Source organism: Alligator mississippiensis, chromosome 15 (assembly GCF_030867095.1).
Source record: "Alligator mississippiensis isolate rAllMis1 chromosome 15, rAllMis1, whole genome shotgun sequence".
Lineage (NCBI taxonomy): Eukaryota > Metazoa > Chordata > Crocodylia > Alligatoridae > Alligator > Alligator mississippiensis.
In genome coordinates this window covers 8,349,546-8,493,724 of record NC_081838.1, presented here as the reverse complement: position 1 = coordinate 8,493,724, position 144,179 = coordinate 8,349,546, and the positions used below count along the sequence as shown (strand labels likewise).

Genomic DNA, 144,179 nt, shown 5'->3' with positions numbered 1-144,179 from the left:
GCAAGTGTCTCTTCCATTATTGCCCATAACCAAGAGATATGGCTCTTCACGTATTTCTTGCACGTCATGCCCATTGCAGTCTCCAGCACTCTCGGAGGGGGAAACAGTGCATGTTATATGCAATAAAATACGGCATTTCCCTTCTGGAGCGAGGGAAATGGGGCTCTTGACATCCCAGCCCTGATGTGGAAGCACACAGGTACCTCCAGGCTCAAATGCAGAGGGCACTTATGGAAATCTGGGCCTGAACATTCACGTCAGCTGGGCCAGGAATGCATTAGTCAGTGACGCAGGGCGTTCATTGTATGGGTAACTCATCCATCTCCATCCGTCATGGGCATTGAAGGCGTGAGACAGCAAGTCACAGAACAAACAGGAGGTGAAAAATGGGTGTGACATGCAGAATCATCTCAATAGCTGGTAGGTCGCCCAGGTACCACGCATAATATACAGCCAGTGACACGCCTGTCATGGAGACAGCTGACTGGCTGCCCCACACAGGCACCAGAGGGGCTGGAGGGGAGCAGAGTGAGAGAGTATGATGTCTTTCCTCCTAGGATCACGGAAGTCTCCTTGTGAGGAGAGGCAGAGGGAACTGGGCTTATTTAGTCTGCAGAAGAGAAGACCGAGGGGGGATTGAATAGCAGCCTTCAACTCCCTGCCGGGGGGGTGCAAAGAGGATGGAGCTGGACTGTTCTCGGTGGGGGCAGATGACAGAACAAGGAGCAATGGGCTCGAGTTGCAGCAAGGGAAGTTGAGGTTGGGTATTAGGACAAACTCTCACTAGGAGGGTAGTAAAGCACTGGAACAGGCTCCCCAAAGAGGTGGTGGAAGCTCCCTCACTGAAGGTTTTGAAGACCCAGGTAGACAAAGCCTTGGCTGGGTTGATGTACTTGGGGCTGGTCCTGCTTGCAGCAGGGGGTTGGACTAGATGTGACCTCCTGAGGTCCCTTCCAGCCCTCATGGTCTCTGATTTTAAGTCAGGCTGGAAGGGCCTCAGGAGGTCATATCAGGTCCAAGCCCCTGCTCAAAGCAGGATTAGCCCTGTCTCAACCATGCCAGATTGACCTGCTCTTAAAAACTTCACAAACAAGCCTGTCAAACAGCTACCAGACCCAATGCCCAAAGCAAACTTGCCCCAGGTAAAAGAGGGGGCCAAGGGCCCTACCAAGGTCCTGCCACTGCCAGGATAGGAAGGAGCGTGTTAAAAAATGTTCTAGAGATGCCCGGCAGAGGCCTACACTCCCCACTGCAGAGGAAGGTGAATAGCCTCCCACCAGTCCATGCTGATCTCACTGCAGGGTAAAATTCCTTCCCAAGCCCAAATGCACCCATTAGACTGACCCTGAGTAGAGGAGGAAGATCCCCTAGGGTTTTTTAGTACCAGCAGGATCAACAGTCCAGTCGCAACCCCCAACCTGGGCTCCAGCCAACACCTGATGCTGCTGTGGATGCCAAAAATACCCCGACACCAGTAGCAGCAGGAGGGGAAAAAATTCCCGGAGGCCTGGGAGAACAAGATCCCTCCGCCCTGCACTGGAGCATGGGGGAACTCCCCTTCCTCTTATCCTGTTGCCCCCATGAATGCCGCCAGATTGTGTATGTACCAGGGCATGCCTTTAAGGGAACAAGCAGCCTGAGAGGCAGCTTGCGAGTGGTGAAGGGGTAGTTAGGGACTCACCTGACCAGCAGTGGGCTGGGCTTGAGATATGTAAGCCCTGGGCCCGAGCAGGTCAGGCAGTCCAGCCCGGGGGGCTGTGAAGCGAGGAGCTCCTGGGAACAAGGGGGCAGGGAGGGGCTTGCTTATACAGGCAAGTGGCCTTGGTTTTATGTTAAGCCCAGAGAAAGTTTGAGTGCCTGCCAGGAGGCGCATGTGATTTTAATTAAGTTGCACCGGTATTTAGCCTTGAGCCCTGCTGAGAGTGGGGCCTGGCAGGGATTGCAGGAGCCCAGAGCATGGGATCAGGGGATCCATGAGCCCAAGGCCTGGAGAGCAGCTGGGAGTGTGATCTGCGGATATAGGTGCACAAGCAGGCCTGAGAGAGACCAAAGAAGATCTAAAGACAGAGAGTGTGTCTGAGTTTAGGACCAGCAGATCCGGGAGTCAGGGACTGGCTGAGAGTTGGACCAGAGGGTCTGTGGACCCAGAGAAGGGGTGAGAGCTGGTCTAGAGGGCCCATGAGTCCGAGCCAGGTCAGAAGGTCCACGAACCCAGAAAAGGGGTGGGAGTCAAACTAGAGGGTCAATGAGCCCAGAGAGAGGGGGCTGAGCATGGGACTAGGGTCTGAGAACCTCGAGAGGGGCTGCATGTGGGACCAGGGGGTCCAAGGGCCCAGAGAGGGGGCTGAGCGTGAGACCAGTGAGTCCAGGAAGCGGCTGTGTGTGGGAACTGAGGGTCCAGGAGCCCAGAGGTAGGCTGTGCACGGACTAGAGAGTCCGAGAGCCCAGAGAGAGGGGCTAAGTAGAAGAAACAGGTGACATCATTGGATGATAACACCCGTGAGGCACGGGGTGTGGTGTAGGGGGGGATGGAGCCATGCGATGAGCCCTTAAGGCTCCAGGTGCCCTGCAGAGGCATGCACAGGCTGAGAGGGCCTATTTAGCTGGAGGGTGGAGCTATGACTAAGGGGGGCCAGGAGAAACCTAGTGGGGGTTTGTATGGATGCAAGCTCATTCTAAAACCCATGGGCAGCCTCCCTTGCATTCTCTCTCTAATAAGAGCAAGGCATGGCAGGAGAGTGATCGGGGGCGGGGGCACTACACTAAATCCTGAGGTGGGCAGGGTTTGCACAGACATCAGGGGCTGTCACAACCACTGGATCTGCTACAGTAAGATCTTCTTTCCTAAGCAAGCCAGTTGTGGAGCTCTACTTTGTTCACCTGCTGCTGGGCACAATCCTCTCTTCTAGCTGTGCAGCCCATAGCCAGGTGGATTTTCCCATGGGCTCTGAGCATCAATCTGGGACAGTCTTTGACGAGGGAATCTCTTGGGCTTTCCATGTGTTACTCTTCACTGCACCTTCAGGTTATCCAGATCGGTGGTGGGATCTCCATCCTTGGAGGTTTTGAAGACCTGGGTGGACAAAGCCCTGGCTGGAATGATCTAGTTGGGGCTGGTCCTGCTTTGAGCAGGGGGTTGGACTAGATGTGACCTCCTGAGGTCCCTGCTAATCCTCATTTTCTATGATTTTCATTTTCTATGACTAAAGAGAGATGGGGCTGAAGTTGTGATAATAGGGGGATTCTGTACTGAATGGAGCCAACTGGAATATTTTTCCTTGCTAAAAACCTAAAATAAATCCTCAGGTTTCCAAGGGAAAAGCCAGCTTTGAGGCAGGTGTATGAATATCGAAAACATGTTGGCTAAAATCTAAACTGGCAGGATTATGAGACACTATAGACCTGTAGATTGGGAGGTCCATGTTCCCATCCTCCTCTCCCCAGGTTGGCCTCTAGCTCACCATGGACTAGAGGGGCATAGGAAATCCCTGACCAGGGTGCATTCTGGGAAATGGAGTCCAGCCAGGAAGTCTAACTTGCAGAGGGCATGGCATGAGGCTCTTAAAACACAAGCGCCATCAGGCACTGTTGTAGCTGATTCACAATGAAGTTGCTTGGGTTTGGATCCATTGGCACCATACTGGCAGTGAGGACTGTCTTGCACCCTGCCAGACACTCCAGGGCTGTATAAGTCTGGGAGATGGTGAAAAGGAGCATCCTGTGGGCATTGAGTTGTATCGGTAGGACTGTGTCTATGTTAGGCCCAGCTAATGTGTTGCTTTCATCATCACAGGATAGTTTAAAGCAACACAATGTTCTACTAGAGACCAATGTGAATGGGCGTGAGAGCCACCACACCATTTCATGGCAGCCTGGTATCCATTTAAGGCAAGGTTCTTGTTGGATCTCCATTTCAGTTGTATCAAAGGATCTGGCTCCCATTTTCTTTATTTTTTATCATAATATTTTGGAACAAAAATAGACCTTTCCCTGTCCTGATTTTAGTCCCAAAATACTGGTTTTAGAATGGCAACCCGGAGCCTCTGGAGTAGGAGTTATTCTGCAGTTACCCAAGCCACAGTAGGGAGAACATACACATAGACGTGAAATACTGCACCATAAATCCACACCCTGTTGTGTCTTGGTGCTTAATTAGTACATGAAACAACATGATTCAGAAGACCCAAAATGAGAATTGCGTCAGGTAACTCCGTTCAAATGGAGGGGAATTAGCAAAGGGCAGAGAAGGAGCTTTTCTTGCTTCTCAGGAGCTGGTGTGGTCAGAAAAAAAGTCAGGAGAGAGGGATTAAAAAAGTGCCAACAGTCAGCAGAGGCTCCAGCCCAGGCCAAGCAGAGAAAATTGTAGGTTGGATGCTGTAATTGGGGCTCATTCAGTGGCTTGTCTGGACGAGAATAGAAAAGGGAATATTAAAATACTCTGGGAGAAGAGTTGGCTGTGATTCATAATGTACACTTGGTTTTTCCCTAAAGCTCAGGACATTGGAACCAGGGTGCACCCAGTGGACAGAACAAGAGATAGGTTTCAAGCAAAATATATTACCCAGAGAGGTAATATATCTCCCTCCTTGGAGGTTAAGACTTGGCTAGACAAAGTCTTGGCTGGGGTAATGTATTTGAGGCTGGTCCTGCTTGAAGCAGGGGGTTGGACTAGATGTGACCTCTTGAGGTCCCTTCAACCCTGATTTTCTATGATTCTATGAAACCCACAGGAAGGACTTTGAACAACACATTGCTGACTTGTTGAACTCAGTGCGCTAGAAGGCGGTAGGGGTAGAGGGTGTAACTTGGTTTGAAAGAGGATTAGACCCATTCATGGAGAACAAGTCCATTGGGAGCTATTGGACAGACCAGTCCGGGATGTTCTGACATCCAGCAATGATGGTTGATGCCAGGGGAGTATGGTGGTTAATGGATTAAAGCAGTAACCCACAGCTTGGGTTCGAGTTTGCTCTGCTGCTACCTTCCAATAGTATCTTGGAAAAACCCAAGGACAAGGCACTCTTTGCTACCTCTACACTGCTAGTTGGGGTTGACCTTCGAACTGTCCCCCAGCCCCTTCTCAGACCTGCCATGGGTCTACACTGCAAACCTTTTTTGCTTGGTTTTTATCCCCGCCCCAGTAGCTCTGCTTGCCTATTCCCTTTCCTAAAATGCCTTCAGAGCTCATGTGGCCATGCAGCCTTCAAGCCCAGGACGTCCTTCAGCAGCCATCTCACATCTTCCCCTTTCTGACTACTGGCCCCTCAACTTATCTCTATGCCCTGTAAGGACAGACAGACTTGGAAGGGACAGACAAATAGTCCACCGGCTAATTCCTATAAGGGCTCTACAAGAGAACATGGTAGACATAAAGAACAAGAAGCAGGGCATTGATGGGTATGCTGTGGGCTGCAAGACAAGAGACAGATGACTAAGACTGGTTGAAGATGACCTCAAGGTCTTCCCAATCACTAGGGGCACGTGGCAGGGCTGCAGGGACTTGGTGCTAACTTTAGTGCCAAGTCCTTGCACTTGTAGACACTTGCCAAAAATCGCTTAATGTGCATTAGTTTAATGTGCATTACATTTAGTCACCCTTAAATGCATGTGTAGATGTGTCCTATGAGTCTTTCAAGAGGTTTCACTTTTCTCCCTGACCAACAAAGTACCTGTCCCTTCGAGGGACCGGCTTATTGGTGATCTGGTTCTGTTTCTATTTCCTGTCCTAAGGTACCAGCATGTTCGGAGCTGAGGACCTTTTGAGGTTAATGAGGTTGAGAGACACTGGTCTAATCTTTTCTTAAAAAATCCCCCTAAAGAAACCTCTCACACAATTCCCAGGCCCAATGCCATCAAACACCCCTTAACTTTCCCGAGCATAACCAGGGGGCCAAAGGCATGGTGTTCTGCCACTGCAAAGACAAAGAAGTTTATTAAAATATGCTCAAGCGATCCAAGGAAAAACAGAGAGATCTGCTATAGAGGAAGGCAAAACCTCTCACAGTTTCTGCATGTGTAGCAAAGCGGGAGCTGCTGTGAGTTAAAATACTTGGGTGGAAAGGGACCTTTTCAAAACCCACCCTTGGCCTATTTGTTACGCAGAGCCCTTATCCCTGTATTTATTTGTGCTCACGATGCAGCAGGGGCTTTGGAGACTCCACTGCAGTTTCTTTGCAGGAGGTTTATGGCCGAGGAGAAGACCATTCGTCATCCAGTATAAACCTGCTGCTTGCAGAGGGAGGCTTGCAAAGAGCGAAGGGAAGCATTTACAATGAGGTTTTCTCTGCAAAGCACGCAGGGGTAGGATCTGGGCTTTCCACCAACATGTAGCTGGAGCGACTCGGAGGAGGAAAGGCAGGTAGCGGATTATGGTACAAGCAGGGTGGGCTGCCTGGATTCCCGACTCTGCCATCTTGGGAGCTGTGGATGCTTAATTTAAGCACGCAGGTTGGATTCAGCAGCCAGACTTGTATGCTAGAACCTCATCACGCACTTGAAGCTGGGAGCCTAATGGAATTAGGTGCCTAATTCTGGAGGCTTTTCAGGGCATCTTACATCCTTGGATTCTTTAGCAAATCACAGCCCAAGTGTTCGGCATTGTCTCCCCACTGGCTGACTGTCATAGGAGCTCCTTTCACTGCTAAAACTGACCCAAATTCTCATACCCTTTAGGCAAGCAGGGATGCACCTGGGAATCTCTCCAGCACAGCATTGCATCCTCATCACAGCTGGGGCAAAATATTCTGCACAAACAGAGGTGCAAACAAACAGCGATTTCACTGCCTTTGTCACGGAAGGAAGGAAATCCAATTGTGAAACATTCCAGATTTTGGACCTTGTTAGAGCCAGTGCTTTCATTTTTTTGGTTTGAGATTTTTGTTTTTAAAACATGCCGCAAGCTTCATGTACATGATTTGAAGGGCTCTGACAAGCTCTGGGCCAAAGCAATGCATTCTGATGTACAACGCAGAACAACGCAGCTAGCCCGGACCGTTTTCCCAGAGGCTCGATTTGATTGAAATTCAGCCAAAAAAAAAAAAAAGGGGGTCTTTCTGTACCCAAAAGCAGTCTTTCGAAATGAGCCCCTTTGCAAGCAGACTGTCAAATGCAGATTTAGCAAAGCAAAACTGTTGCGACTGACATCAAATATGTCCTCTCCCTGCCCCCCCCTGCAAAAATTCAGTTGACTGCAAATGAAAAAAGCCAAAACCAACAACAACTTATTTTTGCTTTGACCTAGAATGATGTTTTTGGTCTGGGTGAATTTGCCAGTAAACCCCTAAAAAATCCACATTTGCCCCCACCTGCACACCTGATGCCTTTATTACCATAGTTGCGTACTCGGTGTCACTGGCAAGATCAGAGAGGTGTAGTCAAGCCCAAGGATTCACATTAGGACCAGAGAAAGGGGGTTTACCTAAGTGCAAGCAGCCAAGGTCAAAGCCAGCTCTAAGTCCAGTTTCCAGGCTGTCTAGCTGAGGCCATGATGAGGGGTAGCAGTTGACCAAGGCCAGGAAGTCCAAGACAGGATCAAACCCATTCGGGAGCTAGCCGGTAGATCCAAACCTGTTGCCAATGCTACAGCTGGGACAAACCTGCAGGAAGTGGGAGGGTTTTATAGCCCTCCCACGGGGAGCTTGTGGATCTTATCGGTCCACCCAGATCACCTGGTTCCTCCCTTGGGAACCTCAGGGTGAGCCGGGGGTGGTAATTCGCCAGCTGATGGGTGGCGTGGTAGCCTGGGATGGCAAAACGTCTCGGTTCAAATCCCAAGCATGCTGTATTAGCTTGAATACAAGGTGCCTGAAAGACATCCCAGTTCAAGCCAGTCCCACCAGTCCCTCCTTCTCCAGTTCCTTAGCCCCAGCTTTAGGCACCTTCTTTCCAGGGGCTGATGTGCCTAGGCTGCTTACGGCAGCCCTCATAATCTTTACTAAAATAGAGGGAAGAATTTCCCATCATCCTTCTAGCCAGCTGGGGAGGAGGGAGAGAGCATCCGTCTTCCTGCCTACCCCCGACTCACATCAGGGGGCAAAGCCCAACTTCTTGGTGCCCCTGCCAGCCTCTGAGATGGAGGCTCTGGATGTCCTTGCCTTGTTTCCTCCCATGCCCACCCCCTGCCCCTTCTTTCCCTGGCGAGGAGAAGCCTTTCTGGCCAAACTCACCTCATCCATCAGTGCTCCTTCTGCTTCATCTCTCCACCCGGTGCCTGTCTCCTCTATTTAGATTGCGAGGCCTTTGAGGCACTAGTGACCTCATCTCCAACCCAGGTCCCGATGGATTTATCACAACGCCCGCCCAATGGGCTGTACAATATAGAAATGGAAACCCCCCCGCAACAAACCCACCCCCCAAAAAAACAATGGTTGGCCAGCGAAAAATAGAAAGGGGAATTCTTTATGGAGGCTGTAGGGCCCTGAAGGTCTACCATCATTTCTTCTATACAGCGCTTCCCTAAATACAACCTGTGCCTTGTTTTGGGAAGTCAAAATCAAGGGGGAAAAAAAGGATGTTTCCAGAGTCAAGACTGAATTATGACTGCATGGTTGAATGTTGACCAGTTCAGACAAAAATTATTTTTAACCCCTTCACAGCCACAGCCAAATTGGCAGTAGCTTTCAGCTGCTCAAGGCACAAACTACTGTCAATTTGGCAGTGGGTGTGAAAGGGGTAAAGCTCACTGTGACATGCGCTCTGCCCCTCCCTCTCAGCCTTGGTAGCCACTGCAATGCTCCCTGAAGCCAATGTATTATTAAGGCATGGATCTGATTTTGGAGGGCTAATTTTTTTTGGGGGGGTGGGGATGTACGTATGGTATGCAGGTAAGTATGGTGTCTTGCAGATGGGCGGCCACAGCTTGTGCTGCTTCCTCGTACCAGTCGGGGGTAGCTGCGAATCTTCCCCTCCTGCTCTCCCCTTGCAAGCTCTTAGTGGTCCTTCTCTAGGGGCAGCTCCTTCGTCCCCATCTCGGCCTGGGCGGCTGGCTTGCCCCGCACTCCCTGCTTGGTACGTGATGTCTTCGGAGAGGCCTTGCAGCTGTTGCCCGATAATTTAGAAGGCTCCTGGAAAGGAGGAGGGATGCTGGCCTCCGGGGACGCTGGTGGGGAGAGCAGGTTCGGCGGTAGCGAGCGGTCGCCGTAAATAAAGCCTGGAGGAATCTGGCTGAGTCTTGCTGCAGAACGGCTCTGAGATATGACCCTTACCGTCCGTCCCTGCAGAGAAAACCTGTGACCAAGTTCTCATCCTCTTGTGTCTCAATTACTGCCGGGTCCTTTTCTCTCCCCAGACACCCCGGCTTGCTTGTGTGGATCTTTCCCCAGCTTTTTGCTTCCACCATGCCGTTTCTACTTGCAGGGGGGCGACCGGGAGGTTGGGGGTTGGGGGATTGGGAGCAGACAAGCTCAGGAGATGGAAACAGTGATCCATGAGCCAGCAGGTTGTGAGCAAGGGGTCGGGGGCTGGCCAGGCAGGGAACCAGGGGCCAGGAGCCAGCAGTCATGGATTAGGAACGCAGGGCTGAGTCAAGAACAAGGGATCAATGAGCAGAAAGCAGAAACCCAGGAGTCCTGGGCTGGCCAAAGAGGCGTATCTCCTGTCCAACTGGACTTCATTTCCCCTGGTGCACCCCAGAGAGGGCTCCCATGAACCACTGCCTTGTAAAAACCATGGTGCGTCATGGGAGGTGCAGTCCAGTTATAGGGAACGGACGGTCCAGAATGACACCTCCCAGTGCCAGGACTTCAGAGTTGGAATAGTTCAGGTTTCCATTGGTTTTTTTTTCCTCCAAACTCAACATTTCCAGGGATGATCATGCATTTTCCTAGCAGCACTAAGCAAGGAGATCTACAGCTTCAGCTAAAGATTCAGCTTCTTTAAAAACCCTAAAAAAACTCCCATCTTCTGCGCTTGGCCGGTGGGGGACATAGACGGACACTGTGGATTTACCACCCAGATGGACTGATGCACCTGCTGCTGCATGAGATGCCCAGAAAGGTCTGTTTTCAACCAGGCCAGTGAAGAAATGGCTCAACCCAGAGCGTTCCAGATGTCTGATGCAGCTGCAGCTCAGCTCAAAAACCAGACTGATATTAGGTCAGTTCTTGGATCCATGCCTGTTTGTCCCATCCGACTTGCTAAAGAGTACTCAGAGCCACATATGTGGCAAGGGGCAGCGCACCAGTGTAGATCCAGCATGACTTCAGACGAAACCATTGCAGATTTGGACCAACTGGACTGCGAGCAGCATCTTGGCTTCAGAGTCCTAGTACAAAAAGGGAAATAGGAAATTAAGGTTGGGTATTTTCAAAGCATCATAGAGAAATAGGGGCTTCCAGAGGACATCTAGTCTGGCTCCCTGCCTGAGGCAGGGTCAGCCCTATCCAAATCATCCCATACAAATTCATTGTCTTACCTCTTAGCAAAATTACAGTCCACCCTGACACAACCATGGGAAACAGGGGGATAACAGTGGCCAGTGTCCTGCTGCTGCCAAGGTTTAAAATGTGATTGCGAGGTTCAAGGAAGAGGGCTATTCCCCCCTGCCGTAAGGGAAGGCCAAACCCCACAATCCATCCCGGTCTGACCAGGGGGTGAAATTCCTTCCTGACCCCAAATATGGCGATAGGTCTGACCCTGAGCGGAGGGGCAAGACCCCCTGACCTGGAAGGCTTGAGTCCCAGGAGGAGCATTGGCACTGCCCAGTCTAGGTCTCCAGCCTTGGAGATCCAGCCAACACGCACTGCTTCTGAGGAGGGCAAAAAAAACTGCAGCTACCTAAGTGCCATCACGGCTAACTGGGCATGTAACTCCCATAGGCTCATGGCTGGTTTTGCCAATGCCAACCATTAAAATAACCCTAAATCCGGCCCTACCAGAAGGAATCAGCTCAGTTTAAAGATCACAAGGCTTCAAAAAATAGCAGTTCTTGGCTTCATTTCGCGTCCTCACATTACGGCCCTTGGAGATCACATCTTCAAGCAACCCTGAGTGCCAGACGTTTCCTTTTTCCCTTTGGGAATGAGAACTTGAAGTCGCCCACATCACGTGTCTTCAGGTCATTCGAACACATCCCGGCTACGTGGGACACGCGATGAACTCCTGAGCCTGGCCACGTTGAAGGCATCCTTCCCACCGGTGCTAACGATAACGAGGCCTTCCATGTAACAAAGTCTGGGAGCCATGTGATCCAAGAAAACTGATGTGGCCACCTGGGGAGAGATGCAGGGAGGAGTCTTTGGAAGATGGGAAGATGTTTCCAGGAGCGAGAGAGAGATTTTTTTTCTCCTTCCTGTCTCCAAAGTGCCGGGACTTTTTACAGGATTTTTTTATGACAAACTTTCCTTTACACTTGACATTTAAAAGCTGATCAGATCTTTTCCCCGGGACAGCAGGAAATGGTGATGTTTATTGGGGTCTTATCAGTGCGGGGAGAATGAATGAGATTTACTCTGACAGGGAGGCTGGATTATAGATACCTTCTGTCCGGCCTGGTCTGTGCCGATCAGTGGGAACATGTGTGGAGGACAGCATGAGGAAGAGATTTATGGCAGGCTTGGATTTTGTCTGAGGGGTGGTTCTAATCAGAAGAATAATGACCACAACTGTAGCCCAGTGGTTCACAGATGGTGACCTCTGGGCTTCTGACAACCACATGTCACTTCCAATTGGGGATCTATGAAGAGCGAGGAGGATGCTGGCACTTGCTAGTCCCATGGATTCTCAGAGAATTGCGTCTCTTCGCTCTTGAGCCACCATCCACATAGAGGATAACAACCTTCTACTGTGAATGCTAGTCCCATAGCTCCAGTAGCAGGTGGATCTGAGTAGGGTTGGTCCACAGAGGTGAGAATAATGTTGCCTTCGAAGACGCTAGAATTTGGGTTGCTGGCCGGACTCGAATCCAGCGTCTTGGTGCTTCTCAGTGCTGTGATCCAGTCTAACTACATGATCACATGCCGTTCTTCACACTGAACCCTGCCTCATTCAGGGTAAGGCATGGACCATAAGGAGGTGGGTAGCGCTGCTCTCCACCCCTTTGCCTCATTCAGTGCAGGAGCGGGCAGATATGCACTGGATGAGGTAGGGACTGATGGTATCCTGGCAAAGCTGGGCTGGCAGGGCCCTCTGAAGCCTACAGCTAGTTCAGCCCCCTACTCCAGGAATCAGCCCTATCCAAACCACCCCAGATTCATCCTTGTCTGACCTATTCCTAAAGCCACACGGTCCACATTTCATAACAGTGCTCAATGTTGCAATGGGTTTTACAACCCCATTGCTCAAAGACACCAAGAGCCCACGCATCTGCCGCAGAAAAAGCCCGGGGCTGAAGGCTGGCAGCGTCCTGCCTCTGCAAGGAGTGTTAAATGCACTCGAGAGATCCAAGAAAGACGACCAAGTCCCTGGTACAGAGGAAGGCAAACCCTCCATCATCCATACCTGTCTGAGCATGGGGTAAAATCCCTTTCTGATCCCTAATGTGGCAATGGGTCTGACCCTGAGTGAAGAGGCAAGACCCTCTAGGAACCTCTAGTTTGATGCAGGAGCATTGGCACAGCCCAGATGAGACCCCCAGGCCTGGGTTCCTGCCTGGCCCCATGTGGCAACCTGCAAAGCCCAGAAACCTGGAGAAAACCTGCAGCCTGGGGACAGCAAGCAGAGCTGCACACATCACCCTCTATCTGGACAGTCAAAATTCATTGTTCTGCAGCCCCTCTGAGCCTGGCATCGAGAGCTTTCTAGAGTCACCAGAGCACAGACCAGGAGCAAGAAGAACCCTGTGGCCCAAACACTTGCTTTTCCTCTCCTGCTCTTAGATAGGGAAAGTGTCAGGTTTTATAAACCAGCCACTTAAGTACCAGGGAGGCATCTTGGGCACTGATGGAGGTCACAGGTGCATCCGGTCCAGTCCCTTGGAGCAGCCACGTGGGTGGCAGGCTGCAGTAGAGGACAGCATGGGTCAGATCCTGGGTTTGAAGCTGAGGGGCTCCCAGCTGCCTGCTCTCGGGTACCCGATGTGAGACTTGCTCTGCACAGCCAGAGCTGAGTTGTGCCCCTGGGCCCAGAGCTAGGAATGATGTAGAGGAGCCTCTGAGGTCTCAAAGGCTGAGCCATGAGTAAGGCCTGACTCAGGAGATTGAGAGGCAGCTGCTTGTCCCCTGTTGAATGCAGCAGGGCTCTGGGGGCTAAAGAGCGGTCAGGGCATACCCCGAAGAGCCCTCTTCCGGCACATGGCTTTTGCCACAGGAGCCCCTTGGCAGTTAGAGGACTACTACCCCGTGCTCGGTGTTGCAGAGGAGGGGGTGAGTCTGTGCCCTGCTGGGAGGCACCGCACCAACTTGTGCGAGCCTGGTTTCGTGCAGAATGAAGCGTGGGATGCAGGCTCCATGCCAGGCCTCAGCGCCTGGCATCTGCCCCTCCCGCCCTGGCGCCCTTCCTTCCCACAACTTGCTTTGTAATTAGGTGCTGGCCACCCTGGATGCTGCTGGGGGGTGGGGAGGGGGGAAGATGCTCTCCCCACCACCTCCTTCCCCAAATACAAGGCTCGAGTGCTTGTCTGAGCCTGCTAGGGCTGGGAACAAAGCGGGTGAGACAGCCCAGGGGATTGAGGTCTGGCTGCCATAGCAATGAATCAGGGGGTAACTGGGAGCACCTGGCACCTGCTAATTTACCCTGAGGGGTCCTGGTGCCCCTGTCCCCCTGGCATGCATTCCCTTGGAGAAGATGCCCAGCTCCTGTAGCCTCTCTAAGGTCCCCCCTGGGAGAGCACTGGGGTGGGACATGGGATGCCTCTTGCTGCCATTGTCCATCCCACCACGGGGGCGTCATCTAGCAAGGCCTTTGCAAGGCTGGCTCTCCCCGCAGGCATTGAGCAAAGAGTTGGGGAAGTGATGAGGGTCAATGGGCCCATTTGCTGCAGGGAGGCGGGAAGAGGAGGAGGGGAATCGGTCCAGCAGAGCAGGGGGAGAGGCTCAGGACAGCAGAAACCTAAGGTACATATTGCAAAAATAACACCCTCTTCTATGATGGCTGCCACTGCCAAGCTCCCCTGTATGGATGCCCTTGGGGAAGACTGGGCACCTCAGTGCTGAGGACACGTCTGTATGCATACATGCACCCTGTATGTATGTGTGTGGGGAACAGTGCCCACATGCACACGGAGACTCCCCTTCCTTGGGTGCCACCCCCAGCCCATGGGTAGCATTTACCACAAAATACTCACAGCATTGCAGTGACTTGGCTATTCCCTATTTTATCTTCCCTGCTGTTTCCACAGTGGCCCAGAGCCCTGGATAACTGTAACCACATCCCTGGATGGAAGCCGGCACAGATCCTCCTTAAAAGCTGTCATGTTCTATCACTTTATTAGCCGATAATATATCACCTTCGCCTCCTTGTGCCAGGGCTGCTTTCAAGAGCTTGTATCATAAAAAGGCACAAATAAAATATTATTGCTGCCTCTTTATGCTCAAGCTGGTGTTTTCCAAGGATAATTAGGGAGAACTCTATGCTTGACATGAACCTTGGAGCAGAGAGAGAGGCCCAGCAGTGGTTGTGGTAGCCGGGGATGCGTTGCAAATGGCTCCTTGCCACGGTGTAGGGCTGGATCTTGGAGAAGACGTTCCTGGCCAGGGCTCTTCGAGGACCCATCATGGGTTTTATGCAGTGCTCCGTGCATAAAGGGACATTTTGGAAGGGAAGGGGTCGGTGGAGGTGAGCGGCAAAGCTGAGCATTTCCAGTAACCGTCATTCTTCAGCACTTGCTGCCTGGTAATGGTTCCTTCTCTCTTGTCGCTGCCATGAAGCTATGGTAAACTGAGGCACAGATAGGTCAGTGATGCAGTCTCATCTGAGCAGGTCCTCGCTCCAATTACTAAACTAGTGCCAGGAGTCCTGATTCACAGGCCTCCCCCTCTAACTGTGAAAAGCCTCTTCCCAGAGCTGGGGATCGAACCCGGGAGTCCTGACTCCACCCCTTGGTCTGCTCAGCAAAGCAGGGTGGCAGGCAGAGGCCTGACCCCTCAAACACTGCTCTGATCACTAGGCCATCCCACTGTTTCTGAGCGGCAAAGAAGAAAGGTGCCAGTCCACTCTTGCCTCTCCTAGGGACCTTGCTCTTGGCTGGACCTTTTTTTGCTGTCACCCGAATATGTGACATGAAAACCTTTCTCTACGGAGAGCGCTGCTGCAGAGAGGCTGTTGCTTTTACCAGGCATTGCTGCAAGGGAGTGTCGGCGCTATTTATCTTTCTGGCGGCTCCTACTTCCATCCCGTTCTTTTCCACAGCTCCAGCTGGGGTAGGAAAGCCATCGGTTTGTTGCCATAGCCTTGATTTCTATCCCCTGCTGACAGAGAAGCCATTATTTTCCACACACATTAAGTGCCGGATAAACTAAAACTTCAAATGGGGCCCTTGGGTGGAGCTGAGAACGCGGCGGGTTTAGGGAGGCCGACATCTTCATTATGATTATTATTTATGGGGAGCTGGGGATGGCACTGGAAACACTTAGGGGAGGATTCTGCTCTCGGTTCCACCAGCGCAGCAACGCTGGAGTTGGACGCGGCACGGCCAATTCACCCAAGCCACTGACTGAGCTTGGGGCCCGCCAAAAAATTTTCCCCCAGAAATTCTGTGGGAAGTTGTTTTTCTTCCCCCAACCCAGCCAAACCTTTCCCCAAAGAGTGCCTGCAGAATGGTGCTATTCCATCAGCACAATGGATGCCTCAGCCCCAAAGCACAACAGTGCCCCATGGTCCCTGTAGCCCCATTCTCCTCTGTCAACTGGATTTGCTGCCAGGAATTTTTTGTGCCATGAGATGTCATTGCAAGGAGCTGTGTCAGAAGAGGCCTGAAGAGGGAAGGAAATGATGAAGAGCATTGACCTGGGCAGTTGGAGTAGCTGACCTGAAGGATGTGGCATTTGTGTAGATATACATACATATCTATCTATCTATCTATCTATCTATCTATCTATCTATCTATCTATCTATCTATCTATCTATCTATCTATCTATCTATCTATCTATCTATCTAAATAGAGCGAACGAAGGTTTGTATGGGGCTAGATAGATAGATAGATAGATAGATAGATAGATAGATAGATAGATAGATAGATAGATAGATGTTAGGGTCGGAAGGGACCTCAATAGATCATTGAGTCTGACCCCGTCCATCCCACCATGGGAGTGTCCATTCCACCATGCATACCCATCCATCAATCCATCCATCCATCCATCCAGATAGATAGATAGATAGATAGATAGGATCATAGAAATGTAGGGCTGGAAGCAGCCTCACAAGATCATCTAGTCCAACCTTCTGCTCAAGGCAGGTCCAACCTTGACTAAACCTTTCCAGCCAAGTGTCTGTCTGACCTGCTTTGGAAAATGTCCAAAGGCGGAGATTTCACAACTTCCGTAGGTTGCCTGTTCCAGTGCTTGATCATTCTCATAGTTAGAAAGTTTAGATAGGTAGGTAGGTATAAAGATGGATGGTTGGATTGATGGATGGATGGGTGTGCATGAGTATAGATAGATGGATAGATATGCATGATCATCTATCTACTTAAACACAGCACAGAACTTTTGCCAGAGCCTGCCGTCATTTCCATACCATCCTAACAACCTCAATCGCATGGCCAATTGCTCCAATCCAATTCAGCCTCATTAGCAGGTTTGTTAATGCCTGACTTGCCCGTGGCACCTTTTCAGTTCACCCCCTCATTCATAAAGCAGGACCTCCTCCGAGGGAAGACACTGTGCATGTGGGAGCTGGCAAGAGTTATTCGACGGAAGGCAAGCCAAGGTTTCTTGGAACACAGCAAAGCCTTGTACGATGAACAGAGTTGAAGGAGAGCAAGAGCCATAAATCTAAGCTGTTGCTTCCAAAAAAGATAAGACGCTTGGCTTCCGGCCATGATACTTCTGGCTGCAATCTCGGTAATTATCACAAGCTTAAGTGGCAGTGAAATTGGGTCAATATCTGGATGGGAGCGCTCCCAGGGAATTCCAACACTCCAGGGACGTGTGCTGGTGGTTCCCCAGGGGACGTGTCTCTGTCTGGGTGGGTCTTTACCCTAGAGGGTGCTGTGCTGCATGGAATGGTATGCCTGGATCAGGCTTCAAAGGCACCTGATGTGGGGGTGGGAAATGGGGCTACACATTAGCCCAACTCAGACGTGAAAGGTGGGATGCTAGCAGAGCCTCCAAGAGTCTTGCCCAGACCCTGGCAAGGCCGGGAGCAGCTAGCCACCCCGAGCTGCTGTCACCAGTGATCCTCCACAGTGTTCGCCTTCGTCCCTTAGTTGGGATGAGACAGTAGCTGCCAACCTCATCTCTGAGCAACTGCATTTATTGGCTCTCTGTGCCCCCATGGCATTGGAGGTGGCCCCTTGGCTCATCTGGATGACCTGAGCCAGCTGCCTTAGGGAATAGTGTGAGACTGGCATGGGCATCCTCTCCTTCTAATGAGAGGAGCTGTGCTTGTGTATCTGCAGCCTGGGCTTGGCAGCTGTTGTGCATCTCCAACCCTATGAATTCAGTGGTTTGCTAATGACCAGGCCAGTGCCGCTGGATGGTTGCACAGGGTAATCCTGTGTTCTGCTGTATGTGGAAGGAGGGCACCATGTCAGCCCTGGTACGAGCCCAAACGTATAAGCAACATCTCCCAGATGCCCAGCATCCTGCTCTGTTTCCTCATGAGGAGGCTCTGGGCTGGGGCTTCCCATCCCAATGCTCCATGGGCGCCTATAGAACCGAGACCTAGAGGATGGAGGAGCTTCATCGGGCTGGGCATACAGGGGCTAGGACACACGCTCACGCAGGTCTGATTCTGCCCAGCAGAGGGCAGCAGCACATCACCCCTCCCTGCCTGTGACCAGTATCAGAACCAGGAAGGCATCAATTTAAAGAGGGCACCAGTCTATGGGGAGCACATGCTCCAGCCAGTGTGGCCATGCAGAAGTTGCAGTAAGCTGGCCCTGGCTCTGGCCCGAATCCCAGCCAGGCAGGAAGCCAGAGCCGGTCTAAGCAGCAGCAACAGGCTGGGGACCGACTGGCTAAGCAGCAGCTAGGCAAGAAAGGACCTGGAGGTGACGGTGGACAAGAAGCTGAATAGGAGCCAACAGCATGCCCCTGTTGTGAAGAAGGCTAAGGGCATCCTGGGCTGTATTAGTAGGAGCGCTGCCAGCAGATCAAGGGCAGTGATTCTTCCCCTCTGTTCAGCACTGGGGAGGCCACATCTGGAGTCCTGTGTCCAGTTCTGGGACCCCCACGACAGAAAGCATGTGGACACTTTGGAGAGAGACCAGCAGAGGGGCAATGAAAATGGTTCGGGGGCTGCGGGATATGACTTGTGAAGAGATGCTGAGGGACCTGGGCTTATTGGGTCTGCAGAAGAGAAGAGTGAGGGGGGATTTCATAGCAGCCTTCAACTCCCTTCAGTGGGGTTGCAAAGAGGATGGAGCTGGATTGTTCTCAATGGGGGCAGATGGCAGAACCAGGAGCGATGAATGGGCTCCAGTTGCAGGAAAGCTGAGGTTAGATATTAGAAAGAGCTTTCTCATGAGGAAGGTAGTAAAGCACTGGGACAGGTTACTTAGAGAGGTGGTACACTCTCCATCCTTAGAGGTTTTTAAGACCCAGCTAGACAAAGCCTTGGCTGGAGTAATGAAGTTGGGGCTGGTCCTACTTTGAGCAGGGGGTTGGATTAGGTGTGACCTCCTGAGGGCCCTCCTCACCCGAATTTTCTATGATTTTGTGATTCCAACACACGCATCCACTGTCAGGTTAAGACCCTCTGCAATTCCTTCCTTGCCCCTCCACCCCAAACCTCCTTCCCCTCCCCCTCTGCCTGCTCTCAAGTGCTTGACACAACACCCCAGTCACCCCCCCATCTCTGCCCCAGGTGCAAACATCACTAGGTACGTTCCTGCCCCTTACACTTGCCCCTGTTGCGAGTGCCCCTTTGCGGTTTGCTGGTGTGTCTGTGGCTCACCCTGCTCTGAATCTTTTTTTACCTTGCACAACTCTCTGATATTTATGGCTAAATATCCCTCTGATGTTTACTTCATCTCTGCAGCCCTAAACCTTTGGCAGGTGGAACAAGGCTCTGTGATGTGCTTGGCATTGCTTCTTCGAAGTCTCCATCTCTCTCACTTCAGTTGGCTGGGGCTGGACCAGGGGGTCTAGCCTTGGCCCCCTGGGGAAGCTGTTCAGGGTGAGCCTGGCCATGTCAAAGTCTGATGAAGCTGGGAGGCAGCAGGGAGTTTCATGTTCTCCCAGGAATGAAAGGGGAGAAAACATAGCCATTATAATCAGGGAGCAGTATGTGCAATACTTCTTGCCTTGGGAATGGAAACCGCAGCCTATGGATGGGCCAGCCTGGGCTTCAGGTGCAAAGAGGCAGCTCTGGCTTTGCCCTGGGTTTGGACACGGTAGGGCAACAAAGCTACACCGGGTTAGCCCTACACCCCATCGTTGTCATTGGCATCATCATCATCACCATGGTAGCACCTAGGAGCTCTTATCCTACATCAGGACCCCAGTATGCTTTATAACAAGCCTCTGAAGAGGGTCTCCCCACTCTTTCCTGCCACCTGGGTCCTGTTCCATAGTCCCTCCATCCTGGCAGCTCAGCTGTCTGCAAAGATGGACTAGGATTGTTAACCCCATTCTCCAGATAGGGAAACTGAGGCCTGTGCAAAGGATGGTGGGTCTGAGGAGGGTGGGATGTGTTGCTGGAAGGAACATGGAGAATTGCCTTGCGGTGCTAGGTGTGTCGAGGTCCGAACTAGAGACCCAGCCCTGTCAGCTCTTGCCATGACTTCATTCTCCTTTCCACAAGCAGTCACTGATGGGTCTAGAGGACCTCAGGCATCCCCCGCTTCCCAAGTGAGTTGCCTGAGCACTGATGGAAATGACACTGGGATCCAGTGTGGACAGACCTCCAGTTATCCTGGGATAGCGGCTGCAGCAGGTGCTACAACAGCCCTTCATCATAAGGTGACAGGGGAGCAGGTAAGCACTTGTCTCCCTTAAACCAATGTTTCCCCTATTGTGGTCTATGAGCCATTGAGGTAAAAGGTGTCTCTGTCCTCTTCATCCAAGGTTTTGTTTTACCCTTCAGCCCAAACAGGTTGGGGAATCTGACTCCCAAAGATCTTCAAGGCAGTGGAAACCACAGTGGTTAATGGGTGGAAAAAAAACCACCCAGCTCCAATGCCTGTCCCAGCTTTAGACTAGGGCTCCCTGGCTGAAGCACTGATTAATGCAACCATCCATCGGTGCAGCTACAGCTCCATCAAAGGTGTCACCAATGCAGGTCTCCCCAAGAACAGGTAGCACTTAGATGAGACGGGTTGAGAAAATTAGATTCCTCTAATGGATATGGATGGCTGATAAGACTGGTACAGGACACTAGAAGAAGGATGGACACTATAAGGCTTAAGACAACCTGGAAAACACATTTTGTTGTTTGGTGAGACCTGGGATATGTAGGATGTCCTTGAAAGATGCTATAGGATTCAGTGAGAATTAGGGTGTGTATGATGTCACCGGAAGATGCTTTAGTATTTGCTGAGAATTCAGATGTATACGATCTCATGGAAATTGCATTTGTATTTGGCAAGAATTTGGATGTGTGCGATGTCATTGGACGATGTAGTATTTGCTGAGAACTCACATGTATCTGATGTCGCTGAAGCGTGCATTTGTATTTGGCGTGAATTTGGATGTATGTGATGTCACTGAAAGGTGCAGCAGCATTTGGTGAGAATTACCACGTGAGTGATGTCACTGAAAGATGCTTTAGTATTTGCTGAGAACTCAGATGTGTATGATGTCCCTGACCGGTGCATTAGTATTTGGCGGAGAAGTTGGAGATGTATGACATCATTGCAAGATGCTTTAGTATGTGGTGCGAGCTAGGGTGCATTTGCATTAGCCAAGAGCTGTTTGGATCGGTGTATAAAGATCGGTCTGGAAACCCTCAGTCTTTTGAATAAGGCTTAGGGGATACTATATGCCGGTTGTGCCCATGTCTTACTACAAGTCTCCTGACTGTAGCCCGGTGGCCATGGGTATTCATGAATAAATAGGTCATAAACCTGGCTGAGTTTTGGTCAGAGAACCGAGCCCGCTGTCATTCTTTCTGCGACACCAAAGTCCTCAAAGACTCATACAGTTTTTGGCAGTCACAGCAGGATGGACAGCAGCCCAACACAGCACACACAGACCCCCCCAAGCTGGCAACCCCTCCAACAGCAAGGCACAGGACAACTCCAGGCCAGTGGTTGTCCACTTCGATAGAGTCAAGGCCCCTGCACCAGGCACAAGCCTCCCCTCCTTAGCCTCCCTTGTGAATCATGCACGCACACCAAACAGCACCCTTAGAAGGGTCTCTGCCCATTGATCTGAGAGAAGGGGCATCTAGGGGCTGTATTGTGTGCATGGGGGGGAGCATGGATGGGTAGAGGTTCATCTGGTCTAAGATGCTAGTGAGCATCTCTTGATGGGAACTCACAGTACATTTCCCAGAGCAGCCAGGTGCTGGTACCCGGTGTGATCCAGTGGGAGTCAGGGCAGAAGAGAAAACAGCCTGTTTCTCAGCAGTGGAGTCAGTGATGGGCAGCGTATTGTACATCCCACAAACGCACACGCGCTGAACAATGGACTTGAGTCACCCCCTCTAGTAAAAGCCCATGACTCACGCTCTCATCTTCTCCGAGCACAAAGGTCCCAGCGGTATCAACAAATCCACCCGGGAGCAGGCAGAGGCATCGAGGCTACATTGCAAGCTTATGAGTGTCCTGTCTGTCTCCACCGAGGAATGACGGCCTTCCCACAATGGCACAGTCACCACGGGGGGTGGGGACGGTGATTTTATATTGAGGATGAATCAAGAGGCATTTAAGGCACGTATTGATTCCCTCCCCGCCGCACCCACCGGCCAATCGATGTTCATTTTTTTGCCCTGATAAATATCGAGCTGGAAGGAATCGTTGAGGTATCGACGGAAATGTTAGCCAAATAATTGCCCAAAAATTCATGCCTGGGGAAGGGAGGAGGGGTGTGTAAGAAATGCTTCCACTTTATAGGACTAACCCAAGGCTCTTCAGAAGGAACTCAACATAGGGGTCCAGGGAATGAGAGGTGTTGGGAGACATTCTTGCGAGGGCCTAAGGGATCTGGGATCTTGACTTGCATTTCCAGAAGTGACTCAGGTGCCGAGATAGCGTAAGAGAATTATAGAAAAGTAGGGCTGGAAGGGACCTCAGGACGGCCCACGCTGCTCAGCCCTATCTAAACCACCCTAGACAAGTATTTACTTTCAATGCGACTGAGACTTTTCCGTGCCTAAGTCACTCGGGGATGTAGGACTGAACTTCCTAACTCAGTTAGGCCTGGCATCTGACGAACTGTTGCTGGGAGGGCTAGGGGGTTTAGACACCTGGATACCTGCTAACCTTGTCCAGCCGCTTCTCCCTCTGTGCCGTTCAGCTCTGCCGTGTCTATAATGAGCAGCCCCGTCTCCTCTCAGCCTCCCCTTTGCAAAGCTAAGGAAGCCTCACCTTTTGGGGAGCCTCTCTTCAGCTTTGGTAGACCTCCCCCTGATCATCCTAGCAGCCTTAATCCTGTTGGACTCTGTTTTGCCTCTCCACACGAGTCCACATTGGGTGGTGAGGAACGTGCCCTGTGCTGGGTCAGTGTACAGCACCATGCACCGTGGGGCTGCGGTCTGTGCCTGGAGCTATACAAATCCTATACAGTGCAGGCTTCACGTCCCATACAAGGCAGTGCCTGATGCAGTCCTATGCTCCACTGTTTATTCCTGCTGCTTACCAGAGCGCGGAGACTGCAGATCAGCCCCCAGCCCGGCGGGTCCAGTAGCCCTCAGGGAGGCTGAAGAAAAGGTCATCAAGCCCCTTAATGAACAGCTCGGGCATTAATTGCCCATGGGGAAGATCTTTCTCCCCTCCGAGCATCCTGCGGCTGCGAGCAACAGCCTGTAGGAACAGCCCGAGGCGCTACATTACGGAGCGTGGAAAAGGTCATCATCATTAAGACTAATTTTTATTTATAAAGCACCGACCGCCCCCATCTCCGCCGGCCGAATCGCCAGGGGCTCCCTGCAGGCAGCTAAAAGCGGCTATTAAAAGAAAGAAAAAAAAAAAAAGACCTCTCCTGGCAGTAGAGTTCAGACCGTCACCTTTCCCAGCGCTGGGGATGGATGCATTCACGTGCCCCATCGGCATGACGGAGATGGGGAAAGGGGCTTTGGATTTGGGCTCCCAGATCACGATCGGTGAGCCCCTGTGCTGCAGTCTGTGGGCTCTCCAGCCCCTTTTTAATGGCACGTCAATGCTGTGGGCTGACGGCTGTCCAGGAGATTTGGGATCCGCCAATCTATGTCTTACCTGCATTGCAGTGGCACTGACAAGCCCCCACCTTCTGGGTGCCACTGTAGGATAGGATGTAGGATAGGGCTGTATCATCACCATGGCAATCCTGAGGTCACTGCTGAGCAACAAGGCCCTGCCCGGTCACCGGGAAGTGATGCACGTTTGGGATGTGCCCCTGGATCCTTTGGGCTGGGGTCTGAAGTGGTGTGGGTGGCTGCCCCATGCACAGACCCTCCCCACCAGGCAGCTGTAGGCTTCCATGGGCAGAGCTGGGACTTGGACCCACATCTTCATGGCCACAGCCTGACTTGTTCCCTCCCCATTGCCCGTCCCTGCCTACATGCTCCAGGTTCAGAGCCGCGGGGTCCCAGCACCCCGTCCCACCCCAGCTCGGCCCTCTCAGCTATAGCAGGAGGCCTGTGGGCCAGCCAGTCCCTGCAACGGCTCCTGCCTTCTTCCTGCAGTGAAGCCTCCCTTTAAAAACCAGCCTGTGGCTTGGGATGCTGCAGCAAGGGGTCGAGGGACCTTTCTGTGCTACCTGCAGGATCCCAGCCTTCGATTTCTCCATTAGACTCCATCTCTCTCCCCCCGTCTCCCTGCCTCTCCTCCCTGCGATGTGCCCGGCATACAGACAAGGGTGATTTAGTCTGCGGAGCTGGCGAGACAAAGGCACAGCCAAGCTGCAGGGGCTGGGGAGGAACTGGGAGAGGAGACAAGGTGCAAAGGTTTAACAATGAGGTAATTAACTAGAGAAACAGCCTCCCGAGGGGCACAGCAGCTTCTCCATCACGCGGAGTCCTTAAATCAAGGCGGGCTGTAATTCTCCCGCTCCGCGCTCGGCTACAACTCGAAGCTCTGCTTTATTTGCCATGTGGGGCGGGGGATCTGGGGGGTGAACGGTCGCAAGTTGAGCAGGGGAAGGGGGTGGATTTAGGGGGTGCCTTTGTACCCCTGTTTGCCTGTAGCTTGCCAGACTCTTGGCTGCCCCCCCTTTTTCTCTACCGGCAGTGGCGGACGACACTGTGTTCTCCAGACCCCCTGCTTTGGCCTTGAGAGGGAGAAATGTGGGATCAGGAGGAGAAGAATCAGCTAGAACCTTTTACCAACAGTGGGGGACCCCGGACAGGCCACTCTGACCCCCTCTCTGCTCCGGCACCCCTCCATATGCTAGGCATTGCCAAAAAACCCGGTGAACGCCAGCACGGAAAAGCGAGCAAGGGCACAGAACAGGTGGCTTGGCAATGTGGTCCCCCCTCTTCAGCACCATGGGGCTTGGCAGGCTGGATCCAGGCTTTTTCAGCTCACAGGTGGTAGGTCACCAGGGCTGAACTTGGGGTTGCATGGTAGCTTTCAGCCCAGATCTTTGCTCTCAGATGGGCAGGAGCATCCTCACCACCCTGCATCCATCTTCCCCTATAACTTTGAATGCCAGGGCTTCAGCTTCAGAAGAAGCCTTAGAGCACAGCTGGGCTCATGCCCAGTTCATAGGGTTGGGAAGTCAATGACATGCACGTTCAAGTCTCCTCTGGAGAAGAGGACCTTATACCTGGGTCTCCAGGCTCCTGGACAAGTGCCCTAATGGGGTGGCTACTGGAGCTAGAGCAATCAGGAAGCCTCAGTGCTCTACCCAGCTCCTTCAGGGGCTTAGGTATGTGTGCACAGAGCAGACCATGTACCTGGCCAGCTTACGCAGCTAGAAAGCTGCCACTTAGAGCATGTCTACATATGCCTGCCCTTAATGCGCATTAAAAACAGTGAATTTAGGCTATTTGCGTAAATGCAGGTATCAAATTTAGGCGCGAATAGTTAAAGCACCTTAATGCTGTGTGTGTGGACTGACGTGGGACTAACTTTAGTCCACATCATTAATGCACTTTAATGCCCGCAGATGCCTGCCTAAGCCCACTTAATGCGCATTAAAATACTGCTCATTAAATTTAGGTGCACCTACATGCATGTGTAGACATGACCTTAGATGCACAAAGGGAAATGGGGAGAGACACGAATTGGTTTTCATCCAGTCAGCCAGTGATCATAGAGACTGGGTCTTCCAGACCTACTGGAGAGGACAGAAGGGCTGTATTAGGGGGACAGTCCTGGATGGTGGGGGGCAGATCACAACACGCACAAAGTGGCTGGATGTGTCTCTATTTCACTCAAACCACAATGAACGCCTCCACCCTCCATTGCTCGTCCTCCCTGCTCCAAAGTGAGGGAAGAACTGGTGGGGAAGCGATTTTGTTCCCCTGTAAAAATGAACTGGTTTGCGGCTGAGTTTTGCTTGAACGTGCTCCAGCAGCCCTGAAGATGGACAAGGAAGTCCTGTGCTAGTAACTGTATGCTGGCTTTTAGAGGTCCCTTTTCAGTAGTAGGTCTCAAAGGGCTTTGCCAAAGAGATTAGTGCCACCAGGCCTATTTCAGAGGTGGGGAAACTGAGGCAGGGAGCAGAGGGCCACCAACCCTACAGCCAGCCCCCAGGATCCAACAGAACCTTGTTTTACCTGTTCCTGTGGTCCAGCTACATGTCACCCAGTTCAGGAGCCAGTTCCTAAACCTGGAGAGATCCCTTGAAAAACCCAGTCTCAGACTGAAAGCCTGCAGGGAAACCTGCACCATCCATGCAAGCAAGTGCTGTTGGCACTGGTGGCAGCTGGCAAGGGAGCTGTGGTGACATCCGGACCCTTTTACGGGTCTGATCTCATTGGTATAACTGCGGCTGGAAGCTCCCAGTCCGCTGGTGAGACTCTCCCAAGTGGATGATAATGTCGCCAGCTGGTTTGATCTAATGGAGGCCAACCTTGTTGGCAGGCAGGCCATAAATGAAGCCCTGTGCCCTCTGTGCATGCCACTTCTTGCTCAATCTGCTGCTCTGCTTGTTGCTCCCTGCCTGGTACTCCCTATCCCATCTGCTGCTCCGCTTTCTTCTCTCTGCTCTGTGCCCCCTTGTCCCAGCTGCTGCTCTGCTTTCTGCTCTCTGCCCCATCTGGAGCTGTGCTCCCTGCTCCATCCCCGATCTGCCACACGCCACAAGTTGGCCACCTTTGGTTCAATGCCATGAGATTGCTGCCGTGACGGCGGAGACGGTTCATGTCCAAGAGAGCTCAGATCTCACAAGGTCCGTGGCTGCAATGGGACCGTGCCCACAGTTTGCTGCTTAACTGGGGACCTTTGCAAGCGAAGGACCAGCAATAGGGCTGAGAGCCTGGCTGGCAGGTGATGCCTATGGGCAGAGAGCAGCTCTTTGTCCCCATCTGGTGGCATGAGCCACGTGCATCATGAGGCTCCACAGGCCCGGTTTTCTGGCTCTACGGGTCCAGGCTGACCCAAGTGGGGGCGTCCTTCCCTCTGCAAAGCCCCCGCACCCCTGCCGCAGCACTGAGCAGTGCGTGGGGCCGCGTGGCTTTGCGAGCCCTGTTGGGATGTAACTCAAGTTTATGCCTCCATAAAAGAAGCACCGTGTGAATTCTGTGTGCCTCCATAATATCGTTGGCCTGGAAAATTTCAGGCATCGAATCGCTTTATAGATCCTGGGCACTTAACCAGACCTGAGCTTGTGGGGGGTGGGGGGGAAGGGAGGGAGGTTTTGGGGGGGGGCAGAGACGGACAAGCAGAGAATTTGGTACGGATGCTTCTGGGAATGGATTCCATGGCTACGGTTGCCTGGGAAACCATCCCCCCCACATCCTCTGCACAGGAGAACTGGAAGTGAATGACAATTTGGAAAAGCAGCAGCAGAGAAGAATCTAGGAGGCCTTAAAGAAGATTGATAGGAAAATCAATGCGTCATAAAAACCAGGTGACTCGGCCCTCCTGGAAGGAGGGTGGGTGATCACCCCACCAAGCCGACCTGGCTTAGCAAACAGGCAGTGCCATCATTGCCGGGTGCTTTTCTTCCACACTGAGTTTAATTCACACCTCACACCGCCTGCCAAACCAACAGCCCCCCTGCCCCATGCTCTCCCTGCCTGCCTCGATGCCGGGGCGCTGGCTCTGCATGTGCACAGTGTCTGTGTGCATGTCTCTGTGCATCTGTGTGTGCATGTCGGCGTGTGTACATCCATGTGCATGTGCCTGTAGGTCTGTGTGTGTCTGTATGTATGGCTATGGGCATGTGTGTGTGTGTGTGTCTGTCATGTATCTGTGAGTCTGTGTGTATGTGTGTGTATGTATGTCTACGTGCAGGCACGTGTGTCTGTGTGCATGTGTATGTGTCTATGTCAGGTGTCTGTGTATGTATAGTTATGTGCATGTGTGTGTGTGTGTGTGCCTGTTTGTATATCTATGTGCATGTGTATATGTCTGTGCAGGTATCTGTGTGTGTATATCTTTGCTCACGTGCATGTCTGTGCATGTATGTCTGTACCTGCGTGCATCTGTGTGCACGTGTCTATGCGTGTATGTCCATGTCATGGATCTGTGAGTCTGTGAATGTATGACTATGTGCGTGTGTGCGCGTGCCTGTGTGCACGTCTGTGTGTGTATGTCTGTACTGTGTGTGAGTGTCTGTGTGTATGTCTTTGCACACGTGTGTGTGTGTGTCTGTGTGCGGGTATCTTCATGTGTATATCTATACACACGTGTATGTCTGTGTGTGTATATCTGTGCCTGCGTGTGTCTGTGTATATGTCTATGTGTGTACATGCCTGCGTGTGTATGTCTGTGTCTACAGTTGTGTCAAACACAGCACAGCCAACACCGAGCAGCAGGCTTAGGTCTCAAGCCGGTCACTTTATTTTCACCCCAAGGCCTTTTGGAGAATCATATCCCCTAAATAACACCCCCTTGTCTTTCCCTCACCTCCCCTGTCACCCCATGGGTATTTAGGAGGGGAGCGCATTCTTGTAACAGCCTTTTTTGCCATTCCCCGCTGATTACAGGATCACTGGGGGCTACGGGGGGTTTTGCTGGCAGCTGGCCGAGGCTCCAAAATTCATGGAGCGGCGGTTGGGGGGGGGGGATTGCGCCGGGCTCTTCATCTGCTTTCTGCACTGCAGCACGGTGCTCCGTGGGATCGTATAATGGCCCTGCAGAATGGGAGAGCATAAAAGGGAAAGAAGGGGCTGGGCAAGGTCATTTGCTCGAGTGGTAGGTAATCCCATTTCAGGCCAATCTGTCCCTCAGGACACGTGAATGGTGGCTGTTCAGTTCCCCCTGCCACCTCTCTTATCCTGCCTGATCAAAATACATAAGCTTGGTGGAAAGGGAGCAGCAGCTGCCAGGGGTCTGGGGGGCCAGGACACCCCCCAGTGATGCACCTGCAGGCTAAGCATGTGCAGCCTTGGGGCAGGCCTCCCCTCCCTGCTCCGCGATGCAGGGTTCGGTGTGTGCACCCCTTCATGGAGCATCCGACGGCCGCCCACTGCTACCCAACCCCGTCCGTCCATCCTCCTACAGCCCCGGTATCTACCTATCTGTTTCTCTGTCCCCATATGCAGCCCCTCAGCGGCAGGACATGAGTCTGAACAGGGAACCCACGAGCCCATCTCAGCCCCTTCTTCCCTGCAGTGCTGGGGTCAGCCGTCTTTGCCCCGGGGAGTTGGGTTTGAAGACAGGTCCTGAGCAAATGGCAGGAGACTTGGGATCTGTGTGCCCAGCGGGTGGGACCATAGCACGTGCTGGCCAGATCTGGGTTAGTAATAGCAGCAGTATAGACCTGGGCTAATTGCCTAGGCAGCCGCACCTGCCTTGATGCTGGCTGATGAAGTCTGCCCTAGCTAATTAATTGACTGAATAGCTAACCCTCTATCCATTTAGCCCCAGCTATGAAGCAGACTGCAGGCCAGCCAACCATTCACACCTGTCCCCTGACTGTCTTCTGGATGGCTGGTAACTCAGCATATGCTTTCCAGACCTGCATTGTGGACTCTGTCCCTGGATTTCCCTCCAGACCTGGTCATTTAACTCCCAAGGCCTGACCCAGCCCCTGCCTTCCCTCAGTGACCTAGCCATTAGGCATGGCTGCCTACCACTGAGTTCCTTTACAAGCACCCCCCCCCCGGGCTCCAGTGCCCCCTGCTGGCTGCTGGGAGTGGGTGCAGGGAGGACAGTAAGGGTTAAACGAGTCATTTTGCATGTGATGGGAGCTGCTAGAGATCAGGGGAACTCTGGGACATGCTGCTGTCTCAGTGCATTTGGATGAGGATATAGGATGGTGGTAGATGAAGAAGGGCATTTGTGTCTGCAAGCTTGTAGAGAAGAATGTTTCCAACTATTTAGTTGCTGCAATAAAAGATATCAACCTTGTCTGGGATGGTGTTGTCCATCTGCAGCTGCTGTGGGCCATTTACAGGACTCAGCTCCTATGATTGCCCTTGTATCTTTGGAGGCATGCGAGAACTTCCTTCCAGGCAATTTCTTTGTTTTGTTTGTAAATAAATAAATAAATATATGTATATATAGATGTATGTATATATATAGATGTATGTATGTATATATATATATAGATGTATATGTGTGTGTGTATATATATATACATATACATATATACATATACATCTATATATATATATATACACACACACACACATATACATCTATATATATATACATACATACATACATCTATATATACACACACACACACACACACACACGCATATATATATATATATATATATATATATATAGGTTAAGAAGGCAATGATCAGTGACTAGAAGGGGTGTGTGTGTATGTGGTCATTGCCTTCTTAACCTATGTGTGTGTATATATATATAATATATATATACATATCATTGCCACTGATCATTGCCACCTTCTTAACCTATATATGTATATGTATATGTATATCTATAGCTAGATATAGATATATATATCAGCTCCCATCACATGCAAAATGACTCGTTTAGCCCTTGGTGGCAATGATCAATGACTACTAGGGTGTGTGGGTGTGTGGGTGTGTGTGCGCGTGTATATGAGGGAGGTGTGTGTGTGTGTACACACAAACACACACACACCTTTTAGTCCAGGGGCAGACAATTATTTCAGGCGGAGGGCCGCATACTGAGTTTTGGCAAGCCATTGAGGGCCGCATGACAGGCAGCCAGGGGCAGATAAATATTTTCTAAATTTTGGGGGGGCCCCGCGGGCCGGATAGAATGGGCTGGCGGGCCACATCTGACCCGCGGGCCGCATTTTGCCCTCCCCTGTTCTAGTCACTGATCATTACCTTCATAACCCACCATAGGAACCCGCGCACTCATTACAATTCTCACAACTGCGGAAGACCCTCGAGCATACCCATCCACAAGGCATCATTGCCCTGTCCCCTGGGTTTAAAACTCAGTTCATCCACTGTTGCTTTCGCTGGAGGACCCATTTTTTCCAGACCTTACTCTGACTCTCCAGCTCTGTCGTGCCACATCTCCAAACCTCCATCAGCTCCTCCCTGCCATCCCCTTTCTGCAAAGGGGATGCACTCTCTGCTTTCTGTGAGCCTTCAAGATAGCACAGCACTTCTTGGAAGATTAGGAACTCCCAACCCCCACTTTGCCTCCAAGGCTGTGTTATGTGTCAGCTCACCATGCTCTGCCCCAGAGGTGGTTGCATTTCAGGGCCACTCAGCAAGTGATTTGCAACGAGCCCTGGAAGGCCAGGGGCCGTGCGCATGTGAAATACGCTCGTAAAGTGTCACTTCATTTGGGATTTGTTTTCAGGCAGCTTTTCCGCTCTCTGCCTCCCGAGATGGGAGGATTTTTGCAGCCGGTGGCAACGAGGAATTTTAAACCTCCCTCGTAATTTTTCGAGATCTCACTCATTTCAATTGTCACCGCTGCAAAAGCTGGGATTGCTTGCTCTGCTGAGCCGGAGACCTGATTCAAATCTTTGGAGGTCTTGGGCTTCTTTTGGCTTAGAGGGAAAACACAGTCCACCTCTGCCTCTGAGAAGGCCGTGGGAACTGGGGGTCGCAGAGACTAAAAGCTCATTTAGGGGTGAAATCAGGCGTCCTATTTTTTGCCACCTCTTTTGGGAGTTGGTTGAAAAATTGTTGAAAAGGGGTGGAAAAATTCCTCTGAAATGCTTCCTTTTTCGTTCATATATTTTTGGAATATTTGATGGTGTGTTTTTTTTTTCCTTGCAAAAATCTCCCCTCTGAAAGGATTTGCAAAATTCATGAATTTGGCCCTGTGCATATTGGTGGTGGGGGGGGGGGCGGGAATGGATGGCAATACATGCTATATTGTTTGCTTTATTCTTCCACTGAAAATAAAATGCAAGGTGAGATTATTTGGATGTTTGTACCAGTGGCACACACAGGAACAAGGCGTCTGAGATGCCGTGTGCTGGGCAAATGTAGATCAACATGTCCTTGCTTCAAATGCTCAAAATCTGAGTGTTTTTTTTTCCCTTCCCTGATGGTAAATGGGATGCTCAAATCTGCTACCAGAGGCAAGCATTGAAGAGATTCAAATCTGGACATTTAGAGCCCCTGGGATTTAGATGTCTCGCTCTCATTGGCTTCAGTTGGGATTTAGGCGCATAAATATCTGTGGATATAAGTGGTCATCTCATTAAAGGAGCCAGAACTGCCCTGCTGCTCTGTTTGTACAGCAACAAGCCGTTAGGCTGTGATTCATTAACAAATTACTAGATGCTACTAGAATAATGATGGCAGTGGTGATACCATGACATTTAGACTGTTTCATGGCTTGCTCTTGGTCTCCGACAAGAATATGAGATTCACTGCTTTCTCATAATGACCACGGTGTGCAACTGTGCATGCACACATGTGCGTGCCCACTCTCAGACATTTTCGGTTTTGGAAATGAGCACTTCCGGGGCTTTTTAAAATGGTTTCCCCTCTTTGTTCCCCTCTGCAAACTCCACATGAAACTCAGTTTTCTTTTTAGGGGAAACGGCCGGGTGTTTTATCAAAACACAGATATCAGTGGAAAATGTTCGACTGGCTCTAGAGCAGGCCAGGTCCCCGGTAGTTTCTCCAGAAAATGGAAAAGGAGACGTTCTGCCTCCGGACAGGCTGCATTATGTTCACTGGGGATAAGACTCGCTCATGCGGGATGGCTTTTAAAGCGGCTGTTAAAATACCTCTTGCCCGCAATGAAAGGCTTCTCCGATGCGTTTCTGTGAGTCACGGCCAACCCGGCTGATTTTCCCGGACCGCTCAGGCCGTGATGGTTTTCAGGGTCTCGCTGGGACAGAAAGGAAGAACGTGGCGCTGAGCTGCCGTGGCGCGACCATTTTGTGCCGCAGCCGGGTTATAAAAGGGGGCTGGAGTTTAATAAATAACTAGAGGCCTAGCAGCTCCTAGGTGCTAGGACTGCAGCAAAGTTCGGCATCTCTGAGCCTGCCGTTTTAATGGAGCGGTAGAACAGCTACCTTTTACGCCAGGGCTATCACGTACGTCTGTGAGCCCACGGGGTCAAACCCTGCTCCCGTTGAAGCTGATGGGGTCCTGTTGATTTTTGGCTGGAGATGATAGGGGACCCACAGGGGTTTTGATGCCCTCTAGTGGTCCTTCTCAGGGTAATACCTCAGGAAATGCTTATGGGTCAGCGGTTCCTCCGACTGAATGCTGCTGTCTAATCACGCAAGCAAACTCTCCCTGGCATCACGGCTTATCGAAGGCATTGGCTTGGTGACTCCTTATCACAATAATTCATGATATAGTTGCACAATGCACTTTGTGAGGTGGTGGTGATGGGGGTTGTTCTTCTATGCCCATTTTACAGATAGGGAAACTGAGGTGCCAAGCAGGGTTGGATCCAGTAAAGGCCTTATGCCCACAGAAGTTGGGTGCTGAGCCCTGGGAGTAGGACGCCGAGCCCCAAGTGAGTTCTCTGGCAGCATGGCCTTCTAGGGGAGATGGATCCCTAGGCTGCAGAGTCAGGCGCCCTCTTGCTTGTTCCCTTTCTGGCCCTTTGATTCTTGGCTGCCCCACAGCCCCGTCTCTTGAAGGAGAGGTCTGGAGTGTGGCCTCGTGTGCTACTAGCTCTAGCCCTCACCTGGGAAATGGGAGAAGTGAGTTTAACTCCCCTTGGGCTAAGAGCCCAGACCTCCCGCATGCTGGGGCAGCCCTCAAACTACAGGGCCATTGGGCCAACGGATGGGCCAGCACCTCTGCTGCCCCCGGAGACCCATCGCACGCCAACTCCCAGTAGGGAGACGAGGCGCGGTAAAGCAGACGTGAGCGGAGAGGACCGGCAGACATCGTGAGGCATGGATGTGCAGATGCTCCTCTGTGCTTAGTGCTTTCTATTGGCTATGACTAGGTGTCTCCAGGCTCATACAGAGTATCTAGGTCCCTGAATCACTCCATACAGGGAGCCTAAGTGCCTAAACCGGTCAAGCTGAGGCATGAACACCACGTGCCCCCGGAGGCTGGGGGGGGATGGCAAGCTCCCGCAGGCGGCGGCAGCGCTGTTGGTGGTGGGAGCGTGGCAGAGGCAAGTGGGGAGCTCCCAAAGGCAGCCACGGCACTGTCGGTGGTCTGTGACCACCCGCAGATGCCACCGGTCGTGTTGGCAGTGGCCAGCAGCGATCGCGGACCACCTGCAGATGGTGTCGGTGGCAAGGGGGAGGGTGGCGAGCGGTGACCGCCAGTGCCTTTTCGTAGGGGGTGCACTGCCACACTCAGGGGGTGCATGTGCACCCGTGTGCACCCCCTATGCATTGCCAATGAGCTGAGGTGTCCTCCAGAACGGGAGCGTAATATTCAGACGCTGTCGTGATGAAATGTAGGTCTCTACCGGGCCTGCCCGGAGCCCTTCAGTGCATCCACTCATGCCTTGACCACATTTCTACAGAAAACCAGCTGTAGAGCAAGGATTTGAACCTCAACTTGGCAACCTGGGTCCGGACGTCAACTGAGAGGCTGCCCCTTTTCTCTCCCGGGCAAGTTCCCTTGAGTAACCACCTCAACATTTGGCTCCACATTTCCACCACGAGGCCGAATTCGGAGCTATCAACAACGTGGCGCCTCGAAAGCCAGGTCAGCCTGTGGCTACCAGGCCAAACACTATGGCTACTGCAGGCTTGGTGGCATTCGAGGCTCTGCACAACCCAGCGCCTGCCCTCGCTACATCACTCGATCCCCAGGGCTGTTGTCATGGGCACGTTTCGGATCCGAGGAGCCCGGTGGCGTCCCAGGGAGGAAAAGCCCAGGGTATTTTTCACCCCAGTCAGCTAAAAGCTACAACGGGAGGAGATTAGTTCCACCCGCCAACGCAACAATAGGGAGAAGAATGTGAGCCAAGCGCGCTTGGAAATGAATATTTAACAGAGAAGGGAACTCATTAAGATAGTTTGATTTTTATCTCCATTATGGGCCATTAAATTGGCAACAGGTCACCCCGAGTCAAAGCGGCGGAGGAAATGAGAGTGCCTGGCAGAAAGAATTGCGCCGTGAAGGATGAGGCGGCACTGGACGAAGGCCGAAGCTTAGAAACCCAAGGAGAACCGGGCTGTTGCTTTCCCAGGCTTTGGTGCTGAGTTATAATCCAGTTCTAACTCTGTACCTGCCATGGATGAGGGCTTCGGCTACTTAAGCTGCTTTGGTTGTGCAAAATAGGGTCCCCCCAAAAATGCATGCATGCCTGGGTCCCCCCAAGAATGCATGCATACCTAGGTGGCTTCTACCTGTTTTTTCCGGCTTTGCATCGCTCCACTGCTCAGGAAGGGCATGAAGTGTGCCCTGGGAAGACAGGAGCTCGCAGCTCCACGGGGATCCGGAACAGAAGTTCAACAAACTGATTTAAACTAAACCAGTTAGGTCTGATGCTACATCCATCCCCATTTTTCTTAAATTGCTTTTGGCCATTCTGAAAGTGGTTTATGCGCACTGAACTTCTGTCATGTTACAGATTTGAACCGGTTTCCAATCACGTGTAACTTCTGTCCCTAGCCCAACAAGCCTCCTGTTGGCTGCCAGGGGGCAGCAGAAGCCTTATTACGCACAACAGAAGGGCCAGCACTGCTGGCAGAAGATGGGGGACCTCTGGATGGGGGTGGGGGGAAATGCACTCATTACCATATGTTCTCACATACAACGTGCCCCCGAATATAATATGCATCTCATTTTTTAATGCCACAATGCAGCAAAAGCGATCTTGCCTTATAGTAAGTAATTAGATGCAGCAGCAAGGGAGCAGAGCCTGCTCATTGTTGTGAGTCCCTGCCAGTTGCCTGCAGGCTTTCCTATCACTTTAGCCCATAACTGGCAGCAACTGCTCTTACCGTATTTCCCACATATGATGCTCATTGCAATTTCCAGCAGTTGTTTTAGGGGAAAGTGTGCATTGTGTATGAGACTATATGGTATTTTGCTGGTGAAGCGATGGTCCAGGCACTGAGCAAGCAACATGATGTGGGTAGCAGCTTACTCTGCTTTCCTTACAGGGAACAGACTGCCCACAAATCCCAGGTTAAAGACCCCCTGGCAATAGGATTGCTATAAGTCAATGGTGTATGGGGAAGCTGGGCTAAGAAGTGAGAGACGTGGGTTCAACCCCGCTTCTGCTAGGTTGCTGATGCTAGCACACAAGACTAGAATGGAAAGGGCTGGGATGTCATTCATTTCTTTGCCACTTGCCTGGTGGGTGACCTTGGAAAAGTCACCTTACCTCTATGTGCCTCAGTTTCCCCATGTATAGAACTGAGAGGATGGCACTGATCTCACCTCCTTGTGAAGCCCTTTGAGATATTTTGCCACAAGCACCATATTCAGGCAATCAAACGCTCTCCTCTGTGTCCTCTGGGTTCATTTGGGCTGTGAATCACCTGGCATCGTTTTGGACTTGGTTTCTGAATCAGGCCCCCAAAACCTTTGAAACGGGGAGTAGCAAATAGCCAAAGAGCTAGGGTATGTTTGCAAATAGGTGCTGTCTGTGCAGTCATGGCAAGAAAAATCCATCCCGGGAAACCTCTGTGAACTGTGAATAATAAAGAAATCTGAAATGAAAAACACTTCGGCCATCCAGCCCCTCAACGATTTCCACATGAAACTTTTCACGCACAGTTTGCTCATAACCTAGAGATTTTCTATTATTTTGCAAGGTTTCCTGCGACATTTTCTTCATCTGCAGCAGCAGCACAAATGGCACGTACCTAAAGCCTGGATTTTGGCAAGAAAACACAGCTTGCAGTGGAAAAAGTCGATTTTTCGGACAACAAACGGAGCATAAAAGTATGACAAATCCCTGGAAATATTTTCCAATTCAGGAAGTCCTTTCTCTGTATTGTGAGTAGTTTTGCCAGTGAACAATGGCGAGTGAAGTGTCCTGCTATTTTCGGCCAGCTGACTTTTCTACCCTAGAAGCAGCTTGCTAATGTAGTCGCACGGTTACACATATACGGGCAAGCCTTTGCAGTGCAGAAGGAGCTTTTACAGGCAAAAGGATCACTTTGTCCAATGCAGCTTTAATTTCGCGAGTAACTTAAACTATACGGTTGTTATAGCACATCCACATCGGGTGCCATAGGAATTTCATTAAAAAAAATAAAAAGCATGCGTCCTAACCTGCCTTGTTGTACACACAAAGGCTTCCAGAATCAACCTGCCCTTAAAATGGCTGACACAGAGGATGGAGACTAAGGTATAAGCCACCTTTATCCTGGTATAACTGTGTCCACACTTGGGGGCTGCAATAATAGAATTAAATCTGGAATCATGCCCGAAAGAGAAACAGTTCTGCCCATGTGAAATCCCTGCGGCGAACATGCCTGGGGAACAGGTGCTGATCTTGGGTTGATTCAGAAATCAAAATGAATTTTGCTTGCTTGACTTCCCTGCCTGGGTCCGGTGACAGTAACGCCGATCTCCAGCTTCTCAGATTAGTCGTAGCCGCCGTAGCGGTGGTATTTCGATTTATATTCCACCCTCTCCAGAATGGCTCAGAGAAGCTTCCCATACGCGCCAAACACCTTGCAGGTAAGAAGTTCAGCCGGGCCAAATTTGGCTTTTCTGTAATCCGGCTGCAGTGTGAAGGCATGTCTGAAGTGTCCTGTTTTTATATGGTATTCGCTTAAATAACAAAATCAAGGCTGCGTGCTAATTACAAGTGAACGCAAAATCATTTAGTGAACCAAACAACATGCGTCTTACCAGCCTAGGTCACGCATGGCTCTCATCCCGGGGGTATCTGTGTCTCTCCTAAATGGATTTTAGTCTCCCCAGATCCTTGGTGAGTGAGGAACGAGCTAGCCCTACTCCAGGGGTAAAGGTGGATGAAGTGAGGTGCCCAAGGTCACAGAAAACATCTGTGTCGGAGCTGGCCGCCAACGTAGGGTCGCTGGACTTTGTCTAGCTTCCTTTTCTGACTTCTCTGTGCGGCTCTTGATGATCTTCAGGGATTAACCCATAACGCATTGGTTCTTAACCTCAGCAGACTCAAGCGTCACCCCAGCCCCCCCTCTTTGCTTTCATCACCCTGGGAAATACTAGAACTGCTGCGGCAAAGAAGTCAGATGGACCGCAACGGGGCAAAACGCTTCAGACACTAGATTCCCATTAGAAATCGTGGGGTTTCTCTTGTAAATCATGGGTAGGTAGTTGTCTGCCCATCTAACGGGGTAGTATTGAGAGGCCACCTATGGCACCCTTAAAAGGATCTCATGGCACCCCAGGGTGCTGCATGGTTGAGCATCACAGACCTAACTCCTGGAGATCGGGAAGAGACTTGATGTTGGGGCTGCTTCGGTGGGGTTTCTCTGCCCTGCACGGGACCACTTGGTACGGGCCACTGTCAGGACAGCACCCTGGGTGCAGATGGACCTTGGGTCTAACCCAGTCTGGCAATTCCTCTGCGCTGCACATCGCTGCCTTCTCTCCGCAGAAGCTAATTTACTGCCAGGCCTCGCGCTGTCTCTGGAAGTCCTTGCTAGACACCGCGGAGAATGTTTTACAGATCAATAACCGATTCCGTGTGCTCCCTTTGCGCCGGCCAGGTTGCTACCTTGAGCATCGGGAAGCTGCAAGTGCAGGTTCCCATGGCAACGGCAGAAATCTGCATTTCCTCCCGTTTCCACGTAAAAGCTGCCATTTGTATGCAAGAGGGCGAGCGGCGGCTCTGAAATTCAAGCAGAAAATTAAACGCCAAAGTCAGAAGCGCAGCTCCGGGCTTGATTATCTGGGACGGGGGAGAACAACACAGTGCTGCTGTTATTTAGTGGCGCCCTTCTGCGGGCTTTGCAGGGAGGAAGGACAGAGACAGAGCAGAAGGGAACGTGAAGAGGAAAGGGATGGGAAGGACACGGTTCCTGCCATCCAGGGAAATTAAACCTGGGGGAGGTGCCTCTCTGATCTTAGGGGACAGACACACAGAAAGGAATAACTGATTAGTTCTGGGACAAGAGATGTAGGTAGGTAGATAGGTAGGTGGGCAGGCAGGCACACTCTATGTATCTGTCTGGATGCATGAATAGATAGATAGATAGATAGATAGATAGATAGATAGATAGATAGATAGATAGATAGATAGATAGATGACAATTCACATCTGTCTCCATTCGCACACAGCTGCTTGCAGAAGTAGCCCAGTCCTGGCACTCTGACAAGGCTTGGGTCTTGTCACCATCATGGGGGACAGGCAACACAGGGGCAGGGCTGTGCTGGACCCCACCTGCCCCCGAGCTGGTTATGGGTGCTGGTGTTGCCTGAGCCCAGAGCAGGCTATGAGCTTGGAGTTGTTGTGTCAGGTGGGTGTAGGGGCAGCATTAGATGGAGAAGCTCCTTGCACTCTCTCATGCTGGGACTGACCCTGTTCAGCCCCTGGGTGTCAGACGTATGGGCCATATCTGGCATAAGGGACTGCTTATTTTGCCCCTCCAGGCTAGAAGAGTTGGGGATAGGGCTAGGGGCATGGCTAACCACATCATTCAGGACCTCTGGGCTCCAATGGACGTAGCTGCAGGCAGCAGGAGGGGCAAATGAGGGCTGTGCAGATACAGCCCTGGCTCTCCCCACTGACGCTTGGTCCCCACCACCATCTCCAGACCTCTACTGCCATCCCTGCACCCCCAGCACTGCCATTGGCAGCTGCCCTGCAAATCTTGCCTAGGAGAAGCCCCCATGGTCTAGAACTGGCCTGGGGCCTGGGGTTTGACATCCCTGGTCCCAGGGAGCTGACCACAGGCTTCAGCGGAGAGACAGGGGATTGATACCAGGCAGATCCCAATGCAGCTGCTTTGATTCACACCCCGCACTGGGAACGGCCCAGTGGTGCGGGACCTGTGACCTTTCACACCAGCAGCTGGTATAGCCCCCCTCAATGTCCATGCAAGGGAGGGCTGCACCAGGCTTATGTTGCCTGCAATGCTCCCCACCCCCCCATAGCTTGATTGTAGGGAGCTGGTTGTGCTTAAATAACACTGGGGTGGGAATTCAGGGCATCAATTGCCACCCGTGCCTGCCTCAGTTTCTCTCAGCCTGCAGTGCCAGGGTGGACAATGCCCAAGTAGGGAAAACTGGGATGGAGCCACAGGGGGGAAGGGGAAAGCAGCAGAGGAAGGAGCCTGTCAGGCCTGGGGGGTTTGAGGAATAGCCCCCACAAAACTGTCAGCCTTGGCCCCTCCATGCCCAGGTTTCTCAGCTGGATCTGGCTCAGCCTGACAGGGACCAGATCCTGGCAGTGTGGAAGGGGAAGGTGGGGAAAGGCTATCGATTGAAATGAAGTCGCTGCTAACAAGCCACGCACATACCGAGACGTTCTCCACCCCCAAGTCTGCACCTGCCGGCGCTGTGCCGCGGCTCCTGGGAGCAGAGCCGTGGAGCCGGAGCAGCTATGATTTACTCACTGCTGCTCACTCCCGAGACATCTGCCTCTTATCGCGGCTTTGCTCCTTTGTCCTGCTCCCTCTCCCCTGGATTTTAGTAGCGATGGATCATTGCATGCTGAGCAGCCCCCTGCATAGCTTCAACCCCCGAGCACACATGCATTCGGTTTTGTTCTTGTCACAGCCTCTCAGTGCCAGGCCGTCCACCCAGCAATGAGTGACAGAGGAGCTGAGAAACAGTACGGGGCTGGACAGGGATCGATCCAGATGGGGTGGCAGTGCTGTGGCCGCACTCCCCCTTCAGATTGGATCACACCCTGGGGGCTTTTTTAAAGTCTCCAAAACAGGTAAAAATTCCCCTCCATCCTCAGAGGCAGGTCCCCTCCCTTCCCCTTCCCCCAGTCCGCCTCCTCACCTGCTATTGCTTTTCCGACTGCCAGGGGAGGCTTCAAGGCTGCCCCTGGGTGGGCTCAGCTGGGAACAGCGACAGCAGCAGAGGCAATGGGTTGGCAGGAGGAGCGGGTTGCCAAACCCTAGATCCATCCCTGGCGCTAGACCACTGGTTGTCAACCTTTTTAGATTTGAGGCCCCCCCCTTTAAGCTTGAGGCACCCCTCAAGAAAGACCAGCTCACTCATTTTTCAGCTACGGAAAAATAATAGAGCAGCGTTTCCATTGCAAAGACCTCAGAAAGACCACAGCAAGCCAGAGTGTATTTAATGCTATGGATTCCTATGTGAAATCTCTGGGTTTGTCTTGCAAATCGCGTTTGCTCGCCTAACAGTGCTAATATTACGTATCATCCTATGCCCCCTTGGTTGACAGTCACTGGGTTAGACAGATAAATGGGTAATACATAAGGAGAGGGAGCTATGTAGGAAGTTATAGACACACCTATACGCAGAAGACCATGAAATATGGGAGAGGCAAGTCTTTTTGTGGGTGATACCTTTGATTGGCCCAATGCCACAGGTGGGCTAGATTTAGACAAGCTTTTGATTGCAGCAATTTAACAGACTTGCAGACCGTTTTAGACCTAGCTGGGCCTGCTTTTTTCTGGGACCTGAAGAAGAATCCCCAAAGCTTGTTAGTGCAACCAGTTGGTCCAACAAGATATAAACCATGAGAAACCTGGCCTCTCGCGTAGTTCCTGGATCATCGCGGCTGCAACATCCCTGCAGCGCTACCGCGGGTCTGTATGCGAAGGCAGAGAACGTGTGCACGGGGTTACAGACTGGAATAAGGCTAGACAGAAGTGCAAGGGGACAGACACTGCGGGGACACAGACAGCAAGGAGACAGGCATTCAGCAAGCAGCGATGATTGAGTGGCTAGTGCCTCGCCTGAGCCATCCTGCTGCGGGGCCGGAGGGTGCCTGGCTTTCTTCAGAGCCTGGTGACAGCAGCGTTTCTTCCGCGGTGACTTGTTTTACAGACAGGCCCTTGGCTCCGCGGCTTTCCAGGAGTCTCGGCTTCTCCGCGACTCCCCAGAGGACCCGGCTGTCTCCTCTCACCTAATGGCTGAAGGAGAATCCATTTCCCCGGGCGAGTGATTTTTGCTCTTGCCCGACATGTGTCTGGCTCACCGGAGCCGAGACTTGGGAAGCAGCAGCATCACGTGCAGCCCAGTACGGACACTGCAGGGGCTGCCCTCAGCGAGGCCTCCAGCTTTAACAGGCTGAGCTATTTCACACCTCAAAGGTACCTTCAGCCATCCGGACGCATCTGTTTCGTGGAAAGATTCCTGGCTGCCTTTTTAACGGCGATGACTTTAGCAGGCTCCTGATTTCTGTTCCAGCAGAGCTGAAAGGCTGCAAAAGAGACCAGACCCCGCCAGGCTGGGTGACATGTGCTCCCTCAATGGGCTCACGGCCGAACTCGACACCGGATGGGAGGGGAAACTGAGGCACGAGTCGCACCCAGCTCAGTGGCAGAGCCGCGAACAGAATCGATATGGTTGCCGCACCTAATCGCTCCTCCTCCCTGCCTTCTGCCCTTACAGGGCTGTGGCAGTGTGACCCGGGGGTTTTCTCCCCGCATGCTGACGAGCACAGGATTAGGCCCTACCTTCTGGTAGGCATCAGGGTAACCTAGAGTCCTAGCTCAGAGCTGGAATAATAAAGATAATAATTAGTGATATTTTCCAAGCCAACTGGGACCCAGCATTTATGGGGAATTTTAGTATGCACAAGGAAATAAAAATTGGGAAGGATTTGGGGTCTGGAACATGGACATGCTGAACTGCGACTGCATCAAAACCTTTTGGTGGTTGTTCCCATTTTTTTCCATTTAATATTAATGTTAAATATAAATGACTATTATTCCAAGGCCTTGAATAGCCTGCCATCGGAGGTGGTTTAAGCACCTACTTTGAATGCCTTCAAGAGAAATTTGGATGGGATCCTATGACCCCAGCTGACTTCCTGCCCCTGGGGTGGGGGGCTGGACTAGATGATCTTCCGAGGTCCCTTCCAGCCCTAATGTCTATGAAATCTCTGAAATCTCTGATATTCAATAGTGCGTGCTCTTAACAGGGTAGGGCCATTATGGTGCCTCACTACAGCTCTGGAAGTATGAATCCAAGCCCTGCTATAGATTGCTGCCCCCAGGTGACCCAGTTAAAACTTGGGTCGTTCAGGCTGGGGAATCAAAGACAGCTGGATACGATGCCAGGCACATGCCATTGGCTGCAGAAGTCAGCATGACTTAGCCACACTAGCCACAAAGGGCCATTCAGTGTGGTTGGGCCCCTGACTTTATAATAGCATGTTGCAGAGCAAAGCATTGGAACAGGTTACCCAGAGAGGAAACCTTGGAGGTTTTTAAGACTTGTCTAGACAAAGCCTTGGCTGGGATGATGTAGTTGGGGCTGGTCCTGCTTGGAGCAGGGCGTTGGACTAGATGGGACCTCCTGAACTCCCTCCCACCCTCATTTTCTATAATTCAGTCAATAATGACATTATCTCAAGCGACTGGAAACAATCAACCAGAAACCAAACCTTCTGATATGGCTGAAATGAAGCATTGCAACATTTCCCCCTCAACAATTGGGTTGCAATTGTCACACAACGTCAGAATTTTAGCAAAAACTTTTTTTTTTTGGATGGAAACTGTTGAAAATTCACCCCCCTCCCCTCCCCGCACTATTTTTATATTCACAGGCAATTGTATGTCATTCCTGCCCCTTCTCATTTGTTTCAGGGGCGTGAGGGTAGGTAGAAAAAAATTAAAATGGACCCCAAACTTTGGAGATGAGCAAAACAGGTTTTTTGAGACGCGTCTGTTCGTGGGATTTGTGTATTATCGACTCCAGGCACTCAGAAATCCTGCAAATGTTTTAAAGAAATTATTTGGGGGTGTTGGTTGTAGCTGTGTTGGTCTAAGGACACGGGCAGACAAGGTTCTTTGGGTAAATGCTATATCTTTTCTTAGACCAACTGAATAGTTGGAAAAATTGTTCTTTGCAAGCTTTCGGGTACAGACACGCTTTGTCAGGCAGAGGGAGAGTCAGTTGTATTGTGCTCTCCGTATGCCTGAAGAAGGGTGTTTGTACCTGAAAGCTTGCAAAGAACAATTTTTCTGGTCTAATTAAAGAAATCCTGCAGCTCCATGAAAACCAGTGCTCTTCAAATTATTCTTCTTCATCTTGTGCTAACATCCACAGACTGCCGTCTTTCATCAGGGATAGAAAGATCACTCCCATTCCACGGCGATTGCACTCCAAGTATATTTGCTTTTTGGTGCTTGAGCCACATCCGCTTTTCTCTGCAAGCACAAAGGCCATCAGCCTGGCTTAAAGAAACGAAAGGAGGAATGTTCCTAATTTCACGTGACTCCAGAAGCTGCAGCTTTAAGCAATAAACTCGTGAGAGCTGGCGGCAGCGTTGTGCCATTAGCTGCAATTGGGGTTGGGTTTCTAAAAGCCCTCATCGCCCAACAGTTTCTGATTGTGCAGAAATCTGGGTTTTGAAGGTCTAGGCATGAGCTGTCATTTAAGGTCTATACATTGAGGTCTCTTTGCCTTTCTTAATAGGTCCGTCTTTCTAGGTCCTGTTTTCGGAAGGAATTTTTCTTCCCCGAGTGATCTGTATCAAACTCGAAGGATGTTTAACTGAAGCTCAGTCTTGCATATCCTTCTATACGTGTCTGCATCCTGTGTTGTTGACATGCTCTTGGCAGCCGTGTTTTATGTAATGTTTCACATCCTGCCTCGACATAACTTGGCAAAGAGGCCACATTCTCATTAACGAGGGCTCGTTTCTTTATGGGGGGGAAGACAAAAAGTTGCAACCTCCTGTCTGCTGTCAAGGAAACAGAATTCATGACAGTTGAAAGAGGGTAGGGATGACTCAGGGTGAGATGTCAACACAACAGAAAGCTCTCCTTGAACAGGAAAAAAAATGGAAACATCCTCGTGGCGTGGTGTCTCGCACTCGTTCTGATTAAGAGCCATTCAAATAATTCTCTCCTTGACAAATATGTGGTACCGGCGAGCGTGGTTTTTAATGCACACCTAGATCAAGGTTCAGCTGATGAAGCAGAAGGCACTCTTTCCAGCCCTGTCCATCAAGAGAAGCGATGGGCAAAGACCTGAAAGGACCTGAGAAAGGAAATTACTTGCTCTTTTGCTTGCAAAGAAAAAGCTTGAGAAGACACGCCGGTGCGCTCCCATCAGCCTGAGTCTGCAGAGAGCCTGAAACAACAGCTTCTAGTTATATGAATGAAATGACAACTTCTCAGCGGACACCCCACTAACACCAGTTCAGCAGAGGACAGCAGGAGCCTGAAGTTATGGGCTTCAAGGTCTGTTTAGACGGTTAGATTATGCCTTCAGCCACGTGGCCCAAAAACTCAGCAAATTTCAGGGTCTTAGGAATAAAAGGAGGTGATAACTCCTTCCACTCTCAATGGCCCTGCCATCCCTGCGTGTCCTATCAGCTCTATAGAGGCAGACGAAGAATTGATGCGTTGGTTCCCCATGAACAGAATTGCCCATGGCTTTTGCCACCACGAGCAGAGAGAAGTTAGCTGCATTAATCAGGCAGATGGCAGGGAAGATATACATCTTATAGATGAACTAAATAAGATACATATACAGCCCAAGCTTTCATGAACTCAGGGTCACTTCTGTCACGTCCCCAGAAGCAGAGGAAAGCCAGGACATGGCTGTGGTGACTTCTTTAAAGCTGTAGGACACAGAGGGTGCATCTGCATGTTCATTAAAGTGCCATAGTTACTGTGCATTAAGTTTAGTACTAGGATGACCAAGTGCTAAATCAGTGCGCAGTAACTTGTGCTATTGCTCAGTAGTGCCGGTGCATGGTTTTTTTGGACATTAACTGTGCAGTAGCTTAATACTACTACACAGTAACGTATTAGCGCAGGTTTTGCCCGGCACGTTACTGCGCAGCCTTATTAGGCTACTGAGCAGTTAGCATCTTGTGTAGACAAACCCTGTGGTGCTCTCCTGATAACTGCCAAGGAGCAGAGAATCGTCCTACAATTCTGGCTTGGATTAACCAGAAGGCAGGGCAGATTTGCACCTTATAGACTGACTAAATCAGACATGCATAGCATATGCTTCTGTAACCTGTGGGCTTACTTCATGAAACACTGGATTAAGCAGTTGTGGAGGTAACCGTATGAGAGGCTATCTTGACACACTGATACTTGGCCGTGATTGCAAAGCACCAAGGGCTGATGGGTTCAAGCATCCTCCAGTTTCAGGCCTGACTAGCTGATCGGATATAAGAGGTAACTCAGGAGAAAAATGTTGGCAGAATAAGCCTCAATGTTGCTCCAAGGGCAAAATTACAATCAGGGCAAGATTTCCCATCATTTCTAATCCTGGGGTGTGCAACGGATCTGGAAACAAGACAGAAGAGGCTGTTTCTCTAAAAAAAGGATGGCTGGCTTATCTCGCTAGGGATAAATTCTGCTCTCTGGTTAGCTAATGGCCTGGAGAGTCATTTCAAATGGTAGCTATATCCCTCTGTAGCTACACATGCCCAAACCCAGCAGACTAGCACTGTCAGGCGGCGTGTTGAGAATAAGCAAGCAGCAGACTAGTGCTACTGCATGACATTTGCTTTTCTGTCCCAGGTGACTGGAGAAGTCCTTCAAACAAGGCGCTGGGATGCAATAGCGAAGTGCATAAATACTGGGCTTTATTGCTCACGGGGAAAATGTTCGTATCAGCGCCCGAGTCACCTACATTCAAAGATATTAAGGAGAAACAGGACCGTTATGATCATCTGCCTGGCATAACACAGGGCATAAAACCTCACAGAGGAATTTCTATGTGAAGCCCATAACTTCCACCGGAGCTAGAGCAGGTTTTATGCTTCTAAGTATCTAAGCTGCTTTTTGAAATGGGACCTCGATTTCTGAACCACTTGGCACTTCTGAAAACAGTTCCCTGTGTGTGTGGATAATTTGTTGGTGGTGGGGGTGTGGGTGCTCCTTGTCTCCCTGGGGACCCAGTCTGCAGAGGCTATGAGTGTGCTAGGGTCTCAGCTTGCTTTAGACTGAACTGAAGCAGCTCACATCTTTCATTCGGGAGGTTCTGGGGATGGTCACCTGCCCACCAGGCAATATGGCAGCCTTCCCAAGTGCTCTTCACCTGCTGAACTGAGAATTAAACAATCACAGAAAATGAGGGTTGGACGGGACCTCAGGAGGTCACATCTAGTCCAGCCCCCTGCTCCAAGCAGGACCAGCCTCAACTAGATTATTCCAGCCAGCTTCCCAAACTTCCCAACAGCTTTAACAGCAACTTTCCCAATAACAACTTTCCAAAATTTAATAGCAGCCTTCAACTACCTGAAGGTGGGCTCAAAATGGGACGGAGCTGGACTATTCCCAGTGGTGGCAGATGACAGAATGAGGAGCAATGGGCTCCAGTTGCAGCAAGGGAAGTTTAGTTTAGATATTGGGAAACATTTTCTCCCCGGGAGGGTAGTAAAGCATTGGAACAAGTTACCCAGAGAGGCGGTGCAGTCCCCATCCTTGGAGGTTTTTAGGACCCAGGTAGACAAAGCCGTGGCTGGGATGATGTAGTTGGGGCTGGTTGGAGCAGGAGGCTGGACTCGATGTGACCTCCTGAGGTCTCTTCCAACCCTCATAGTCTATGCTTCTGTGATTTGAACTTGCCCAGAAAACAGGGTGGGATCCCTTTGTCTTGGGAAAGATGGGAATTCAAGAGGAGAGGCCTCCAAAACCTTCCATGTGAGAGTTGCGTGAATAAGGCAACTCATCTTTGGGCATGACGCCCAGAGCAAACCTATCATCCCTCTTGGGGAAGGCCAAACCAATGCAGGGATTCATAACAGAGCAGGCAAAGATACTTTGCACGTGTTTTTCATTAGTCAGGAGATGCACCTTTCTCGTGCGTGTAGGCGTAAATCCTCCCACCTCTCCAAAAAGGGATGATTTATTTCTTGTCAGATATAAAATTTCGCTGCTATCAACAAGAAACTCCCCATCTGACAAAACCTGGAGTGTTTCCTCAGGGTGCTCCCATGTAGATTCAGAGATAAAACAGATAAGCAAACCAAGAAACTAAAAGCAAACATCCCAGAAACATGGATTCTCCCCAACCCCTCCATAATTCAAGCAGGTTGTCATCTTTCTTGGCGCTGGATGCCAGATTGTTGTCCGCACAGCTCAAAAGGGCACATTCAAATTAAGATCAAATGTGGGGTTTTTCCCCTTAAAAAATATTGAATTAAAACGAGGTTTGGTTGAAAATGTTGGACCCAACGTTGGGCGTCCAACAGAATGAAAATGTTGATGGTAAACGGCAGCTCTCTTAGAAAATGTTCGGGAGTTCCTCAGAGGTTGCTGCAAAACTGACTTTTCAGCCAAATTCTTGAAAGTTTTCAGCCAAAAGTTTCTAGGTATTTTTCTAGGGGGAAATCCTCCAAGTTCCTATTTTAATTTCTGGGAGAGAAGTGGTGGGTGGTAGTGGTGAGGGGAACAGTGTATTTTCTTGCATATAACATGTACCCTTTAAAAAAACACAAAAAGCAATTGCTGGAAACTGGAGTGCACAGCATATGCAAGGAAATATGGTAAGCACAGTTTCTTCTGCTTGCGAGGCAAAGGTGACAATAAAATTTGCACCTGATTCACGGGGATGTGAACAATGTGCAGGCTTAGCTCCCATGTGGCTGTTACTCTGGGTGCTTATACACATGCTCCAGGAGGCCGGGGTGGAGGGAGCTTTAATTAGAGTGGCTTGCCCAGAGCATCACATGTATCAGCGTCCCCACACTGAAAAACGGAGGTGGGGATGCTTTAACTAAATTTGATCGAACGAGCGTTAAAGTGCCCCCGCCGGCATTTTTCAGTGCGGGGACGCTGATACACATGACGCTAGAGTCTGCTGGAGCGTGGACGCTAGAGTCTGTGACTAATTACCATGCTCCAGGAGACTCGACTAATCAAGTTTGCTCCGATGTGCTGTAATTATGCGTGTGTACAGGCACCCTCACTTACTTACAAGGAAAGATCTTTTTCCCTTAGTGCTGCCTTTCAAAAACACGATGTGCATCCTATTCCAGGGCATGTTGTACATGCGAAAATATGGTAGATTCTGAACAGATCTAGTTAAAAGCCCATGCAATGTCTGCACCAATCCTGGAGTCCCCTTGTTAGTTTTGGGGGGGGTCCAACAGCCCCCCAGTTTATATTTACCGAGTACTTTTCACTCCCTTCTTGCTCCAACCATCGTGCTCTCATTCAAGGTGCTGTCACCGCATTCATTCAGGTGATCGGCTTCTGGGAATTTATCTGTGACCGGCCCCGATGCAAAGCCCTACCTGAGCTACTGTGTCTTCCCCCACTGCTGTGCTCCCTGTACTGGGAGGCTGGGACATCTGCAGCATGTCCCATGGGTCTTTGTGCTCCATGATCCTTCACCCCTAGATGGTGGAAGGACTTGTGTGGCCTGCTGGGCTCCCCAAGGAATTGTAGGAAGACACTGGAGAATGGTCAGCTCTCAAAAGAATTAGCCTGTGTTCTCACTGCCTCATGGGGGGGTGACAAGCATGGGTGAAAATATAACCCAAGCCATAAGTTGGACCAGCCAAAACTTTGGTGCTGGGGGGTACTGGCCTACAGAAGTGGGAGCCAACCTTTTTGCTCCCTGAGTGCCACTCCAAAGCCTTTCCCTTACCCGATCTGATTTCTGCTCCCTTCCCTGTGGTCCCTGTCTGAGCTGCTGCTCTGCTTTCTGCTCCCTGCCTGCTCTGCCACAGAGCTGCCTGTCGCCCTACTCTGCCACCTGCTGCCCATGCTACTTATGGTTGGCCGAGTAACATCCCGTTCATTCAGCGATGAAGAGAAACAATGGAGCTAAAATAAAACTGACAATCAGGGGGATTCTCAGATACTTCGATTTAAAAATCCCACGCACTGGGCGCGTCTACATGCTCATTAATGCTCTTGAAATACCATCCATCCGGGAAGAGCACATACCAACTGCTGACACTTTCTTAGCCTGACGAAGGGTTTTTGAACCCGAAAGCTTGCTTAATAGCTTTTCTCCAACTATTTGGGTTGGTCTAATAAAAGATATCAAATTCACCCAAGGAACCTTGTCTGCCTGTGTCCTTAGACCAACACGGCTACAACCTAAACCCCTGAAATACCGCGCATTTAGTTTCATGCTTGCTTAATAAAGTAGTAACTAAATGCGCAGTACCCAGAGTTACTGCGCAGTAGTGCCGGCACACAGTTATTTAGTGACACTTACTGCACATTAGCCTAATAACACCGCGCAGTAGGCTACTAGCACGGTTTGTGCTGCAGCGTGCATCTACATGAGCCGCTTATGCGCATTAGCCTGATAACACTTTATGAGGCTAATGCGCAGGAAGCGTCTCATGTAAACATGCCCAGATTCATTGAACAAACCAAACAGGAGGGGAAAAATCAGAGAAAACCACATACCTTTTCTCCAATCTCTTCCAGTTGGAGAGATTTTTAGTTGCTTCTTGTGGGAACAGTAGGTGAAACACTGGCTGACAGAAGCGGGGGCTTGAAACTGGCAGTGTCCCTTTAATATTTCATTTTTATTTCATGCAGTAACTGACAAATTGTTCAGGGTTTTATATCGTATTCCTCCAGGCAAGGTGGTGGCAGGGATGTGCTTTTTTCGTGTTACCTGGGAGAGAGAGAGAGAGAGAGGAAAAAAAAAAGTTGTAAAATAAAATCATAAAAAAAAGTTAAAATACTCCAAAAGAACAGATACTCCAGTAATGAGCACCACAGAGATGCCTATAAAAGCTGAGACAGGCTGGAAGAGAAGCGATAGCAATCTCAGATCTGAACCCGATAAACCCAGGAGCCAAACTCTTTCTGAAAAGTGCAGCCGAATTCTCACCGGGGAAGGAAATCTCCCCAAGTTCCCACTGCGAATTTGGAAAGAAATTGGGGTTTTGTGGATCAGGCGCTTTGATAAAAACTTTCCTGTTGCCTTGCATTTATATTCAGGGGGAAAGTTACCTTTCCTAAAATTGAGCTTGGGCTTATGATTAAACAACACAGTTTACAAGACGAGACAGCAGGGGATGCGTCAGGTGAGGATGCATAAAGTAATCCTTCGAGGATTATATACATACCTAAGCCCCTTTGAACGTACCGCCACACACCTGCATCTGTGCATGGCTACGTGAGTTTTCAGAAAGCAAGCTATCACCCGTGTGCCCTCGAGGGGGCGATACAGGAAGGAAATGGGAGAATTTGTCAGGCGATGGGAATTTTTGAGATCAGCTTCTGACTGGAAAGGAAAAGTCCTATGCCTGGTGTGACTTTGGTCGGGGCATGTATATCCAGATCCTCCAAGTTATCTAACCGATTCCCATACCTCTCGCAGCGGGGCTTCATTAACGGTGGAGAAACGACCAGGTTTTGTGATAACAGGCGGTCACAGAAGTATCCAAAACAAAGCGACAAAGGTGAAAACTAGCTTAGCTCTCTCACAGCCTCCAGTTTAACTCCTGGCAGGGTTTTCTTTTTCGATGTGATGGACTGATCGATATATTTGCTCTCTTTTCGTTCATTTGACTCACTTTGGGTGCATCTACACGTGCCAGTTTTAGGCGCGATTAGCCTAAAATCGCCCATTTTTAAGGCGCATGAAGGGCATGGGTCTACATGTGCGCACCCTTAATGCACCTTAAAAATGGAGATGTGAGGCTGCTTGAGCCTAAATTTGAGACCTGCGTAAAGCAAGTATCAAACGTAGGCGCAAATAGCTAAAGCGCCTTGGCGAACGTGTAGACACACTAATGCGCACTAACACGGTGTGTGTCCAGCAACTTGGGACTAACTTTAGTCCCAAGTCGGTCTGCACACCTGCATTAATGTGCATTAGTGCATGCATGTGCAGGCATGCACCTAAATCACCTTAATGTGCAGTAAGCTAATGCACATTAAGTTTAGGTGTGCGTAAATGCACGTGTAGACATACAGTACCTTTTTTTGCTTAATAAGCCCCCCTGTTAGCCCTTCCTTTTGGTCAGGGCAGCTGGCCCATGCTGCCTTTCCTTGGCCATGTTTTAAGCCTAAATTAACTCTGGGTGGTTTAGCAACCTTCAAGAGGAATGACGCTGATGGGTGGCTGTTTTGCTCTGGGGCTCCCGGTGAAGTACCTAGCCCGTACATGAAAGCGCTTCACTTCATGGTAGTCGCCTCCTCCCTGCAGAGACAAAATCTCTTCTTGCTTTATGAGACTTACTCATACTATTTTGAGCCTTTTGTGGTCTGTTTATAAATATCGCAGCCTATAAATAGTTGTATAGGGAGAAGAGAAGCCAAGAGGGCGACTTTGAACCCGAGGGAGGTCCAGAAAGTGGAGGGTGAAGCCAGACCAATTCAAATGGGAAATAATGTCTGTATGAAGGTCATTAATCCTTGGAACAACTTCTCAAGGGATGCTTGGTCAACCGCAACCCTTAGATCAGGATAAGATAGCTCTGTCTGAAATGTATGCTTTCACATGGCCAGAAGTTAATGGCTCGCTGGATGAGGTTCTGCGGCATGTGAAGAGGAGGAGGAACAAGTAGGAGGATGAACTGCAAGAGGAGGCATGGGCAGAAATCAGTGAAAAACACATACAAACATGCTCTTAACTATGCCACGAGGGTAAAAGAAGCTGCTGTTTCTATTCCCTTGACACCCGCTCGCAGAAAGGGTGAAGATGGAGGTGTAGTTTAATATACTTCTCTGGAGGCTGAGCAGAAGAGGGACATTTTGCAAACATCTTTGCTTTATGAGCCTGGAGTCGTGGCTTCGGGTCCCATGAGCTGAACACGGGCTGCAGCTGAGATGTTCCCTCCTTGTCAGGAGAGAGGGGAAGAAGAGGATGGGCAGAACTGGAGCCTGGCTCTGCTCTCCCGACATGTCCACACATGGCTCTGGCTGCAGGCAGGCAGGCAAACACGTATGCCGCAGCATCGTCGGAGCTGGAACAACCAGCTCCCAGAGCGCAGCCGGGGAGCACCGTTTCACAGACATCTCCAAGGCATGGTGCCCTGGTCCCATAGGGCTGAAAGGCTCGGGCTGTCTCCAGTTAAACACAGGGGCCATGTGCTGCCCTGTGCAGGAGCAAGCTCTAGTAGCACAAACCAGCTGCAAACCCAGCTCAACCAGCCAAGGCAGGTTTCTGGCAGCCTTTCATCACTGAACTGGCAACTCGCGTGTGCCCCAGACTCACGTGGACTGGGTGGATCGTGGAAAAGTAACCGAGAGAGCGAGGCAGACAAAGGATTAGATTTTTCCAGGATATTTAGAACTACTGAATCACAGAGCAAGACACATCTAGTCCAACCCCCTGCTCACGGCAGGATCATCTCTATCCAAACCATCTCATGCCAGTGTTTGTCTAAGCTATTCATAAAAACTACACAATCAACCCCCGCTGCACAATTTCAAGGCACATTGACCAAAGACATCAAGAGCCCCCGGTAAAGCTCAAGGTAAAGCCAGGGGATGAAGGCTGTTAGGTCCTGCCACTAAAAAGGGTGTTAAAATGCACTCAAGGGATCCAAGAAGAGGGCTGTGTCCCCCAATATAGAGGAAGGCAAAACTCCCCCAGTCCATCCCAGTCTGACCATGGGGTGAAATTCCTTCCTGATCCCAAATGTGGAAATCAGTCTGACCTGGGGGGCAGCAAGCATAACTCTATTTTAAGTGCCTAAGGATGAGAATCAGTCTCATGTGAGGATTTTCAAAGCACTTAAGTGATTTAGGCAGACAGGGTTCCTTGGGTGAATCTGATATCTTTTATTAAATATTTTATTATTAAGTGATTTAGGCACCTATAGCCCACTGATTTCAAGAGGTGCTAATGATACCGGTACAAATTTCCCTTTTTTTTTGATAAAGCTTTTTTGTTAAGCAAAAAATAATGGCAGTTTTGGAACATGAAGCAAAGTTCGGTCCATAAATACTCATTTTTGATTAATTTGGTATGTAAAAGGTTCTAAAATTGCAAGCAAGATCACTCAAAATGATTCATTTGGCCGTTTTCAAAATGCAACTTGCTCCTTTTTCAGTAGGAAGGCACTTTTGCTTGAAACGTGTCCAATCATTTTAGTCAAAATCCTTCCCCCCAGAATGTAAAAATAGCTAAGATCGAAACAAATATTCCGGTAAAATAATTAAAAAAATTATAACTCAGTGAAGAACACCCACCTCCCAGAAAAAAAAAAAAAGTTTAATTGTTTTGATCGGGGATGATGTTTTAAATTTAATGTTTAAATTTAGAAATTGTTAATGAAACTTAAATCCCGTTTTTTTATAGTGTCGAGCTTCCAGCTTCCAATAGGTGCTTTTGAAACCCCTGACAGGGACCTAAATGCTTTTGCACGGATTAGAAAGGGTCCAGCGGAGAGTGAACAAAATGATTTGAGACCTGGAAAACACTAGGATTGTGTAGTCTGGAGAAGAGACAACCGAGCTGGGATTTGGTAACAGTCTGCAAATAACTAAAGGGTGATTATAGAAGGACTGGAGATGGACTTTCCTATGTGGCTATAGGGAACAGGACTATGAAAAATGACCTCAAACTATGGCAGAGGAAATTTAGGCTGGAGATGAGGAAAGACTTTCTCACTCTGGGGGTGGTTCAGCATTGCACAGTGTCCTGAGAGGTGAGGGAATCGCCATCCCCACAAATTTTGAAGAGCAGGTTAGACAGACACTTGGCTGGGATGGTTTAGTTAGGGCTGGTCCTGCTTTTGAGCTAAGCGCTGGACTAGATGTGACCTCCTGAGGGCCCTGCCAGCCCTATTTTACGATCCTACAAAACCTTGGCCTAGATTCCCACTACCAGTGTATGGCTAGGAACAGATGTTGCGCTTGTCCCTGGATGAATTGTGCCTATGTTTGTCCTGGAACAAAAATATACCAGGGTTGGCATGTACACACATCACTCTTCCAATCTGGGTTTTGTGAGTTGGGTTGCCTGAATGCAGTGATGCTTTTCATAGATTCCTAGAAAATGAGGGTGGGAAGAGACCTCAGGAGGTCACATCTAGTCCAACCCCCTGCTCAAAGCAGGACCAGCCCCAACTACATCATTCAAGTGAGGGGAGATGGGCCTTAAAAACCTCCAAGGATGGAGAACTTCTGGAGGGACTGGATGTATTTAAATCAGCAGGTCCTGACGATCTCCACCCCAGGGTGCTGGGGGAATTAGTAGAGGTCATTGCGGAACCCCTGGTCCAGCTTTACAAGCACTCGTGGTGCTCTGGCGTGGTGCCGGAGGACTGGAAAAGGGCTAATGTGGTTCCCATTTTCAAAAAAGGGAGGAAGGAGGACCCAGGAAACTATAAGCCAGTCAGTCTTACCTTGATCCTGGGGAAGCTTTTGGACAACATTATCCTGGCACATGTTCACAAGGGGCCAGCAGGGGAGGTTATGCTTAGGGGCAACCAACACGGGTTCATTCGAGGCAGGTCCTGTCAGACCAACCTGGTGGCCTTCTATGACCAGGTCACAAAATCCTTGGATGCGGGTGTTGCGGTGGACGTAGTCTTTCTGGACTTTAGGAAGGCCTTCGACACTGTCTCTCATCCCATTCTCATTAAAAAACTAGGGGACTGTGGTGTCGACACCTACACAGTCAGGTGGGTCACTAATTGGCTGGAGGGCCGCACCCAGAGGGTGGTGGTGGACGGGTCATTTTCGACCTGGAGGGATGTGGGCAGTGGGGTTCCCCGGGGCTCGGTCCTCGGACCCGTGCTGTTCAACATCTTCATCAGCGACTTGGATGAGGGGTTAAAAAGCACCTTGTTTGAATTCTCAGACGACATGGAGATGTGGGGGGATGTGGGCACGCTAGAAGGGAGGAATAGGCTGCAATCGGACCTGGACAGGTTACAGGGGTGGGCGGATGAGAACAGGATGGGTTCAACACTGACAAGTGCAAGGTGCTGCACCTGGGGAGGAAGAACCAGCAGCATACCTACAGGCTGGGTAACTCCCTTCTTGTCAGTGCAGAGGCAGAAAAGGATCTTGGAGTCATTATTGATGCCAAAATGAACATGGGGCGCCAATGTGGGGACGCGGTCAGAAAGGCCAACCGCACCTTGTCATGCATCCACAGATGCACCACGGTCAGGTCCAAGGAGGTGATCCTCCCCCTCTGTGCGACACTGGTCAGGCCACAGCTGGAGTACTGCGTCCATTTCTGGGCGCCGCACTTCAGGAGGGATGTGGCCAGCATGGAGAGGGTCCAGAGGAGGGCCACTTGCATGATCCGGGGGCAGCAGGGCAGGCCCTACAAGGAGAGGCTACGGGACCTGAACCTGTTCAGCCTCCACAAGAGAAAGCTGAGGGGGGATCTAGTGGCCATTTACAAACTGGTCAGGAGGGACCAGCAGGCATTGGGGGAGTCCCTGCTCTCCCGAGCGCTACCAGGAGTGACAAGAAATAACAGTCACAAGCTGGCAGAGGGGAGATTCAGACTAGACATCAGAAGGCACTACTTCACTGTCAGGGTGGCTACGACCTGGAACCAACTTCCAAGAGAAGTGGTGCTGGCTCCTACCCTGGGGGTCTCTTAGCGGAGGCTGGATGAACACCTCGCCAGGGCTGTTTGACCGTACTCTTTCCTGCCATGGCAGGGGGCGGACTTGATGATCTGCTCAGGTCCCTTCCAACCTTACCAACTATGAAACTATGAGACACCACCACCTCTCTGGGTAACCCGTTCCAGTGCTTCACCACTCTCTGAGTGAGAATGTTTTTCCTAATATCCAACCTCAACTTCCCTTGCTGCAACATGAGCCCATTGCTCCTTGTCCTGTCATCTGCCCCCACTGAGAACAGTCCAGCTCCATCCTCTTTGGACCCCCCTGCAGGGAGTTGAAGTCTGCTGTTAAATCCCCCCTCGGTTTTCTCTTTTCCAGACTGAATAAATCCTCTTCCCTCACCCTCTCCTCATCAGTCATGTGCCCCAGCCCCCTAACCATGTTCATTGCCCTATGCTGGACTCTCTCCAATTTGTCCACATCCTTTCTGTAGTGGGGGGCCCAAAACTCCAGATGTGGACTCACTAGTGGCAAATAGAGGGGAAGCATCCCTTCCCATGAGTGGCGATGAGTAGGGGGTGCATGTGTACCCTGAGAGCACCAGTGCACCCTCTGACTGGCTGCACTCACCACTTAGGTGATGGGCAGAGGCGCCAGGTGGGAGCACTGGTGCCCTGCCCTACAAGTGCGGGCCAGGGAGTGGGAGCGCCGTGGTGCTCCCAGAAGTGGCTGCAGTCACTTCTGGAAGTGGTCACAGCGATCGGGCACGTTGCGATTGGCCGCGGGGGAGATTCCCCCCAGTCAGCACAATTGGCCATGGCCCCCCCCCCGGTCACTGGGGGGGCACATGCCCCCCCCCAACTAAGGTGGCACCAGTTGCCCATGCTTCCCATGATCGCTGGCAACAATCCTACCAATGCAGTCCAGGATGCTGTTAGCCTCCTTGGCTGCAAGGGCACACTGCTGGCTTATATCCAGCTTATCGTCCCCTGTCACCCCCAGGCTTTCTGCCATTGATTCAGTGATGTAATCCCAGGATAGCTATATAGACATGCTGCGGAATATCCCGGGATAAACTGTCACTACCACCTGTTTGGGAAGCTTTTTTAGGATTCATCCTGGACAACGGACATGGACATTCTGGGACACTGTACTTTGTCCCAGCATAACATGGCTTTTTCTGGGATAAATGTTGCAGCCGTTGATTCAGAGCAGGGAATTCAAGCCAGGTTTCCAAAGACCCAAGTAAGTGCCTGGACCCTCTAGGTCAGGGGCGGGCAGTTATTTTGGGCAGAGGGCCACTTACTGAGTTTTGGCAAGCCATTGAGGGCCACATGACAGGCAGCTAGGGGCAGATAAACATTAATTTTCTAAATTTTTTAGGGGCCCCACGGGCCAGACAGAACGGCCTGATTGGCTGCATCCGGCCCAGGGGCCGCATTTTGCTCACCCCTGCTCTAGCTCTTACTTCTTCCCCCAGTTGTTTTGATGGCAGCAGGGGGCAGCAGGATTCTCCGAAGGTGATAGTCTGCAAAGTATTTAGCTAAGTATTTAATATTTAGTGTGAAAGTGCTATTCTTTTTGTTTTCAGCTTCCTATGAACTCCCCACCCTGCTCTGTGTAATCCCAGGCCCGATCCTGCCACTTTTACGCAGGCTGAGGAATGCTTTCCTGGCTGAACAAGCCCCGTGACTGCCTGCTGAAGAAGGCAGTCATGGCATAAGTAAGCACAGAAGAATTCAGCCCTCCCTGCACTCCCCTGGAAGAGCCAGCTAGAAGCTGACCAGCAAATACTTGGTCACATCTGGTGACACATCTGGGCTTGCTGAGGGCACTGGGTTGGTTTGCAGGTTACTAGGTAATCCTCATAACCTCATTGGTATTGGTAACCAAGCTAGCTAGGTTAAAGCTAGGCCTGCACCTAGGACTGAAATGTAGGCATCCATTTCCCCCCACCTTTCTGCCCACAGTTGCACCAAATGGAAACTCAGCGCCGGTGAAAATCCAGCCCTTTAAAAAGCATAAATGTTTCAAACCAATATATTTCGGATTCATTTTTTCTTTGCCTTCTGGATTTTGGGCCTTTGGGGTTTGCATTACCAGGTTTATCCCTGCAATTGGGAACACTAGAGAGGGACTTTAAAAAATATGGATGCTTGCGTTCTGTTGTCTTCATCTCACTACAGGAGCTTTGGCATTGAGAAAAATAATCCCTGAAATACCGTGGGATTCAGAGTTCACTTGTGGGCATTGGTGACCCATCAGTGGCCAGTCTGGAAAATGCTGGCTCATGCTTTGCAAGGCTTCTGTGACTTTGCTGAATGTAGACATCATGGGTTTACAAATGGGGAAACTGAGGCACGGTTGAATGAGGTCCGAGGTCACACCCCTGAGGACGAGTCAAGAACACACCTTAGGACTCCTGATTTCTGCCTCGGTATCGAAGCGTCCTCCCTCCTTAAGCATGAATCATTTGCTTGTATAAAATAGACATTTCCTGTTAGCAAGCAGCGCATTATAAATAAAGTTAATTATATTATTATTATCTGGTGTAGCGGGGAAAATGGGCTTAAGTGATTGCAGCAGTAATAGAGACAATGTATTCTGGAAAGCTGTCTCATTTTCGATCTCGAAGCTGCAACCAGGATTTCTATCATGGCAATTTCCATCTCTGTCTTTAGTCTCATTTCCTTGTCTCAATCACTCTCCCAGGATGCTTTAAGCAGAATCTCTAACTTGACTAATGTCATATGCTCAACAAGCAAAATGAAGGATGGTGTTGTTATTATTATAGAAGATATTCTCCAAGCAAATTAGGAGGAGGAGGAGGAGAAGTTAAGGAGAAGCCATGCTGTGCTAATGAATGATCTGGTGTGTGCTTTTAGGGTGATGTGCGCATTGGCAATAGAGATGGATTGAGCGGTGCATAGAAAGACCCAAGCCACCAAGTTAGACTTTGGATCTGAGATTGTTTCACTGTCAAAGCTAAAATATTCGCTGTATGGATGATTTAGACAGGCTGCTCCTGCTTCGGGCAGGGGGTTAGACTAGATGGGACCTCTGGAGGGCCCTTTAAGCCTGATTTTTCTCTGATTCTACCGATGGCGGAGAAGAAATATCTGCTCTGATGATTTAGGTGTCAGCATGGAGGTCGATGGAAGAGACTGTAGGTCACATCCAACACCTTCCGTTGCCCTGGGAACAAACTGGAAGTCAATGCAGAGATCAAGGCTTTAGCTTCAGTAACACCCCAGGTCAGGAGCCGCTGTAGAGCGGGGGAGATGGATGGTATTGTGCTGTCTGGTCCCTTCCAATCTCCAGTTTGATGAAGGCTGAACATCTGGACAACCTCCCAGATATATTTTCTCAAGAAAGGAGGTGGAAACCAAATTGGTGAAGACATTTTAAACTAGGCGAACTTGCACCCTGGAGGGTGTGACTTAAAGGAAGCACGTATTTCTTGCGTGGAAGCAAATCATTTTTCTTTCTCATCTCAAATGCTTCTTTGCCGGCCCCTCAGAATAAACCTGGGGCTCCACCTCTACCGAGAAAGCTTAGTGGGTCATGGTTTATGGAAGGGGCCTGTTCTCAAATGTAGTCTTCAGGCTGCTTGCAAAACGAAAGAGCATTTTTCCAGGACAGGTGCAGAGGGGGCAGGAGAGAAAAAAAAGAAAGGAAGGAAAAACACCCTTGCTCATCCGAACAATGATGAGGATGATGGAAAAAGAAGACCTAATTATATTTTCTTTGCTAAACAAAAGAAAAATGACTCACTCAGCCCAGACAGGTGAGTGAACAGGATTTTATAAATCTGGTTTTGTGGAAAGTCGAGTTGCAGGAATGACGTATAATACACAGGGTTTTACCTTTCCGGGGTATAGTTTCTGGGCAGCATTCTCCCCTCTGATCCATGCTCATCAGCAGGGATCCTGGTTTTCTCTGATTTAAAACAATCCCCAATTTCCAATTTTAAAAAAGGAACCCCAAATCCACATTTTTCCACGATTAAAATTAAACACCGCGGCATATGTCTATCTATATTTTAGTGGCGTTTAGTTTAAATCATGGGGAAATGTGGATTTAGGGTTACTTTTTTAAACTGAAAACTGGGGATTTTTTTAAATCAGCAAAAACCAGGATCCCTGCTCATCAGAGTTCGTGTACATAGAGTCACAGCAAGTTGGTTAAAGCTGCAGCTTACATTTGGCTTGTATTGTACTGGTTTCAAATGAGTTATATGCAGCGCCAGTCAAAACATTTCCGAGGGAAGGTGTAGCAATTCTTCTCCTGCAAAGAGCTTAGAAGGACCACAAAAGGGCAGAATGGGTTTGACACAATCGATTCCTAGTTGCAAGTGGGTTTAGTTGCACAATAGATTCCTAGTTCCCAGTGGGTTTATCTTGTGTAGGTGTTCGCACACCTCATAGTGTTATTTTTGCATCACACCCTGTGGCACCTATAAAAGGATTTCATGCTCTTAAAAATGACCACGGATGGCTATCCCCCACCGCTCTCCAGGCAGCTTGTTCTAATGCTTACCTACCCACCTGGAGTGAGAAAGCTCCTTCCGATATCCAATTTGAGCGATTTCATGGGAATACATCATTTTCAATACAATTTTCGATGGGGAAGAAGTTTGGACAGGCAAGGGCTGGGCACGTCTAAGTTGGGTCCCTCTGTCGAGCTGTCGTTGGCCTTTCAACTTCCAGCCCAACAGAGTCGTTCTTCTAGAGCAGAACATTACAACGATGTCATATAGCCGGGCTGGGCTTATGGAAAATGTTTGAGTTTGCCCAACCCATGGAACAAATAGCTCATCGTATCCGACTAATTGATCGCCTTTGGAAAGATTGTGGGGATTTCATTTTTAGCAGGTAGCTGGGTTGTTTTTTTGGATCGCGTCCAAGCACGGCTTTTCGGCAAAGCTGCCTTCTTTCATCTAGGTGTTCCCTTTGGTGTCTGCGAAGATGATTTCAACAACTGTGTGGAATTTCCCCAGACCTGGGAGGGGTTTCTGTGTTTTCCACTGCAAGATCTTTTTTTTTTTTTGCTTAGCATAGCTCCTGAGAAACTTTGGTCAGGGCAAACACACTTGGATAATCTCTCTGTGGTTGAGCTGGCGCTACGATTGTTCTGCCTGGGTAGGAAGGATATTCATAAGCAATTTTCGTCTTAAAACGTGGGCAGCTCAATGGGGTGAATGTTTGTTGCCTACAATCATGCATCTCCATCTTAGCTTGTTTCGTCTTGCTTTGTGCATACTTTGCAAATGTGTGGGGAATGTTTCCTCTGCCATTAAGCACTGCTGGATCGACCAGAGGCTGTAAAACGATTAACTTCCCTTGCTCTCTCAAAGTTCAGGCATTCTTCCCCAAAGGCAGCCCCTTGTCATTGTACCCACTTGCATGCGTGTACTCAGATGCCTTTCCTAGTGCCAATGAGCTTCTCACTTTCTCTGCCTCATCTGGAGCAGTTATACCTCTGAAGTGCAAAGCAGATGCAAAATGCAAGGATTTTGGTCCTACCAAATTTTGCATCCTGGGTTAGCAAATGAGATGTCAGAACCCTGAGTTCCCAAGGGACCCATGAACCATCCTGTGCTTTTATATTTGCCTATGGCTAATTCCTGCATAGACCAGAGGGGGTTTTTAAGGGAGGAGAAAGGGGCGGGTTCTGATATGGAAATCAGGGTCGTGGTATAGAAAACACGTAAATATTTACATGAGGGGCAGGGCGACGGAGATTCAGGCTTCTTGTGTCACGTCTGGTGAGTGCCACTCTGACGTGATTTATTAAGAGCGACTTTGCTGTATTTGATATTTTCATGCCTGCAATATTTTGTCCAGTGAGGCTCAGACTTCACTCTTGAGAAAGTTCCCAACCACTTTTCCTTTTTGCATTAAAATAAAGTTGCAGAGTGCGATAACAGCTCACATAAAAATTAGCATGGAATGAACAACAGAGGATTATAATGCAATCAGACTGATTTACCTGTTAATTTAACCTGCAATTAACCATATAATGAAATTAAGATAGGGTGTAATGTCATGCAAAGCATAACACTAGTCTTCCAGTAAACTCTATTGATTTTAATTGGCTTTTTTCCCCCTCATTAGGAGAGTTGTGAAAGTTTTGGGAGGGGTGTTTGGCAAGCAGAATGTGTTCTCATTCATCGCAACAACGAGCAGTGCTTATAATCTGAAGTTCTCCGAGCGCTTTACCAAGCTAGGAGGAACAAAATTACTTCCACTGAAGCCCAACATAACGCAGGGAATTTTTCAGATTTAGAAAGCAGATGCAGGGATCGAATCTGTAGGGCTATATAGTTTTACAATTGTTCTGCAAGGGTATGTGTGTGCACATGTGCATGCTGAAACTTTACATTTCTGGGGGAGCTGTCAGACAGGAAAGAAAGATGCCATTTTGGGGGGCAAAATCCATGCTGTGTGTTATGAAGCACACATGCTGCGCTCTCTCCCAGAGCTTTGTTTCTTTTGTAAGCCCTATGTCTAAGAAAAAAGACTTCTACAATGGTGCACAAAACGGTTCAACATGGCCTGTTTTAGGCAGAAGGGCAGTGTAGATAATGGTGCTTTCTGGTCTTAAATGCTTTGAATCAACAGGCGCATCTACATGAGACAATAAATGTGCAGTAGACTAATCCTAGCGCATATTAGCGCATCACGGCAAAAGCTGTGCTATTGTGCGAATGCGCGGTAGAATTAGTCTACGGCGCAGTAGCATTACTTAAAAGGTAATGCTACTCCGCAGTAGCACTGGTTCCTGCACATTTAGTTAATGCTTGTTATTACAGGTACTAAATTTAATGTGCAATAACCACAGTGCGTTAATGCATGTGTAGACGTGTCCAGTGAAGCATAGAAAATAGGACATCTGAATTCAGCCCTGCTGAACGTCCAATCTGAGGACAAACCCACTGCTGCCCGCCCCTCTCTGAAGCGTGGTAGGAATTCACCTACATGCTGCATGCTGCAAACACAAGAATTTAGTCAGCAGCCATCCCACAATTCCCTGTTCCTGGCTTCTGATCCATCTGCACGTGGCTCCCTGACTCTACCTGAGAGCAGTCTCTTTACTGCTTCCTCAGGAACTTCCTATTGAGATTTGTTGGGAATACAACTGCACTTTGGCTGCACTTTCCTCCCAGCCTTTTATTTTGTGCACACCCAAATCCTGGGACATTCTGGCCAACCTCCTCCTGGCCCCAGCCAAGCAGACCAGGAAGGTCACCAGTCTGGCCATTTAAGAGAGGGTAGACAGCCCTGGGGTAGGAGCCCAGCTGTGAGTGATTAACTGGCCGTTAAAAGCCCAAGAGAGAGAGAGAGAGAAAGAGAGTGACCAGATGGAGCTGGCAAGGGAGAAGCTTGTGGCCAGGAAGCAGACTGAAGCCCAGAGGAGCTCACTTCTAGGTTGGGCTAGAGCTAAATGATCCTCTCCTGCCACCTGGAGAAAAGCGAATGGTTTTTCTTTGCTTGTGTGTTTGATTGTCTAGTTAGGGGTTATTGTTTGTATCATGGACTATTGCTCCAACTTGCTGAGGAGTTCCTAAGAAGACAAAGCCTACCTGCATGTGACCAGGCATGTCAACCTGCTTAGAAACACAAATAGGACAGCAAAGACCTGCATAAGAAATAGGCCTCGCTTTACCACTTTACAGGGGTGGGCAAAATGTGGCCCGCGGGCCGAATGCAGCCTGTCAGGCCATTCTATCCAGCCCGTGGGGCCCCTAAAAAATTTAGAAAATGAAAATTTATCTGCGCCTGGCTGCCTGTCATGCAGCCCTCGATAGCTTGCCAAAACTCAGTAAGTGGCCCTCCGCCCGAAATAATTGCCCGCCCCTGGCCTATAAGGACCCAAAAGGAGATAGAAGTAGTTGCTCCTGGAAGGACTCTGCAAGGAAGCTTGGGATACCTCTTAGTGCTGTGCTTAAACACCATACAGGTAGCTTTGGTGCAGGCTACAAGTTGCAACATAGGCAGGGAATGGTGTCAGGTTGACCCTAAGTATCAGTGTAGACAAACCCGACTGAGAGGTGAGTCAGCTAAGCGCCCTTGTCACCTGCTTTGTGAAGGCAGATGTCAGGGCCAGCCATCTGGGGTGCATGTGAGAGGCAGGAAATGTCTTCTGTACTTCCTTTGTCTGCTAGATCGCACACTTCAAGCCCCCTGATGTAGAAGAAGCATGGAGGCTCTAGCCCTGCCCTACTTGCCTCTCTTAACCTTGGGCCCAGCTTGGGTGTGTTTGCTGGGGACATTAGTAGAATGGGCTCAGTTTACACAGAGATGAACATTTAGGGTCCTTGGTGGAATCCACAGCCCTTTCTTATGCATGTAGGCTTCCTTCACAAAGCATGGGAAGTGTTAGGTACCTGGACTTCCTATGCAAAGCACAAGCAGTTAAGTGCCATACTTTCATTCATGAAGACCTAAGCTAGTGGGGGCCAATCTTTCTAGAAGAGGTACTACAAACTAAGCCTCCTGTCCTCCCCAAGTGCCTTCCCCTAGGCGCTTCTACACATTCATTAATGGTGCATTAAGTTTAGTACCTGTAATGTCATTACAGTAATGACAAGAACTAACTTAATGTGCCGTAATCGGCACTACTGCCTATTAGTGCAAATGAACGGTCTTTCTGTGACATTAATGTGCAGTAGTCTAAATTTACTGCGCATAAGCGCATTAGCATGGGGTTTTGCCCGGCATGCTAATGTGCAGAATTAGTCTACTGTGCTCGAAGTGTCTCATGTAGACATGCCAACAATCTGATCTGCTGCTCTGCTTTCTGCTCTCTGCCCTACCTACCGCTCTGCTGCCTGCCCTGTCTTCAATCTGCCATGTCACACACAGAGGCTGCTTGTGTCACTTGTGGAACGTGTGTTGCAGGTTAGTCACCCCTGGGTTAAGCGGCTGTGGTTTAACGTCCATTTACCATGTACCAAGAACATTCACACCAGCATTGCCAGATCTGAAAAATGGACATATACCAGAGCCTCAAAAATGGCCTGATGGGAGGAAAAATTATTATGCATTGCAACAATGTAAGATTATGCAAATGTAATTATTTTTGTCCTTCATATAGGATCAGCTGACTGTAAACAGCAACTGTTTGTCTCCTTTTGCTCACAGTCACCTCGTAGAATTGTAATCACCTGACGCTACAATCACTGTCCTCTGTCATGGTGCACGTGCTGGTAGAAGCCCTCTGGTCACACAGAGATGACTGAAGATGGAAGATTGATGCAATATAGAAGTTTCCTTTCAGACAGAAATGCTCTTTGGATCTGTGTAGCCATTCGTATTTTTGGCTGCTTGAAGAATTATCTATCATATAGGGGTTTACTTTACTGAACAAAAGCAAGACTTATCAGAGGTCAGACATGAGTGGTATGTACAGGTCTTGAAGAAGCTGATGTTGAGTAAAACCTTCCCCCTTTTTCACGGGATCACAGGACAGTCGGGCTGGAAGGGACCTCATAAGGACATTTAGTCCAGCCCCCTGCCCAAGGCAGGATCATCTCTGACTAAACCATCCCAGCCAAGTGTCCGTCCAGCCTGCTCTTGACATTTTCCAGGGATGGAAATTGGACAGTTTCTTTAGGTAGCTTGATCCCATGCTTGACCACCATCAGACTCAGACAGTTCTTCCTAATTTCCACCCTCAATTTCCTCTGCTGCAGTGTGAGGCTATTACTTCTCGTCCTGCCCTCTATATGGCACAGAGAAAAGTCTCTCTCCATCCTCCCTAGAATCACCCTTCAGGTATTCAAAGACTGTTATCAAATCCCTCCCTCAGTCTACTCTTCCCCATATTAAATAACCCTAGGTCTTTCAGCCTTTCCTCATAAGTTATGTTTCCTGGCCATTTTGATCACTCTCTGCTGGACTCTGTCCACATCTTCCTCGAAGTGCAAGGTCTCAAAACTGGGCACAGAGCTCCAGAGTGCTGAATAGAGCAGAAGAATCACTTCCCTTGATTTGCACATGACATGCCTGTTAATACAACCCAATATGCTGCTGGCTTTTGTTGCAACAAGAGCATGCTAATGGCCCATGGTTAGTAGTTTACCTGATCGTCCCCTAGAGCAGGGGTGTCAAACTCACCCTGTACTAGACAGCCAGAGGTTAGATAGTAGATCAGTGGCAGAGGTGGGTCTCGAACCCAGGTTCAACTGAGCCCTACAGTGGTCATATATAGTCCCTGGACTGCGTTGGCTCAATGCCTGACTTTTACAGTGCCTGGGAAAAACTAACCTAGTGATAACGAGCGGAAGCGCTGCTATGTCATCGAGGATTCAGGAGATGGCAGAGCAAACTGTCCCATCCCTGAGGAATGGATCCCGCTAGGAGCAGATGGCTGCGAATGCCGGATGAAATCAGCAAGCGAGCAGGACACATGGCACCGTTTAGGCGAGGGCCGTAAATCACGGCGACTTGCTGAGTGGGAAAAGGACGCGGCGAGCTCCAGTCTGCAATGGGGCTGCAGCCAGAGCATTTGCTGCCGCCTCCGACGATGCTGGCTCATTGTACCTCCCTGAGCACTGCTTGGAGGAGCTGAGCCAAACCTGGGCCTGCTGTGCAAGGTGGGGCAGGGACTTTGCCAATGGTCCCAATAGCAGGTCAGTCGCAAAAGTAGCGCAGAAAGAGAGCAAGCACCATGCCCCTGACCTCAACCACCTATTGCTTCCCATTACACCCCAGCCTCTATAACCATACCCTGGCATAAAACAGCTTTCTCAGTTTCCAGCTGAGTGGATCAGACCAGTGCTGTAGCAATGAAGTTTGGTGGGGCAAAGCCCGCAGCTGCAGCCTGCCCTTGCCCCACGCACAGAGCCAGGGGGCACATGCCCCTCCCCATTCTTGCCCAGGGGTGCACGCAGCGGCAGGAGCTGCCCTTCCTCTGTCCCCGTGCCACCCCAAATGAGCTCCGTCCTGCACCCTTCCCCAGTTGGGCAGTGCCTGTTGGTGCCCTTTTGCTTCGGTGCCCGGGGCTGTTGCCCTACTCATCCTTGCCCGCTCTGCTACGACACGGGGTCAGAACATAGGTTCATTTTGCTCAGTCTTCTAAATCTTACAAGGGCAGATAGTGCAGGGGCAGGCATTTATTTCAGGCGGAGGGCCACTTACTGAGTTTTGGCAAGCCATCGAGGGCCACGTAACAGGCAGCCTGGGGCAGATAAATATAAATTTTCTAAATTTTTTAGGGGTCCTGTGGGCCAGATAGAATGGCCTGACAGGCCACATTTTGCCCACTGCTGGATAGTGGATGCTGAAGGGAGAGTGAACTGGGTTTTTTCCCCACCACTACTCCTCTCTCACTTGTAGCCTCCAGCATTTAAGTGCTTTCAATCAAGGGGCAGTGCAAGGGATGGACATGATGCTTTCATCCCCCATGTGACAAAGCTTCTTCACAGAGACCCCCAGTCTTCCCCGGCTGGTTTACGGGCACAGAGGGCTGGAAATCACAGCCTACTCCTGCCATACATGCTATGAACACTAGATGGAGAGAGAAGAGCTTTGCAGGAAGGCTGCTGCCTAACAGAGCATTGTCCCTTGGCTCTGTCTGGATGTCAGTGCTGGCTTCCTCTGCCCCAATCTGGTTTCTCATCCACCCAGGGACAGACAGAAGTTCAGCGCATCTGAATTAACTGGAGGTGCTGCTTTCAAGTGGATCTGTTTAAATTCTGTTTTCTTCAAGTCTGTTTAAATAAAGAGTCAGAATTCAGAGAATTAAAGGGACCTTCATTTGATTTTTCCTTTGTTCACATGAAACAGCAGAGTCAAATCCAGGAGCAGGTCAGCTATTATGCCTGTTTTCAAAATGATGCAAAATTGGAGTTGGTTTTGAACTTGGCTGCTGCTTCTATTTTTATTTTTTATTTTTCTAAATGATATATTTTTAAAAAGGGTCAGTTTGAGGTCATCCCAAAACAACATTTTTTTTTCCGTTTGTCTGGGAGAAAAAACCCAAAGCAAATAAAAATATTTGGGGTCGATTGGAGGTGAATCTCGGTTTTGGGGCTGAAACAAACCAAGCCATCTTTTGCACAGCCCCAAATCAGGCCAGTGTTATGCTAGGTGCTGTACAAACACATTGTAGGAGGCAGTTGCTGCCCAGATGGATTCCCACTGTAGGTAGGTTAAAGGTGGCAGGGGAAACTGAGGCAGGGGGAAAGGCTGTATCTTGGAAAAGGACACATAGTAGGTCAGGAGAATCCAGCTGTCACGCATGCTAAACCTGACCCTGCTCCAATGTGCTGCTTTCTCAGAAGGCAAATGGCATTTAGGGGATGCACATGCTTATCCTGGGGTAAGTGGAAGTTAAATTGCAGTAATTTACCCCTCTTTGATTGAAGGCTAAGTTACCCTAATTGAATTTTCATTTAATGTGGGGTAGAAGTGTACGTAGGCAGTTGCCGCAGAACATTTCTTTTCTCCCATAGTAAACTATTGCCATGTCCATACCCTTATTTGGAAGTAAAGTTTATCCTGGAATGGAAATCACTCTTACTAGATGCATAAACTAAATGAATTAGATCATCTACTCTGATCCCTGTCTACCACAAACCATCGAATTTAATCTGATTATTCCCACAATGATCTCAACCACTTCTGCTTGATGAGAGGGTGTGCACTGTCCAGAAAGGCATCTACCATTTCTTTAATGACAGCAGTCTCCCTGCCTATGTATAGGCACCTTGAAGGTGTGGACACACAATACTTTTATCACAGAGTAAACTTGATACAATAGTAAAAATGGAGCAGATGCACGACGCACAGCCATACAGTAGTAAACTTACTCAGAAAATGAGGTGGAAAGATATGCAAGTGTCAGTAATGTTAGTATACTGGTTGCCTGTCTGTTCAAGCTGATTTGCTCCCCTGACACCTAAGGGTGCACCTACACATGCATTCATGTGTTTTAGTTAGCGCGCATTAAATCTAGTACCTCCAGGCACTTTTACACGTGCTCTGGGGGCAGCGCTTTAATTAGATCAACTCTGAGAGCTGCTTTAATTAAAGCGCCACCATGTCTCCTGTATCAGCGTCCCTGCGCTTGAAAATGGCAGCAGGGGCACTTGAACTAAAACTCATTCAACAAGCTTTAGTTCAAGCACCCCTGCTGCTGTTTTTAAGTGTGGGGATGCTGATATATGAGACGCAGGAGGCTGCTAGAGTGTGGGAGTTGCCATGCTCCAGCATCCTCAGTTAATCAAGTCTGCTCCAATGTGCTGGAATTTCAACACGTCGGAGCAGCCTTGGCGCTTGTGTAGCATTGGAGCAGCCTCAGCACCTCCATTGGGAGGTATTAGGAAAAAGTACATTAACCTGTCTTAATGGGTATTAACTAAGGAGTACGTTTTTTAGTGACGCTTAATGCACATTTGCCTATTTTAATGCGCATCAACTAAATAGCATATTTTTAGTGATGTTTTAATGTGCATTAAAATAGGCTGATGTGCATTAAAGTGCATGTGTAGATGCATTCTAAGTGACCAAGCATTTTAACAGCACTTACTGCAGCCAGCTTGGAACAACTGGTCATGTGTCCGCTCCTTACTACAGAGTAATTTTACTCTGGAGTTAAACCCAAAGTAAATTACTGCTCAGTAATTCAAACATTCATCTGCATCTTTAGCCAGCATTTGGCCTTTCTTTGCACTCTCTATGTTTTTGGCACATTATTTCCAAAGCATGGACCTCAGAACTAGGTCTAGAGGATTCTGTGGGATATAAGATTGTGAAGACTATTCTTCACATTTTAAGCTTTCCTGGAGTTCAGGAATGAAAGAGCAGGTAAGTGCCACCCAAATAAAAGCAAAGGCATCTGTGGTGAGCTAGGGTTGCTTGTGAATTTTTGCATGGCAAGCTTTTTCACCGGTGCTTGGAATTCTTTGTGGAAAATAGTGATTTAAAAAAAAAATGCAAATTCTCTTGGGGTCAGGATAGGCTTTTGAAGCCAAAGAGGGAGATACTTCCCATGTCCCAGAATGGCCAGGAGTGGGAGGAATGCACCTGTGATGTAGGAGGCTCAGGTATGGTTCATCTTTCTCTCACTCGTGACTATTTCATCATCAAACCATAGAAAAGGCAGGCTAGAGGAAACCAGGAAGTCCAACCCCCAGCTCAAGGCAGGACCATCCTTATCTAAACTGTCCTATGCAAGTGTTTGTCCAACCTACACAATAACCTTCTCAAGTGACTACCAGGCTCAATGCCTGGGAACATCAAAGCACTCTAGCTTGCCTTTGGTAAAGCAGGGGAGCAAGGGCACTGCCAATGTAAGGACTGGAAGTAGTCGTTAAAATATGCTGCAGAGATCCAAGGAGGAGGACTGTCCCCAAAACCCATACAGTCCTTGCCAAGCTGTTCCCCAATCTGGCGATCGGGTTGACCCTGAGCGGAGGAGCAAGACCCTCCATCCAGAACCCTCCAGTTGTTTAGACCAGGGAGACCAGCCCCAAATTAAGGAACCGACCTTGGATCTGGTGAGGCTGCCAGGGTTGTCAGCATCCCTGGTGGGTGTCCAAACCACTGATCCATTGATGGTGTAACTGGGCCGACTAGCTGGCTGGCTTTCAGCGGCATTAATGCTCTCCTAAGGTCTTGCTTTTGTTCTTGGGGAGAAGAAAACATTTCAAAACCTCCACCTTCTTTGCAGACCAGAATTCTTGTTTCCCAGCCAGAGGTTAGTCATGCCTTGGAATTCCCAGGCACCGAGGGCTGGATAATTGATACGACCTATCATAGTATTTGTGGTTCTTCATGTTAAGATAAGGCCTAATCAAATCAGATGCTTCTGGGTGCCAGCCAGATGCCCGCAGGGTTTAGGAAGCCGTATTCCTTTGTGAACAACTGGCTAAGGCCATAGCTTTCATGTCGTTGAGAGGCTGCACTCTTATCTCCGTTCCCCTGGCATGAGTTACAATGAGCAATAAAAAGAAAATCAGTGCATCAATGCCAGTCAGGCTGACTAATCCAAGACCTTGCCTATTAACTGCTGAAGAGAGCATCTATCTTTGTTCTCATTAGAAACCCAGCCAACTATTCAAAGAGTAAATCTTTCCCCACGTGTGGCCCAGTGGCCAGACTAGGGGATCTGGAGCCAGGCCTGCTTGGTTCTGTTCCCAGACTAGAAATAAGCTTATGGTTAGAACAAGTGACTGGGAACGAGGACTCTTGTGTTTTGTTGCTACCATGGGAAGCAGGCTTGCTAATGGTTTGCACTGGAAGTGGGGACTATCTCCAGCTCTGGGATGTTTAACGGGTAGAGGGGCCTGAGTGAGGACCCCTGGGGTCTCTTTCATTTCCGATAAAGAAGTGATGACTAATGTTTACAGCAGGGAGGATTTCTGGGTTCTCGCCCCAACGTGGGGAAGGGAGCGGGGGGCAGTAGTTATAGTAGTGGGAAACCGAGTTGTATTCCCAACGCTGAGTGTAATTTGTAGCAGATCAGAAAACACCAGTGTACTCTTTCTTTTTTGAACCCCCCTGGGTGCTGAATAGCCCAAAGGAAAGCTGAAGTGCTCCGTGCTACGATGCAGGCAGCATACTTGCTGCTCTTCCATCCCGTGCTCATGATTCATAGATTCATAGATGCTAGTGGTTTGATTCATGATCTTTGTTTCAGCAGCTAGGTTAGATAAGTTTTCTGCCTCTGCTGCATGGGATTGGGGAGGGAGAAGGAGATGGAAGTAAGAATGAATAAGGACCTCAAGAAAAAAGCCATTGCGAATAGCTTCCATCGCCTTGCAACGAAATGGCCCTCCCATGACTATTTTCACAATGAATAGAGACAGGAGCTTGCTGTGTCCTTGCAGGGATGATCAGGCGTTTGCCATAAACCCTCCAGAAATCCAAGCCGTCCAGAAGCCATCCACCTGGGTTTCTTATTCTCCAGAGGTTCGTTCTGCGCTAGGCAAGGGCCTCATCCACCCCTTAGCAGCACTAGGCAGTGGGAAAAGACAGCTCTCACCCCTTAGGAGACTACAATCTGGGGTAGGAAGGGAAGCTGAGGCACTAAAGCGGGACATGACTTGTTCAGCGCCGCACAGCTGGTAGCCGAACACAAAGTCTCTTGCTTCTCCAAGCTCATACTGCATCCACGAGATGGCACTGCCCTCAGAAGACCTGCTCTAGCTCGAACAAGCCCGGCGTGGCTTGGCAAGCTGGCGCATGTCCCTTCTACTCACTGAAGGACGAGCCTGTTTAACCAAAACCATGACATTCGCACGCGTGCCCTTCTTGGCTTCATTTCCTGCTCTCTCCATTAATCTCCAGGTGATTTATCCTTTGGGGTTATTTATATTTCCCCCTCTCTTTTGACAGGCTGAGCGGGAAGGCCTACACCTTTTTTTATGAGATAATAACGCACGCACAATGAAGAGCGTTGCTTTGGACTGGCTGGACATGAGAAAAGAGAGGCCGGTTACTACCAGAGATCAGGTTCTCCTCTATCGCAGTACGCCGGAGGCCCATGTCCTGCTTTTCTTGAGATGAGATTGCTGGAGTGGGGGGGTCTCCTGTCTTCCTACAAACAGACCCTTGCCCTCCAAGACCATAGGTATCTACTGTTGGAGCTACACCAAAGTCCTCTTCACTGATGTCAGTCCCTGCCACTGTGTATCGTAGTGAGCTTTCTTCCCTTGGGCGGGTGGGAGATAGTTATAGGGGCAGATAGGGAGGGACTTGCCCACCACTGCAGATGTCTCTGGCTGACCGGGCACAGGGGAAGCCAAGACCTACCCTGCCCCACTCCGGCTGAGGACTGCAGAGGGTAACTGTGTGGGGTGCCAGGCTCTGCCAGGGACAGCAGCAGTGGGTCCATCCCCGCTCTAGCCTAGGAAGGTCACCACACTGCCACCCCATCATGGTCTGAGCTCCAGTGCTGGTCACATCTGCCACACGTCCCTTTTTCTAGCTCCTCAATACATCTATAGCAGTAGCTGCCCTTTTTATCCTCTATGCCAGTGGTTCTCGACCTTTTTAGACTTGAGGCACCCCTTAATAGATTGAAAGCACCCCCATATAGACTCGAGGCACCTCTCAGAAAATGCCAGCTTTGAGTCTTCACTCTTCTTTTTTTTAGTACAGCCAAATAACCAAACAGTTCTTCTGGACTCAAAGACCACAACAGGTCAGAATATTTTCAACACTCTGCATTCCCGTTTGAAATCTCTGGGTTACTCATAGAATGAAAATCAGGGTTGGAAGGGACCTTGGGAAGTCATCTAGTCCTGCTCACGATTTATCTTGTGAATCATGTTTGTACACCTACCAGTGATGACATGAACAGTGATGACATTATGCCTCAACACCCTGATTGAGAATCACCGCTCTCTGTGAACCACGTGGCAACTTTATCCGCTGCTAGACATATTTCCAGCAGGCCTAACGCCTCTCAGCTTGGCCGACTGGTACCTGTTTATGCTAGCAGTGAATCTGGCTCTGGGCATCAATCCATCCAGCCGAGGACAATTTTATAGCTTCTGTGAAAGTCATTGGAGGGGACGGGTGAGGGACTGGAGTGTCACCGCTCGGGGACGGGAGTTTCTGGGGGCAACATTTTCTTTTCCCTTTCTTTCAGTCTGGCTGAAATGGGCTTCTAAAAACACCCTATTTATGTTGTTGAAGGCCAGAACAGAGCGTTTAGTGTCCTGGTCTGGCCTTTCCACATATCACAAAGTTAATTCAGTTTCCCCTGCTTTAAACCCATTACTTTGTGCTTGGCAAACTCATCTCTTTCAGAAAGGACACCCATCTTGACCTGAAGACAGGAAGACTAAATCCACCACTTCTCTTAGGGGCTTTTTCCAATGATTAGGCCCCTTCCTTGGTAAATCAGGCCTTGTTTTTCAGTTGAATTTGTTTCCTTGAAACCAACAGGAATTAGGTGCCTAAATATATTGGAAGATCGGGGCCTCAGGAGCCTGTCTGATTGCCCTTCACTTGGAAGCAGGCTCCAAAATGCCGGTCTCATTTTGAAAATAGGTCTTAAAATGTCATAAGCCCCTTCTGCAAATGTTACCCCCAGCCTGCTGCTGAAGCTACTGCAAAGAAGCTGCATCCTCTGCCTCTCGGAGAGGGATTGTCTGGTATATGGGCGGGTGCGTGGTTGCATTGTGAAGGACCTGGCGCGTCTCCAATCCGCTGTTCTTTATTTTATTGCAAGCTCCTTGCCAGCATCCGGCCTTGGGTATAATCATTGGCTTGCCTGGATCAGAATCAGGTGCTGGAAAATGCAGAGTAAGGACCCACCTGGGACTGAAGCAAAGACCTAGGGGAGCCAAATGAAAAGAGCATCTTGCATTAGAAGCCGAGCAACAACCGCTTGCACAATAGGCCTCGTTTGGAAAGATAACGAGGACCTTTGCAAAGTGCAGGATACTCCGACCCCCCTCTACAGAGGAAACGTGCTTAGCACTTTGTAGGAGCAGATGCGCGACTAGGGTTGCTGAGCAGGGCAAGAGGGAGAAGAAGGGTTCAGCAGTTGTGTGCGTTCGGAAGTCAATTAACTCTTAGGAGACTGGAGCATAACCCCTTCTGCCAGCGACCTTGAGCAAGTTACTTTGTTTTCTCCAGCTGCTGATCCCCAGCTGTAACTTGGGATCCACATGCTTCCCCGCAGCTCAGGGGCTGGGTGGATCGCTGCATTAAACCCAGTGAAGGGCTCGGCCTGCTATGGTAATCGGGGCTGAACAAGTGAAGATAAATAGAAGTCAGCTCTGCTTCTCTCTGTCAAACAAAGACCCATGTGATCTAATCACGGTCCCCATTAAAGTCAAGGGGATTGATAGAGATTACACACAGCCCCAAATGCCTTGACCTTGCAAGGATGGTCATTTACCATCTCTTGTTTTGCAGAAGCGCAGGAGCTTTCTAAAAGGCAGGGGTGGCCTTATCACTCTCGCAAGCTGTATTGTTTGGGGCTATCACCATAGCATACTGTACCACTTTAGCTTTATAAGGATGGATGGCTAGATAGAAATCATAAAGAACGAAGGCACTAAATCTTTGCAAGACACGCCGCGGCGCCTGATCCGAAAACACGGCAAGCGCTCTATGTGTTTTTCATAATTTGTAATTACTTTTTTACAGTTCCAGCCATAACTCTGTCTATCAGGCCAGTCAAAACATACATCTGAGGGCTGCTTGGAGGGTTGAGGGGGTAGTGGGGTGGGGAGGAGAAGTCATAAACTGGAAAAACAAATAGTTTGTCTTCTGGGATATTAACATGCCGTTAAAAGGTCCATTTTACCGCGCTCTCCATGCCATCGCCCAATTAGCTCCTCTAATGGGCTCCATTTTATATTTGATTTTATTTCAGTTTGCAACTGGAGCAGTGCTACCAACATGCTTAATTGCAAGCACATGATCCTTAATTGTTTGTGTCTCGTGGCGTCACTCCAGAGGTATGCAGCTTCACCTCAGCGCATTGTGCAATAGGCACTTTGGTACAAATCCAGGTGGGAATGGAAAGAAAAATGATCTCTTACGTCCAAGCTTTGATGGTACATGCGGGTAGAAAGCGTGGCCCTTTTCACTTTTTGGACTGTCTCTCCTGTTTTTGAGCCCAGGACTGGAGAACCCAATGCCCCTTGCAAAAAACCTACCCCCCAAAAACCCTTCCAGTGTTTTCTTGGAAAGGGCTTTAGAGCGTCCAGTTCATGGAAGCTGGAAAGGGGTCCTATTAGCTTAGGACAGGAGAAGCCAATGGTTTCACTTTTGGCTGTGCTCTGAGAAAACATACGCTTTGTTTGGAAAAGATTCAGGATGGGAAGAGTCGGGGGCAGGATTTTGTACTCCAGAGGGGAAACTGAAAGCCATTACTCTGCCTTCAGGAGATATATTTGACGAGCTTCCCTCACCGACGGTGTTGGAAAGCGGCTCTGAACAGCCGAAAGGATCGTCCCCTACTAGAAAACCATCTTTTCCTGGGCTCTATCCATACAGGACTTCAAATCCAAGATGCTGGCACCGCTTCAGGGGTCAGATGTGCACTGAGTTTTTACGGTGATTCCCTCCAGTTCCCTCGATGGGAAGCGATCCCTTTGACCGAGGATCTGCAACCTCTCTTGGAAACGTTCTGAGTCATGGCAGAAGGTATTGGAGCCACCCTGGGCGGTTCCTGCTCTTTTATCTCCAGGGAGACAGCACGAAACCAGGGCTGTGCAATTTGTTTGGCCCTAAATGCCAGATCCAGACTATGGGGCTCCCTCCAGGTGAGACCTAGACCTGTCTCCGGTGGGGTGGAGCTGTGGGGGTGAACACAGCCACTGCTTGCCGTGCTGTTCCTGAAACATGTCCCCAGAAAGGCACCTGGATTTCACCAGCAGGATCTACCCATGAAGTCTTAGCCGCTCCAGGAACCCCAGGAGCGGGATATCATGTCTCTGAGCCCCGGATCCAACCTGCAGGCCATATCTTTGGCACCCCTTGCCTATGCTATTCATTTGGGAGATCTGTCAGGGCTTGCAATGGAGTAGGATTTCAGCCTCAGGGAGGGGAGGACCTTCCTTCTTACAACCAAGTCAGTTCAGGGCTGGGGAGGTGATAAGCCATGGTTGGCCCAGTGCAGCATGGCACGTCAGCTAGCTGCCACGGGGAGGGAGGACATTGGAGGAGAAGGACTTTGGCTTGGCAAGTCCCATGCAGCCTCTGTGGGAGGTGAGAAGGGTAACCAAACCGTGGGAGGGGTCCCATGTAGAGGAGTAACTGTGCACCCATAGCTCCTCAGCCTTTGCTGGCTCACTCCAGTTGGCCAACAAGGGCCTGTTGCCTGTTTTCAGGGCAAGGGCTCGATTCTGCTCTGATGCTGGCTTGCTGCCTACAGCCAAGCTCCCTGTAGTAAGGTCTGTTTGGGGCAATAGGTGAGCAGAACACAGCAGCTCGCAGGAAGCAGCGTGTCTAATGGCCAGTACAGCAAGCTAAGACTTAGCTGCCCTGGTTTCTAGACTCATCTAGCAAAGTCCCTGTGCCTCACTCTTCCCACCTGTGAAATGGGTCTAAGGATACTTCCCTCCTTGGCGAAAGGCCTGGAACTCCATAAATAGGGAAAGCTGGATATTCTTATGCAGGGAAATGGAAAAATCCAGGCTTGTCAGGTGAGCTTCTGAAAATGCTGGGAAAAAATAACCTTGAGCATGTAGGAAAAGGGAAAGATAAAATCATTGTGACGAAAAGCAAGCGATGGTTTAATCGATTTAGCTGCAGGTCTGCGCTGTGGGGCTGACACAGAGATCCCGTCAAACGAGAAACACAGCTGTGATGCCCGGTGACCCGCTTCCAGAACGGGTGAGCATTGCAGCTGATTCAGCTTGGCTCTATTAAAAGCGACAGCCTTTTATAAATAGTCGCCGACAGCTCTTGGACAGGAATTTGCCCTCCTCAACACAGCTCTATTTATACTGGGAGTTTTGGCAGCTTGTGCCTACACAAAGCAGCACCTTCTAGGATACCCGCTGCCAAAGATGCTGCGGGGAGGAGGGGCTGGAGGTCAAAAGTCCAGCCCAAACCAGTTGGCCACTGTCTCACAAGACATCTGGAACAGGACAGGGATTCATCTCTCCCAAGTGCCCATGATCCTATGGGCAGTGCCCTACCCCTGGCACCGTGCTTCTGCCTTTGCTGCAGGGTGAGAGCTATAACAATACTGCAGCAAACCCTTTACCACGTCAAGACAACTCAGTTATCCCCATGGTTGTGATGAATGTACCACCTCTGGGAGTGAGATCCTCAAGCACGCTGCACTACTGCACCTACACACCATAGCTCTGGAGTGCTATGGGCTGTGTTGCTCGCTGTGGACACACCGAATGGGACAGCAAGGGTAGGAAGGAGAATCTCCATGAGGGGCTGGCAGTACTGGGCCTATGATGGTGGTGGTTTTCCATCCAAAAGAGTTCAGTGCCTCCTAGCCACAGAGTAGTCACATTGCTATCTACAGGCAGCATCTTTCCCTGAGAAAGCTGGACCAGGCTGCCTTTCACCATGAGGGTGCTCTTTCAAAAAGGCTTGAAGTCGATCACCTTGCTGTTAGGACAGAAAGAGGCCAGATATACCGGCCAGCTGTCCCGTGCACCAGTACAGGCTGGAGACTGACTAGCTGGGCAGCAGCCCTGCAAAAAAGGACCTGGAGGTTACAGTGGACAATAAGCTGAATATAAGCCAGCAGGCTGTCCTTGTTGCCAAGAAGGCTAACAGCATCCTGGGCTGCATTGGTAGGAGCATTGCTGGCAGATCAGGGCACGTGATTATCCCCCTATTCTGCACCGGTGAGGCCACATCTGGAGTCCTGTGTCCAGTTTTGGGCCTCCCACTACAGAAAGGATGTGGAGAAATTGGAAAGGGTTCAGCAGAGGGCAATGAAAATGGTCCAGGGGATGAGGAAAATGACCTATGAGGAAAGGCTGAAGGAATTGGTCTTATTTAGTCTGGAGAAGAGCAGACTGAGTGGGGATTGAATACCAGCCTTCAACTCCCTGCAGGGGGGTTCCAAAAATGAGGGGACTAAATTATTCTCAGTGGCGGCAGATGACAGAACAAGGAGCAATGGTTTCAAATGGCAGCAAGGGAAGTCGAGGTTAGATATTAGGAAGAACTGCCTCACCAGGAGGGTGGTAAAACACTGGAGCAGAGGTTGTGGACTCTCCATCCTTGGAGGTTTTAAAGACCCAGCTAGACAAAGCCTTGGCTCAGGGATGATCTAGATGGGGCTGGTCCTGCTTTGAGCAGGGGGCTGGAGTGATCTCCTGAGGTTGCTTCCAACCCTCGCTTTCTGTGATTGTATGATTATTTATGCATGGACAGCCTATGGGCATTGAAGGAATCTGGTTTTGCAGCACAGATTCATAGATGCTAGGGTCAGAAGAGACCTCAGTCGGCCATCTAGTCCGACCCCCTGCCCCTGGCAGGCAAGAAAAGGGTCACCAAACCTGGGGTCATGTGATCCCAGCCAGATGCCTGTCCAGATGCTTCCAAAAATTGCCTGGGTGCATGCTAACCGTGCCTGTTCTCAAGGCCAGCAGGACTCCAGTCAAGGCCTTCTGGTTCCTCCAGGAGAGCCCATTTAGCAATCAGTTGGCCCACTGTTTGTCTCTCCGGCTGTGCTTGGCTCTAAGAACAGGTGCAAAGGACAGGAAGTCAGCAATGGGAACTGGCAAGACTGTTGTGGCAGGACTGCCCGTGTCTGTGGCCTGCAGGCCTCAGTTCTGCTCCTAACCCCCTGAAGATCAGGGCTTGGGCTAAGCACTGGGTTTGCAATGCAGATGGTCTGAACGTATGGCTTGAAGGTGACTCAGTGTAGCAGTGCTGACAGATCCAGAGAGCCTCATGCTTCGATCGTCTGAATTGCTGAATACCTGCACTTCCACTGACATTGAAAGCCAAAGGCAGCGGCAGGGCTGGAAACAGAGCCCGAGTGCCGTGGTCAGCACACTGATCTGTACCACGTCTATTTTTAACCCTGCAGTGGACGGCACCTGAAGTGCCCAGCTGAGCTCAAAATCCCAGTTCGCTAGGCACGCTGGGAGACAGCCTGACCCAAAGACCTTGCACTCAAAGGCCAACAAGAGTTTTACGGGTGTTACAGTGCAAGCTGGCAGTTTTTTTTCTGGGTATATGCTGCTGGGTGGATGCAGCTGTACTGCTATAAAAGTGCTCGTAGCTTATTTTGCTTCCTGATTCCTATACTGATATGAACAGTTATACTGATTGCCCTGCATCTGCATTAAGGGTGTAGTCTGTGTTTAACGACATTGGTGTAATGTCAAGCAGTAACATTTTCTAGTGAAAGCCAAAGCTTCCTGAACAAAGGATGGGAGGGGAGAGGGAAGCAAAGGTGTTGAATTATAATTACACAGCAGGCCAGCCCTTTACCTGGACTCATTGATAAATGGCACAGAACAGTGTTCTCAATCTCCAAAGACAGAACCCCTCTTTGGTAGACCCACTCAGAAAATGCCAGATCTTTGCCTTCACTTTATTTTTTAACAATGACCAATTCCAGAATCACAGATAGATTTGCGGTTTTGCAGATTTCAAAGAAACCGTGAAATCTGGGATTGTCCGCAAACTCAACGACAACAAAAAAAACCTTAATAAAAATAAAATGCTAGCTCCCCAGTGGGAGCCAGCGGTCCTCGCTGTGGGGATAGGAAGGTGCCAACTGGTAGGGTGGCATAAAGGGCAGCCAAAACGACAGCTGTCCCCCTGTCCTCCGCCCCCCCACCAGGGCCTTGCTGCCAATCAGCACTGAGGGGCATGGGCTCTCTGCCAATTAGCAGGGTGCGGCTACTGTGAAATAACTGCAGAATTAGAGCTTTAGGCCACAATCAACCGGTGAAAATTGGTAAGACCCCCACCCAATGATTTAGGTAGACCCCTAATCATAGAGAGTCATAGAGAAGTTGGGCTGGAAGGGACGTCCCGAGGTCATCTAGTCCAACCCCCTGCCCCTGGAAGGAAGATCCCCATGCAAAACAGCCCATACAATTCATAATTTAAATTCTTTGTAAAACTACCATGACAATACTAGAGCAATTCTTGGCTGGCAAAAGCACTCGACAAGCCCACAACAGGGCAGCATGACATCGCCACTCTGGATTCCCACTGAAAATCTCTTGAGTTGATCTCATGAATCGTGCATAGGTGTTTGCACACCTAGTAGTGCTAATATTGAGCAGCCATGGCAAATCACTGGCAGAGAGGGACTGTGGCAAGAGGGAACTCCAGCTTCCCTGCTCCGCGGGACAGCCTGACCTCGCAGACGTGGCTCCTTTCCCCACGTCTCTCCTGCTTGTATGGGCTGCGTTTGGCCAACACGCACCAACAGGAGAAAACCTTTTCCTGCCTTTGCTTACTGAGCAAATTTTTTCCCCCCTTGAAATCTGAAATAAACCTGTTTTTAAAAAGTACCTTTGGAGCAAGGAAATGTATTATTATGGTAATTGTCTCGTGCTAATTATACTTATTACTATAATAACCATTTTGTTGTCACACAAATAAAGTGGATTACATCATTTGTTAAGTGCCAGAGGCAAACAGAGGCTCCAGACCAGGCAGGCAGGCAGGTTATATGGGTTTTCTTCTTTAGCTTGGCCAAGCGGTGGCTCAGAAGCAGGCTGCTTTGAGATGGAAGTCCAGGCTTAGCATACAGGTTCAGACAGCGCGCCGTCAAAGCTTCAGGTCACATCTCTCACCCTGTGTCTGGCGCTACCAGAAAGGAAGGCTGGGTCCCTGAGGGTTCAGCTGCTAATCTGTGAGTTATGGAGATGTAGGTTCAAATCCTTGCTGTGACTCAGCCTTTCTGTGTGATCCTAGCCAAGCTGGGGGTTTTTTGTTTGTTTTTTTAAAGCATTCTGGTGCTTGAAGTCTGCTAGTGGCATTCACCAAAGTACATGGGCGTGTTGGATGCCTACTTGACAATCTATAGTGAGAGTTAGGCGCCATAAATATATAAGCCAGGCCCCTCTTCTCTCTCTACCTCTGCAAATGAATTTCAAATCCCACTGCACAGATTCACACCGATTCACAGAAATTTAGGGCTGGAAGGGGCCTCGTGAGATCTTTGGGTCCAGCCCCCCTGCTCTGGGCAGGAAAGACTGCTGGGGTCAAATAACTCCAGCCAAGTGTTGGCAAGTCCTTGGGGGCTCCACCCCAGTGGTCTGTAACCGTATAGGCGTTATTTGTCTACCTCTCCGGTGAATTTTGGATGCAGAATTTTCAGTCCCTTCTTTGCTTAGGAACCGCTTGCTTTTAATTAGCCAGTAATTGGAAGGTCCCACTGGCCCAGCAGCTCACCTGAGCTTGTTCCCGTTCTTTTCTGGAGGGACTGAATGTTTTTAAGTGGGGCAAAATAAATCGTTGTACGCTGAAACCAGCCGTGGGAGAAACGTCACAGCACTTTTCTCTGTTTTTTTTCCTAAGAAAACATAAAGGAGTCTAGGAATTGACCCAGGCGCTCTCGATCAATTAAAATGCCCATTAAAAAGCTTGTTTATTTGATTATTTTTGCCTCCCCAGGGCCAGATTTTCAAATGCTCTAGGCATGCCGTAGCATGTGCAATTTACATGACTGAGTGTGCAACGCAGGCGGTTTGGGGACGCTAATGACTACCTGCATGTTCCCAGTTCAGCGTGTGCAGTCATGCCAAACGTTCGCCCAACTTTTCTTTGGAGAGCAGCCTGCCTGCTCATACAAGGTGTCTGACAAAATCTCTAGGCTTGTGGGGAGATTGTTTTCAAGTTTCCTCAGTAGAAGAGGGAGTGGGAAACTGGATTTGTGGCTGGGGGTGGCTTCGACTGTATTTTCCAGTGTCCTTTTGTCTTTCTACAAGACTTTTCACCATCACATATTTGTGTATTAATAGACAGTATGTAGTTGTATTGCTGTGGTTCCCAAATACTCTACTCATGCCTCGTTCTGCTATTGCTGTACAAATGCCAAGTATCAAGGACTCCCCGCTCCAAAGGGCTTTCACTTAAGCAAAAAAGTCCTACTCCAGTGTTTTTAACATGTTAGAGTTAGAGTGAGTGCAACAACACTGAAGGCAATGGGGTGGCCGGGGCCAAGGGTATGGGTCACAGCAGGCTCTGAATCATGCCCTCCTGTCTTGGAAAGGTCTATGGCTCTACAAGTTCATTCTGAAGATGACTACACAGCCAACTCAATTGGATGCCGCATGGCAAGACATGACTAGGATGAGCATAACCCATTAGTGAATTCACGTTATGGATCTACCTTGGGCCTAATCCCAAACTGTAGCAGCTCATAATTTTCACTTGGGATACTTCCTTGCCAATCTCTGGCCACAGTGGTAGGTGTCATGTGAGCACCATTTGGTTCATGAGCAAAGAGAGACAATGGGAAATGCAGAAGAAGCAGATGGATATTTGTCTTCAGGATAGGGAGGGGTGGGCTGGATGGGAGGTCTTTCAAGCTCTTCTCCAAGACAGCCTTATGGCATTAAAGACCTCTGCAATCGCAGCCATCACATCATGCCAGGTGCTGGTTGGAACTTGGCATTTCTGTTCAGCAAGGAACATCACCATTTTCAAATTTTTTTCCTTCCTCCATTGGACGGAAAAGCCCAAATTTCCAAATTTACTATTGATTTGGATTTAAAAGAAATTTGCCTTGGAAATATCAGCATGGCAAGTGACCCTTCCTACCCATTTCATTTTGATGAGGTCGAAGGGTTTTGTTCCAGCATGTCGTGTTAGTGGAAGTAGAGACATAACTAGGGTATCCAAGTGAACCGTTTTGAAATGTTTCCATGAAACAGATGCCGGCAATGCATTGCCAAAACATGTATGGATGTTGTCCATTGTTTTCACATGGAAAACTTTTATCAGAAAAGCGCTTGATAGGATCTCCTAAGTGGTCAAGTTATGAAAAGCCCATAGACTTTGCCAAAGTGTGCTAGACATCTGTGTTAACTAGGCTCTACGCCCCATTTGTCTTCCTGGACATGTCTTCCAGCATGATTCCTTAATCATCTATTTGACTTCCCTTGGAAATACCATGTTTTCCTCATGCCCCCGCCCCCCAGATAGGACATGCACCTTGTTCTAGGGAAGCAGAATGAAGAAAAGAAGGTCTCTTCAGAGCCATGGCTGAATGCTGACTGCAGGGGATCCCGACTGCAGTGGCTCTGGTTGAGAGAGGGCTACTACTGTAGCTCTGACCCTGAAGGGTAAAATCCACCCCCCACACTACTCCCTTCCAAGCCTGGCAGGGCAAAGTGCACAGGCAGCCCTATGGCAGCATCCACAGACTTTGCCTCCATTAGAGTGCTGAAAGTCAGTTTCCCTTCATTTTGGAGGGATGACTTTGTGGAGAAAGGTGCATGTGGTATGCTAGTAAATATGGTATTAAGGGAGGCAAGCCATCAGCATTCCTTCACCAGCCTAGGATGCAGGTAGCAACTTCTTATGGTAACACCCCTCTGGACGTGGACTACGGGAGCTTCCAACATAGCTTACTCTACAAGAGTCCATTAACATTCAAACTCCGCTGATCACTAACCTGCTCAGGCCTGCAGAAGAGAGGTCTTTGCATTGGTTGAGTGAAGATGCCCAAGGTCTACTGAATGAAGACACTGTAGGTGGGTTCAAGTAACCAGTGAGTCCTTCCACATGTACTATGGAGCTTGATGGACCTGTGCATTCATCCTTGTCCAACGACCACACAGTGATCTCGCCATGCCTGGATGCACGGATCACTTTCTCCTGTTTACACACACTAAAGAGAGTTTGCTTTAGGCGTTCCCAGGTGTACAAGCCCAGATCTGTGCTTTGCAAACACCATCTGATTTGGTCTCTTTCCTTTTTGCTCACATTGCTGCTTTACACACCCAGTTGCCTCTACTTTTTGCATACACGCCAGGCCTTTCTTTGCTCAGCTCACTGCACTGATGCCCTACATTGCGTACCCAATCTTCCAGTTCATTCACACCATTCCTTGCTTTGCATACCAAGATCCCTGCATGTCTGCAAGCTTAGACTAGGATGCCAGTCTTAGTGGCTCTCACTGAGTCAGGGGCTCAGTAGATTGGAAACTGAGGTCAAAGCCAAGTATCAGTCCAAGTTCCAGAACATCAAGCTGAGGGTCAAGACAAGGTTCGGGTTTGAGCAAACCATCAAACCATCCAGGCCAAGAGATCTCAGGTTTAACTGGAGTCAGATCGGGGCATCCTGAACAGATGCTCTCTATAGTGCTGTGGATGGGATAAGGCCCTGTTGGAAAAGGGAGGGTTTTATAGCCCTCCAACCCAGTGCTTGTGGCTCACATTGGTCCTCCCAGATGACCTGGTCCTCCATTAGGGGCCTTATTGAAGGGCCTGGGCTAAGCTGCGGCTGCTGTATGACTTGGTCTTGGCTTTTGTCTGTGGGCACCAAAGACCTGGGTTCATATCCCAGGGTCCTACCAGTTTTCTCCACCATGACCTGGCCTGTATAGTCTATTGCCCACTGTGTGCATGCCCAGTACCTGGTTTTGTAGGTTCCTCATCTTTCCTTTGAATTGGCAGTACCGTGCTCATCTCATGTCCAGGACCCTGCCTCACTCACCTAAGTCTGCTGCTTTGTAAGCACAAATCCCCATCTTGTACATACATTGACCTCTGTAGCGCACATGCTCACAGGCTTCCAGGAGGTGTTTGCAGTGTGAAGCCACACTCTTCTTCATCCCTTTGATTACAATCCCCATATTATTGTCCTCAGAAGTCAGTTCACTCATATTAAATCTTTTCCCTTCCAACCTCACTAACATTTTAGAAAAAAAGACACCAACCCACAATAACAACATTCTCTCCATCCATCTCACTCGGTATGCCAAGGCATTTTGCCTTTGTGTGTGTGTGTGTGTGTGTGTGTGTGTGTGTGTGTGTGTGTGTCTGTGATGGGCCCCTGGAGCTTATTTTATACGAAGGCAACACAGGTTGATGTATTTTTAAATGGCTTGATTTTATCACCCTGGTTAATGATTTGTCACGTTATTTATTAGACAGTGTGATATCCAGAGGGATTCATCGCATTAACGTATAAATAATGTGGCAAATAGTTCAATAGAGCTATAAAAAAAGTGATTTAGAAATAAATTGACCTATGTTTGCTACATGTAAACTAAGGTGGTGAATGATAATGTGTGTCATGCCCTTAAGCATGAAAAATTGGAGGCCAGGAATAAAGCAGAAAGTTTCCTAAATGGTAAGAAGCTAACGAAAAAAACAAAAGACACTTTGTTTTGTTACACTACCCTTGTCACCCTGCTGATTGACACCCATTGCACTTCACAGTGTCAGCAGCAAGGGGAGAATTCAGATCTACAGGAGGACTCTCCATCCGTATGGGAAATAGGACACATGGTTGAGCAATACTGCTTCTGCCCAGTAGAGCTGGCTTTTTGTCCAGGGTCCGGTGTGTGCTTTTTACAGTGAGATCCTGATGCATAAAAACCCAAAGTTTTATGAAGGACAGACACTGCAAAGGATTAGTCTTGATTCCCTAGCATCAAAGATGTCTACAGTCCTTCCCTAGGGGTGTCCCATCTACCCACTCCTGTTTCATACATACAAGACCTAGAAGTAAGGCCTTGAAGCCAGCTGGAGAGTCTTCCTCTTGAGTGATCTATCCCCTATTCAATATCCTCCCTGGCATTATTGATTTAGAGATGCCAGAGGAAACATCAGCAGCCATTTTGTTCAATAGCCATTACTAGATGCATCCTCCATAAATTCATCTGGTCCCTTTTTGAACCTGGCTGTTCCCACCACCTCCTGTGGCAATGAATTCCACACATTAACAACAAGTTTGCTTAAAAAAAGTCCTTTTTCTTATTCGTTTTAAACCTGTCACCTCTTGAATTTCAATGGGTCCCCCCTAGTTTTGGTATTCTGGGGCTTGGCGAATAACAATTCCCTATTCACTTGGTCCAAACCCTTCATGAGTTTATAGACCTCTATCATACCCCCCTTCAGTCTTCTCCTTTCCAAACTGAAGAGCCCTAGCCTTTTTTAGTCTCTCTTGGTATGGCAACTGCTCTAAGCACCTGATCATTTTGGTTGCCAGAATAGATTTTCTTCACCAGAATAGAAGCATGGAGGAATAGAAGCAGGGAGACGCTTTGCTATAAAGGCTGCCATTTTTTCTAAGCCAGCAAGCAGAGGGGTCAGAATCCACTGTTAACCCTCTCACAGCCACTGTCAGATTGGCAGTAGCATTTGGCTGAGCAGCCAAAAGCTGCTGCCAGTTGGGCAGTGTCTATGAAAGTCACTGTAGCTTTTTCCTGGATCTGCCCCTAAGATGACTGAGGTCTGGAGTCTCTCTGAAGGTCCCTGAGCTGCTCAGATCCTGGTGGATTGTCAGGCAGGGAGACAGCAATTCAGGGATCTGGGAAGTATCTTATGAGCTGAAATAAAGCTCATAGTGGGCACATCTATACATGCGCATTTACTGCGCAATAATCAAAATTAATGCACAGTATGGGTGAACGTCTACATGTGAACACCTGTACTGCACAGTAAATATGGTGACTTACACTAACTTGAGTGTAAATTTGATACCTGCATCATACAGGTATCAAATTTATGCCCGATTCGTTACTGCACAGTAACACGCATGTAGATGACTTACTGAGCAGTAACCCTGGGTCTGTGGACTGACTTGGGACTAACTTTAGTCCCAAATCAGTCCGCATACAGTGTTAATGCACTTTAATGCCTGCATGTGTAGATGCCAGCCTATTCCCACATACTGCACAGTAATTTACTGTGCAGTAAATTTAAGCTGGTGTAAATGCACGTGTAGACATGCCCAGTGTGTAGCTTTTCAGCAGTAGCATAATTAGGGGCAGACAAAGCACCCGCTCTGGGTGGGGGCGGGGGTGGGGGAGGGGGAGGATGCTGATTTTAAAGGGGTACTAAAATAGCTGATCCAAGCCCAGACATGGTTGCCACCCCCTGGCCCAGCCCTCAGTGCTGCCCAGCACATGGAAACTAGTTCTTATACCTCGGTTGTCAAGGTTTCACAACCTGCTGTGTTGGGAGTTAAAAGGCTTGAACTGGCATAAAACAAAGATTTGTGGAATTTCATGGGAAACTTCAACATGGATTTTTTTTTTGGGGGGGGGGGGAGAAGGGTATTCCATTTTGGAGGGAAGAGAAAAAAATGAAGTGAAGGAATTTCCTGTGAAAATGGAAAATCTAGTTGTCACTGAAAAAGGAGTTTTAACATAGGGGTTTTTTTCTTAGCAGATGAAACCTTCTAAAAAAACCTCATAGTGATGGATTAAGGATTTATAGCATCAGTCCATTCCTGTCCAGTTGTCTGCACTAAAAATGTGACACTATATCTTGTTTAGGTCCAGAAAAACTGGGCCTCTTTCCATTGTGAGCTCATGAGTTTGCCTAGAATGCCAGGAATTTGAAAAGGGTACTGAATTATTTTTTTTCCCCAAGAACCAAGGCCTATTTACTCAATATTGGTTTGAAAATGTATCTGCAAAACCCTTCAGAATATGGATGACCAGGGTCTGTGCCGTGTGTCAGACAGGAGCAAATGAGGGCTAGAAGAGGGATCTTCCATGACGGACAAAGCAATGATACCAAGATGTGTTGCAAAGACAGAAACTACTCCCCAGTTCTAAGCTTTTATAAGTTCTTCACCTCCCTGCTTTCCACTAGGAATTTGCAATAGGGGAGGGTCTGCGATACGTTTAAGGGGCCTGTTCCTTATAAAAAGGACTGTGTTTCCTTCTGATCCTTTACAGCAGTGCTCAATCTTTTGCCCCCATGGGTTGGATGAGTGGTGCAGGGCCAGTTTGTGGGCCAGTCTGCAACCCATGGATTGGTATCAAGACCCATGAGGCTCACACATCTAGACTGGGTCCTGCATGGTCTCAGCTGGCTCCCATGTGCTGGGGTGGGGCTAGGGTTAGGGGCCCACATGCTGGGATCAGGCCCTGGAGGCCCCCATGACTCCATTCCCCCACTGCCAAATTTTTGGACCCATGGGGAGTCCTGCAGGTTGGATGGCACAACGCTGGGAGCCAGATCTGACCCATGTGCCATGGCTTGAACACCCCTGCTTGAAGCAATAAACAGAGTGGGGTCCTGACTCCTGACTGAAGCTTGGAGGTATGACTGTATAGATCAACTGATACGACTGCCAGGTTGCTACAGATCAATGAATGAACAAACTCATTACAATTACAAACTCATTATACATCATTAAGATATTGGGCCTGAGTCTTGCCTACACTCAAAAGTCACGTTGCTTTAACTATATTGGTACTGTTATAGCAATACAAGCCTTACCCTCCCCCCCCCCCCAAGTTATACTGGAAAATATACCTGTATACTGGTATAAGGTACTTTTATACTGGTGTAAGACACTCAGTATCAGAATGGTACTGTGATAGCTGCACTGATAAAGTATCACGCCCTGAACTAATATAGTTGGTGCAAAAATGTGTATAGATGAGAGCTAATGGGCACCATAGGAATGTAGGAAGGGACCTCACAAGGTCATCTAGTCCAGCCCCCTGCTCTAGGCATGATTGTTCCTAACTAAACCAGACCTCCGACCTGCTCTTGAACATTTCCAAGGATGGAGATCCCACAACTTTTCTAGGCAGCCTGTTCCAATACTTGACTACCATCAGAGTCAAAAAGCTCCTCCACATCTCCAACCTAAGTTTCCTCTGCTGCAGCTTGAGGCCATTGCTCCTAGTCCTGTCCCGCTCCCTCCTCTCTATAATAATCACCCTTCACATAGCTGAAGACCATTATCAAATCTCCCTCAGCCTTCTTTTCTTTAGACTAAGTAACCCTCATTCTTTCAAGTCTTTCCCCATACGTTTTTGTCTCCTAACCATTTTTGTCTCTCTGTGCCAGACTCTTTTTCCAAACTGTCCACATCCTTCTTGAAGTGTGGGGCCCAAAACTGGATACAGGACCCCAGGTGAGACCTCACCAGAGCTGAAAATGTATATGTAGAACTAGCAGAGTAAAATGACTTGAAGCAGTGATTTTCAACATTTTTAGGTTGAAGGCTCCCTTCATTAAACTCCAAGACCCTTTCAGAAACTGCCAGGTCTTGGCTTTCACTGATTTTTTTGACTATGGAAAAATACTAGAGAAATTCATCTGCTGCAGAGTATTCAGCAAGCCTAAGTCAGGGCAGAATGTTTTTCGATTCCTATGTGAAATCTTTGGATTTCTGTTGTGGATCGTGCATGAGTTGTGAATTGTAACGGTGCTAATAGTGAGGGGCCTCCCTTACACCCTTAAGAAGATTTCATGGCACCCTGCTTGAGACTCACTGCTCTAGCAATTGCTAAGGGATAAAATAGCTTTCACCCCACCCCTGGACATTACTTTGGCTCAGAGGAGCAGTCACCTTGGCTTTGCCAGAAGGATATTTGATCTTGCAAAGAGTGCCAGGCAATTTTTAAACGGCAGCTGTAAGACACATTGCTTCTTTTTTACAATGTGCTACAGTTTAATTATTCAACACCTTGGGGGCCAGGAAAACAATGTATGGGGTTGCAATGAAGGTGGGAGAAGAGTGTGGTAATTGATTCATTGGGTGACTAATTGATAAAAGCGAGGAGCAAAAAATAGTATGTTTTTATGGGAAAGTTGGCCCAAACCAACCAGAGAGAGCAGGTTACAAAAATGAGCTAGCCAAACCCTCCCTGCACCCAAATCCAACTGGATGTTCATGCTGATTTTGTGTTTCAACATTCACCTGCTTTTCATTCTGTCTGCATTTCTTTGTGAGGTTGCCAAACTTTGATCATACTTGAGCAATGATTCCCTCTCTAGTGTTATCAAGGCCAAGTTTCTGGCCAGTCCGGAGTGAAGCAGTGAATCAAGCCACCTCCTGAAGTTGGGGAATCTCCTTCACTGTAGGCTTTTAAGTACAGGTTAGACAAGCAGCTCATGGATGGTCTAGGTATATTTGATCATGCTTCCATACAGGGGGCTAGACTAGGTGATCGCTGGTATTCTTTTCCAGCCTTGAGTTGTAGCAAGGTAGCATTGTTATCCATCTGTAATTGGTAGAAATCCTGGAAACTCTTTACTGCAAACTCTGTGCTGGAGTTGATGGAAGAGCTTCTGAAGGTAAAGGCCTGGGTTGAATGGCTTGTGTTTCTTTCATAGTCTTGGAGTGATGTTGTAGCCAGGGATTATGTGAAAGAAGGATTTTTGTGGGGGATCTGTTTTATTGGACCAACTCCATGGCTGGAATAGACTTAAGACAAACTTCCCACTGCAATCAGCATCTCCCACAAGAGACCCAGCAGAATCCATGGATCCTACATAACTATCCCAAAATGTGATGTATCTGGTCCAGCACATCAAATGTCCTTGTGTGGGTGAAACTAGACTAAAACTATGCACCACAGTAAATGATCACAGGAAATAGATTATAGGACAGAGATATAAGAACACTTTCATTAGAACAGCCATTCACTTCTGACCTCACTATCCTTGTGATCGAGGGAAATTTAGAAAACACCTTCGAAAGGAAAGCCTGGGAACAAAAAACCAGGAGCTGCCTAAACAGTAAGAACCCAGGAGTGAATATAGATACCGACTTCATGGCTCACTATGATCTACCTGTCTCCAGCTAATCTTATTTCATACAATGGACAATAACGACCCTAATCCTTGTTGATAGGTCTTGATCTTCCACTAATCAAGCTAGCTTTTGTAGTCTGCTAGCTACCCCTGGGAATTTCTCTCTTCTCCAATTTCACAGCCTGGCAGACTGTTTTTGTCCTTGATGTGCATGGATAGATCTGAAGAAGAATGCCTTGCACTCAAAAGCTTGTCTGAATCTATCCTGACCATGCGGTTGGTCCAAAAAAAGATGTCACCCACAAAAGAAGCTTGCCTCGCATATGGCATCTCTTTAGCACCTTTCAATCCAAATGGCTTTGCAACCAGAGCTGGGATCACTTGCACGGAATGATGGATACTGTGGAGAAGGTCAGGCTCAGGACATCAAACCTCAATCCCTGCCCAAACCTCAGTCATGGGACTTATAACATCCACTCTTCACAGACAGGGCTTTGGTATTAACAAGGCAGGTCTTAAATTGCAAAATAGCCTCAATAACCCAAGGAGAAGAGCCTGGGTCTTTGTTCGGCCTGTTGTGAAATTAGGGGTTGTGGATGATATTTAGATCTGGGTCTACACGTGAACCCTTTGCTGTCTTTGCCTCCTCTGCCAAAGGTTAGGGCTGCCTAGCTTTAACTGGCACTGGCCACATCTGGAGTCCTGTGTGCAGTTTTGGGCCCCCCATTACAGAAATGATGTGGACAAATTGGAGACAGTCCAGCGGAGGGCAATGAACATGGCTGGGGGGCTGGGGGACAAGACTTCTGAGGAGAGGCTGAGGGAAGAGGATTTATTCAGTCTGGAGAAGAGAAGACTGAGGAGGGATTTAATAGCAGCCTTCAACTCCTTGAAGGGGGGTTGCAAAGAGGATGGAGCTGGACTGTTCTCAGTGGTGGCAGATGACAGAACAAGGAGCAGTACTCTCAAGTTGCAGCAAGGGAGGTTTAGGTTGGATATTAGGAAACACTTTTTCACTTGGAGGGTAGCAAAGCACTGGAACAGGTTACCCAGAAAGGTGATGGCATCTCCATCCTTGGAGGTTTTTTAAGACTCAAATAGACAAAGCCTTGGCTGGATGATGTAGATGGGGCTGGTGCTGCTTTGAGCAAGGGGTTGGACTAGATATGACCTCCTGAGGTCCCTTTCAACTCGCATTGTCTATGGTTGTCTAAAATGGTGCCTATAGCACAGGACTCAGTTTGCTTGAGGGTGAGCAGCATGGTCCAATGGTTAACACACTTTAGCGGGAGACAGAAGACCTCTTGTCTGTCATGGCCTCACTGCAAGACCGTGGGGAAGTCACCCAGCTTTTCCATACTTTGATTTCCCGGTCTCTCGCATGGCTGCAATGATATCGAAGCACCATTGTTAGAGCACAACATGATCCATGGATCAGACGTGCAGGACGTGATCCATTCCTGCCTTTGAAGGATCTGCCTGAGAGTTTTCACTGGAGTTGAAGGGAGGCAGGCACCCAACTCCTACTGCAATTCACTCTCTTAGGCTCCTGGCAAATCCTGGGCATTATGTTCATCCACCGAGACACTCTAGGGACCCTTCAGAAGGTCAAAGGTCACATGAGCCTGGTATCCTATTGGGTTATCATGGTTAAAGCATGACAATTCCTGTATCCAGTGGCACACCAGGGTGTGATATAGCTGGCATCACATCTGCCTGGCCAGCCCAAATGCCCAGGTACCACTCACTCTTGTGACAACTGGGGGCAGCATCTGGCATGAATCCAGAGCAAGGCCGACATTTTTACTGTCCTGGAACTGAACCAAGAGACTTTCACCACTTAGCCACTCCCCCATCCCCCCACCAGCCCATCAGAAAGCTTCACCAAGAGGAAAAAAAAAATCTCATGATTTTCCTTTTCCTCAATGATGGATTTATACAGGGCGCTTGCCCTATGCAATTGCTTTTGCAGCACAAAGGTGCTTTCTGTAGGCAACCATTTTTTAAGATTCTTTTTTCCCCAGAGCAGAGGAAAAGGGGAGGGGAGAACCCCATTAAACTCCTGGAAATGGCCAGGAGATCTGTTGTCTAGGGGGAGAATAAATAAGAATCTTGCAGTTTCCTCACCGGGAACCGACGTTCTTTTTTAGTAGCCAATTTGATTCACTTTTCAAGGAACAGGTTTTCATGCTTTGTGCATTTATTTCCTAATTTTATTATGCCATTTAATTAGATCATGCACATTGGTTTTATTGTTAAAACATGTCCTTGTTTTCTTTATAACTGGATTTCATGGCACTACAGGGACATTTAGGAAAATATCATATGAGCTGCATTCCAGCATCTACGGTGGAAGTCAAACCTCGATCTCAGCCGCGCGGCTGAGCCATAAATCTCGTCACAGATGGAAAAAGCAGAATATTATTCACAGTGTGCAGAGCGCCAGCAATTCCAGTACAGTTAGGGACACCCCCCACCTCCAGAGCACTTAAATTACAACCCTGGGAGGAATGGAGCGGTGCGGTAACTCTTCCTGGAAGGACACTGAGAAGTTGTTTGCAAGATCCTCTTTTACAAGCTGACAATACTGAGGAGCAGGCCCCCAGAGGCTCCATATTTCACATTGTCTGCAACGCTACTGAGCTTGTCTCGTTCCCTGTCTGAACTGGAGGTCAGAAAACACTTTCCACGAGAACTGCAGGTATCTGTAGGTGGGTTTCCAACTTCCAGGCAGACCAGTCTGATTTCCTTTGACATGTACCTTTTGAGGACCTTTGCTTCAAGAAGACATTTCCCCAAGTTCCTTGCAAAAACCATGTGTGATCTAACCTGGGTGGATTAACGCTGTTTTAATGGCAGGTTGGGGAGGGAGTTCTTCTTGACTTCTGAAAAAAAAAAAAAAAACCACCCAAAAAACAGATGGCTGCCAGAGAAGAACAGAAAAAAATATATATTTTGAATTCCCAGAACCATTTCTCATTGATTTCTCCAGGGACATCTGAGTTTAAACAAAAAGTGTAGACACTTGATCAACAGCACGGTGGTTGGATTCAGGAACCTGAGAACGCTGGGGTTTCGCTCTCGATTCAGAAGGGCTGGAGTTTAACTGGAGTTTGAAAGAGAACTGGATGAATACATGAAGCAATTTGTACTGGGAGAACCTGAGATGGGTTAGACAGATGCAGACACCTGAAAAGTTTGATTTGTATACAGTTGCAAACTGTGGCTGTGTATAGAGCAATGATGCTCAGTCATGGCATGATGAGATCCTTGCACGGGTGCTGCAGGATGCCATGTAGTATTAGCTGTAAGAGGTGTACAAAAATCTATGCATGATTCATAAGATACACTGAGATTTCATACAGGAATCCAGAGTGTCCAAATCATTTGTCCCTGCTATGATCTTTCTGAGCTTTTTGCAACACAAGATTTGCTTTATGTAGCAGGTTTGGGGTTATTGCTTAGCTCCAACAGTCAACTTAAGTCTCTCACACCATACATTTATCCCCAGGCACCTTTGGTGTACAGGAATCAACATAAACCAGTCCTCAAAACACCCCCATAAACACAGTCCATACAGGGCAACTCACAGTCCTGAGGTTTCTCCCCAGACCCTGAGAACATGCTGCTGGTTTTTTGCTGCTCCTTCGGTTGTGGTTTAGTCTTCCTTCGCTCTCTCATGCAAGTTCCCTCTGCTGGTCTTGGGAGGCTTGCTGCCTCCAGCCTCACAGCCCTGGGTCTCTTGCTAAACCCTGGGAGAGTACTTGGATTTGTTTTGCCACCTCTAGGCAGGCACCCTCTCCCTCTCTTAGTCTTCTTCCCCTGGCTCCTCTTGCCAGGTGCTTTTTAGTTTCTTGTGGGCCAGCTAAATATCCTTTGCAGCTGGTCCACTTCCCCTAGGCAGCCTGCAATCAGTGCCTACTGCCTTCAGCTTGGCTGTAGTCCCTGCAAACCTGCAGACTCCTAGGCAGCCTGCTACACTCTAGTATTTGTCCATAATTGAAAAATGAGGGAAATCCAAGAGCCAATGTTTTCCAAGGGGGGGCCTTGAGTCTAAAAAGGATGAGAGCCACTGATACAGCATCTCCATGGTTTTTAGCTGGGAGGAATCTCAGCGGTAAAGACATGTCTCTCATTGTTCAGCTAAAAGGTTAATTCCATTATTTAGAAGCCACCTGAAACTACCTACCACCAGGAGCCTTGATCTCAGACACACACAAAGCCAGTATGCTATCTAAAACTTCTATTGTCTCTTGGGCCTGGGAATGTCTAGTGGCTTTCTAGTGACGTTTTTGGGTGTTGAGAGATGCTGTGAGAACAGGAGCAGTTTTGTGTCCTCTTCTTGAGACCAGGAAGTTCAGAGATAAAACAGAACTGGGAAGCCACTAGATCAAAAGTGACCTGAAATTCAGAGTAAGCTTTATGATTTGAAGTGGGAAAGAAATGTCTTCATTTACCTAACACCTTCCCTATAAGGAAGGAAGTGTCCCCATTAGTACTAATAGCAAAGAAGGGGCTTCACCTGGGAAGAAGAGTGGATACTAAAGGCCTCTTTAGTCTACTAGGGACACAAAGAACAAGAATCAATGGCTGGAATGAATTCTGGGCAAATCAACCTGAAAGAAGAGGTATATTTTTTATAAGCAAGTGTGCTTTGACCATAGGAAGGGAAGTAAAGGATGCTTCATCACTTGAATTTCCTGTTCAAGACTGCATGATTTTCTGGATGAAATAATTTAGCCAAGCATCAGTTATTGGACTCACAACAGGAGTAATAGAATGAACCTTTAAGGCAATCCTGTGTTTGCAATCCCATTTCCAACCTTGTTCCATGTCTGGGCCAAGCCACCTTCCTCCAATGGCTGGCAGCCTCACTTGCTGGGATCCCACCTGGGATCATGACCCTGAGTTAGGGAACCACTGCTCTATTTTTTATGGGATAGAGAAAGTCAAAATACATGATCTGTGAATCTCTGAATCACACCCATAACCAAGACAGCTCCAGTGTTATGAAAGTTTGGCCTGGGTTCAATGGAGTGTTGTAATTAAATTAAAGAAAGCGAAGCCTGTTTTCTGCAAATGTTCCCTAGAATTGTCCTATGAGTGCCTACAGGCTGTTCTGGGAGCTGGTGGTCCCTGGACTGGATCTTCCAAGGAGCCTTTGTGATTTACAGAAGAGTCCAACTGAGCATCTAAAGAACAGCTGGATTTTCACAGCTGCTTGCTGTGTACCAGGTAAGAAGGAGCTGTTCTGAAGGTCTCAGCCCCCAAATGATTTGGGACACGATGACTGCTGGAAAAGCTGCTCCAAAGTTCATTTGAAATTCTAGCCCCGTGTTTTTGATTTCTATGCTCCCTGGAGCAGTCTAGTTTCACTGGCACAGATGCAAACAGAAGCAGAATCTTTGTTAACAATAATAATAATAATATCAGCAATAATAATTTGGAGAGAGTTCAGAGAGAAGCCAAGCGAATGATTAAAGGTGGGGAAACATGCATTAGTGTGAGAGAGTCTGTTTGCTTATCAAAAGAGGGTGAAGGAGGAACCCTCAGGCACCTACACTGCTTTTCAGCCAGGCAGAAAAAGGTATAACCACCCCAACTGGTTGGCAGCTGATGTGAGATAAAGTCAGGCCAGAAATCAGGTGCAAATATTTAACAATCACAAGGATGAGCCATTGGAACAGCTCACCAAAGGCTGTGGGTGCAGTCTCCATTGCTGACTATTTTTCAGTGCTGCAGCTCAAGCAAGAATTACTTTTGGGCCATGCCATGGCCTGGCTTATACAGGAGGGCAGATGAGATGGTCACCCTGGCCTCTTATTGAGCCTTTTTACCTCCACAGATGTCAAAACATTTTACCGAGGGAAGCAAACATCATTCCTTCCATATTACAAGTGGGGAAACTGAGGCATGAGAAGAGCAGTGACTCACCCATTCTTCAGGTAGGTCGTAGACCCACTCCAGTCCTTCCTCATGCTGCCTCCCTGCACACCCGTTTCTTCTAATCTGGGATTGGAAATAAGAGGATGGTGACTTTTCTGCCCAATCACAAGTCAGCAGGTATCACAGGCATTCCAAGTGCTCACAACCAGTCCATAAAGCAAAATACATTCACAAAGAATGAGAACAACGAACCGATTCGTTGAGCCGATCATGGCCATGCAGCAAGCAAAAAAAGAGGCTCCAAAGGTTGGCTAAATTATTCACTGGAAATTATTCATTTGGCTCAAATTTCAGTCTGCTCTTGGAATGTCTTGAACTCGTTTAACATCTTGCTGCACACCACAACTATGTCAGGCTTTCCCTACATATTGATTGCAACACCTGGAAGTTGTTTTTTGGCTAACGTCTGGCTGAGTTGATGCCATCTGCAAAGGTTGCTTCTCCGTGTGGAGAAAGCAATAAGCATTGCAGCTGCTTTGAGTTGGTAAGTACCCATAAGTCCCTGCTCCCTGCCAGGTACACTGGCTTAGATCAATGCAAATGACTTCTCAAGGTGGTCTGGACAGACTTGCCACAGGGGAAGCTTCAAAAATGACTTGCGTGTAGCAATGCAGTGATATCTGCCTGAAACAACAGCACTGAGGACGGATAAGGACGAGTCCAGCCGAGAGCGACAGAAGTGATTAGAGGCCTGGAAAACAGGACGTATGAAAAGATGAAAGAATTAGGATTGTTTAGTCTGGGAATTAGGATTGTTTTAGAGATAGGATTGTTTAGTCTGGGAATTAGGATTGTTTAGTCTGGAAGACAGAAGAGTGAGGGGGGATTTGATAACAGTTTTCAAACAGATGAAGGGTGAATATAAAGAGGATGAAGACTGTGGCCAAAGGGAACAAGACACAAGCAGTGGCCTTCAACTGCAGCGAAGGAAATTTAGCTTGGAGATGAAGAACTTACTACAACCGTGAGTCACCATTAGAACAAGCTGCCCAAAGAGGTGGTGGGATCTCCATCCTTGGAGTTGGGTTTTCTCAGTGGCCGTGGGGAACAGGACTAGGAAAAATGGCCTCAAAGTGTAGCAGATGAAATTTAGGTTGGAGATCAGGAGAGACATTTTTTATCCCCAGAGAGTTAAGAGCCTCAGGAACAAAGAGACTTAGGAACTAGACACCTGAGCCCCTTTATGGACTAGGCTTTAATGTCTCTGGGCTTTTATACATGTGCTCTAGGAGTATGTGCATGTGTGGGGAGGAACTTTAATTAGAGTGGCTCCTAGAGCCACTCTGATTAAAGTGCCTGGAGCATCATGTGTATCATCAAACGAGCTTTAGTTAAAGCGCCTCGCCCCCATTTTTCAGCACAGGGACGCTGATACACGTGATGCTGGAGACTGCTAGAGCATGGTAATTACCATGTTCCAGCACACTCGATTAATCGAGTTTGCTCCGGCGTGCTGTAATTACAGCGTGTCGAAGCAGCCTCCCTGCATGAATATAGGCACCCTTTGTGCCTCAGTTTCCCTTATCTGGAAGATGGGGATAACAGTATTGCCCTGCAGGAGCCATGTCAACACCTAGCACAGGGAGACATTTGCAGGAGGAAGGGTAAATACTTTATGTACTCCGCATTTCTGTGTTCATTGCGGGTGTGCTGGAGTTGGGATGGATTGCAGCCCTCCCCCGAGATGCAGCCCTCAGAGAGAAACATCTCCCTATTATTAGCCTCTTGATGCTGCAGTGCTGAGCTCCTCTGGAGTCTCACCTGTACCAAAGCCGCTTTTCTACCCCTGAAAAATGTGCTGAGCTGGATGGTGTCCATCTTGATTTACACCTGGCTCAATAAACGGGAGATTTCCAGGCCCTGATCCTAAGCCCTGCTATATTAGTGTATAACAGGCCAAACCCGAGCCCTGCTGTTCCAGCAGAGAGGAATTTGGGCCAACTTGTTTAAAATTCCTTTCTCCGCACAGAAAGCCATTTGCTGCGAAGTTTAGCCTTGGGGAGATTTATTTCCTTGTTAGCTGCGGATTTTCCTATTAGCCCATCTCGAAGAAGCATGAGTGAATTCTACAGTGCGCCAGCTGTTTTGCTCTATACAGGTACATATTACAGCCGTCATTAAACAGCCTGTCATTCTGAGCTTTCTAATTACCGTATGAATAGAGAGTGCCTTGAACAGATCAGTGGATTGTTCCATTGTGACTTACAAAGGGAATCATAAATGGAAAAGATGCAAACATTTTTTTTTTAATTTAAAGGGAAACCCACTCATCAAATGCAGGCTCACGTTTCATAAAGTGAACTTTAAAAGGCTTTTAGAGAAAAAAGAATCTAGAATATTTCATTCTCCCCTCCCCTTTTCATTGCATTTTTTTAAAACATTTTCATTTAACTAAGCAAGAAGAAATCAGCACAAGATAGAACCACGGAGCCAAGACATATGGTAAAGGAGATTGATTCCAATATTCCAATAAGCAGTAATATACTGCTAAGAGGAGCTGTGCTAGCAGTCAGCAGTTTTCATGGTAACAGTCTGCTCCTTTGTTGTAGCCAGTTCAGAGTTTTGTCCTGTTTTTCCAGAAGAAAATGAAGCATTTTTGCCAAACTGTTTTTTTTTAAACAAACAAACAAGCAAACGTTCCCCTGGCCCATGCAACAAAATGTGCTTTTCCGCTTGCTGTCGGCAGCTGAGCTTCTTACAATCTTGAATGTCTTTGTCCTTGGAGCATCCTTTTATCTAGGAAAGTTGTAGCATTATTTATTCCTGTCTTTCGAGTAGGCAATGAAGGCACATTGACAATGAGATATCACAAGAGATATAGGTGGAGCAATATCTAACGTATAGCAGGCTAGAGTGGGACCCCTGTATTAGGGTCTCTGCTCAATGCAGAGGGAGAGTCCGGTGTCTCACGATAGGAAGCCAATGTGTCCCAGGGCTGAAGCTGCCCAAAGTCATTGTGATGAACATGTAGCCAACCAGTGACAACACTGAAGACAGGGATGTTTCCAAAATCTGGCCCCTTACTCAGCACTACCCATTGGCACACACATCCCTTCTCAACCCAGAACTCAAAACCTTCTACACCCTTTTTTGTGAGTACTGAGATGAGCTCATTCTTTGCTCTGAAAGGCTGGTGGTGCCTGTTTTGTAGCCTAGTGGTTGGAGCACTCTCCCAGGAACTCAGACATCCAGGTTTCATAGATTTCAGAGACATTAGGGCTGCAAGGGACCTCAGAAGATCGAGTCCAGCCCCCTGCTCCAGGGGCAGGAAGTCAGCTGGGGTCACAGGATCCCAGCAAGATAAATGTCCAATTGACTCTTAAGGGAGTCCAGAGTAGGTGCTTGCACCACCTCCAGCGGCAGTCTGTTCCAGGCCTTGGGGGCTCAGACCATAAAGAAGTTCTTCCTTATGTCCAGCCTGAAACGGTCTTGGAGAAGTTTGTGACTGTTTGAACTTGTCATCCCATGGGGCGCTCTGGTGAGCAGGTGTTCCCCCAGATCCTGATGCAAACCCTTTATATATGTGTAGGCAGCCTCCAGGTCCCCCCTGAGCCTGAGCTTTTCCAGGCTGAAGAGTCCCATAGCTCTCGGCCTCTCATCATAAGGTCTGTTTTCCTGCCTTCTGATCATGTGTGTGGCTCTCCTCTGGACTCTCTCAAGCTTCTCCACATCTTTTTTAAATTGTGGAGCCCAGAATTGGATGCAGTACTCCAGCTGTGGCCTTGCCAAGGCTGAGTACAGTGTGAGGATAACATCCTGGGATTTGCTAGACAAGCATCTATGGATGCAACCAAGAGTTTTGCTCACTTTGCCGGCTGCAACATCACATTGGTGGCTCATATTCATTTTGTGGTCAATCATGACCCCCAAGTCTCTTTCGGCCATGGTGCTAGCAAGTGTAGCACTGCCAGGCCTATAAGCATAAATCTAGTTCAAGTCCCCCCTCTGGCTGAGGGGGTTCAAACCCGTATCTTCCCTTAGACCATCAGATAGTTGATGTTGGGGGTATTTTTCACCTCTCCTGGGGACACTATATCACTGTATGGAGAAGAATTCCAGAAGCACTGGGCAAGGAAGATCCCAACCAAAGTCACAGTATGAACAACCAAGTCTTCTGCAAACACAATGTCATGCTTAATGCAAAATGCATAACTAATTAGGGGAAATGGGAACACAGGACTCTCCCAGGTTTGCTCCAGCAAACCTCTTTTGTGTGTGAATAGGCTTGGGAGAGGGGCAATCCTTAACTTCTAATACAAGTCAACTCTTTGGTGAAGGCAAGCCAGAGAAGAAGTGATTCTTCCCCTCTGTTCAGCACTGGTGAGGCCACATGTGGAGTCCTGTGTCCTTGCGCCCCCCACCCCCCTCCACTACAGAAAGGATGTGGACAAATTGGGAAAAGTCTAGTAGAGGGCAATGAAAATGGATCGGGGGCTGGGGGACATGACTTATGAAGAGAGGCTGAGGGAACTGGGCTTATTTAATCTGGAAAAGAGAAGACCGAGGGGGGATTGAATAGCAGCCTTCAACTACTGGAAGAGTGGTTCCAAAGAGGATGGAGCTGGACTGTTTTCAGTGGTGGCAGATGACAGAACAAGGAGCTATCTCAAGTTGCAGCAAGGGAAATTTAGATTAGATATTAGGAGGAACTTTCTCACTAGGAGGGTAGTAAAGCACTGGAACAAGCTACCCAGGGAGGTGGTGGACTCTCCATCCTTGGAGGTTTTTAAGACCTGGGTAGACAAAGCTTTGGTTGGGATGATCTAGTTGGGGCTGGTCCTGCTTTGAGCAGGCGTTGGACTAGATGTGATCTCCTGAGGTCCCTTCCAAGCCTCATGCTCTATGATTTTATGATACTAAGAGTGAAACCGAGGCATCTAGTTATATTATCCATCATAAGAAAAAGGGTGGAAGGCAGAGTAACAATGGATGCTACAGCGATAAGCATCAGATGTGAAATCAGGATTTAGCACCCTCAGTGGTGGCAGGGATCAGGGCACTGGCAGTGGCCAGCCAAGCAGTGGTCACCAGGCTAGTGATCACTGGGCTTGGCCAGCAGTAGCCACCATTTGTGCCCGCTCTCAGTCAGTGCCTACCCCTAGTTATGCTGATAATCATAATGAGATTTGAAAAATCATTTCTGGATTAACCCTTGACTCCCACAGGGAAGTGATGCTGATTGACACTGCGGAGCTGTCAGTGGGAACAAATTGATACCGGGGGTAACCCTGAGGATCACCTTCAAGTGCTGTAAACAGTCTGTCACCCTCACCATCTACAGTTCATTTTGTGGCCCACACCAAAGCCACCCACAGGGTGCTTCCTCTTCCTTGAGTGGAATCAGGCTGCCCGCCTTCTGTGCTTATATCTAATCATGAGTAGTAGAGACAAGAAGTGGGGTGCAGAAGGGCTGGCAGCTAGCCACAGGGAATTTTGGGATACTGCTGGGGGGGCTAAAGGTTTCATCAGGGAAGGGAGGGGACTACAAGGTCCACCTCAGCTCTTGAAGAGTGTCCTTCGAGCCGTCTTTCCAACTGCAAACTCAGAGATCTGAATGCATTAACAGCAGTCCAACATGAACCCGACCAAAACTACAAGGATACTGAAGGCTGCAGAATAAATCACTGGGAAGGTAATTTTCCTTAGCTTTGCAATCAAGTTTCAGACTTGACCTTTGACCTTGATGTCACAATAAAGTAGCCATTCGTAACGGGTGGAATTTACCCGGCGCAGCGGGCCGCAACTGGCCATATGACCCGCATCAGAGCCATCAGTGGGCCATAACCTTGTGACAGCTCTCCGCAGATAGGTGAAATCACCTAGTACCGTATTTCCTCGCATACAACATGCCCCAGAATAAATTATGCACCTTGTTTTTGAAAGTCAGAATGAAGGGGGAAGAAAGGGTCTTTCGTGGCAGCAAATAAACTGAGCAGCTGCAGCTAGAGAGCAGTGCCTGCTCATTGGTTTTCTCCCAGCGAGTTACATGACGACTTTACTTTCGCTTTTGGCTAGTAAGCAACAGAAACTGCTTTTACCATATTTCTCATGTATAATGAGGACTAAAATTTCCAGCAGCTGGTTTTGGGAAAAGGTCGTTGCTGGACATGAGACAATACGTTATTCACTCTGCAGACTGGTACCTCTGACAGTCTGCATGCACTAATGATGTCTCCCATGGAGGAGGTATAGGGCGTGACAAACTCACCGGTGGCCCCAGGCTGGATCTGGAATGCATGGAGCCTCCTAGGCCTGATCTGGACCTAGTAGCAGTGGCAGGGTAGGTGTTGGTGGTGAAGGGGTGGAGTAGCCCTCCCCCTGCCACAGACATGTATGCCCAATGGGGCTTCATGTCCCAATTTTCAGTGGCAGGCTCCACCACCGCTCACTTCACCCCCAAATTCCTGGCCCTCCTGAGAGCCCTGCAGATAAAACTGCTCTATAGGTTGGATCCAGCCATCAGGGCATATGTTTGACCCCCCTGCTTTATATAGGAATAACAGACTTGTTTCCAATTTTGCCTTTAGAAATACCTGGTAACTTTAGTCTCTATTTTCCTCCTTCCACCACCCTTACCCCTTGCCTTTCTCTTGACTGATTGCTTGCATTTATTTCCTTTTGATTTGAACCCCTCCCTCCCCCCCCCCCCCCCACACACACACTGGCGCTCCACACCCCGGCCGTTCTTTACACTGAAAAAAAGCCAAATGCCGCCCGAGCAGCTCTTTCTGAATGAGCCACGGCTCAGAGTCAAACCTGAACATTTGCCATCCATTTACTTTTCACATTGATTCTCCTGCCTCTCCTCAAAGGGCAGGGGAAAGAAATGAGCTTTCTAGCTTGCCCTTGAAAATGGCAAATCCAGGCTATTTTGGATCAAGGACACAAACAAGTAATAGCCTCTGGGCTCTTCCACAGAATACCCTAGCAATCACCCTCCTCTGTATTGCATAAAGCATCAGGGCCTCCACATCCTTCACATAACGCAGTGTTTCTCGGTGCACAAGGAGAGGCAATCTCTGCAGTAGACTGTTCTTGATCCAAGTAGGTTAAGGCAAACACCTTATGCTCTGTCCAGCACCCTATATATCATCGGTGCAATATTCCACATGAAACTCCTTTTAACTGGAATGCCTTTAGAGCCTTTCAATCTATCAGGGAACCAGCCTCCAGGAAGCCAGGTACAATCAGCTTAGAAATCAGGCATGATTTTTTTATGAGCAGGAAGAACCTGACCCACCCTACCAACTTAATGGTGGATTCTTTCAAAGATGTCTTCAGATTGTTCTGGTAAAGGTCCTTTAGGATAATGTGACACACTGAGCTCAAAAATGGGGGCAACTGAGTGAAACTCAATGACCTGTGATATTCAAGAGTGCAGACTAGACCGTAGTGGCTCCCAACCCATGGCTGTTACCCAGCATGTCACCGTGAGAGCCTCAGAGGAAATTAAAAAGTGAAAACAGGGCAAGTAAAATATGACATTACCCTCAGCATGTAACTTGCTTAGGATCGTTGGCCAAGGATGGGGACTGCTGGCCTTGATGAGTGCAAGGTCCCTTTTTGACCATAATGTTCTGCCTCTACGGGTGACAGTAGCTAATTCAGACTCCCCTGCTCTAGTTTTGAGCTAGATGGCTCAGCCACAGGGAGGAACCTGGCGAGGGTAGGGTCGAGCTCAGTGCAGATGAAGAACCTGAGTCTATCTGGCTTCTTCACAGGTGTTATGCCTTATAATCATAGTAGGACCATCAGGCTGGAAGGGACCTCTGGAGGTCACATGTCATTCAACTCCCTGCTCATCCCTATCCAAACCATCCTGTCCGAGTGCTTGTTTATCCAGTTCCTAAAACTACACAATCATCCGTGCTGTACATTTGCAAGACATATCGGCCAAAGACCCCCAAAACCCTTTACCTTGCTCCAAGTAAAGCAAGTAGGGGATGAGGGCTTTCAGTATTCTGCCGCTGCAAGGGGTTTTAAAATGCACTCAAGATATCCAAGGAAGAGGATGCCCCCTGCTACAGAGGAAGACAAAAGCTCTGGGGCAGGAGTAGACAAAATGTGGCCCGCCAGGCCATTCTCTCCAGCCCGCGGGGCCCCTAAAAAATTTAGAAAATTAATATTTATCTGCCCCTGGCTGCCTGTCACGTGGCCCTTGATGGCTTGCCAAAACTCAGTAAGTGGTCCTCTGCCTGAAATAATTGCCTGCCCCTGCTCTAGGGTCTCTACCAATGTGGCAATCCATCTGACCCTGAGCAGTGGGCCAGGACCCTATAACCAGAAATCATCACTTGAGTCCCAGCAGGATCACTGGCACATCCCAGGGGCCTTGGCTGTAGTCAGCATGCACTGCTTTTGAGGAAGGCAAAGAAACCCCTGGACATCTGGACAAGAGGGGGAAAATTTCTCTTCCAGCCCCATGTGGCAGGCAGGGAGCCGGCTCTGGGGCCAGGGCTGGGATCTTGGGGTGGTGACAGTGATAGGCCGGGGCTGACGGCAGAGCTGTAATCTGCTGCCCACACCCCCCTGCATGCAGAACCCATGACCCTCGCAGGGCAGTGGATTGTGGTTCTGCCCCAGGCCCCAGCCCCATGCTGTCATTGCCCCGCAGTTCCACACCATGATCCCAGCCCTGACTATCCATCCCGCTCCTGAACACTGCTCCCTGCCTGTCCATGGCCCCATCCCATCCACACACCCTGCCCACGCAGGTCCCACCCCACCCAGTGGGTGCAGGTCAGAAGGTCTGGGGTGCCTGGGCAGTGGGGCTGGGACTGGCAGTGATGGCAGCTGGAAAGAGCTGCTGGGAAGTGAGTCTGGCCGCTGCACCACCCCAGCTCGGGGGGACTAAGGGACCTACAGCAGGCCAGACAAAATCCCTTGGTAGGCTAGATCCAGCCCGTGAGCCATATATGGCCCACCCCTGCCCTACTGCATGGCCAGAACTCCCCTGCATCCCTTGCATAAACTTATCCCAGTTGCTTTCATTTTTTTCCCTAACTAAGCCAGTTGTGGAGCTCAGGCTAATCCCTGTCCTGCCACTGCTATCAATACCCAAGACAGCTAGTTTAAAACTACCTTAGGTGCATGCACATTGTAGAAGCTTACTTCCTAGCTAAAGACCCAATCATTTTTTGCCGATACTTTGGTGTATCGCGTGCCAGTGCCCATATGGTTGGATTCTCCAAAGACAGGCTGCTGAGAGAGCTTCCCCAGCTTGTATCATGTTGTCGACATTTCTCTTTTCCCCCTTTGCTCTTTATTGCGAGGGACATAAAGAAGATTAGTTCTTTTGTTTGTTTGTTTCTCATCGGCTCCATCTGCCCAGCTCCCCACCTGAAGTCGGCACGGTCCTCTGTGGCATCTCAACTGGTTTCCATGGAAACGATAATATCACAAAACGAAGGATTATGACTTTGAGTGGGAAGGGAACAGCAGGAAACAGCTTCCATGCAAATATCCATCGCAATAAAAGACAAATAAATAAACAAATCAACTTCCCCCCGCCAAAAAACAAAACAAAATGGAAAAGAAATTGGGGAAAATAGAAAATAGAAATAACACTCTTGGAGAATGAGCTTAACAGCTCTCCATCAGGAGCCAGTGGGTCTTGCAAGCAATGCGCTTTTTAAATTGATCTTTCTTTGCATGGTAATTGCAAGACCTGAACTTGGCACAGTCTGACATGTTTGTCCGGCACCTCAGGAGTTAATTGCCCCTGAGCCGACTGCACATGGGTTAATTGGAATACAAGATACCTGCTGAGTTCATATTGGCTGAATGGGCCCGGGAGAGCAATTAATGTGGTGGCACTGATGAGCTTTTGCAAAGGATGGACCAACTACTGCCATGCATGAAGGAGATGAAGGGAATGAGGCCCTGCATTTACCACCTTGACTGCACTTGCAAAGCAGCAGGGCAAGGTATTGCAACCATGCTGGTGGTGCCTCTGTTGTTAGCAGGATGATCACCCTGTTTCTTACTGCCATGATTCAGCCGATTTGGTTTGCATGAAAGATGCAGTTGTCCAGGTGGCAAAAGCCAGGTTAAGCCACATCAGCATGGGGTGGGACAGTTCCAACTAGTCAGGGAGGGGATGAGAGACTGTAAGGCCTGGAGGTGGTAGAGCATGTCAATAGAATAATTAACTTAGGAGCAACTCATTAATGTGAGAAAAAGCATCCGTTTCCCATCTCCTCATTGTCACAGAAATGGCCAGACCAGTTTTTGCTAAAAGTAGGCCACAAGATTCAACCTCAGGCATGGAAAGCTTCAATCTAACATTTGATGATGTTATAAGGCCCCAGGATCTTATCATGGCACGTGCTGAGCAATCTTTGCCGTGTAGATGTTGCTACTTGCACCACCTAGGAGAAAGTCTCTTGCCCTTCTTCTCATTGCAACATGGAAATTTCTCTTTGGCTTGTCCAGTTGGCAAGCCTATAACCATGATCCTTGGGTTGCAGCCATTCTTGCTGAGAAGTTTCTACTTTGAATTGTGGTGCAGTGAGAAGATAGTGCTTCTGGATTTGGTTTCTTCTGGGGGGAAAGGGCATGGCCACGACAGGAGGGGTTGTGGTATGATTCTTCACGCAAGTGAACATGGCTCCCAGACTGGAGCTGAGCAAATGCTGCAATCTGTATTCACTCTGAAGAAAAGCATATTTCAGCACAAGTCATTCCCCACAAAACCACATCCCAGTTCTCCTTCAAACCTCTCCTGAAAAATGCCATGATGCAAAACCTCCACCGCTGTACGGTGAAGACCAGTGCCCATTGCACTGACCAATATCATCTCATTGCTCCCCCATGCTTCCACATTTGTCTGTATCCAGCTGTTGGGTGGGAGCTCTATATGGCAAGCAATATAGTGGGGTGCTGGTCCATAATAGGGCTGGTTTTTGTCAGCATCAGAACAAGACGCTGAGGCCTGGTTTGCTCTTTGGATTCAACCAGGACAAACCCACCCCAGGCTGGATGCATTCCCATGAATGACTGGTGCCTCCCAAGACTGGGGCGGGAGGCACAATTTGTGGTTGGCAGCATCGGTGGCATCAGCAGTGGGGTGGCAAGTGGTGACCGCCTGCAGAAACTGAAGGCGGCAGCAGGGGTGGGTGGTGGTGGTTGTGGGGGTTTGCAAGCGGCGATCAGCAACCACCCACAGAGCCCATCGTTGGTGAGCGGCAACCACCTGTAGAAGCTGGCAGCGGCAGCCAATCTCAGGCGGGGCATGTGCCCCCCCCATGCCCTCCTTATGAGTTGCCTGTGCTCATTCCCATCCTGGGAAGGAATGTTTCCTACCAGACAGGGATGTATTCGGTAGCCGTGTTGGTCGGAGACAAAAAGAAATGCAAAGCTCTAGAACTCTTGGTTCAGAGATGATGCCCTTTATTAGACCAACTGAGAAACTGCAAAAAAAATCTTTTTCTGCAAGCTTTTGCGCACACATGCCCTTCCTCAGGCTTGGACCAACATGGCTGTCAAATACATCTCTGAAACATGGAAGATGCAGAATTTTAGCTGATTTTGGATTTAAACTTCATTGCTGAACAACCAGAAAGATTTCTACACCTCCTTGCCTGTCAGCCATCTGACGCCACCAGAAAAGGAATCCGGGCTTATCTGCACATCAAAGAGCCACTCGCAAAGACCCTCTCATGGACCCAGAGGAACAGACTTCCACCTTTAGCTTCCTCTGTGCAAAAATGAAGTTTATTTTCTACCTATGGGGACTTTTTACCATCTTTAATTTTCCCTGAGCCTGTAGGGTGGGCACAGGCAGAGAGGGGAGCACATGTCCCCCCTGATTGAGTGGTCTGGCTGGTAGGGAGGCACGGAGAGCGCTAGTGCCCACCTTGAAATTGGCTCCTGGCACTTCCACTGCTGCCATGCTGCCAGAAGTGCTCCTCCGCCACCATGCCGCTGGCATGCTCACTGGCTGGCCACTGGGGGGGACCTCCTTCTCCCTGGTTGTGGCTCGCTGGTGCCCCCCCAGACTCGGGAGGCACCAGTCACCCATGCCTGAGCCTGAGGAAGGGTGCATGTGCCCAAAAGCTAGCAGAAAAAGGTAATATTTTGTGATTTCTTAGTTGGTCTAGTGAAAGGTATCATCTCTGCACCAGGAGTTCTAGAGTTTTGCATTCCTAGCAGGCCGAGTATTGGATTGGGGATTGAGAGACCTGAATTATTTTCCCAGCTCTGCCCTTGACCTTGATCAAACCTGTGCCTCAGTTTCCCCATCCATAGCATGAGCCTGAGGACCCTGTGTTGTTTGTCCAAGCACTTTGCAATATGGAATCTACCGAGGGGGAAAAACATACTGTATAAAGGATCACTGTTATCGTTTTAGCAGTGCACAACACCTTCATATCGTGATACATGGGGCTGCACTGGTAAAATGAGATTTGTAAAATAGCACGCCTCAGATCATTCTCTCCGGACAAAGTATTTGTATCAAGCTGGCCTTGGACATGCTGAAACCAGGAGCTCGAAGGCCAAAGGGCATCTGGAGGGTGTGAAAACAGTAATGACAAAACTCAATGCAAAATCCGACCTCGAGTTATTGACCCAACCCTTGCACTCTGCCTGAGCAGGGCAAACTACTTCAGCCTTCTACCTGCCTTTATTAGCACCATCAGTGCAAGGAGAAGGGTAAATGTTACAAGCCCATCTTCGATGGGAGCTGTGGAGGAGTGGTTAAGACATCTTGCAACAGCTTGAGCCTGAGTTGAAGGCCACTCCTGGTTGACCCACTCAGTCATAAAGGAGACCCAGTCACTTGAGCTCTCCTATGGGCTACGAACCGCAGAAACTGGTGAGCTCTCCTATGGGCTTCAAGCTCTGGAAAGACCTTTAGCTTTTCATGACCAGATGCTGTAGTGATGGGTAACATGAAGCAGAACGCTGGCCTACATCTTTCAAAGCTCATCAGCATATAGTTCGTGTTTGACTGCTCGAGTTAAGTGGCTTGTTGGCAGCCAACCACACAAAATCAGGCATGTGTAACTCTGCTTTGGTCTCCCTCCGCAATGGCTATTTGCTGTCTTCAATGAGCAAATTTTATACCTTGTGGCATGTTCCTGAAGTCTTGCTGGCACGTTGTGATTGGCCGTCCAGGGTCAAGGGGTGTTGTTTCTGATTTCCGATAGGACAGAATGGGAGAAGCTGCTTTGTTCTTGATGAATTCTTCAGCTAATTTATCATGCAAGTAGTGGAAAGCTACAAGAGCCAAGGAGAACCATGCAGTATGGATGGCAGGGCCAGGAGATGGGAGGCTGGAGTAGGTTTTAGGACAGGGGGGGAAATTATTTCAGGCGGAGGGCTGCTTACTGAGTTTTGGCGAGCCATTGAGGGCCGCATAACTGGCGGCCAAGGGCAGATAAATATTAATTTTCTAAATTTTTTAGAGGCCCCGTGAGCTGGATAGAATGACCCGGTGGGCCGCATCTGGCCTGCGGGGTGCATTTTGCCCACCCCTGTTTTAGGAGGTCTGTGGTCTCCTGGTGCTCTGGGTTGCTCTCCTTTGGATAACATCACTCACAGCAGGGTCATTTCCCTGTCCCATGCCTCAGTTTCCCAACCGATAACTTGGGGGCAATGATGCTGACCCAAGCCCTTGAACAACAAGGCCATTTCAGGTCCTCCACAAACAGGAGGGATAGAAATCCAGGGAGATTGGAGAGGAAGCGTCCATGAGACAATCAATCTGTAAGGCATGTTTTGTGCTATAAAATATGGGAGTCTTCCACTCCTCCGCCCCCCCCTCCACTGTCTGTGTGGTATGCATTTCCCCAAACCTCAGCTTTTCTATTTTCCTTTTCAAAAAACCATTAGGCTTATACAACCACATGAAGGGGCACCAGAGAAACAAGAAAGGACATGAATCCGTCCTTGCGTCATCCCCAGCTCCAGAGGAATCTAGACAAGGTTCCTTTGTAGCTAACAAGCCTGAGACACCTTAGCTAGTGAGCTCCACATTTTTCCTCCCAATATATTTCTCTTGACAGTTTGTACAGATAGTTAAGGCACCATGTAATTATCATCACAGCTAAAAGGCAAGGAATGATTTATTCCTGACAAGCATCACCTTTGTGAGACGCCACCATTAACACGCGGAGGGGGTTTTGTTGGGTTTTTTTGACGGAGAGGAGGGACAAGAGCAATTATGTTTCTGCCCTATTAGATTTTCTCTCTTGCCCCTGAGGTGTGAAGCTCAGAGATGGCAAGGGAGATATTTATCTAGGCCCCATCTCCACCACCACCATGCCTGGAAGGGATCTGCTTTTTATTTTTTCGCTCTCATCGTCCTCTAAGCTGGGGTTGTCTACCATGTGAACAAAGTGTACACTTATTTCAGGGCAATTGGAGTGCCCGACTCCACACCCTGAAAGAGCTGATTATAGCTTGCAGAGCCTGGGCGAAGCACCAGCTTCAGCAAACAGATGTGCCAAAGAGGCTTGTTGAAAATGCACATTCGGCTCTCCGAATTGTTTCATTTGGTTTTTTTTTTTTCTTCTTCCCCTTCCCTTCCTCCCAGAAGCAGCTTTAATAATTGCTTTCACCTGGCTCTCAGCAAGGGAGGGGCCGAGGTGAAATACTCTGCATTGCAGCCATTTGCACGTAATTTTGTCTGCGGGGAATGGCCACCTCTTTAGCCACGCTCGTTACTCTTTTGCAGGAGAATCCTTCTGAGTAGAGCAAAAGTCTTGCCTACCCGAGCAATGCAGACACCTGGTTTCCACTCGGCTTTACACCTGCACTTCTGGGGACGATCCTCCGTATCGATAAGTGAAGCAAACCAGGGCTGCAAGAGTTGCTGGGTGATAATCCAACAGCTCAAGTGTAGCTGCTTTTTGAGGCGGGAGGGGAGTGGGGTTCAAACATATGGCCCGTGGCCTGGATTCAGGCTAAGGAACCATTTCACTCAGGCCATGGGGCTCCAAGTGGGGCTGGGAATTTGGAGGGGCATGGCCTGCTCTTCTGCTCTACATACAGTATTTCGATAGCCCCATCACACCAATATTGCAGCACTGCATAGTATTAAACTGAAGTGTTAAACTGAGATTAACACTAAACTACAATGATTCTTAGGGTCAATCTGATGTCGCTCTCAACCCTAAAAATGCCATACCACATTTGCTTACATACAACCACCAAATAAAACATACACCTAGGGTTGCCAGCTTGGTTTGAATCTATTCTGGGAGGCTTCATCACATGACGCAATGACATTAATGACGGATCTACTGTACTCTAAAACTCATTCACCACGGTGCATAGACTTTACATCAGGAAGGCCAATGCACGTTACTATTACATTTTAGTAACCCATTGGACTATTGTATAAATCGGATGCAGCGTTTAATATTTATTTTAATGAATGGCCTATCATTTGTCTCTCAGCCGTCTCCTGGAGGCTTATATCTAATTCCTGGCGACTCCAGGGCAATGCTGGACGGTTGGCAAACCCTGCACACACCTTGGGTTCTTCCAAAATCATGGCTGGCTGCAACATAGAGCAAGTCCTCCTGGAAAAATAGCGTGGCCAGGAAGCGTGGCATCAGGAATTTTCTGGCGTGGCAGACTATCTCTTGCAATGCCATACTTCTTCTGGGATATTCTATGATCCTAGGAGGACTACTCTGCTCATACCCTTGCAAAGGGCAATAGCGAGACATATTTATTTGCTGTAAATAAATATGGTGCTATTTCTCCATCATAAGCCTCATCAAGATACTGCCAACAGTTCACTTGCTGTTTCGGGCACAAGCGGCAGTGCTCAGCCAATACCTGTGGCTGTGAGAGGATTCATGCAAAACTCTGCCCTTTCTGCTTGCTGAATAGACACAAGCAATAGCCGTCCCGGCAGCATGGTTTGCAGTGCCTCTAGGAGTGCTTCTTTTTCAGCAAATTAAACAGCTTCCTGCTTAAAACTTGCACCCCAATTTGGGGTGGGGAATGCATGTTGTATGTGCAAAAATATGGTATATTGATTCCCCTGGTGGGAAACTGAGATTAACACTAAACTACAATGATCCTTAGGGTCAATCTGATGTCACTCTCAACCCTAAAATGCCATCTCTGTGTCTACAGCATCCTTGCAGCCCATCCCAAAGCTGTCCACATGGGGCCTATTGACTTCCCCACCATTGTTAACCACAAGCATTTAAAAAAACCACGAGTCACTTGCCCGAATCACACGAAGGCATTAAAGATAAGTAGATTTAAAAAAGCCCCATGTTTTTCCCTCGTTGCGTTCTGGTTTCTTAGGACTGCTTTCACTTTTGCCAGGATGGAAAGTCTAGGAGGAGCTTTGATTTAGCTATGTCTTTGGAGAGCTGCACAGGCAAGTCTTTCCTAGTACAGATAAGCTTGACTCTTGAGCACACACATGAGTTTGATGCTTTTTTTTTTGGCTGCCACAAGGTCTAGAAACTTATATTTGGCATAGAGCAAAAGCAAAGGGTCTCGTAAAACCAGGCACTTGACACCATATGAGAAGCACAAGACATGCAATGAAATCCAGAGAGCTGGCAAAGTGGTTGGGCACCTCCTTGTCTTTGGAGAAGTCCCCAGAAGCCATACACCTCAGTGAGGGGCTTGATTACAAGCTGCCGGCTTTGACGATGCCGTCAGTCCTTTGAGATGCAAAAATCCCCTCTAGAATTGTAAATTGCTATGATTAAAGGGACAACATAATTTAAAAAACAAGCTGTACTGGAAAGCTTAGCATGGAGCAACTCAGCCTGTACTAGCTGCAGGAGGCAAGAACATTGCTGGCTCGGGAACGCAGCGGCTGGAATGGATCCACTCAACTGAGTCTTGGCTTTGCTCTAAAGGGAATTGTACTGTTTGAGGGGCATTAAGCAACAATGGGCACGTCTACATGTCGCCATATGGTGATGTTGCTATGGCGCCGTGCTTTAGTACTTACTTTTGGAAGTACTAAAGCACGGTGCAGTAACCATCCGTACTGCGCTGTGTGCGCCGCGCACCGTTAGATTTCGCCGCTATATCACCGTAGCCGCATGCTACACCAGGTTCCCTCTACTGCTGTGATTGCATGTGTCTCCTGCCTCAATTTCTCCTTGTGTCGCGTAAAGACCTCCGAGCCCCACGGAGGACTGGTGCCTGCAGTTATCACCAAACTTCTCATGCTTACAAGCTACCTCCGGCCTTAAGGCTTAAAAATGAGGCAGCAGATTTGTAGCCATGATGGTCCAAGGAATATACAGGAATAATGGCTTGTGTCATCTGGGTTTATTCATGGTCATCCCGTTGCTGTTGCCTTCATCGGGTGTCAGCGCTGAAGTCTCAGGAACTGCAGTGTTGACGAGTCGCAGCCACGAGATGTCAACATGCATCTTCTTTTAAAGAAGGACCAGTTCGGTGACAAAGATTTGGTCAGGTTTATTGTCTACAAGCTCAGCTCTAGCACGTTTTGGCTTAGCAAGCACATCAGGACACAGCACCATGCAGGCTCCCCCAGGACACTACAAGATTCCCTTGCTTTCCAATTTTCTTTTCATACAACGATCAAAACAAATGATGTATTGATTTCCATCTGGATCCTGAACATCTTATGCTGTCCGGTATCGTGGACTTGTTTCACATTCTGACTTGGGTGCCTCCTTTCCAGCCTTATCATCCTGCTACTGGACTATCCTATCTTATACCATCATATCCCCCTCCCATCTCTTGGCAGGAATGCCCAACTGGCTCACATGCCACGTTTTGTCTATGCGAGGAGTTCATTCATCGGTCAGGTTTGCTGGTGAGGCCTGCTCATGTCAGTGCTGTAGCAAGGGTTGTTGGTTGTAGCCGTGTTGGTCTAAGGACACAGGCAGACAAGGTTCTTTGGGTAGACATGACATCTTTTATTGGACCACCTAAAAAAATTGGAAAAAATGTTCTTTGCAAGCTTCCAGATAGCCCTATGCCTGAAGAAGGGCGTTTGTGTCCGAAACCTTGCAAAGAACAATTTTCCCAATGATTTAGTTGGCCTAATAAAAGATATCACAACTACCCAAAGAACCTTGAGTGCTGTAGCAAAGCCTTTGTGCAAGCAGCATATATCGATCAATGCTCCAGTGAGGCCTACAGCTTGTTTTTGAACCAGTATCTGTCCAGGAACACAGGATTGGAAGGGTTCCCATGGGACATCAAGTCCAGTCCCCTTTCCTCATGGGATATTGATAACTTAAGCAACCCTATATCTATCCATCCATCTCCATACAGCCCTCACCCCATATCCCCATCTCTCTAGCTGCCTAAGGGCCTGGCTGTTTCACTTAGCTGATCAGGTAATGCAAGATCTCCTCCCAACCTCCTACTCAGTCTTGGGGCCTGGGCTGGCATGGAGCAAAGTCTCTGCAGAAATCCACTTATTGACTTTGCCTCTTAGAAGATGCCGCTTTCCAGCTGCCTCGGCAGCAGCAGCTCCACCTACCCCACCCCTCTGCACCCTCTCCTGGCCCACTTCCACTTGCAGGGACTGGCTCCGACTGCTTTCCCTGCAGCAACGGAGAGAGCCAGAGAGCTAATGAGAACTGAGTCACAGTCCCTGCCCTCCTTGGCTCAGGGGAAGCTGCCTTGATTTAGAAGAGCCCAGTGGAGATGACTGGCTCTGTTTGCTTCTCCGTGTTACCACTGCAACAGAGAATTAGGCCAGTATAACAGCACGACTGTGAACTGGATCTCTCTCGTGCACACACCCCTCTGTCATGCTGACAGCTATCTAAAAGCACCGGTGGAATCAAATCGGTATATGGCAGGGGTCGCAAAGACACCACCCACAGGCAGGATCCAGCCTGCAGAGACATTTCACCTGGCCCATGAGGCTGGGAGAGGGGCCAGAAATTTTGGGGGTAGAGCCTGCTGTTGAAAGCCCTGAGCCCCAGTGTGTATGTGCATCAAATGGTGGTAGGGACAAGTGACAGCTGTGTTAACCCCCGTGCCGCTGCTGCCACCCACCCAGCCACCGCTGGTCCAGAGCTGGCCTAAGATGCTCCTTGCAGTCCAGACCCAGAGGGTCAGGTGAGTTTGACACCTCTGGAATATAGGGGCTAAAGCTAAAGCAGAAGGTGGATGACAGCAGCCAGTTAGGAAGCATGGCTGGACCTGGATCTCTCCTTATGTGTGCAGAAGGGACATCGCTGGAAATAATCGTGTTATATAGCATTGCTGTCATGCCTCAGGTCTTCACCTGTGCATAGCCCAGAAGTTTGGTTTCATAAAAGGTTTCAAAGTTGCAGCCGGGTCTACTCCACGTTGGAGTCTGACCCAAAGCTGTTCAATTCTCTGCATGGGGGAGTCCAAAACCAGTGCTGCTCTCAGTCAATTAAGAAGTTCTGTTTGGGGCTAGCTGGAGACGTTTTGATTGGTCTGTTTAAATTTATTGTCAAATCATAGACAAGTTGGGCCCAGAGGGACCTGGGGGATCATAGGAAAGTACGGCTAGAAGGGACATAACAAGTCCAATCCCTTGCTCAAGGCAGGATCATCCCTGACTAAGCTATCCCGGGCAACTGTCCAGCTAACCTACCCTTGAAAATTTCCAGGGATGGGGATCCTACAACTTCTCTGTAGCTGGGGTCACATCTAGTCCAACCCCCTGCTCAAGGCAAGCCCATCCCTAACTAAGTCACCCCAGCCAAGGGTTTGTCTGACACTTGTACTATATTATCATGCATAACACAGAATAAAACGATGTGGCATAACCCTTTCAAAGTGAAGAGCTGAAACTTTTTGTTCAGAAACAGGTTTGCATGTTGTCAGGATTTCCCCCCTCCAGTTTTCTTCTGAAATGAATTTCTGGCAAAACTGAGCAGATTTTTATCAAGGGGCTCAGGGTCTGTGAAAAGGTGTATTCATTGATTCACAACCTGTTTAGACTCAAAGCCTCCCTTGGAAAATGCCAGTTCTTAGCTTTTACATGTTTCTTGACGTCTACTACAGCACTTCTTCTGTTGCAAAGAGCTCAGAAAGCCCACAGCAGGTTTAGACACTCTGGATTCCTAATTGAAACTTCAGGGTTTATCTTGGGAATCACATGCAGATGCTTGCACAATGATACCAATACTATGTGGCACCCTTAAAAGGATCTTGTGGCACCCCAGATGAGGATCACGGGTATATTCTAGTGGAATAAGGTTTTCTCCAGGTTGCTCACTGTGACTTTGTGGATTTAACATATGAGCTTGAACACACTCATGCTAGCTTATGATGATGAGAATTATTTGCGCATATACAACGTCTGGGCGATGTTTGCATGAAGCCTTCCTGTATAGTTGTGACGGACCTATAGGCTCCACACAGATTTCTTTCATCTACAATCTAGCCAGACTGTGTAGGGCTAAAGAAGTGAAGGAGAATGCATAAGCAATTGAAGCTATGGGGAGGTGGGGGTGCACCTCAATGAGAAAAAGAAGTCCAGGTGGCTGAGTTAGTGTGGTGACCTTGGGTTTCTTAACATGCTGATATGTGTGTGTGCGTAAGTGTGTGTGTGTGTGTGTCTGTGTCTGTGTGTGTGTGTGCATGCCAATGCCCTCCTCTTGATGGATTTAGACCTACTCAGTACCAGCTGTAGAAAATAAAAATTCTCTTTAATCATCAAGGGGAAAGAGGCCTTTTTTTAACCTGTCTTGGTCCCATGATGTTCCACATAGCTGTAGCATGTATGTGCTGTGGTAGGTGTGCAGGGGTAGGTCAAGGGGGTGCAGCAAAGTGATCACATCCCCCTTTGATTCATGGTCCCTCCAAAGTTTAAAGCAACCTGCCTTGGCATTTCTATTCAGGCAGCAGTGAAAGGATCACTTGACTTCGTGGCTCATTATAATTTACCTGATTCCTGCTACATCTTCATTCCATGGGTGTTAACGACCCTCTCGCCTTTTATGATGGACTTAATATTCTGCTGATCAGACTATTCTTTCTTCTGCAAGGTTGCTGTCTGTAGCTGCTCCTGGTAATACAGCTCCTATTTCACAGCCCCGCAGGCTGGCTTTAAGTCTAACTCAAAACATTTATGTAGGTGTGGAAATGTTACATTAATTCAGGCATGGACATAACTTTCAGTGAAGCATTGAATGCGCTGTGAAGATGCTCCAGAAGGCTTAATTTTGCTTTATGAATCTGAAATGTCATTGTAATGAATACAGGACTAAAGGCACAACATTTAATTAAAGAATACATATAATTGTAAAAAGCACATTTAATTTGAATTAATTGATGTAATTAATCTAATTATTTGATCATTAATTGGTTTAATTAATGTTGATTAAATTTTGTTGTAAAGCATACATTTAATTGTAATGAATGCAGGACTAAAGGAACAGCATTCCCACAGGACTAAAGGAACAACATTTTGCGGGGGGGTTTGCCTTGTTTGTGGTGGGGGAGGTTTAATATGTAATGTATGATATAGCAAATGAATGCACATTTCAGTAAACTTATATTTTTTTTTGCTTCCATCTTAAACTGGATAACATAGCCCTGGACTCCCTAGCATGTTAGTAAAGCTTCTAGTTTCTTTTGACTCGGAGAAAAATGTGTGTAGTATTATATGTGATGATATGTCACAGCAGTCGCACCCCACGTTTCAAAATCCCAGATCTGTCTGTGTAGGTGTGCTTGTCTCTCTTGCTCTACAAAGTCTCATGTGGCTGGTCTTTGAGCAGCACATAGCAGGGTATGGGCCATTCATGGCATCAGGGAAGTTAAATGTTAGGTTTGGCTCTCTCTTTGCCTGGATCAGCACTTTTTAAAGTGAACTTCAGTTGTCAGCACCTTGTCCGCGGGCTGGGCTGAATCAAACCCTGACCCATGGGGAGGTTACAGCTGCTCTGGTCTGAACTCCTCCAGTCTGAAGAGGCTGAAGGTTGTGTCATACCATATGTGTCACCGGAGAGGCAGTGGCCTCCTCTCCACAGTAACAGCTCAGCTTCCAGCTGTTGTGCAAAACCAGCATGAAGATCTGAGAGCTGTGTGCTTTAAAGGAGGTTGGTAGCTACATCCACGTTCTACAGATGAGGAAACTGAGGCACAGAGCAGGGAACAACACTTGCAGGTCAGAAACAGGGCTGGAAATAAAATCCAAGTCCCTCAAGTCCTCCTTCAGCTGTCCATCCACCAAGCCACACTAAAGCAATCACCCTCCCTGCCATCTTTCTACATGGTGTGCTGGCTAAGAAATATAAAATTGATGGATTGATGGATTTGATTCTACACCCTTGGAACCAGCTGCTAATTAGACCGAGGTTTTCTTGTGTTGATTTACAAACGTGTTTAGCTTTATTATGCAATCAAAATATAAACACAGTATGTGCAATAATAGCATGGTATAATGGAAACAGCACGGTGTACATGGAAAATTGGCTCTATACATCCCTCAGAAAGCAGCATTCCCAGTAACTCTAAAATATGAGGAGGGGGAGACTGTTCTAAGCTCACTGACACCTGGAGCTGAGCTTGAGCTGCATGAACAGTTGCGGACCTGATATACCAAGCAGTGCACAGGTCAAATAATAAGAAATGATTGCCACAAACACATTCGTCAGCAATTGGGTGATCTGAGATGCCTTTGTTTTTTGGCTAATCATTGAGACACCTTGTAGAGGTCTGATTGTGTGCATCCACCCTCTGAAAATCAGGTCTTTCGTGGTATCTCCATCTGGAGATCTAATCATCAGGCATTTGGGGGACAGTTCTTGGCCTGGGGCTTGATTGTGCGAGGGGCTGTAAAGATGGGTGGCAAATAAGATTAATATTATTTATCTGCTCAACTTCATGTGTATCGTAGCTCCACAGGGAGGGACTCGGTAGACCTTGCCTGTCTCCAGACGGAAGTACAATGCCAGTGATCAAATCAGGTCCAAAGATAGGTTTGGACTTTCTTTAAGGTCTATGGCTGAAGGCAGGACAGGAAAGGAGCCCCGATCTCCTTGCTATTCCATGCAAGCAGCACCCTCACAATGAGGCCCCACTGCCGCTGAGCTAAAATGCTACTGTTGACCTGAAAACTGTGCAGCTGCAAGTCCAGACAGCACCGAGAGCCATGAAGTACCTGTGTTAAGTTTGCCCTCTCCCAGAGCTCTCTCACAAACCGTCCCGGCAATTCAGCCAAGGGGAAGGACTCTGAGTGGTGAAACCACATGTTTCTGGCCTGCCCCTGAGCTCTCTGGAATGCTGGCTGTGGTTGGATCCTCTCTCCATCCAAGGGAGCAGAAAGCAGCCAGCTCCCAGAAGGGCCTTGCCAGGGATTTCTGAGACACGTTTTTGGCAGGGTCCGTGAGTGAAGACTGGTCTCCTGTCACCACAAAGCTGCTTGTCTGCTTGCCCACATGTTATTTACAGCACTCGCCCTCCCCGGCATGGGAGCTGGGCAGATGCTGCATATTGTGGGTGGGACCACACCACATGAAATGCTAGACCTGAGGACCACAGCTGCACTGAATCATTGAACTTCCTGCCATCTGGTTCTATCCTCCCTGTAATGACTACAGTAGGCAACCACAGGCCAAAGCATCCACCCAGGCTTTGAATCTCTTGAGGGACCGGATGCTTTGTGGTCTGTTGGTCTCCCTCAAAAGGAAATCCTTGGTTTGGCTGTTGTGGAGGTTTGGGGCTGAGCCTGGAAGAAGAGCACAATGTATGGGATCAAAGAACTTCTAGGTTCTCCCCCTACCTTCCTCCAGGCACATTGGACAAACCAGGTGAGAAGTCCTCTTGTATAACTTATAATGATCATATTCATTGTAATGAATTTTCACTTGGATAGAGGCCATCTCACACCTCGACATGCACCACACAGGGAAAATTGGGAGTATGCAACTGCCACCTCAGATCCCTCTGAGATGCCAACCCCAGATTGGGAAGAAATTTTAGGGCCAGGAGGTCATGGCCTTTGAGGAACTTGGAAGCAGAGTGAAATATCCTTGTTCTTTTGGTGCTACAAGTCTGGGGCATCTTCTCAGCCTCCTCAAGCCTTGAGACTCACCAAAGGCTTTGACTCACTTTCTCACATGCAGACTTCAGGCTGCCCATCCTGAAGGCAACACCCAGGCTCCCTGCTTCTCTCTCAAGTCACCAGCAGTGGCTTTGCTCCAACCAGCCTCAATGGTGTATTTTACATGTCATTTCCTCCTCAAATCCTCCTGCTGCTTAGCCTTGCTCCTTTCCTTTGTCCTTCAGTGTTGCTTTGATTGGATGGATGGATGGATGGATGGATGGATGGATGGATGGATGGACGGACGGACGGACGGACGGAAAGACGGACGGACTGGTCAATTGATTTATCTAACAATAATTTCTGTCTTATTTTTAATCACCTTTTTGGTTTTCTAGTCACTTTAACCTCCAACTGGGCTAGACAGGAGTCAGTCAACATTTGGATGAAACAAAACAATGTTGGCTACACTGATATTTGTGCATCTACCTGTTAAAACCTCGTCAGAACAAAGGAAACAATGTGTCTAGCAACACAACCAGAAGTTCCCTGGAGGCTGTAAGCAGAAACCCTTGTTGCACTTCAAGGAGGTACCCCTATAAAAAACCTATAGCATGTGGAAGGATTGCCTTTTCCTCTTCCCCACTTCAATGGGTCAGCAAAATAGAGCGCCCCTCCATGTAAAGCTAAGGGGAAGAAGGAAACTCTTTGCCTCCCAGTAACAGACCAGAAAAAACACCAGTTTTGGGGGCAAAAGAAAAGATATATTATTTGGATAGATGCAAAGAGAAGTGTATTGATTAGAGAGACAGATGGCTATATATGAGGGTAGATAGATAGATAGATAGATAGATAGATAGATAGATAGATAGATAGATAGATAGGAGGGTTGGATGGAAATGGCTGGCTGGATGAATGCACTGGATAGGGGATAGATAGTGGGTAGCTAGTGGCCATATTTACAGATGGGAAGTTTTACAACCCCCCGTTCCCCCACCAGAAAAGCCTAAATGAATTAGAAGGCAAAGTCGCAGTTCCCCAGGTGATTTAGGTACTTTGTGATCTGAGTCTCCGTGAAAATAAGTTCGGTTCAGCTCAGTTCCTAGATCCCTTGACACATTTCTTATTGAAAATTGTGCCCGGTGGAGAGAAGGGCTGTTTGCCGGGACAGTGCGAGCTCGAGCAAACACCAGGACACACCTGGTTATGATCAAGGGCAAAGAAGGGGCCAGGACCTGAACCGGCTTTCGGTGACCGCTTTGCCGGGGCTTGGATTGAACCGGCACCAGCTGAGGATGGTATTGGGTATTTCCCTTCCAAATAGTCCAGCCAGGTACTTCTATCCCAGAGCAGATGCTTTTCACAGAAAAAAAAAGGGTTGCAAGTCACTGAGAGCAAAGGACTTTTTTCTTTCTTAAGTCCCTTTTCTTGTATGTATGTAGTTAGCTAGTTAGTGGGGGGGGGGGGGGGGAAGGGAGCGGGGAAGTGATCCGTATTTTCAAACGGTGCATGAAAAGTTTAACGTTTTCAAATGAAAAGAAATGAACGGGTCCAATAAAGTTATGATCCCATAAATGCCACAGTAAGACGTGACATTTCCTGTTTAGATGAGGATAAAAGATGTTTTCTCGGTGGGGCAGAGAATGCGCCGGTAGAATAAAGCGGAGCCTCAGATCCAGAAAAACCAGAAAGGGAAAAACCTTGCTTAGTATTGCTTGAAGATCGCTTTTTCCCCTGGAGCAACTACCGAGGGAAGAAAGTGATTAAGCTTTCCAGGAGCTATGAAGGCTGGGTAACGAAATCGCTTGTTTGATTTCTCCTGGCCACAAACGTGAGACAGGGAAGTGTCCCCAATGCTCCAGGGACATGACGTTTTCCCGAAATGTGACATCAGAACGAAAGGTTAAGGCGCCTAAAACATTTACCACCCAAAAAAAGTTTAAAAAAATTGGAACTTCCAGCAAAGAGGAGGAGAAATGCAAAATTTCTTTTTTACGGAACCATTGAGGTGCATTTGTGTTGAGCTGAGCTGAGCTGGGCTGAGTTTCGCTGAGCCGAGTTTCGTTGAGCTGAGTTTCGTTGAGCTGAGTTGAGTTTCATTGCATTGTGTTGCGTTGCGTTGCGTTGCGCTGAGCTGAGCTGAGCTGAGCTGAGCTGAGTTTCGTTGAGCTGAGTTGAGTTTCATTGTATTGTGTTGCGCTGAGCTGAGTTGAGTTTCATTGCGTTGTGTTGTGTTGTGTTGCGTTAAGATGAACTGAGCTGAGTTTCGTTGAGCTGAGTTGAGCTGAGTAGAGGTCAACTGAGTTTCATTGCATTGTGTTGTGTTGCATTAAGAGGAGCTGAGCTGAGCTGAGTTTCGTTGAGCTGAGTTGAGTTGAGTTCAACTGAGTTTCATTGCGTTGTGTTGTGTTGCGTTAAGAGGAGCTGAGTTGAGTTGAGTTGAGTTGAACCCTGCGGGTAGTACAGTGTAGGGGTTAATTTGGCTATATGTATCCAGTTTGTTTGACCGACACATGGAACATGTCAAAGTCACATGAATAATTCCAGCAAGTGTCAAAATCCTGCTCATCTCCCGTTATTTCACACACGGCGTGGCATGAAAGTGTTACCTTTATTTTGCTGCAAGAGGGTGGGATTATTTTAAAGCATCAGATTTGATTTGGGGGAAGGTCCTTTTTCTTGTTTTGAAGGGAACGAAAAATGATCGGAGGAGATCGGGCAAGCCTTGGAAGGAGAAATGTGACAGCAGCAGAATAGGGACAGATTGCAATAGATCTAGTGGATGGGCTGATGGGGCTAAAAATGTGCCGCTAACAAAGCCAGAGGAGCAAGGAGATGAGATTTTAAAGCTTCTGAAAATGCCCATCTCTCCTTCTCACTTGAAACACCTGCCTCCCAGCACCTGGTAGGCAGCAATCTTGGCTTAATACGTGTTATCTCGGTGATAGCAACAGACAGCGAGTCGATTCCGACTGAGCCCTGGGGGGTAGATTAGGATCGACTTCGCTGCTGTGCGGGACCTGCGCAAATCTCGGAATAATCCGAAATCATCTCGCCCAGGGAAAATGGAGAGATAGTTACCATGGGGAGTCCTTCTTTCCACTTTCCAAACAATAAAAGGCTAGGGACAAAGAAAAAAAAAACAACACTATTGCTCCCTCCAGTTTCTCAAGGGTTTGCGAAGCAGTGTTACCCGTTGTCTCCTACAAACGAGACTGAACTGTAAAGGTTCATTATGGGGCTTTCCCCCCTCCTTTCCCCGCCTTTATGAAGCGCGGAAGAGCGAGTTTTCCGTGAAGTGGAAATAATAGGAAATGTTGAAATCGTATCGCAGTATTCGTGGAGTCACCACATCTGTAGCGAAGAGCATATTTGATCCCGCTTGAAAAACTTCCCTGCTTGCTCTTTGCAGACGAGGGGGTATTTCTCTCCGGGCCAGTTTGATGCCGCGATTTAAACTATTTTAATTTCTTAGGCAAACTGCAGAGCGAAGGGTGCATGCGTTGCCTTGTAGGGACACAAAGAAACCGCGTTGCACTTGTCTGAAACAAAACGCAGGCTCCATTGCCTGCACGGTGAGGGTATTTCTCCCGTGACTGTGAACAGTGAGGAATAAGCGGATTTGGAAACGTTGTTGCTTCGGGATGTTTTTTCCCCCCGTGTGTGTGGGTGTGGAAGTGAGGTGTGGTGTGGGTGGATGGTGGGTGTGGAGAGCGGTTGTGGTGTGGAGGTGTGTGAAGGGGGTGTGCTGTGGGTGTATGTGGAGGGGGGTTGCGGTACGGGTGGGTGGGTGTGGAAGGAGGGTTGCGGTGCGGGCGAGTGGGTGTGGAAGGGGGGGTTGTGGTGTGGGTGGGTGGATGTAGAAGAGGGGTTGCGGTGTGGTTGGGTGGGTGGGGTGGGTGTGGGTTGTGGTGTGGAAAGGTGGGGGTGAAGCGTGGTTTGGTTCTCACTTTCTTTTTTCAAGGATGGGAAGACGATGATCAAGTTCTTTTCACTCTTCTCGTCTCTTTCCGAAATGAAGAGCTAGAATTCCTGACACGACCCGAGGGTTTCGGTTCCTTTCCCGTTTGGTGATTTCTGCCTGCTCCGGGGGAGCCTGGAGGGGATGTTGTACCCACACACAAGCAGGGAAAGGAAACCAAACATGCAACACAACATGCTTCTTTTCCCCCGAGTAATTGTATATGTAAATACACACCCACCTCTCTCTGTATAGATTATACGTACATACATACATACATACATACACATACACTGCTACCTCTTTTTATATATTATATTATATACGCACACGTACACATATATCGCATATACACATATACATACACGTGTGTGTATATGTGTGTACATATATGTGTGTGTGTATGTAAGTATGTACAATAGAGAGAGGTAGTTGTGGGGCTAGAGAGGTAGGTGCGGGAATAGGTGTGTGTGTACATGTGTATATATATACATCGATGAGAGAAAATGGTGTGCTTATATATATGTAGTTTCTATATTAAATTAATCGAGGAAAATAAGCACGTCTGTCTGTCTGCTATCTACGTGTGTGCGTGTATACTTGATTAACAACCTACCTAAATACCCACCCATCTCTTTCTATTTGTATCATACATACATACATATATATGTGCGTGCAAATGTGTAGTTTATATAGTAAATTAATCCTGGAAAATAAACACGTTTGTCTGTCTATCGATATGTGTGTATATATACTTGAGTAACTACATACATAAAAGTGCACCCACCCACCTCTTTCGCTATATATTATAGATACATAATACATACATACCTACTTACATATATGTGTGCCTATGTGCATGTGTATGAGAGACTCAGTGGCACGTGTGTATATATGTAGTTTATATACTAAATTACTCAGGGAAAATAAGCAAGCCTGTCTGTCTATGTATGTGCTTATATATGCAGTTCATATATTAAATTGATCGGGGAAAACAAGCACTTTGTCTGTCTGTCTGTCTGTCTGTCTACCTATATGTGTGTGTATGAACTACGTATGTAAATAGACCCCACCTCTTTCTTTATATTATACATATGTATGTATAGTATATGCATAACACCACTCGCATACACACACATATCTATGTACACACCTACACATATATGTGTGTGTATGTGTGTGTGAGAGAGAGAGAGAGAGAGGTGTGTGAGTATATATGTAGTTTATATATTAAATTAATTGAGGAAAACAAGCATGTCTGCCTCTGCCTATGCCTGTGTATATATATACGTGTGTGTGTAGGTGTGTGTGCATGTACAATCAGGCTGGGTTTCAGATCCGTTACAAAAAAAAGAATTGAAACTGAAGGGCCTGATCCTGCTAGTGCCTCCTGCCTTCAGCTCTACGTGGCGGGCGATGCTGCTCCCAAACGCATCGTCCTCTTTTGCAGATCAAACCCGACATGGGCTACGCGGGCAGAACCGCCTCACTTTGGCCCTCGGAATCGAGCCTCTCTGGGCCTCGTCTGATGCTGAATTTAAGACGGAAGGGCACAGCTGTCACCAGCGGTGGAGGCTCTTCAGTCCCTGAGGAGCTGTGGGGAACCTTCTTCGGGCGGGTTACAAGTCTCCTCTCCTCCTTGAGGCCGCGAAAACTTCTTGTCAGTTTCAAGCCAAGTCTGTTCCCGGGTTTTGTCAATTTCACACACGGCACTTGTCTATTTCACCCACCGCTGCTCAAGGGCGCGGGCTGCACCCTGCCTCACTCTCCCGGCTCCCTGAACACCCCCGGGAGCCCTGAATGTGCAGCACCCGAGGCAGACGAAATGCCCTAAAGATCACACCCTTTGGCCCTACATGGCAGGTACCCCAAGGCACCCACCCCCTCCTATACCCACGTGTGAGAAGCAGATGTTTTGGGAGGTATTTTGAGCGCCCCTGAGATGCGCTGTATTATTCCTCCCACCCTGCGCAGGCAACTCCCCTGCCCCAGCATCTCCGGGAGGAGGAGAGAGGGGCTTCAGGACGGCGAATGAAAGACCCGAGACCACGTTTTCCAGCGCATCCATGGGGCCAGCTCAAAGCCACCCCCAAATAGAGAGGTTTCTCTGGTCTCCGTGGCGCGGGCTGGAGCTGGGCCTGGGATGGGCTGAACCAGCTGAAGGCTGTTCTTATCCTGACATGTCTAATTGGTACCTTGGGTCCAAGGTGTCATTAAGGCGCTGGGATAATCGCTACAGGTACAGGGGCTGGACGGGCGTGATTAATGCTGCTGAAATCCAAGGTGGGGGAGGGATTAAAAGAGGCGGGGGAGGGGAGCACAGCTCTGGGTCTCCCTTTGCAAAGGGTCTGTGGCTCGGCTCTCTGCAACGTCCCGGGGGTCTCCTTCCTGCCCGCCCAGGCCTGCTCACGTAGACGCCAAGGTTTTGGCACCCGCACGGTGCTGACGACCCACATTTTCCTTCCTTTTATGAGCATCAAACACACGAAGTCTTGTAAGTACATGTGTTCCCCTATTGACGCGCCAGAGGCTTTGATGGTGATTTATTAGCTGAGTGGTGGAGCCGATCTCTAATTGTAAGCTCCAAAAAAGAAGAAGCATCTTAGGTTGGCTGTACAGCTGAGCTCACCCGCCCAGAGCACCTTCCCCAAGAGACTAGTCCTCTTCCCCCACTTCCAAGGGAGCTCCGGGAAGTGCTTTTCTTTCTCTCCCTAGCTTAGGAGACCCCCAACCCAGCCAACTTCTGCAAAGTCACACCACACAGCCCATTGGGGGATCAGAGGGAACTGCCAGCACTAGCCCCAGACCCATTTCTCCACATGTCCTAAACAGACTGTGTATCAGAAGCAGCTGGAGCTGATCATTCCTTACCCTGTGGTATTTTACCGTGGATTATACAACTCCAGAGTTGTCTTGGTCAAGAGGAGCATTTTCAGGCAGAGGCAAAGCTGGCCACTTGGTCCTGTTGCAGGCCCAGATTTCCAGACTTCTAGGTAGGCTCAAAGGAGATTTTCAAAGCAAGTCAGCACCTAGGGAGAAAAAAGCTGTTTGGAAAAATGCAGCCCCAGTTTAAGGGGCTCAGCCTTTGAGAACCTGGTGCTTAGCTCCTCTGAAATCCTGGCTTACAGCTCTTCTGAAAAATCTGGGCCCCGTTCCTTTGAAAATCCAGCTCTGCATGGCACCAGCAAAGTCCCAGACTGATGTCAAGTGCAGTTTGGGTTTTATTTAAAGTAAGATTTTAAGAGCCAACTGGATTTTCAGGTCCAGATTTGTCTGCCCTTGAGGTAGATGTGAGAGTCTCCCCTTGTCCATCTCAATGCATGGAAATGTTGCTTTCCCATGAGATTGCAACTCTCTTGCGGACCAGATTTTTTATTGCCCTGGAACAGGGGAAGACAAAATGCTATTACCTGCAGTTCCCACTGAGTCTCACTTTGGCCTGGTGTGAGACAGAGCAATGGGGGATGAGTGGGTATCACAGGAATTAAGGAAAGACCAACCTACCTTTCAAAGCCAACAAGTACCGCATATATCTGATGAAGGGAATTTGAGTTGTCTATAGCTTGTGTCTTACTTACTTAGTCTATAAGGTGCATATCTACCCTGCCTTCAGACTAACATGGCTAACTACCTCTCTGCAATTTCCAGTCATCAAGAGTTACCCTATCTCCATGGGTAGGCAAAGGCGTCTGTGATGGGAGACTCGAGTGTCTACTTTGTTACACCACTGATTGAAGTTCCACAGCCGTGAGGTCACCAGCAAATTTGACGTGGGCAATTATCTTAGTGCTGTTGGATATTTCCATTTAAGCAGAGGTTGCTTTTTGGGAGCCATTGCACTCAATTGGATCTTGGATATTTTCCATTCAGAGACATTCATTCCATTCAGAGACAGGGACAAGTCAACAGAGTCCCTGCCATCTCTCTGTCTGGCTGCCTGTGTATCTGTCCCCAATATATGCTGCTTCTATCTACATACATCAGTGGTTCTTGACCTTTTTAGACTCAAGGTCCCCTTCCTTAGCTCCAGGGCCACCCTCAGAAAACACCAGCTCTTGGCTTTCACTCATAGTTTGACTATGGAAAAATAATAGAGCAATTATTTTGTTGTGAAGAACTCAGAGAAGCCACAACAGGGAAGAATAATTTTGATACTATGGATTAACCTTAATACCTCCTAGTTTCATTTTATGACCCCTAGTTCTTGTATAGTGAGAGACAATAAATACATACATTTATTATTATTGTTGTTGTTGCTTTTATTCACTCCCTCACAACACAAGAACTTGGGGTCATAAAATGAAACAAGTAGATAGTAAGAATAGAGCAGGGGCGGGCAATTATTTCAGGCGGAGGGCTACTTACTGAATTTTGGCAAGCCATTGAGCGCCATATGACAGGCAGCCAGGGGCAGATAAATATTAATTTTCTCAATTTTGCAGAGGCCTGGGAGGCCAGATAGACTGGCCTGGTGAGCCGCATCTGGCCTGCTGGCCACATTTTGCCCACCCCTGTGTAGAGGGCAATCTTCCTTGCCTTATGTTCTGTCCACACTGTATTCTTTATCCATTTATCATTCATATCATTGTGGTGTCTCTCAGCCCCAGCTGATCTCAGGGCCATGGTGTCAGGGATAGGCTGTATCCCATTTTCCACCTAGGCATTAGATTCTTGGCCTGGCAATGTCAGCTCAGTGTATAACTAGTCCAAATGTCCTTGACAAATTGATGATGTAGACTTGGCATTAATGCTGATGGAGAAATACCCTAGCCTGGGATCCAGGTACTTGTCTTATATACTGCATCTTACTTGTCTCTGCATTGCATTTCACACCACATTAGTACTGCAGCAAATACGTGGAACGGAGCTGTGTTTACTAACTAACCAAACATGCAAGGCCTAGTCCTATGCTGACAGGTGCTTTGGGTGATTTTTGGTGGCTTCTGAAAACAAAACCCAAAGCAATAAACTCTGCTGCATATTGCATCAGAGTTTATTGCTCCCAGATGCACTGTTTGAACGCAGCACATAGAGCTGGGTCAGAGCAGCCCCAACTGGCAGGAGGCCTGGGGGATCAGCCTGCCAGCATGGGGCTACTCCAGCCTGGCTCAACGTGCTGCAGAAGGGCTGGCTGGGGCATGAAGGTGCTTCGCCGTGGGGTTAGGTGACAGGCAGCCCCCGCCCTGAAGCACCCTTGTGCCCCAGCCAACTGGTCAGCATCTACACATGTGCTGCCGTGGAGTAAAAAACTCCACAGTAGGATAGTACTTGTAGGTACAAGTACTAACCTACTGCAGAGTTAACTCAATTACTCTGTCCTAATAGCAATATATATGTAGATGCTGAGATGTTTCCTGCAGAGGCAACTCAGCAGCAAACGTTTCGTGCAGACATGCCCCGAGAGCATCATTTTAGGTGTACAGATTAGTTTAAAAGGACACAACTTTGTTCCTTTCCAGTAGCTGTGTCACACAAAGGGCTCACAGGTCAGATCTGGCCTGTGGAGCCTCCCTATTGGGTATGCCAAACTACCTGTAGGCCTGTGGAAATTGGGAGCTGTGGCCTGCTGCAGAACCCAGGGCCCTTTGGCTCTGTTGGGCAAGACCACTGGCAGTGACCACCCCTGGACTCACAGTCACCACTGCCCCCCTCGCCTCCACCCTGTGATCCTGACCTGACTTGGGGTCCCAGCTGAGTTGACCCCCCCCGTTACACAACGTTAAAGTAATATAGGCTGAAAGAGAAGCATTAAGCAGAGCAAATTTTGCTACAGATGCAAACTCACTTTTCACTACTGGAAGGACACACCTACTGATGGATGTGCCTGGTGGAGACTGGGGCAAGCCACTGGTAGACCCCATTGCTATGAGTGTGCATTATACACCTATGCCTGAACTCCAAGGAGATACACAGCTATTATCTTCCTGCCTATGTACCATAAGCTCAGGTATAGGAGCCTCTGGATATTTCTGGTTCAACCTTTAGTATGAAAGCCAAGATGGTGACTCTCCCACAGTCACAAGCTAAACTGGTGTGAGTGTGCATGCTCAGGGCATGTGTTTTGGGTCAATTAAAGTGGTGCTACTTCTCCAGTGTTCCCAAGTTCTTACCTGTCAAGCCATAGATTTCTTACTGGGAAAATCAATACTTCTGCCTGTGGAGGGCTGTTACAGTCAGAAAGAAACCTCTTGCTAAGTTCTGCTTTCTTAAGAGCCTCAAGCAAACAAAACAGGTTGGGGGTGGGGGGGGGGATCTACATTAAACAGTTGTTCTCCAAAGTGTGAGTAGCTCCTTATCTCTTCCCCCCACTTCCCTGCATCCTAATTGGCTTCCTTAAAGCAAAGCCGCCTGGATTTTACATAAGGACTGTGACACACACGGTATGACCAAAGCATTGGCTGCTTCTGTGCAGATAATTGAGGCTGAGAATTCAGTGCACACACAGCAGATTTAAGAAGACAGTTTGCCCAAGCATGTTACACAACTGCGGACAGACGCCTCTTATCCAGAAAACAAGCTGCGGAAGAGCCGGGACAGTGGGTGAAGCCAAGCGCACGGCCGAACCTGCCCTTGGCACTGCTACAGATCTTAAAAGGGCCAAGTCTACAATGGGTAGACTGTAGATGCATGTGCAGCTCTGTAAAAGTCTATGGGCCAGGTCCACAGTGAATGCGAATCGGTGGAAACCAATGGGCCAAAATCCCAAAAGCGTAGAAAAGGACATAACCAGATTGAAGCCAGCAGCCTGGACCCACCTTGGCTTCCTTGACTTCCAAGTGGCTCTTCTGATTTACTCTGGTCCAGTGGGAAAGGGCCATGATACCATTATCAGGAAGGCGTGCCATTATACCGCAGCACATGCAAGGCTATATTTGTCAATGCTTGCCTATTTACATGTTCATTAGTTATGATGTGTGTCTATCTGTCTCCAGAGCTGGGAGTCATGCCTCAGCGTTGATCGGCACCAGCTGTGAGGTGGATGGCTCCGGCAAGGAAAGTCGGATGTACTTAGAGGCTGCCTTGGGAGTTGCGGCTTTCAGGATTGTCAAGGTTTCATTCAAAACCAAAGAAAACCCCACCCCTTCTCTCTGACTTCTGACTTTTGGGGGAATCCTGCGTCCGAGTCCAGAGGTGGGCGGGTGGGATGGTAAACAGTTGAACACATGTGGATCCTCCTAGGCTGTGCATGGGCGTTTGGAGCCCCGTGTCAGCCTGACCTTGGAAATCTCAGCTCATCCAGAGGGTCATGAAATTCTGCTTCGCCCACAGACACTTGTACATGTTTTCCCCTTCCAAAATAAGCAATAGCCTCTTGTTTCGGGCTGGAGAAAGTAAAACTTCTTGGCTTCTGTGAGGTCAGTGGAAGTTTTGACTTCAGTGGAGCCAGGATTTCATCCCAGAGACTTGGAAATGATTGGTCCTGAAGACTATGAATGCTGCAGACACATTGTGGAAGACCAGTCCTTGCCCAAAGAGCTTACATATTAAATAGGCAAGATGACATGAGAGAGGAAACCGAAGCCCTAAGCAGTAACAGGACCTGCCAGGATAACACAGCAGATCAGTCACAGACTTGGGAATCAGCCAGTCTCCAGTCTTTGGATTGTGCGGGCTCTTAAGTCACTGGCTGAAAAGCTGCCATGTGCCAGACTTAGAAACATTTAACCCACTCTCCTGGGTTATCAGTTCAAAAAGCTACAGGCCTGTGGCGGAGCGTCAAAAAAAGTGATGATGACATGACGGTGAACACATGTGTGTGCACGTGTGCACACGCGCACAAACACGTGTACGCCCACTCCCCCCAGAATGACCTGTCTCTACACTGACACAGCACTTAGGCAACTCGAACTTTTGATCAGCAGCCCCTGCAAAATCATGCTACACAATTTGGCAAAGCTTTTTAGGCAGGAAAAAGCACCGAGTTAACCACATCCAGAGAGCACCATCCCATTATCTCCCTCCCACACAGCCTTGCACCCCATTTTGGAAGCACTAACGACACTGCTCTTGAAGTGCTCCAGAATGACTCTGCTACCAGCATTTGTTCAAATCGATTGAGTGCTTAGAGCTGAAATCCGGGAGTCAGGACTCGCTGCTTCTATTTTTGTCTCTGTAACAAATTCTGACACACTCAACAGTTTAATGATCCTCTCTGGGCCTCGGCTTGCTCATCGGTGAATTAGTAACATAACAATAATTTGTTAATAGTGTCTTCCATCTCAAGGCTCTCTGAGCGTGTTCTGAATAGTAATGGTCCTAGCCTCCCTCTGAGACGGAGACCTATTATTAGCTTCATTCTACAAGTGGGGAAACTGAGGCATGAAGCAATGAAGTAGCTTGCCTGAGGGAAACCAGAACTGTGGCTAAAGCTCATTGCCAGCAGGATCTACCAGGATTTGAGGAATAGCCTTTGAGATGCTCAGATGGAAAGCACCCTGCAATAATACATATGGCATCTGAAGAAAGAGTCAGTTTTGCACATGACCTCCATACCGTAGTCCACAAGACCCCAGAGACAAACCTGATTTGGGCACTGAGAAATTAAAATCTATATCTGGCAAGTGGCTATAGTTTTGAAGGAAGAAAGGCTCTTTCCTAATAGATCTATCCTATGCCAATTCACGGCAGCTGAGAACCTTGTTCAAGGGATCCAGTGTGGGGAGAGAGATCGGTGCTGCGTGTTGTAGCAGGAACTCAGGATTATATGCATTCATTCTGGCATTTCAGTATTGATACCCTCGGAAACAGGCACTTTGCTGTCCCATGGCCAAGCTCATTCCACATTCCCTACTGATGTCTTGCTGTGTATTAACAAGGAGCAAATTTTCAACTGCAACCTTTGATTTCATGCCTCTGTTTCTCAGCACCCAGGCTTGGAAGCTAATGGCCTCTTTTCCAAGGGAACTGGACATCTACAGCCCCCCAGCTGGCCTTGTGATTTCAGAAGTCCTTGGGGAAAAAAATCAGGCTGCCAGCATCTAACAGGATGAGCATCAATAGTATCTAGTGTCCGTGTGGCTACTTTGGAGAATGGCTCTTTGCTTCAGCTCTCTCAGCAGTAAGATACAGATACTGATATGCAGAACTCTTGAATGAGAGCCCCAAACCTTACCCAGGTCACAGCTGGGAGTTTGGATGAATAACCTGCTCATTTTACAACTCTCCAAAGGAAGCATTTTCTTAAGTCTCATATTTTTTCTTCGCTTTGCTATTCAACCCAAGCCATGCACCAATCTGACCCTAATTTTGGGGTCTCTAGAAGTGCTGTTGCCCAGAAAGTATGCACAAGGCCAGGATTTTTTTAGGGTGATCTCTTTTATTGGACTAACCACGTAGTAGAGTTAGACAAGTGTTTGAATGCAAGGCAGGACCTCATTCAAAACCTTGTCTAACTCAACTATGCAGTTGGTCCGATAAAAGATGGTACCTAAGAAATCCTTGCCTCTCACTTGATTTGGGGGAATAATTTGGGGTCAACCCAAAGAGCATTTTTTTTTTTTGCAAATGAGCTATGCCCTGACAAATACTTCCTCAACCGTAGTCATGGTGGTAGTATCATGGCATTCCCTGCAAGGGAGTCCTAACATGGTAAGAACTCAGCTCTCTGCGTTTCCATCCCATTCAAAGATGGTTATAGAGAACTGCAGGGAAAGAGAAGAGTGGATGTAAAGACTAGCCACGGTTTGCCACAGAGCCCTGGAAGAAATGCAAGTGGCCTGTCTTTATTCATAAGTTTCAGCTTGAAGATACCAGTGGCTTCTCCTTCCAGCTAAAAGGTGTGGAGACCAAGAGGTTGGTTGAGAAAGGAGGAGCAGCAATAACAGACTAACGCCATGATCGTACAAATGATTATCCAGATGCAATGACTTTGCACATCAGATAAGCCCTGTTGGGTTCAGTGAGCCCCAAAACAGCTATTATGATTAAAAAAATGAGTGCTTGTCAATCAGAACCTTCTCAGAAAGAACCCATGAAAGCTCCTCACAATGACATTTATGCCCCCTGAAAAAATATCACCTCATTTATTCCACTACTTCTGTATGGACTTAGGTGTCTGTCTTCCCGTTGGACTATGTTGACTATGGGATTTCTTTGCTGCAGTGAATCTGATTTGAGAACCACCCCCATCATTCGCTGAGGGTTGTTAGTTCAACCACAGGGCATGGGTTTGAGTGCGGGGACGGGGACTGATAGATGAAGTGGTGCCGCCTGTATTAGCTGAGGACTAGAGCATCCTGGTGGTTTCTTCCAGCCTTAAAATCTGTACAGCTTTGCAGGTCTCAGAGGATAAAATGAATGCCTTCAGGGTAAACTAGATTTCACCAATTTCAGATGATTCTCTTGCTCGCTTTCTCACACCAGTGACAGTTCGTTGTTCTCCTTCGAGTGCTAACTTTGCGTTGGATAATTTATAGCCTTGTGAGTTTGCCAAGCAGAGATTTAAAGTACCTGCTGGAACACACATTTCTCTCCCCTCCTATTTCCCGATTGCAGTAAAATACATTCTGCCTTGTTTTTGCGTGTAACATGAAAAAAAAAAAAATCCCTTTTACTTCTGGCTGTTTGATTTGGGATCCAATGTTGAAAACCTTAGCACCTGAGTTAAATTGTTCCCACATTGATCCATGTCACCTGAATTGGTGAAACCCCGCAAGAGGCACGTCTGTGCTGCGTTCTCTGTTCCAGACTGCCTGGAAACCATTTAAAACAGCTGCATTAAAGGAATTAGATTTATAGCTGCTTCATTTTCAGGGAACTGTCCGAAGGACAGCTGAGTAAAAAAAAATAATTAGAGGGAGAAAGGAAGAAAGAAAGAAAGAAAAAGAGACAGCATTCTTTCTTCTTTAGTTTAAACCACCTGTATTTGGCTGAAATCTCTTGGAGATGCATGTGGTTGGCAAAAAATGCTTTTTCTTTATGCACCAGGTGAATATGCTTCTATGGAGGAGCAGCTTTGGAAGCCAAGGTGCAAAGAAAGTGGAAATGAATCCCTCACTCAGGGCAAACTCAGCACTGAGGACAAGTTGCAAGATATATGCAGGCTGTATAATATAGATGTCAAGCGATGGTGCCATATAAATTATTCTTAATAAGCATAATGTTGCACCTAACCAGTACAATAACGCAGAAGTAGTCCAAAAATATATAAAGGACTCGGCTGGAGTCTGAGCATTTAATAAACGTGTTGGAAGTGGTTTCTTATTTGCTGATCATAATAAAATAAAAAATTGTCTCCCACTGGTAAATACATTTTCTCTGGGCAGTTAAGCAAAGCGATTCAGGTGTTTATTGTGCTGGAAGCCAGGGGAATTCATTTTGGAAGCTTGATAGGCTATTTGATGTAGCTCCAAAATATGAAAAAAAATTGTGTGTGTGCATGTTAAGGCTGAGTGGGAGAAAAACGCAGATTATTATGCATAGGGACACACATACGGCCTGTATGTACACATGCATGCACATGTACATACACCCCATATGCATGTGAGCATACATGTACGGATAAAATCACTGAGACAGTCCCTACATTCAGATATAGGCACCTAAATAAACGGCATGCTATTTTCTGAAAATCAGGGCATTTATTTCATGGTTTCCTAGATTCATAAAATGTAAGGCTAAAAGAGCAGCTAGTCTGACCTTGTGTATATCAAAGGCTAGGGAATTTCACCTTGAAACTCCCATATGAAACCCTTTAGTTTTCAGTCTTCATGAGACTGAACTGTTGAGTGGGAAAGCAGTAGACAAGAAACAAAGAGCCTGTATAGATATTTAGGGGGCCAATCAGTGACAGCATTTCTGTATGTAGGCATTCCAAACATGAATCATTATGAATTATATACAGATATACAACAGTGTGTGTACGAGCATGCGCGTGCGTGTATGTGTGTGTGTTTATAAAACTCCTGCATATCTGTATATAATTCGTGTATGGTATGTATATATACATAAATGGTCTAACTGATACCCACACACACCCACAAATACATATACACATATGTACATACATATATATATATACACATATGCACGCACATATATGTGTATGTGCATTTATAGGCATACGTGCACACACACGCACGCATACACATACCCCTTCTGTATATCTATATATGATTCACAATGATTAATGTGTGTGTGTGCACGAGCGTGTGCAGCATGCCTGTGTGTGTGTGTGCACGAGCCTGCTTGACACCTGATTTTTTAAGGCTGCCTTGAAGATGATCTGAAGGATGGACTATTCTCAGTGCCTACATTGGGGAAATGTTTGCTGCGGCTGCATTCCCTCACACGCCATTCACCCTCTCTTAATGAAGGGCTTTTAAATTGTCTAACCTCCTCTTATTTATTTTTAAACAGGCTTCAAGAGCATTTATCTTGCCAGCGCTACATTCTCTTGGCGAAGCCTGATCTTCTCACTCGTCTCGTTTCATTTGCGGGCTAGAGGGCTTGCGAAGAGATTGATTTACGAGTCCCTAAAAGTGATTTATGCTCCTTGCAGAAAAGGCCCAATACGCACACACATACACCTTTCCTGCTGAAAGTTTGCAGATGAATGTTCACGCAACCTCAGAAAAATCCGGCCCTCGCGCACCTCCAAGCATTGCAATTACCCAACCTGTAATCAATGCACTTTGCATTAAGCACAGGATCTGGGCATGCCTGAGAGAACATCCAAGACCACTGACATCCAAAGGAGAAAGTTGAGCAAAAATAATCTTGCCGCATCATCATAGCCCTTGAAGCCTTGTGCTGTTTTTGGAGCACGGCTCCATAGCTGTGATACTTTGGCAGATGAGGCTGCTTTGCCACTGACTTCAAGATTTTCCCCAGATGTACACTCACAACTCCCAGTCAGCAAAGAGCAAATGGGCAGGATTAATAATAGATTGTCACAACGTCCCTGGTCTCTCAGGCTGTAATCAAAGAGGCACTGAAACACTTAACTGTGAGCTACTGGCTTTTCTGTTCCTGGGTTTTGGCTGGCTATGTCAGGAAGAAAGGCTAGTGCTGGATTTTCCTCTTCCAGCCTTTTGGACAGAGGTTTGCTGCTTTGTTCCCTGTAATCACACGGGCATTGGCTTGATGACGTGAAAGGTCCATTCCAGTGCTTTATTTTATGAAAACAGCTGTCTGTCCTATGAGAAAACATATATTTGAATCCCATTTGCTTCTGTGGCACTTGCTTAAATTTAAGTGCATGCATAAATGACCTTCCTACAACAACAAGGCCTGATTCTCAGCCCTGATCAGCTCTCATTAATAATTATGAGGGTCAGGAGCATGAATATAAGTGTAACTGCTAAATCAGGACAAGCCCAGGTGTAGGCACAATCATATCGATAGGAGGCAAGTTTATCCCAGTGTAGCCTTTTCCCTTCTCCCCATAGCTTTGGGAAGCCAGTGGGAGGGGTGTGATGAATATAACCACAATCTAACTGCATCCAAACTATTACACCTGCATAAGGAGACAGATCACACTTCTGGCCGTACGCAGACTCCTAGCTTTTGCTGGGAATCAGGACACTGTTTTGTGTCTCCACCCGGGTTATAAATCAGGCTACCGCCAACATCCTACTTTTATCATTCATCTCCACATTCACACAAATCAATACAGTTAGTGCCTGCCATCTGAGAACACTGCTTCAGATAACATAGTATTAGGGGTTGGAGGAAGAGGACGTTTTAAAAGCTACCAGTAAAGTGCTTTTACTGCCCGGCTAGTAATTTATTAAAAAATAAATAAGTGTCGAAGAAAAATGACAGGAGGAAAGTGAACATGCCGGTTCCTAGCGTGCACTGATTGAGCTGTTTCACTTGACAATAATTGTTGGTTGCTCCTTGTTACTTTCTTTCGGTGAAGTTATGAGCATTTCTTCCTCTAAGCTGCTTCAAGCCAGGTTACAACAACAACTGTTGAAAGAAAAGAAAGGGGGAAGCTTCACTGTTGAGCGTCATAGTCACAATGTGGGCAGGCAACTCTTGGCGCCTGTGATTTTGCAAACCACAGTGGATCTGTGGGTTTTACAGAGTGTTTGGGAGAAGGCATGAGTCTGGAAAGTCAAGACAAAAGCTTCTGCTTTGTGGTATAATGCAAGTAAAAAAAAAAAGAAAAAAGGCAATTTGGGTCTTTCTGAGTCATAGCTGCTCTGACAAGGAGAGCAAAAGGTTTCATGGTTTTGCAGGGTGAAATCCTCGCCCCATTTCAGTCCATGGCAAAGCTCCAATTGACGTCAGCAGAGTTAGGATTTAACCCGGGGGGTTTCACTCCGGAAGGGGCCATCGTACGGCACTTAAACCCAAAGGATCCTATACGCCTCTTCTTGCTTGGAGCTCAACAAGTCAAGTTAGAGTTGGGAGTGAGTCTTTTGGAAGGCCTCCAAATCAAGGTTTTCTGTCAGGGAATGTGTCTGTTCAATCCCTTTGCATTTCAATAGAAACTGAGAATCCAAGTCCCACAGGTGGCTTTGGGCCTCTGAACCCCAACACTAGTCAAAGCCTTCAGGACGACAGGAATTTTCAGTGTGGATGAGCTGAGCCCCATCCGGTTCAGTAATCCCTTGCTGATGGTGGCCAGCCTGAGCTGCCAGGAGAAGGTCTTTGTACCCTCTAGCAAGTCATTCTAGACTTACCCTCCCCTGTATTCGGTTCATCCTGGTCTCTGCTAATTAGAGGTGTTGAGATCTGCTGAATTCCCACAGCAGTGACTTCCACAGGGTAACTACACCCCATGTGACAAAGTGTTTCCCTTGATCCAAGTGGGATCCTTCCATTCCAGCGGTGAGTTACCATCATGCCCCCAAACCTGTTGGCCTCATACTTATTCATTATTTGCAAACCCCCACACCCAGGCTGGGAACCAGTTGAGACAAAGGAAGTTAAGAACATAAGAAGTGCCCTACTTGATTGGTTAGTTCATTGATTAATTATCTGAAGATCCACTGTAATCAGGCTGTTGCTCAAGACTCACTATTCAGTAACCCACGCTGACTAGTCTGCTGCTTCGCATATGCTAGTCACCCAGTGTAGTTAAGGAGGGTGTGGGGTTGGTGTTGTGGCCCACGTGACCTGGGCATTTTGCACTCTTTATTGGATATATTCTGACATACTCCTCTGAGACAAAGCTGTGCCATTGGGTTCATTTTACAGATGAGGAACTGAGACCCAGCTTCTCAAAGTGCTGATATGTAGTATTAGACGGTTTTTCAATGCTTGTTGGACTCTTCAGATCTGACATAGGCAGCAAACATCTCCAAGCAATGCACAGGGAGAATTAAACTTCTAATAATGCTATCATCATTATTGTCGTCATCATCCTTAGTCACCAGTTTCAGCATCTCACTGGATCTGGTAATACATTAACTCCACACATCTCCTTCTATCTTCCCATCATACTTAAGCCATGATGTCTTCCCAGGAACCACCTCATCCACCCATAATATTCATGGCTTTTCCCTTGACCTCTTCCCCTTAATACGCATCCTCAGCATACAGTGACCTCTCCTCAAGCATTCTCTTCACATCAGCCTTGGCTTTTCTTCTTGTGCCTTCCAGCTCTCTGTGTTTAGCATGGCTCTTGGACAATCCTTCCTCGCTTGGTCATTTCTGGCTGATGTCTCTTCTCAGTGAAGCCCATCTGTGAGCCAGTCAGGATAGATACAACCCTCACTTAACAACCCTCACTTAACGATACTGCATTTTTTGTATGGAGCGGAACTACTCCAGCCAGAGAGATTGAGAGGAGCCCAAATAGGAAAACTCAACAGCCTAATGGTTAGGTCACTTCTTTGCCATTTGAATAATCCCCACCCTCGAGCACAGGACTTGGACTCAGATCTTCCCATCTGAGTGCCTATCAAGCAGGGCTTAGCCCACCACTGTCTTTTGTGGAGGGGTTGTGCTTCCCCCTTCACCTACTGGTGGTCTGCATTCAGGTGAGATGTGCTCCCCGCACACCTACATCTTTACATAATCAAACCCTGCTAGCAAGATAGCAGGGAAGATGCCTATTACTTTGCAACGAGTTCTCAGCTTGAACAAGGGGTCTGGCCAGCTTGTTAGGCGACGGGGCAGCATCAGTGTTTCTACGACTTTGCGTGTACCAACAAGCAGGTGACTTGCAGTTTCTGATCTACCTTTCTAGTGTCTTCACTCAATAAACTGCCATTAGGGCCATCTGAAGCAGTGGCCCTCAACCTTTGTAGGCTCTACAAATGCCAGGTCTTTGCTTTCACTCATTTTGCAACAAGGGGAAGATACTAGAGGACTTCTGTTATAAGGCTCTTACAAAGCACCTTTTGTAGATGAGCCTATGAACTTCACTTCATAAATCTACTGGATACAAAAAAATCTTGGACTTAATATAGACGTTGGATTTATGACACATTACAACCTGCTGGACTTCTGATTCACCAGGTACCTGCCAGACCTGACTTCTTGCACTTTTCTTTCCCCCTCTTCCTCCCCTCTTCTCCCCTCCTTTTCTGCCTTTTGTCTTCTTAATATCCAGCTATTTATTTTTTCTCAGACAGTCTCTTTCTACCTTGAAAATCTGCTACTATAGAGTCTCCCTTACTCACCTTTGCCTCCCCCCCCGCCATTTTCCCCCTCCCTTCCCTGCTCTACCTTTTGTTTGCCAATTTCTACCTATTTACAGTCTCACTGACATCCTATCACACTTTCAGCATCTTTCATTCCTTGGAGACTCAGGACAGCTGAGACTCCCGATGCCTGAAGAAGGGTGATTGTGCCCGAAAGCTTGCAAATAACTTTTTTCCAACTACTCAGCTGATTTAATAAAAGATGTCACATCTACCCAAAGAGCCTTGCCTTTTCTGCTATAAAGAGCTCAAGACAGATTGCAGCAGGGCAGAAGGGTTTGGATGCTCTGGATGCCTATTTGAAATCTCTGGGTTCATCCTGTGAATCATGTGTCTGCGTTTGCCCATCTTGCACACTATATCGAGCGGATCTAGGGTTGCCAACTCTGACTCAAGCTATTCCGGGAAATTTTTTCCAACATGACGTAGTGTCATGAATTGAAATTATTTTCTTTAAATATCCTATTAAAATCTCCCAGATTGCTTTCAATAGTCCCCGGGAGATCGATGCCGATTCCAGTAGACTCCCGGACAATCTGGAAGGGTGGACAACCCTAAGTGGATCCCACAACACCCTTAAAAGGATTTTGTATCACCTTGGTTGAGAATCACTGGTCTGAAGCAATATCAGTCCAGCAGGCAGGCATAGCAAAAATAATGCCACAGCTAGTGCTGGCTCAGCTCTGGAGCTGAGTCATGGAGCAAAAAGGGTTGTGTAATCCTAAAGCAAACAGAAACCTCCGCAGCCTAATGACATGGTGTTTACAACCAGCTCTGCCCCTCCATGTTCTCCTGCCAGCCTGGGGAATCGAAGGAAGAACGAAGTTGGTCGCCCTTCCTTGACCTTTGCCACACGCCTTTCCCCACGACCAGAGAATGTGTCAGCGTCTCCCTGCTTGATCTCACCGAGGAAAAACTCTTTTGCTCTGTAACCAGAATGTCCCGTACCTCTTGCACGTTGCAACGTCAGCCACCCACGATTTATAATGACACACCAATACACATGGAGCCCCTATCACAGACTAGTGTCCACCAGTGTGAGGCTCTGCACAAACGGAGAACAAAAAAGATGGTTCCTGTCTCATGAGAGCTTGCAGTGACATCCTGGCATCATTTGTATGTATTTTTTGCACTTGTTTTGGACCCTAAGACCTGAAATATGGTATGGATTATTTATACTTCAAAGCCAAGAGCTTTCCAATGGTACAAAGGGCGCTGACTGCAGACAGCCCACACCCTTCTTCCTATCTGGCTAGAATGCACCTACCAGAGAGCTGATCTCATTACAAGAAAATTAAGTAAAAAGCAACAAAACAATCCAACAAGCAGTGGGAGCAGCAGTAACAGTGGCAACAAGACTGGGGAGAACCTCTCATACATTTTGAAACTCCCAGGATGAAACCCAGCCCTTCGGAAGTGCAGAGCACAGCTCCCCCCCACACCTCCTTGATCTCTCAACTCCATTGACTGGCTGGGGATGGGAGTATCCATTAGCCACAGTGACTCACAGCATTTCACTCGGCGCCAAGGCCCTGAGTAAGGCTTCATGCCAGGGAGTGAAGGCACATGACTCAGAGAGAAGAAGCTGGAAATGGAGGTGTCCACAGAAGCCTAAGTGATTTAGGCACTCCAATCCCGCTAAACTTGGGTGAGATCCTCCAACCAGCTGAGCGCCTGTCTCCACCAAAAACCAGCTGGTGTGGGACTGAGATCCAAGGGGAATTGACTTTCACGGGGGAAAGGAGTCTTGAGGTTCCTAACCCCACCTCTCCCTCTCCACTGGAACCAAAGGGAATTAGATGACTCTGTTCCTATGAAAACCTGGGCCAAGCTTTTTACACCCATTTGAAAAAAAATCTCAGGAATATTGTAGATCTTTTCCTCCTCATCCCTATCTTGACACCTGTAATCTGGAGGAAAGAAAAGGCAAACAAAAGAAGGAAAGATAGAAAGTAGGAACGAAAGAATGAGCAGCTTGAGTGTGTGCACATGCATGTAAACCAGAGAAAACCACTTCCAAACCTGTTGGTAACATTCGAATTGAACGTCATTTGTAATACCCAGCTCTAAAGACAATCTCATCAAAAAAACAGTGAAAAGCTACCACCCAGGTTTTTCAAAAGGAAACACTGGGACAGGCTAAAATGGAACAGACTTAACTCTAATCAGGGATATGATGGCAGCTAATTCTTCAGGGTCCATCCTCACCCACCCTTACCCACCCCCTCGCTGCCAGGTATGTGCAACTGGTCCTGAATCCTATCTGGATAGTCCCTTGGTCACTTCAGGAACAGCACTTGAGAAGCCGAGGGGAGTTTCACTGGCTTGCCATGAGTGAGCAGATGGGTTGCAGACTGATGTCAGGAGTGAAATATTCTTTGCCTTGACAAAAAAAAAAGACCCCGCCACACATGTGATTAATTGAATGTGTGATAGGATGATCTCTTGGTTGTGTGAACAA

General features: G+C 48.4%; 1 long non-coding RNA gene across 1 annotated transcript; it reads right to left on the bottom strand.

The window, feature by feature from the left end:
• Window positions 1-40,542: 40,542 nt before the first annotated feature.
• On the bottom strand, window positions 40,543-97,362 carry LOC132245663 (uncharacterized). Its single transcript, XR_009457364.1, has 3 exons — window positions 97,201-97,362; window positions 50,074-50,287; window positions 40,543-41,930 (listed from the first exon to the last, which is right to left on the bottom strand). It is a non-coding gene; the product is annotated as an uncharacterized LOC132245663 (long non-coding RNA).
• Window positions 97,363-144,179: the final 46,817 nt, after the last annotated feature.